The sequence below is a fragment of the Lathamus discolor genome, chromosome 6 (genome assembly GCF_037157495.1).
Source record: "Lathamus discolor isolate bLatDis1 chromosome 6, bLatDis1.hap1, whole genome shotgun sequence".
Lineage (NCBI taxonomy): Eukaryota > Metazoa > Chordata > Aves > Psittaciformes > Psittacidae > Lathamus > Lathamus discolor.
Window position 1 is genome coordinate 54587222 of NC_088889.1, and position 101272 is coordinate 54688493.

General features: G+C 41.2%; 1 protein-coding gene across 1 annotated transcript; it reads right to left on the bottom strand.

Moving 5' to 3' along the window:
- Positions 1 to 376: 376 nt before the first annotated feature.
- PTPRJ (protein tyrosine phosphatase receptor type J) lies at positions 377 to 72090 on the bottom strand. Its single transcript, XM_065682817.1, has 23 exons — positions 71722 to 72090; positions 23463 to 23481; positions 22208 to 22375; positions 21537 to 21800; positions 20714 to 20980; positions 19823 to 20089; positions 18418 to 18684; positions 18002 to 18268; positions 16840 to 17106; positions 14045 to 14332; positions 13660 to 13794; positions 10807 to 11014; positions 10569 to 10687; positions 9886 to 9973; positions 8756 to 8797; positions 7733 to 7820; positions 6455 to 6545; positions 5701 to 5774; positions 5418 to 5552; positions 4877 to 4996; positions 3969 to 4129; positions 3340 to 3475; positions 377 to 2533 (listed from the first exon to the last, which is right to left on the bottom strand). Exons 1-23 carry the CDS (start codon positions 71785 to 71787, stop codon positions 2375 to 2377), a joined length of 3696 nt encoding a protein of 1231 aa, XP_065538889.1. The 5' UTR covers positions 71788 to 72090; the 3' UTR covers positions 377 to 2374.
- Between the last annotated feature and the right edge of the window lie 29182 nt (positions 72091 to 101272).

The following is a 101272-nucleotide window of genomic DNA, read 5'->3' on the forward strand; positions in this document are numbered from 1 at the left end:
ATAATCTAGCATAGGAGATTCATCTCCCTCTCTTTCATGCTATACACAAAGGCCTTCTGAAGCAAGAGAGTATTTGCCACCCTAAGGCAGCAACTTCTTGGCCAAACTGGATTAATGAATACTGGCTCTGTGCTCTGCACAGATGTGCAGTAACTGAAAGATTGAGAGGAAAAAAAAAATAAGGGGCAGACTTTCCTCCCTCCCAGTTCCTTTGGAATGCTTCTGTTTGGTCCAAGTGGTTTATCTTTGTTATCTGAGAGCAGCTTAAGAAGAATGCCAGGTGAGAGATCCACTATGTGGACTGCCAGCTTGGATGGAGTTGGGCAGGATCATTAACCTTGTGGTTTTGTTGGGGTTTTGGTTGGTTGGTTGTTCGTTTTTGTTTTTTTTTTTTTAATTTATTTTTTAAAGGATTTCAAAGAAACAGAGAAAAAAACCTCCAAAATTAATTAAGAACCCACAAGTGGCTACTACAAAAAAACCCCAAAACAACCCCAAACAAAACACAACACCCCCCTCCCCCCAAACCTAACCCAAAACCAAAGCTGAAGTACACTGTGGTTTATCGTCCAGTTTTGCTCACACACACAACACCACAATTTCACACCAGATTGTAAAAAATTCCTCTGGTTATCTGTAAAGTTACAGTTTGTGCATCAGGAATCCTACATTTTCCTTCAGCTGGCAGTGGATTCTGTGAGGTCACCAGGTGCCACTGTAATGCCACATATACTCCCAGTATCTGTAGCTCTTTCTGACAACTCTCCTGAAACAAAAGAACAAAACAAAACGAAACAAAAAAGCAGCAGAATTCCAGGGACTCTGGTTATTAAACCTTCATAAGATTTTCACCGCTTTAGAGCTATTCTATAGCATTATTCATAAACTTCATATTCTTCTGCAATGCAGCCAGTGCAACGATCTGAAGACCAAAAAACACCCCCCACCCCCAAGCTACTCAAGAAGTCCTTCATTGGCAATGCCTTTTTAAGTTTGACAGTTAGGTACCAGCAAAATACATCCCGTCTGATCCTTGACTTGTAAAATCAGAAACTAGGGGCTTTCTGCTTGCTTGATCTGTTTTCAAAAGGACCAGTTAAACCAACAGCAGCAGTACATTGCAAATAATTATAAAACAATTACATTAGATAAATGAGATGCAGGCAGGTAAGATGTGTCTCAGTTTTGAATGGCTAGAACAACCAAGAAATTGGTCTTTACAGCAGAATCTTGTGCCATTTGTTTTGGTAGAAACAGTAAAGCCAGTCAATCTGTTTGGGAGTGCTTGGACACTTGGAACCTTGGTTTCGACATTTTCACAGATTTATATATTTGAGGAAAAACAACAACAATGATAAAAAGACACCAACCTGAGTAAAACTCTATTAGAATAGAGTGATCATTATTCAGTAAATCATATATTGCACCTTAAAATAAATCATTATAAATTGTATAAAAACAGAAATTCATCTGCCAGGAACAGGGAGGAGCTATTCTGTCCTTCATACACACCCACATGCATCCCTGCACACACATTCACATATTCACTTGCTCAGTTTTTTTTCCTATAGTTAAAGCTGGGAGTGACACGCCACACTCCTTTTCCTCTAGCAGAGGCACTGAAACATTAAGGCAGGGGATATTTGTGGTGAAATGCAACAACAAAGCTCACCTCCAAACTTTTGGAGAGTCCTGCCAACAGTGCAACTACAGTTAAGTTTGACACAAGCCTTATTTAAAAATCTGTGTTCTCATTAAGAGTTTCAGTACAAAAATAGAATCTCTGCTGGTTTTTTTTTTCTAGAGTATCAACTAGAAAGGCACAATTTCCAAGTATAAATGTCCATTTGAAGGAGCTGTTTGTACTCCTTTTTTAAATAAAAAGGAACACAGAAAAAAAAAAAAATCACAGAGGCACATACCTATCAGCTAAGTAACCAGATACAGTAGATAAAATATTTTCCTGAAACTTATAATTCAATATATTAAAACAGCCCACAAGCCTGGTGTCTGTAAATGAAATCATATAAAATTGTAATAAAAAGCTTGTGTTATTATTTTAATATTTAAATTCTAGTTCACTGTTCATTCTGCAAATTCTATTTCGCCTATCAGTACTGTTAAATTCCCAAGAAAAAGCAAGATTCGTCTGTTAACTTCAAATAGTTTTGCTTGGGTTTTTGTCTTTTTCAATACCAATCTGTGGCTCCTGCCAGCATTGTGTTTTTCCTCCTGCAGATCACAACTTCAAATGTGGACAGAACTGGAGAAGCCAGACACAAGACAGCGCGCACAATCCCAGAGAACATGAGCAGAACATCTCCCTTTCCTCTGCGCAGGTTACGTCTCCTGGAGACACCACGTTCCTCCCAGGCTATGTGTGGTAGCCATTGGCCTTCCCGAAGCCTGGCCCAGGTGTGACGTTTTCATAGATTGCCATTGCTGTCATGTTCTGGTAAATAAGATCGGTTTTCCTGTCTTTCAGAGATCTAATAATATCCATAACACACTGGTTTAGGAAGACATACTGGTCCTAATGGGAGGAAAAGAGAGGGTAAAATGTTTCTAGAAAATACCTGATTTTGGAAGTAATTCTGCTCTTGAATATAGGGTTTGGGTTTTGGATGCACTGCACTGAATGTTATCACAGAGTACTTTTTAGATGTTATATTTATACACATACACAGAAGTTCTTAAATAGGGCTGGAAAGGACTTCACATGATGTCACCTGATCAACCCCCTGTAAAAAGCCAGAATCAAGTTCATCATCGTGGCTAGCACCCTCTTAGAAGGTTGGAACTAGATGATCTTAAAGGTCCTTTCCAACCCTTACTACTCTAGGATACTATGAAGGAGCTTTTACAGCCTTTTTCACATGCACTGAGTTAGTCCAGACACCTTTTTGGATCAAAATGATAATTTCAGCAGGAACACATGTGTTCGTGCAGAACACAAAAGAAAAGATGCACACCAAGACCACTTGACTCAAGATAGTTCTGGCTCACAGCTATAAGGCTAAAACTCACATGAGTAGAACAAGCTGCAGGAAAAAAAAAAAAAAGGCACCACATTTTTTCAGGATTTGAGTCTTTCCAGTTGCAAATGCCAGTCCTACAAAGCACTCTGTAAAGAGACTGCTTGGACTTACTATGACCCCTGGCTACAACTAATTTTATGAAAGAGCTGAGGCAGGAAAGAGGGAAGTTAAATGAAGAAAAATTTCCGATTGCTCCTTAATATCTCACCTTCCTGCAATCCTAAGCTACATTTTGAGTCCACCCTTCCTGGACTATTAGGCCCATTTGAAAAACATGCTGCTGGATGGAAGACAGCCTTACCTCAGTTTGCACCATTAAAGGCCGGTGCATGCGAAGATCATACACCACTCCATACACATCCACCGTATTTTCCATTTCAATCTGCTGAATCAGGCGGTCAATGGCAATGAATGTCCCTGTCCTCCCAACACCAGCACTGCAATGACATGGGGAAGCCATTTACTGTTTTCTCACAACCACCTGCTCAACAGTGGCCCATTGAAAAGCCAGTAAGGCAGTAAGATGGTTTCTGTTATTTCAGTGGCACAGGTATTAAAAGTCTCTGCAGCCTGGAGGGGTAGTTCTTACCATCACCAAGAGGGAGGGAGGACATGCTTCCAGGCTTCCCAAGCTTGTACTTGCACAAGGTTGCATACAAAAACACTTGAAAAGGCAACTATTTCAGTTAAGTTTTCCAGGCTAGGAGAGATTGTCTTTTCTAACAAAGTTTTGTATCAGGTGCTTTTCTACCTATGTAGTAGCACTATGTTTCCGAAACACAGGGCAAAGGTTTTAATTTGGCAGGGTGAATTGCCCATGTCCTCAAGCAGAGACATTTTTCTTTCTTTTTTTTTTTTTTAAATCACATTAAAAAAGAATTGTTCTTAAAAAAGCCACAAGTGTGTCTATCACAAACACGTTCTTCTTACCTGCAGTGCACCAGAGTAGGAGATTCGATTGGATTTTGACTGCTGTACTCATGAACAAGGTGTCTAAAGTTGATGAGAAGCTCTGTAGTCTCTGGCACTCCGTGATCTGGCCAGGAGGTAAAGTGGAACTGGCGCACTGTGTGGCCCTCTGCTGTGTTGGACTAGAGGAACACACATTAAAAAACAAGAAAACTGGCTTCAGAGGAGCAACAGTAGAGCTTTCTGACACAGGTACTGGGCAAAGTTCATCTTCGTTAACGAAGCCTGTTACAGACTGTACAGTAACTCAATGATATTTCAGTTTCCCTCTTCCTTCTGCGCTGGCAGAGAATATTTTGAAATAGTTTTCTTTCACTTTTCATTTTATTCCAAGATCATCTCTGCTGCATTACAATTGCTGAGAGGTAGCTAAGTGTTTTCAGTCCAGCAGATACTACAAGTATCTGCATAAGCACAGGTTTTGGTACAAGTCTGAGGGGAACACAAGCTGCAGGATCACTGAAGGATCACCAATCAGGAATTCCCATGAGCAAGATGGATTTGCTGGCAGATCACTTTCTGCCAGTGAGAGGGTCTTACTGGCAATCCACCCCACCTCCAGATTTGTTACTAAAACACTATTGTGAGAAGCCAGGGCTTATGAACAAATGCAGGCACATCACAGGAAACTTCTTGTCAGTAAATGGGGTGAAAGATTTCAAAAATCAGACTGCTGGCAAAAAGCAGGCAAATATATTCAAAGTGTCAAATTAAAATAAACCACTCTTGCTCTTTTCCCTCAGACAACTTTGAATTTGTTTAAGTCTTAGTGAAATTACTGTGTTCTTTCACTCCAGTGTTGCTGGACACGTGGTACGATAAACCATACCTAGAGATACTTCACTAACAGCAACTGAGGCGGTACTCACCTTTTCTACAGTGAAGTCCCTTATCGTCCATTCTGGAAGGACGATCTCTGAGACCATTGTCACAATGATGTCACCATAGCTCTTGGGCTGTTTGTCTGGCCAGTACTGCTCACATTTTGTCTAAGAAGAGAATTACAAGGTTAGGCATATTACACACAGCAATGTTAGTTGTGAATGACACCACCTGAAGCAAGGCTAGAAAGCACATCAGCCTTCCCAGTAGCCTGGCTCAGGGTAGGAAAAGCTCTCCCAAAATTATTCTTTAGGGAGAATAAGCCACCCTTACAGATGGTGATTCTACAGCCCTCCTGAGACAATCTATTCTGGTAGTCAGCACATATAAAAATGGGAAAAAGCTAAAAAACCAAACCAATAAAATAATAAAAATAAAAATTTGGCTTATTTAATTTAGAAAACAGCCACTCAGTAAGTGGATGGTTGTTAAAAGAAAGTGTTCAGTCTCCAACCTAGCAGGGTAACAAAAAAACTAGAAGAGATACAACTGTCTTCAAGGGACAGTTCAGTTTTAATAAAAACATACCCGGGCTTGTTCAACACATTTTGTCAACATAACAATAGAGTAGATGTTCTTTTCCCAAATCATGCACCAGAAGTCTTCTATAGTATTGGGTAAAGGACCCTGTGCAGCAATGAACGCCTTCTTTGAGTTATAGCCCTAAGAAAGAAAAAAAAACCAAAGAAGTAAAATACACACATACACATGCAGAGACATAAAAAGTGGACTTGAAACATCATTATGAGCTGTTGAGGCTACATTGTAAAAATACACATTATATTTCATTTCAACTCATGAAGTGACTTACAGGCATATAGTTCGCGTTAATATAATCATCAGATGCAGAGCTCCGATCTGAAAGTTTAACACGGGAAATATCATCTGCAGAAAGAAAAAAAATAATTGAATTTTGGAACGAGACCCTTTCAGCAAAATACTGCTTATCTAATGCACGGTTTCTAAATAAAAGGCATTTTAACAATAAAGTTTTAGGAATCATAAGTGGCAGTAGTTTAGAATTTTTATCATGAAAGTCTTCAGAAAAATGAGTGGCCAGGATAAAGACTGAGAATACTCAACACAGATTTTCTTATTTTTTAAACATGGTTTAGTCTTGCATATTTATATATTTTCAGTCCAACATGGAAATTACTATAGTTTTAATTACTGGAGAAAAATGGGTAATTTTTCTCCTGCTGCCATTGAAGCTGATGTTTTTCCTTCAAAGCATTCCTACGTACCCACCACTGTTTGCTTCCAATTCCTCCTTACACTCAGCTAGGCTCGGATGCCCGCAGACAGCCTGGCTGGGTTTACATTCTCAGTTCACCTGCAGAGCTGGCCAGCAGGGTCTTAATATTTCACATAGCTCTGCACATCTGCCCATAGTCAACAGTTAACCTCTTTTTCAATCTGGACCGCAGTTTCTCACAAACGGAAAATTAAATTATTACAGGAAAGTTCTTTAAGTGAAAGCTCTTTGGGTTTGCTTATACTAACCCATGGTTTTCCATCTAAAATCTCAACCAGTAGCAGGCGTAAAACCAAAGAGAGTAACTCACATGGTAAGACATTGTTGTATCTATTTTTGCCCCTGTTCTCAGGAAGTTCGGCAGCAAATTTGGGCTGATGAACACCAGCAGACTTGAGTTCCTACAATGAAAGGAGGATTTATGAGCCCCTGCATCCTGGTTTAGGAATTAAGCACAAACACTTGACTGAAAGACAAATACTCCAAACATTCTCAGCCTTTGCTGTAAAAGCAGGCATGGTAAATGGGATAAATGATGATAAAAAAATCTTTTTACAGAGTGGAAGAGTGACAGTGGCAAACGGATAGACAAGGAATTCATACAGAATGTAGGAATAGTAGCATGTTTAAAACCCAGAGATGCACTTTAAAGGCCCAGAAACAATTTTACAGAAATACAGGACACTAACATCAAGGGCACTCTCATTCTGATCCCAAGGCAGGGAACTACTTAGCATAAACCTTGCAAACATTACAGGGAGAAAGGGACCAAGTACACCAGGAAAGGACTGAAGGAAGCAAAATCTGAAAGGCAAGGTGGAGCACCAGCCTGCAAAGCAAAATCAAAGGGACAGAATTTGATCTGGAAAGAAGAAGTCAATTAACAGCTTCAAGGATTGGTGAAAAAAACAAAACAAAACAAAACAAAAAACCCAAACAACAACAACAAAAAAAAAACCCAAACAGCAAAAAAAAAAAAACCACACACACACAAAAAAAGAGATTCTTTAACAGCAGACATGACAACACAGAATCCTTACTGCCAATCAGTTCCTGTCTTTTATGCCTGAGCTTTAGCACATTTCACAGAAGAACATCAATGGTCACTAAACAAATCGGAATTGCTGTTTCTCTAACTGCTCCTTCAAGCTATTCCACAGGTGTGGTTTGTAAATCACACCTACACTCTAAAGAAGTCAATGACATTAGCAAGAGACCTGTCTTGCTGTGTAAAAAACAAAAAAAAGATTGAAAAATAACAAAGTGCAGAGAAGCGAAATAGCTTTCCCTAGGCTGTATCGTGTGACTAGGGAAAGGGCTCAGGAGATCCTGTCTCTGACAAGAGCGCAAACCAGCAGGCCATGCTGTAAGCTCACAGGTAGAGACAACAGTTCAGGATGTGAAGTATTTGTCATGCACTTCAACTAAATCTGGAGCTGAATCAGGGAAGGCTGTACATGCATCTAAATAATCTCTGTAATAAAGGTCCCTTCTCTTCCCTTCAGTAAGCCTCACGTATGCTTCATAAGAAAGCTGAGTTGCCTTTCCAAAAATGTGTTGTGAAGTGCTCTCTACTGATGGCACATACCTCATACTCTTCAGCAAATCCACAGTTGGAGTCAGCTTGCTGCTTCTTAAAGTAGGATTCAAAGTTCTCCACTTTAATCATCTTTGATCTAAAATGAGAAAATCCATGTAATTGGTAACTAGTACTAAGTAAATAAGCCATAAATTCAGTTAATGTGTTAGAAAGTGCGCTTTACTTACTTCTTGACTCTTCAGGGAAGGGTGGGGGGAAGAAAAAAAGGTTGATTAGACACATGCAGCTGTGGTTTTCACTACGTGAATCTAAGAATGAAAGCATGACTGTTAGTAGCAGCCACAAAACTGCGTTTAAAGGGAACAGGATATCAAGCATGGCATTTAACTGATCTGTTAAACCACAGAAAGAAAAGCACATCCTTCAGGAGGATATTACAGTAGGTTTCAGTCAGCCGCTTCTGTACTGCCATCAAATTAGTCCTATTCCCTGGTGTATTTTATGTCAACTAGCAAAGTCTACACAGGTGGGACTTTATGGGATGCTCCAGCTATGCCTTTCAATCAGTACAAAAATTGAAGCAAGAAACCAATAATGTGATTTGACTGCACTGCCTGTGACTTCCAATATATTGTAGTTACCCTCCCACAGTCAGCTTTCACAATCTCAACATTATCTGAACTAATGGCTCCGCACAAAGTAGTCATAAACCAAAGGAAAACTCAGGCCACGGTGCAGAATGTTGCCCTTTATCAACAATTTGAATTGTTCCTTCAGCGTGTACAAAGCCTGTATTTCATTCAAACATCATGTTTTTCAAAACTACATGGTGCATTTCTGCATCTAATGGTGATTCATGAAGCAAGCACCCCGAGCTCTGTGGCAGCTCTAGAAGTCTCGATCAATATGATTATTTTTAGTCTGCAGGCTGGAGTCTTTAAATTCTATGAGGAATAAATACTCAAAAATTCCATATAAAACTACATAGAAAATGAGTATCAGGACTCAGAGCAAGTTTTGCAAGTATCACCTGAGCTCAGAAAACAAGTGTGTGAAAGGACATGGACTTACTTAATTGGAGAAAAGGACACCTCAGTATTTCTTTTATCCTTCCTATAAGGCAAAAGAAAATAACACAATAGGTTGATAGCAGAATTTAATGGAATGCGGATGAGATTCCTGATGACAGCTATTTCCTGTGCCTGTTTAGAACAATTTCTTTTAAAGCATCTCACTTGGTGGAAAAGAAGACCCTTCCGAGGCAAACCTTACACCTGGAAGAGGACTAAAATACTTCATCCTTCCTCCAGTGATGTTATGCGATGGGACTGTTTCTTTCAGTTGGGACCAGAGTACAATACAGAGTACAGAACACAAAGCATAGTTTGGTGGAAGAAGTACATCTGAGGGATCTGCATTGCTAGCTGACGTCCCAGGAGAATTGCTACTAATCCCAGAATGTCTACATTAAGAGTTCAATGGTGATGTGCCAGTGGTACTGAAGGTGCTAGTTGAATGAAAGTAAGTGTTCCCAGCTTTAAAGGGAGGAAGCTCTTGTCATTATTGTCCACAGTTATTAGACACACTTGTAAAAATAACAGCAGCTAACCAAAGAAACTAAGAAAACTGGACTAAGGGCCCTAGAGCTATTCTTTAGAGAGAATGCACCACATGACCAGAAGCAGCAAAAACCCTTTGTGGACTCTTAGGTCCTAGATTATTTGGAAGAGACTGGAGATTGAGACACCAGCTCAAACCCTAGGCAACTCATCAGCTTTGGGGTACTCCAGAATGGAAGTTTTATGTGACAGGCCATCAAGCAATTAACAAGTGTGATTAATGGATAATTTAAAATAAAACCAGCTAAGATATAATTATATATGTCTTTTAGCACAATAATTTGTGATGGTTGCTCACTTCTGACTGAATTACTTCATCACCATAAATGAATTCAGAAGAGAAAAACAAAACAATCTTAACTCATTAGTTTGTAACTATGGGGTTGAACAAAATCACTTAATTATTCTGATACATCAGCTCTAATCTGTAACATACAAACAAGATTTTTAACAAATGTATTTTAAAGCACGTCTTCAAAAATACATTCTGTATTTTCAACAGAGGCCTTTTCAGAAGACAGATACAGAAGTGCAATACTGGCGCTCCTCATCACAACAAATATGGTATTGAACACATATTACCTTCGCCTTCTCCAGAATATGAAACCCCCTATAGTGACTACAGCCAATATAGCTAAAAGGCATCCAATAATGGCTCCAGCAATAACACCTGATAGGAAAGAACAAGTATTACTCATTACTGATTTACCTTTTTGGAACTGATCTAACTCAATCAACATAATACAAGAGAACCTCACAAGTGACAGAGTCTACTCCACTCCACTAAATGTCTTTTCTTTACTGTGTCCTTTGGCAGTTCCAGTATTGAAAGCTCATGAAGAATAACAAACCAAGGGTGATAAATTAATAAAGAACTGGGATCAAAGGACCGGTATTTCCATTTCAATGCATCTCCTTTTAATTTACCACAACTCTTAGAACATCAGCTGCTTTTTGCTACTTGTTTCTGTACCAAAGCCTCACTGTGGCATCCAATCCCTTTTAGCATGCCCTGAGTAGCACAGCTTTTGGTTACTTCCACAGTGGAAGTCACACATGGAAAAAAGAAGTCATTCACAGAACTAGCAAGGTGTGAATTTACAGAGCAAAGTCACTGTAAATTGTCACTGCCAAGCTGGACAGAAACAGTACATCACAGAGAAACCAGGAGGTGTTTTGTTGTTATGAAACTTGCCATAACTTAAGGATCTCCACACAGTGGGCATGTGCCAAGCTGCCAGTCCTATACTTGACATTAACTATACCTGGATCCTGCGGTAGCAAAACTGCCTCAGAACAGGGTGAAAATGATACATAACTATCTTCTGCCACAATTATGCCATCCATGTTAAAGGTTATGTTAGTGAAACCTGCAATGCTTGCCCTGTTGATAAGGGAGAAGAAATAAAAAAGTAGTACATTACATGGTTTTAACAACCTTAAGCAAGATCTGTCAATTTTTCTTAAGATACTCTTTTAGATTTCAACTGCAAAAAAATTTACCTGTATGAACAAAGTGGAGTCAATGGTCCATTTTTGTAGCCACAGGGTTTGTCTCCATTGCCTACATTAACAATGTTTGTACCATTCTGAGAAGGAAAAGGTGATTTTGCCTGCTCTGTAGCTACAACATATGTTACATAGGTGACCGTCATCTTCTTCTTGAAATCTTCATATGTATTGTTCAATTTGGACTTCAAAGACCCACAGCCTTCAGGAAAAAACAAGGATATATGTTGTATACACCATCCACTGATTTTTTTACCTATTGTCGCAGTGGTGAGATGGTCACATTCACCACAGTTATTACTCCATAAATGCTGCCTGAAATGAAAGGCTGAGTGCAACCATCTTGAATCTCATCTACTGCAGTGCAACCTAATGAACTACCTCCCTACTCCCCAGTGTTATTTGTTTTAATCTCCTTTTGATTTTATTTCTACCATGTGTAGTGGAGCTTCTCCGTAAAGCTCCACTAGTGGTCGATTCTGATGTCCCCCTGGACAGTCTTCACTAGGCAAGTCAGTCATATTCACAGGCACTCTATCAACTATCATATGTAGTGAGTATGATGCAAACTGGTATTTGGTAATGTTGTGCGACCCAAGCAGCATCAAAACTTATTCAGGGTGACACTAAACTCATGCTGACCTACGCTTCCTTGCTGTGTCTTATAGGAAGTCGCACACTTAAATTGTAGGAGACCAAGAAGTTAAATTCTGCCTTTTCTTGACATAGACAAGCATTGGACAAAACCATGACCAGAAGTTTCACTTCCAGAAGATTAGGAAGAATGGGCTATCGCAGCCAGTGATCAACAGGACACCACCTGCAGAAGAGCATTGCTTTACAGTGTCTGTTTTTAGGAGATGAACACTAGAAACTTCATAGAATCGAAGAATGGTTTGGTTTGGAAGGGACCTTAAAGATCTAGTTCCAATCCCCTGCCACAAGCAGAGACAACTTCCACTAGACCAGGTTCATCAAAGCCCCACACAACCATCCTGAGGTGAATTATACAGTTGAGGCATATATAACCTAAGAGGTAATAAAGAAGCTCAAATTACCAGTTGTCTAAGAATTCAAGAGCAAGCAAACTGATGTTAAGTATTCAAAGTATTGCAGGAGGAAGAAGCATCTTTCTCATTCGATTGAAGTTTGCATAAATTGTTCCCTGCTGACTGCCTTTAAGCTAAAAGCTCTTTCTAAAAGCAGATATAGTACTGAATTCACCTTCAAAAAGAAGCCTTGCAGGAGATCTGAAAGATGGAAAAGCCCTAACAAGTTTTCTACAGTTGTGGAGACAAGGTTTGATCTGCCACCAATGAGCTGGTGGCTCACTGTCACTAGTAGCAAAGCTCTCACTAACTTGCAACTGTGCAGGAACAGGGTGCAAGACAGCTCTTCTAAAGCACTAGATCGGTTATGTCAAAAGCAGCTGAGGTTGCAATTAATTTAATTGCATAGAAATGGGTGTTCAGTACTATCTGAGATACATTATATGTCTGTCTGATCGCTATCTTCCATTTCAAATGGATGTACAACCCAGGTTATATCTGCAGGTCCTTGAGGGTATCTTAGATATCACCCTTGGGCATCTCAAACAGCCTTAGACACCACTGCTTACACAACTGAAGAAAGTCCCCTCTGTCAACCCTAAAGGAAATGATGTCTGTTTTAAGAGAGAAACACATCTCAAACATATTAATGCTATTTCAACACTATGAAGCTGAAGTGATGCTTGGGTGTAAGGATAGTTTTCTGCTCCTATCAAAGTACTCAGACCCTATATTATAAATACAGGCAATCTTCCTTCCTTCCTTCTTTCTGTCAATCACATCTTGAAAACTTTGCAATCAAAACTATACAGAAGAATGCCCTGAATCTCATCATGACTAAAAAGGACTGGCTGAACGTACAAGCAGAGCTGTTACTGCATGCAAAAGACTGACAGTCAAATCAGTAACTCCAGGGCAGCTGTGAAAACACATGCACTGGTATACTACATACATATGGGCATTTCTTGGATGTATACTATATGGAAAACCACAGAAGAAAGATCCATAGTACTGCTGCAAGATGAATTTCCAGTGTTAAGACAAAGGATAAGCATGAATGTCAAATCCTGCTTGGGGGAAACTATCTCCATAAGCTGCTCTATACCTCCAGTGCACTGGCAGAAATTAAATGAAGTTCAAATGGAACCTACACTGCAAAGGTAAGTTCCCTAACTTCATGATTTACATCTTTAATTGGTGAATGTCCAGTGGTATCTCTGTTCTGATGCTTTAAAGACATGTGTTTAATAAACCACCCTGTAGCTTTCATAGTGTTCAACCTCCCATGGCACGTAATGGGAGGCTTCCATCAAGCTTTCCATCTGTACCATATTTCTCTCAGTTAATAAAGCATTTTAAGTAAAATGAGAAGGAAAGCTCTCTTTTTTTTTTCCTTTAAAGATTTTATTGCAGATATCTTACAGCTGAAGAAGGGAGGGGGAAAATCATTCCACATTCCAAAGCTGCTTATATTAGTAGCACTGAAAATTATTCTCTGAGGAAAAAGGGATACTACACAATCTTGTGGCAGCAAATCAAAATGGTAACAGCACAGTGTCAATACATATGAGACTTTTATACAAGGATAAGTCACGGTGGAAAAGGTTGAGTGAAAACAGTAGCTTTCTGAAAACAAGGAGTGATCTGACTTCAAGCAAGCCTTATGAGTTTTGAAAGGTGACTGAAAATAGTGAGTCAGATTTTCCTCTATCCATTTAGCACCTGTTTAGAGTTTAAAACATAATGCTGTCTGATAAATTATTTCACAAAACTACAAGGTAACATCATAACATCTTACCTTGTTCTTCTGTTGTGATCATTACTGCATAGGCTTTTAATGGACCATTCACTGCCTCAAAGTCAGAGAATTCAACAGACAACGAGTTGTGACTGACTGCCTTGACTAAAGGAGCTCTGCTTGGAGGAGGTGGGTCTATAAACAGAAATATTTTTTAGTACCTGACTGGTAAAGAAGAGTTTTCTAAACAGTAAAATACTGTAACACTGATACTATTCACAGAATGCATATTTATTGTGCATCACATTAGACTTTGCATGAACATTGTATTTTATGCATAATGTGTAGGATGATAGCGTGCTGCATTCAAGTTTTCTGTTCTGCAATCATGAAGTCAACATTTTAGTCCTATGAATATTTTTAGTTGTCAAATCGCAATGCTTACCAGTAATGCTTGTATTACACGTTTTCTGCACGGGATCACTTTCAGAACTATTTGAAAGAGTTGCAATACTAACAGTATAGGTGCTGAAATAATCTAAAGATGGTGTTGTGAAGGTTTCTGCTGAGCCTTCTCCAATGCAGGATGGAGCCTGTTCTTCTTTTTCCCATGTATCATTAAATATTTTAATTTTGAAGCCAGAATTGTTACCAGGAGGACATTCCCACTTCAGCATTAGAGAAGACTCCTTGAGCACTGGTTCACACTGAAATGAATTCACTAAGGCAGGAGCTGTTAAAATACAAAAACAAACCCAAAAAACTCAAGAGGAGTAAGAAATCAAGTATTGTAGTAAACAGAAAAAGCTGTCTTAGTTCTGTGTGTAAATGTTTATAAAACTTCAATATTCCTTTCCACTTTTTAAAAGATAAAGCTTCTGCCTACAAGGAATTGTTACGCTATGAGGAAGGGAAGTATGTAGCACACTAAGTATATTGACCTCTTCTGTGCTCTCTAACTCCTCTGCAGACAGGTTGCTGATCTTGACAGATACTCAACATAAATTTTCTTAGTAAAAGTTTTCAAAATACTGTTCAGTCACTGAACATAGCACTCAAAGAACATTTATAGAGTAGTATGTAAACTGACACTAGCTTACTGTTGTCCTGGGTTTACCAGGAGCCGTTTTGCTCCTTCTTAGTAACTGGTGCAAGCTCTGTGTTTTGACTTCCAGCCTGGGCAGAGAGCTGATAACACCAATTGTTTTTAACTGTTGCTAAGTAATGTTTATTCTGGCCAAGGACTTTGTGAGTCTCATGCTCTGCTGGGGACGAGGGGAGGCCGGGAGGAAGCAGAGACAGGACACCTGACCCAAACCAACCAAAGGGGTATTCCATACCACAGCATATCATCCCAAGGGAGGTAACTGGGAGTTATCTGGAAGGGCACGGTCTCTCTCTCTTTGGGGGGGTCGAACTCGTTCGGCGGTGGTATCGTATTCTCTTGTTATTTTCTCTTATCAATATTATAATTGGTGGTAGCAGTAGTGATTTGTGTTATACCTTAGTTACTGGGCTGTTCTTATCTCAACCCGTGGGAGTTACATTCTCCTGATTCTCCTCCCCATCCCTCTGGGAGTGGGGAGGGTCGCCGGGGGAGTGAGTGGACGAGCTGTGTGGATCAGTTTAAACCACGACAGTTCTTTTTGGCACCCAACCAACAAAGGGTTGAGATAACGACAGATCTGACCGGATTAATAGTCACTCGTCACAATGCTGATTTATTGGCCCTCAAAGCTGTTCCTCTTGATCTCACAGGTTCAGAACTCTGTACATTACATGCAGCTGGGATTTGCTGTGGTAGTGTTTTACAAGGTTGGGGCTGGTGTAATTACTTAAAACTCTTAGGTGCCAACAAATACAATGAATATAAGCTCTGTGCATTAAGAGCAAAGGAGTAGCCATCCTTAAGAGCAGCAACTACAATATGTCAGCCTGAGAGTCTTATAGTACACTGTTAAAACTGCATCCTTATGACCAGATAGAAAAAGGTATTACAAAAAAGTTAATGCAGCAGTAACACTGAGAAGAAAGGTCCCTCTAAACTAAACATCTTCTAAAACTTGGCCTTCAAGACCAAAACTCTTCTAACTTCCACAATTGTAACACACAGCAAACTTATTTCCTCTCTTGATGAAGCAGCATTTGGCACTTCCAAATACAGGGGTAAAAACCTCACGGATTTAATTATTTTGTTATTTACAAAGGGTATTATTTTAAAAAACTAAGAAGAAGCATAACTGTGGAAACTGATTCAGTTAAAAGACAAATGTGAGTGACTGGAACTGATTTCTACTGCATTTCATAAATATTTCTTTTCCTTCAGTAACACTGTCAGCTACTTCTACAAATAAGGTGAAATTATAGAAGGTTCCAGGCTTTATGATTATAAATAGCTCTGGTGATACTGGATATCTGGTTGCTAGAAGAGGAACTACAACTTTGGATGTCTGTCCTGTAGGTGTAGTGAGAAGAAAAATCATTTTATCAATGGGAAAAATCAGAGACCAGCACACTCCACCTGGATATGAAAAATGGAGCTGGGCTCTGTGAAAGTCAAGATGAGACTTCATCAGCACTCACAAATACTTGCTGACAGAGACAGAAGCAGCAGAGGCACAGCCACACTTCCATGTTTTGGCCTGATTAAGCATTATGAGTAGCCAAACAGAACTTCACAGTACAAAGACACTCTTAAGAGCTTCATCCTGGGACCCATCTGGAAACTGTCCTGAGGAGCTCTGGGACAGACTCATCAGGGAATCTGTCCCATATTCACTTCAGACAAAATGGTACAAAACAGAGGAAATTACACAGCGGCTCATATTCACAAAGAGGGGCAACAAGGGTCATAGTGCCCAGGATGAGGAACACAGGAGTACCTCAGCCTTCTCCTCTCTGCTGTCAAGCTGAGCAGTACAGTATGGTCAAGAGCTACATAGCACAGTGCTGCCCAAAGACAAACTGCAGGCCTCTCCAAAGGGGGACGTTACCAAGGCACAATGCTCTCTCTCTGGGAATGCTTCAAAATAATACACATGGAGTGAAGGCAACATCCCCCCCCACCCTCCCCAGAGCCCTTTTCTACACATTAACATTGATGACTGTAGGCAGGCTGTGTGCAGCACTTCTGCCTGAAAAGATATTTTTATTTCAGCCCTCAGGCAGGTAGGCAGAGCCCTGTACTGCACAGGAAAATACAGGCCAACAGGAACAGGGCTGCAAGAAACTGTGACTTACTCGTATACAGGCTTATGGATACTCCTTCTCCTTCTGTCTGACCATCAGCTGCAACTGCAAACACTGTGAAACTGTACATTGTTCCAGGCATCAACTCGATAATTTTGGCTTCAGTGACATTGGATGTCAGGTTCATAATGGAGGTATCAATTACAATCTCTATCCTGTATGTGTAGGAGTTGGAAGCAGTGTCGTTCACTGCCCATGATAAGTTGACAGAAGTCACACCAACATATTCCGCCTTGAGATCAAGAACTGGGCTGGGCTCTGTGAAACACAAGACAACAATTTGTCAACCTGCAAGAACATCTGCTCACATGCATGGACAGAAGAAACACAGGCACTGCTACTTCACTCTCTTCTTTCATTGTTTCAAGTGCAGGAGCACCCCAACATCATCACTAGATGCTCCTGGAGGCTTCTGCACCAATGAGCAGCTAAGAGAAAACTGAAGAAAAGTCATTCTGCGTTAGATTCATCTCCCTTTGACACTTCAAAGTGGAAGCACAGGTTGTGATGCCAACAAGTCCAGTATTTTGCTTCAGTCCTGTGGTCAGGAAAGACACAAGGTTGCAGGGGAAGATGTGGAAAGCAATTGGTGGTATATGCATGCACAGAAAAGGACTAAGGAACACGTCAGGTATAAGCGGAAAAGGAGCGGAGGTGATGATCAAAGCACCTTGCTCCTTCACCACCATTCATGTCCTGAGCTTGTGCTGCCCAAAGTTCACTTTCCTGCTGCAGCCCAATAGCAGCCACAGCCTTCAAATCACTCAAGCTCCCCTGGCAGAATAACCTTTCTCTTTGTGGCAGCCCTTCAAACTAAGGGTCTGAGGCTCCCATCCTCCAAAAAGCAAAGGCAGCAAAATTGCCCACAAATCCCAGGCCAGGCACGGAGGTTCTCAGGAAGTGTTCCTTCTTTGTGTCACAGACCTTGGTGACCACCTTCAACAATCACTGTTTTTTGAGTGGAGGCTGTTTATTTTTTATTTTTTAAAAGACTATGTCTCTTTCATACAAACAACTCTGCCTGTGGGCAGGCAAAGCACACCACCTCTGCCTACAACAGTATTAAATTTCAACCCTTGGGCAGGTGGCATATCTCCATGCTGCACAGCAAAATACAGTCCGTTAGAAACAGGCTTGCAAGAAACTGACTTACTTGTATACAGGCTTATGGATACTCCTCCTCCTTCTGTCTGACCATCAGCTGCAACTGCAAACACTGTGAAATTGTACACTGTCCCAGGGATTAACTTGGCAATTGCAGCTTCGGTGACATTGGATGTCAGGCTCTTAAGAGAGGTACCACTTACAACCTCTATCCTGTATGTGTAGGAGTTGGAAGCAGTGTCATTCACCGCCCATGATAAGTTGACAGAAGTCACACCAACATATTCCGCCTTGAGATCATGAACTGGGCTGGGCTCTGTGAAACACAAGAGAACAATTTGTCAGCCTGCAAGAACATCTGCTCACATGCATGGACAGAAGAAAAACAGGCACTGCTACTTCACCCTCTTCACATCAGTAAAAGACAGTCCACCAGAAATAGGGCTGCAAGAAACTGTGACTTACTCGTATACAGGCTTATGGATACTCCTTCTCCTTCTGTGTGACCATCAGCTGCAACTGCAAACACTGTGAAACTGTACATTGTCCCAGGGATTAACTCGATAATTGCAGCTTCGGTGACATTGGATGTCAGGCTCATAAGAGAGGTACCACTTACAACCTCTATCCTGTACATGTAGGAGTTGGAAGCAGTGTCATTCACTGTCCACGATAAGTTGACAGAAGTCACACCAACATATCCCTCCTTGAGATCAAGAACTGGGCTGGGCTCTGTGAAAGGCAATACAAAAATCAGTGAAGACAGAGAAATTAAAAAAAGATCAGCCACAGCCAAATTTCCCTATTGTACATAGAATGAGCATTATTTGTAGCAAAACGGTACTTCTACAGTATCAATGTCCATTTTCAGACATTCATGCTGGGGATCTCTTGAAAGGCCACAAGAGTTCTGGGGTTATATTCTATTTTATTTCATTTCACATGCTAAAATTATTTGTTTCTACAGTGGCTTTCCAGAGAGATAAGCTGATAGAAACCAAGGAAAGAAGCAGAGTGAGGATGATCTTGGTCTGTTAATTCAAAATTTTGCTTGTGAGTCTTAATCTGAGCCCTTCAGGCAGGCTCTCCTCAACATCAGCAGACGAAAATGGGCTCCTTGAGCAGGTCCAACAGCTGACCCACCCTGAGGGGCTGTATCTGCAAGCTTGGTTCAGCATCAGCACTAGACAGACAAGACTCACTTCAAGCAGCTTAGACAAGCTCATGTACTAACCAGTAGCTTCATGACACACTGCTTCTATTTGCTCTGTAGAGATGTTGCCTGCTCCCCTTCCACTTCTGAGCTAGATACAAAAGAAAGGTCTTCTCCTCTTATCTGTTCCCCTCTGATCTGGGAAAAAGGTGCCACTGCACAAAGCCAACAAAAACGGCACCACATTTGATGATGTGTCCCGACACACTATCATAGGCCACAGAAGCCCCAGGAGAGGGACTTTGCAATGAACTCAAACGTATTTTCAAGAAGCCCCTGTGATCCTAGCCAGAACCCTGCATGCCATGTCATTTGGTATGAACTGAGATAACTTGCTCCCAGAAATATTGCAGGGTGCCTATTCAGCCCTCAAGTCTAGAAAAAGTCATGTTGTGGCAGCAGCTGGATATTACATAGTCTAGAGCAGTGAAGCTGATGAAATAAGTGCTTTAAAGGCAACACATGCACACACAGTGACACATACAATCTCAGTCCTTTTCCCTTTTACCAAAGGCCACTTGCATTCATGCCCATAGGAGCATAGTACAAAGAAACATCACAATGACAAACAGCACAGGGTTGGAAGCCCAAAGTGAAAAAGCAGCACAATTTGGTACAAACTGCACATTCATCCCGTTGAGAAGATGATTTCCTTACTTGTGTACTGGATTATGGATGTTCCTTCTCCTGTGGCCTGACCATCAGCTGCAACTGCAAACACTGTGAAACTGTACATTGTCCCAGGGATTAACTCGGTAATTGCAGCTTCAGTGACATTGGATGTCAGGTTCATAATAGAGGTATCATTTACAACCTCTATCCTGTACGTGTAGGAGTTGGAAGCAGTGTCGTTCACTGCCCATGATAAGTTGACAGAAGTCACACCAACATATTCCGCCTTGAGATCAAGAACTGGGCTGGGCTCTGTGAAACACAAGACAACAATTTGTCAACCTGCAAGAACATCTGCTCACATGCATGGACAGAAGAAACACAGGCACTGCTACTTCACTCTCTTTACATCACTTATTGTTCTGAGTGCAGGAGCACCCCGACATCATCAACCAGATGCTCCTTGGAAGCTACTGCACCAGTGGTGAACTACGAGAACACTGAAGAAAAGTCATTCTGAGTGGGATTAATCTTCCTTTGACACTCCAAAGCAATAGCACAGGCCATCACTCTGACAGGACTCCCAGGTTTTCCCTTAGTAATCTAGAGGTGGGAAAGAAAGGGATCAGTATGGTGGGCAAGAAAGGGCATTTCTGGCTGGTTGGGTTTAGTTTTGTTGTTGTTGAGGGGCATTTATTTTTGGGGACCAGGTGGTGGTATTAAATAGGGTTTGGTGTTTTATAAAAACAAACAAACAAAACAACAAACAACAACAAAATGGGGCTATGTTTCCTCAACACATTAACACCTCATCTTAGTAGTCAGCCCAGGTAAGGTTTGTATTGTATTTCAGCTCTTGGGCAGGTAGGCAGAGCCCTGTACTGCACAGGAAAATACAGGCCAACAGGAGCAGGGCTGCAAGAAACTGTGACTTACTCGTATACAGGCTTATGGATACTCCTTCTCCTTCTGTCTGACCATCAGCTGCAACTGCAAACACTGTGAAACTGTACATTGTCCCAGGGATTAACTCGGTAATTGCAGCTTCAGTGACATTGGATGTCAGGTTCATAATAGAGGTATCATTTACAACCTCTATCCTGTATGTGTAGGAGTTGGAAGCAGTGTCGTTCACTGCCCATGATAAGTTGACAGAAGTCACACCAACATATTCCACCTTGAGATCATGAACTGGGCTGGGCTCTGTGAAACACAAGACAACAATTTGTCAACCTGCAAGAACATCTGCTCACATGCATGGACAGAAGAAACACAGGCACCGCTACTTCAGTCTCTTTACATCACTTATTGTTCTGAGTGCAGGAGCACCCCAACATCATCACCAGATACTCCTGGAGGCTTCTGCACCAATGAGCAGCTAAGAGAAAACTGAAGAAAAGTCATTCTGAGTTAGATTCATCTCCCTTTGACATTCCAGCGCAGAAGCACAGGCCATTACTCTGACAGGACTCCCTGGGCTTCCCTTGGAAACCTAGAGAGGTGGGCAGGAAAGACAAGGATGGAGGGGAAAGTGTGTAAAGAAGATAATTAAAAAACAAATAAAAACATCAGGGCTATGTTTGTGTTGCACACTAACATCTCATCCTCTTCATGCAGGTCAGATCAGGCTCTAAGACTGAAGTATCAGGTCTATGTGCAGTGGTATTGAGTTAAAATCCTCACACAGGTATGCAGAGCCCTGTACTGCACAGCAAAATACAGACCAACAGGAACAGGGCTGCAAGAAACTGTGACTTACTTGTGTACTGGATTATGGATACTCCTTCTTCTGTCTGATCATCAACTGCTACTGCAAACACTGTGAAACTGTACATTGTCCCAGGGATTAACTCAGTAATTTCAGCTTCGGTGACATTGGATGTCAGGTTCCGGACAGTGGTACCACTTACAACTTCTATCCTGTACATGTAGGAGTTAGAAGTGGCGTTGTTCACTGTCCATGATAAATTGACAGAAGTTGTACCAACATATTCTGCCTTCAGAGTAAGGCCTGGACTGTGCTCTGTGAAAGGCAAGAAGAAAAACATTTTAAAAGATTTACACAGCTCTCCTCTAAGCTACATAAAGTACTTCAGCTGTATTCTTTTATATTCCAAATCTATATGTCACAATATCTTTGAACTGCTGCAGCTGCAACCTAAAAAGCCGTAATAGCAGGGAAAGGAGCCCAACTTGAAGAGTGAAAAGTACTTCAAGGCCACACGCCAATCATGGTGTTAAATTGCACTTCCAGTCATCTGTGTAGATACATTTATTTGGCCATTCTCTACTTCAGCAAGGCAGTTGAATCCATACACCTGCAATGCTCTTTGCACTCTGGGCTGTAGTCCAGGTTGAAAATGCTAATTCATCCTAAAAACACAAAACAGCCTGGAGATTCACATCCTAGTCTCACTCCAAAACACTTACGTGTTACATTGTTTGAATCATTTATTGCCCTGTTCTGCAGTGACACATCCATGGTCCATCTTCCATCCCCATTGGTTTTGTTTCCACTTGTAGAGTTTATTGATAAATTATCATTACTACTGGTTCCTGTTCCTGCAGTTTCATTTGTTGAGCTGCAGTTCCGAGTGCCTGAATGAGAGAATAGAAAGCAGTAAGTATCTTTACAAAATTTCTGGGTTTCCCATTTGCAAAAGTATAACCATTTATAGATTTCGTGGAGAGACCACAGTCACTTCTGTTCTCCCAGTTTGTTCTCCGGCAGGGATTTTACTGCACGTTGCCTGGTTTCACCACGTTTAACTTCTTTGAGACAATATCAATTAGATTAAGAGATTGCCACATTATTTCAGCTATTCACTAACTCCACTCAAGGTGTAGATGAAAGCTACCATGATCTGCTTTTTTTTTCCCCCGTGCAGTTTTGTTTGAAAGGAACTGAACAGACTTGCAGGCATATTGTGCATGTATTTTCCTCAAGAAGCTATCAGAAGCTAGCTGGTTCACTCAACCTGGCATGGCAATTTTGTCTCTTCCCCTCTGTGTACCAGCAAAAAAGTTCTAGTCCCACAGTGTGTTCCCACAACTAAGGGATAGATGGTATACCTACTGAAAACAAGTTTACCTTGATGGAATACAGCCCAAACTGTGGACAGAATGGATTCAGGCCCTAAAATTTCAAGGCTAACTCATGCAAGTCTGATGTTCAGTATTAAAGAAGAACTCAGCTGCAAGTACAGTTGAGAATTTCTGCCACGTTAAGAATGTGTCATCTAGCAAGTACAGCAGTTGCTATACTCGCTTCAGAAAATACTTAAAGCATCGCTTTGGGGTCTGTCTTTGTTTGGTATTGCCTTTAAGTATACTTTCTAGTCTTTCTAAGCACATTATATCTGTACTCGACTTTGCCAGAACTCTTTATAAGATGAAAAGCAAAGGGATTAAAGCACACATTTGTATCATTAAATACCCTGAAATGCATTGCATGAATTACAGCCACTAAAATAAGTTTACATTTTTTGAATGAAATTTCAACAACATTTTTTCAGGCAGGTTTGGTTTGGTGGGGTTTGGGGGGGGGGGGGGGGGGGGTTGGGGGGGGTGTTTTTTTTCAATCCTTAGATGATATTGATCAATTTTTCTTAAAAGAAATTACGATCACAAGAGTTCTAAAAAAAATAAAAATAAAAATAGAATTGAACAACAGTATGATACTTACAGACAATTGTACATCTGACCTGGAAAACAAAAGTAAATTATAGAAATTAAAACTTTAAAACTACTGGAAGTAATTAATACATGGGGGATGTGAGGGGAGAAATCAGTTAAAAAATAAATAAATCAATCTAGACTTTTCCACCTGCAAAAGACACCTAATAATCTATTGAGAAAAATATACCGCATATCAAACTATTAGAGAAAAACAAACAAACAACCTACGCTGGAAAAAATGTTAGTTTCCACTATTTTACAAACCAGCTTATTTTTCCTCAAAACCCAGCCTGCACACATATATACACATATACCTACAAAATCTTAATCAAGACACTTTAGTAAGCACCTTCAACATCATTCCACAAAACACGGCAGATGTGAATTAGCTCTTTTTTTTTATTGATAAGCTTTCCTTTCATTCTATTGCTATGTAAACGTTCTTATTACTTCTCAGAAAACAATACTTTTTCAGCTTCACACTTTTACTTGCAAATAAACAGTTTCCCTTCCTGCCAGTGTGCAAACTGGCCTGTGAATTGTTCTGTTCATGTCCCTCCAGGTGGCAGCACAAAATGCTCCTGCAGGAGTGAAATAAAAGCCCCAGCCTGAAGTCTGCAGGCCATTGAGAGAAAAACCGTGATTTCCTGGGACTCTAGTAGCCAGCTGACACCAACCGAATGCAGCAGCCACTCTTGTCACGAAACAAACAGACTACTTCACCAATTGTACCAAGAATGAAGTACAACTATTCACTTTGGAAAGCAACACAGAAGGCAAAAACAAGTATGCAGAGATACATGTCCCAAGGACTGGAAGGTCCCTAGCCTGGTGTTGGAGATGTGCAGGTCACATGCCTTGCATCAGCTAGGCTTGCAAGCATGGAAGTTTTCTGCCATGCCCCTTTGGATCTGTTTTTGGCATCATGGTGCAGGCAGAGGCAGCCTCCACCCCAGTGGCTCTAACATGACCTGCAGAAGGTCCAGTCTTTTGGTTGGACCTTATACTGTGTTCCTCTTAAAAAGCTCTGCTTAGCTTTATGCTGAATGGTGCATTAGCCACACAACGTACTGAGCCTAATGAATGCAGAGGTTGTCACTTTTATCTAAAGCACTTGCAATTGTCTTATTTTCTCTTTCCACCATTTTCTTAGACAGTTTCTGTAATTCCACAAGCTCAATCAAAATAAGCAGTTATATCACAAGAATGGAATGCAAAGCTTGAACCCCAAATCATTCATACCCCCAGCTCTTGGGTTGCTGGTGCCTCAAGTAGCTCCACCACCAGTAGTTCCCTGTATTAGGCACGGGCCCATGCAGACACACCCTCAAAAAGTAGACAGAAGACACCATTAAATCTTGTTCTCCATATGAGAGACTACAAAACGCATTCTCTGCAAAGAACTCCTCCAGCTTTACAATAAAAAGAAATGCAGCAGAAGCAAGCTACAAGCCTTCTACTCTGTTCTCATGAGACCTCACCTGGAGTACTTATGTTCAGGTGTGGGGTCCCCAACATAAGAAGTGTGTGGGCCTGTTGGAGCAAGTCCAGAGGAGGGCCACAAAGATGATCAGAGGGCTGGAGCACCTCTCCTGTGAAGAGAGGCTGAGAGAGCCGGGCTTGTTTAGCCTGGATAAGAGAAAGCTCTGGGGAGACCTTCTAACAGTCTTCCAATACCTAAAGGGGGCCTACAAGAAAGCTAATGAGGGACTTTTTACAAGAACATGCAGTGACAGGACGACAAGATTTAGATTAGATGTTAGGAAGATTAGATATTATGAAGAAATTCTTTGCTGTGAGGGTGATAAGACACTGGAACAGGTTGCAGTTGGATGCCCCATCCCTGGAAGTGTTCAAGGCCAGGCTGGACAGGAGTTTCAGCAACCTGGTATAGTGGAAGGTGCCCCTACCCATAACAGGGTGGTTGAAATTAGGTAATCTTTAAGGCCCCTTCCGTCCCAAACCATTTTGTGAATCTATGATTCAAGTGGAGAGACCCTCTTCAGGCTTGTGGTGGTCTCAGAGCCATAGCAAGCAGAATTTGGGCACACTTCCTAGGCAAAAGAGTACTTGTAATCATCAAAGAACTAACACCTGGTCTTCTCTAGCACAGCCCTCCTGACAACTCAGCACACAAAGGACATTACTCAGGATGCAGGTGTCCTATGTACAAGCAGGAGGCTCCTCTTCAAGCTTTCTGAGTATTTGAGCCCAGCCAAACTGCAAGGCCATTAGGAAGTGAAGAAACATTAGTCTCAGGTCTAAAGCTCTTCCATATGCTTTCACAAAAAGGTGGCTTAGGAAGAAGAGACTATAAAGGAAAAAGCCACTCTTAAGTCATGAAAACACTACTGTGCAGCATTCAGGGATCTGCTAAGCTATGTGGAAACAACTGCTGAATGATAAGCAAGAGCTGACATTCCCTGAAAAGCAGGGCTACCTAAAAGCAAAGACAAAAAGACTACATTTAATAAGAAAGGGAAATTTCAAAAAGAACAAAACCAACAAGAAACACTACCAAACTGAGTAAGTAATTTCTGCAGCCCTACACACAAAATAGCAAAGGCCTGACACCATTCACAACCTGTCCTTCAGTTACTTTATCTTCTGTAAAACTGCATGAAGATGATAAAGTTTCTTGTCATCTCCTCCCCAGGTTTTGAGTTCAGGGGCTCAGCACCCTTTCCTAGCAACAGGAACAACAGACATCATGTAACTGAGATTCAAGTAAGTATGCCACTACTTAGTCCTCTGCTATCCTGCTTTTCACCTCTCCATCTCTTCCCTACCAGCTCAAACAAGAAGCACGTTGATTCCTTGTTTACCCCAGCTACAGCCATCTAATCTAAGAGCAAATTATTACCAAGCTGGAGAAACTTGTTTGTACTGCCACTCGTGGATTTTGTTAATAATGCTCAAACAACAAAAGGAAAGATATGGTAAAACCTCTTTCACATGATGAATGAACAGCTTCCCATCCTTTTACTTGCTTTTGTTTACCACTCACTTTGGTAATTTCCCCTCACAGTACCACTCTGACTTTCCAGAACCCTATGTGCAAACCATATTCAAGAAAAGCACATCCTGTCGGCAGTAGGCAGGCCTCCCTCTGAAACCCAAAACCGCACAAAACAAATGATCCCATTCCCAAGCGTCAGCCTGCCTGACTCAGTCATTCCGTGCTGCATTTTTCAACATAAGCCATGAACTGAACTGTTCTCCAGCCTTATGTTATTACTTAATGAGATGCTATTTATACAAAACATTTGTTTATTATTTCAGAGGGTATTTGTACTGAACACCTGATTCTCCTTGTGTTTGTATCTAATATATCAGGAGCCCTGTCATCTCTCCTTCTCTTTTCAATGATACAAACCCGTATTATTCATTCATAGAGCTGGGTATTTTTTTAACCAAAAAACCTGGAACTTGGGGTAGGGGTGGAACATCCCTCCCCAAGAAAATTAAAGACAGCAAAATGCTGAACACAGAACATTTCAACAGAACAACAAAAGAGATGCATATACACAAACTCATCATGTTTGACAGCAAATGAATTTTTTAATGTGTCATACAGTACATTCCAGAGACACCAAATTATTCACCTGCACTCCCCCAAGGTTTGTCCTGCACTCCCTATGCATGCAATTTATTACTGACCAGGAGCTGGTGCGGTAATAGATGCAGGATTCAGATTCATCCTCCTTAGGTATACATTGAGAAGCAGGATTTAAAACATGCCTGCTGTACACAATCATCAGGGGAGCCACAGGAGCAGGTCAGAAGTGGGGAAGACAGCAGCGCCTCCCCTTCTGCTGGCCAAAAGGCTTTAGATCAGCTTGGCTCTGCTGCCAAACTGTACCCTCTAATGATGTTAGGGTTCCTGCACTGGGGGGGAAACCCTTGTTGACAGCAACCCATCTGCCTGGGGTGCTGCAGTTTCCAAAACAGACAACGTGGTTTGGTTCATGTAAATATAAGGTTAAGAAGCTGGCTAAACAGTCAAAGTGAGCAAACCAAAAAATCCTAACAAAGGAAAAACAACCCTTGGCCACAAATTCTGAGAACACTACCTGAGGCTGCTGCTTACTATATCTTGTGTGCTCACCAGTGCATGCTTTGTGACTCAGATGCAAAAAGGCAGGAAATTAATCACACCCCTCTCAAAGTTAACAATGTCTCATATCTTCTCCATCTACTCATCCTTTCAGGTTTGAGGAGCTCCACAAAAACATCACCAAGCTATGACAGTAGTCCCGAAATTAATAAAATTATAGAATAGTCAGGGTTTGAGAGGACCTTAAGATTATCTAATTCCAATCCCCCTGCCCAATTCTTTCTCAACACCCTTTCACAAAAGCAATAGCATAATTAAGAACATCGGTCTCACTTCCTTTTTTCTTCTTACTATGCCCAGTTACCATTAGTTGACCCACCCCCATAGCTATGGGCTTTAGAGCAAGCCACCACACTAAAACCATCATAATGGTTTTAAAAGTTCAGGCTTTGCGTTGCTGGCATTTATTGGTCATTGCCACTCAGCCGACAACCAACCAGCAAAGACGCAGTAACTTGGCCACTTGCAGATCCCTCTCTCACCTCTGATATTTCATACATGGCATAGGTTTATCCCACAGAAAGGTCTTATTCAAAGTTAAGCAAAGTAAGTGAAAATTAAACCCTGGAATGCCACTGCGAAGCCCTACAGTAATGGAATTGGGATTGCCCAGGTATCGCATTCACAAACTGGTACAGCCAGGATTTCCTAGGATTTGTAAGGCACTGACTGCTACCCCAGCTGGTGACATCTTCCCACTTCATTGGCAGTGTGAAGTTAAATGAGCAGGGAGTGACATCTTCCTGCAGGTCACAACATTCTCAGGAACAGGATGGGTCTGGAAAGATGCAATATATCTGCCTCTTGCACCCATCTCAGGGCTGTTTCACCTCATTCCTTTCCACATTATGTCCAAATTAACAAAGTTTACAGGCTTACAGCACTGGACAAGAAAAATGAGATCACCTGAGCTAGGGCATAAAAACATGTGCCTAAACCTCTATGAACCTAGTTCAAGTAACATGACTTACTTTGGCAATTTCTGCATTTTGGGCTGGAAAAAAGAAATGAGCTAAAATGTACTTGTGTAATATTTAGCTCTATCTTCCAACTTCTTCCTCAAATGTCATAACCCTTCAATTGCAAAGCATTTCTCTGCATTTAATCAGATTTCTAAGCACAAATTGTTACACTACTGTAAAATGCATAGAAACTCATATGCAATTAAAGATAGGCTAAGCCAAGAAAAGAAAGTGTTTTCCCTGTACTTATTGCATGAAAAGAAAAAAGATAACATAGATTATGCCTGTGTGCTTTAGACTTGCTCCAAGGTACACGAACAATTCAGTTATCAATTTCAGCCGTATTTGCAAATATTACGCTCTCCTGTATCAGGTCCTTACTACTTGAAGGAGGAAATAAGTCAACAGGAGACTAAGTCAGAAGCTAACATTTAATTATGTTATATAGATTCATTTAAGATTGATTACTTTCTGGATTTGGTGCTAAAGTTTGGGGGGTTATGCAGGTTGCTTTTTTTGGTGGTGGTGGTTGGTTGCGGTTTTTGTGGAGTTTTGTTTGCTTTTCTTTCTCCTTTTCTAGTATATATTTACTGTGCTAAATGCTAAATTTTAACTGTAACCCACAACAGGTTTTTTAATTCAAATCAACTCTTGATGATCTCAATAAGACAATACATTCATTTCCCATGAAAAACTGAAAATATGCTGTGGCAAGTGTCAGCTCCACATTTTCCCTCTGGTATCTTAGGCAGGAACTCACAGACCATCCACAAAAAAACATTTCACAGAACGTTTTAAATTAATTTATCCTGAGGGGAAAGAAAATAAAATCTAATTTTAGAAGTGGCACTAAGTTTTTGCAAGATCTTTGGAGTCTTCTTTTAACCCTAAATGAGCAGCTCCGCTAATGAGACTGCATGGGACCAGATGGAAATCCAGAGCCCAGAAGAAAGAAACATGATCTGATGGTTTTTATTAATTGGGTAGGGCTGGATCCTCTTAAGACACCACATTGTATTAGGAAGCTATGCAAAAGCCTAAAGCAGCCAACAGCCATACACAATACTGCACAAGCTGTTTTGAGCTATCATGCAGTTATGTGAAAGAGGAAAGACTATTTCCACTTTGCATGTATTTATGTCTTACCCCTGTAATTTCTAAATGCTGTCTTTCCCAAAGCCTTTTTTTTTTTTTTTTTCAAAGAGGGACCATATATTATTTTTTTCCCACTGTTTTTTATGAAAACAGATGAGGAGATTCTGGTTTGTGCAGCACCTCCAGAGAACTAAAAATGCTGTGGGAGACAAAGCCTTGTAGGAAAGCCAAGATGAGACACCATTTGAAAATTTCTGCTGGAAGATACTGGACAAAATTCTTTCTTCCTCTCTCTGTTTTTCTCCAAATTTTATGTGTATTTGCTTCTCAGATTGCTAGCCTAGGAGACAGGAGTCTTTTGGGCAACATATCCAAAATAAAGAAAAAAATATAGAGTGAATCTCATCTGAATTGTACCTGTTTGATCTGTTTTCCCTTCCTCAGTCCTACCTTCAAGAAAAGATTTCTCAAGTATGTTTTCCTGTGGCTTGGTACAAGGAAGTGATTTACCTACCTGTTCACATAACAAAAAGCAACAGAAATACCTAGGACCAAGCAGCACAGATTTTGGCAGGAAACAGGCTGACACCAAACACAACTACATTGCAACTCCCTCACCACTGACTCTAGGAAGCACCATTAAGACTTCTTTTCAATGGCTTCTAGAGCAAACATCAGTTTAAAACTTTTCCACAAACCCAGTATTTCTTCTGTCTCCCCCAAACCTGCAGGTCCTGATGAACTACAGGCAGAAGGTGCTGCAAACTACCTCGCAGTTCAGTAGTACCCCTCCAGGCATCCTGAAGGATGAAAAGTTTAAATTATTGTAATGTCTCTTCAGAGATGATTCTGCTGAAGGAGTTTACGTAAAGAACTGTGTGCTTATTTGACAATAGCAATGAGTAATATTAAAACAACTACTTACTAAAACACATACTGTTATTCTACTTGAGCTGCACATCATACCGACATTGGTCATGTAATAAGCAATGCTTGTATCAAAAAAACTCCTCTTTTAATAAAAATTTTTGTTAACACCACCAGTCACCTTCTTTCAGAAGTAAAAAAAGTATCATTTTATGTGAACAAGGCCCATTCCTGCATGTAGCCTAAGAGCACTATTTTTTCAACGTGAGTCATTACTCAGGCACACCCTGGAAGGATGAGGATACAATAAAAAAGGGAGCCGGAGACAGACTCCTGTGGCAATGACACAATGCTAACTGTACCCAGATCAGAAGGGTTGGCCACCCAGGCAACATGGAAAAAGTACTACAGCCGGCCTTTGCAGTACAGTCATGAAAATGAGGGACATTTCCTGACAGGGCCCTATTTCAGATCTGCTTAACTGAGAGCAATTGAGTCTCTGTTATCACAAGTAGATCTCATTCTCCTGAGCTGGACACTTCAGAGACTTACAGACTTTTCTCAGGAAAGTGTTAAAAAGATACTTTACAAGGAGAAAAAAACTAAGCTGGATTTGGGTTGAGAGTTTTCCAAGAAAATCTAGGTGTAAAGGGATTTAAAAACTTGCACAAAAGCTGTAATACAACATCAAGAAAGATGATTTATAGTGAAAATAAAGATGAAATTTTTGATCTACAACACCCTGCCCGAAGGCAGGAGAACCATGACCTGTGACACTTTCCAGCTTGCTCACAGAAAGCTCAAAACTGTCTTGCTAGACAGAAAATCCTTTTCTTATGGGAGTCTTGATGCTGGTACATGAAGGGCTTGTTGTTTCATGCTTACTTCTATACTTAGAACAGTTTATAATCTTTTTTCCCTTACCAGGATCCCAAAAATTTCCTAATTTAAAACTCAATGAGGTGTGCAGCTGGGAGAAACCAGCCTGTGGCCACTGCCCAGCACAGAGACCTCTCAGGTTAACCTTCATCTCCTCCTTCACGCTCTGTTACTGTTTATTGCCATTTATTTATGCTCCTTCAGCACGTTCGGCTCCACCTCCACATAAAATGCCCCCCTAGAATGCAAATACATCATCTGTATGGCACTGCCCTTGCCCCATACGTGGATAAATGTACTCAAACGGAGAAAGAAAAGCTATCCTTCCCCACCACCACTCCAAAACAGCAGCTCTGGTTTGGTAATGCAGTCTCAAGACCACTAGAGGCCCCAGTAAAACCATCAAACTTCAGCCTGAGTGACTAACAGCAGTGAAATATGCCTAAATTCCCACGAATTTTGACATATTCTGGAGAGTAAAAGGCTGACCACACCAGATTGTGAAGTGTGGATGTAGACGTAAACACCAGCTCAGATGCAGATTATGGGAGCTAATGACACCATGCCAAGTTAGCTAAGGCAGACTCTGTGCAACTTCAAGCGTCACAAACCTGTCACAGGCAAGTAATTTTATACAATAAATTACTGCCTGGACCCCCGATTTTTTTTTCAATTTGCTTATTTACTACATCTCACATCTTCAGCTGCACTGTTTTACAGTGAATCTATTTTTTTTTTCATGACCCCTAAAAGCAAAGCACATTTCATCAACTTCCTCAAAACAAATGCAAATTGCCTCACAGCAAAAACTGTGCTGCTAAACCTTTTCCAACTCTAAAATAAGTCAGAGATCTGGCTGATCTACAAGGATCAGATTATCACAAACACAAACAATTTGATTAAACAAACAATGTTTTCCCATATGCTGCTTTTACACACAGCAACATAGGGCTGGGGGAACACCCTTGAGGTTTGCCTGCAAATGTCAGCCCATTTAATCCTTTAAGGAATTTAAACTGTAGCAGAAGACAAATGGACTGCAAGCGTTCTAAACACATAGTACTCCTCCCGGGAGCGAACAAAAAATTTCATTGTATGGCTCCAGTAAGTTCATCTAGGGCTCTGGTAGAGTCTCTCTTTTCCTCCTTTTTGAACAGAAGCTGAATAGAAACAGGAATAAGAATTGGCTCTGCCATCACCCATCACCAGACTCCCCTCTATGAATGCATTGAGGCTGCATGAGAAGTTATTCACTGACAACAACATAGGCTCTCTCTCACTTACCAGTCAATAGACATGTCTATCAAAGGTCAACTTCATGGCCATCTGGGAGGACCAGCTATGGTGGAAAAAGGCTGCGTGATGTAGGGTCAGAACTGGAGATCAAACCGACACTGCTGCCTGACCAGCTGCAAACTTTTTATTGTAGAAAAATAATAAGCATGGCTTCTTTGTCCTCCCAAGATACATGAATGAGTTCCTGCTGGTCTGTATGTTTGGCTTAGCTCTCATACAGATTAAATAGGTAGTAGCTAATTTCAAGCTCTTATGTTTAAGAGGAAGACGTGTACATTATTTGAGTCTTGAAATATGTAGTTCCAAATGAATTTTGCAGTGTTTGCTTAGCCTTGTTCATCACTTGAGGAAAGACAGAGGAAGCTTTTAAAACTAAGAGTCAGTTTTTACAACATCATTTTTACAACTTCATTTGCTCAGCACAGTGATACCACTGATATGGCTTCTCATAGCCTTTGCTATTTTCATATAATTACAGATTTTCTGCTACCTATATATATATACAAAAGCATACCTCTTGCAATTGCATTGTCTTAGCAGAAAAATACGAAGTTTTCATAAATGATTACTGAAAGCAATCTTAAAAAAAAACAAACCACAATTAGGTGGAAAAGATTCCCAAGTTTATCAGATTTTATCCCAACTGGTTGTGTTACCACTAAATGCAAATTCACTATCAGCAAGTTTAAAGATGAAGCACAATTATTTCAATCAGAAATTCACGTTCCACTTGATGATGGTCCTTGCAAATTTTAAAGCACATTTTAAACAGAAAGTGTCTATAGCACACTCCTGAAAGGAGCATACATATATATTTTATACAGGCAGCCTTCTGTTTAACAGATTGCTTTGGAAAAACATTTTAAAAGCACTATGAAGTGCTCTATTAGAAATAGTGGGGCACTAGTAAGAATAACTTCATCACAGAAGTCTCTAAAATATTCGACAGTGTTACCCCCAGAGGAAAAACCAGAAAGGGTCAGCAACAAGTGCAGTACCATCCCCCAAGCACTTTGGCAGAGTCTGTAGTAGTAACTATTGCCTCAAATGTGGAAAAAAGAAAAAAAAAAAAAGTGATATATTATCAAGGACTAATGCCAGTCAGGCACCAACAGTGCAGAAGAAAGTGGGGTTAGGGGAGGGCTTCATCAGTATTCTCTGGGTTTCTTCTCTCTTATTAACCCCGTTTAGTCAAATTATTAAAAAAACCCCATATTTAGGCCAGTTAAAAATTCAAGTCTAGAGATGTCCCCCTGATCTCCTCAAGGTATTTTAGACAAGCCTCTCAATACTTACATAGAAAATGGCAGGATGAAAGAAGATTAGCAGGTAAGAAAATCAACTGTAATTCCTCATCCTCCTGTTTCATCTCCAACAACAACTCAACAGTTCTTTCAATTAATTATTCTTTGACTCAAACTGAAACAACAAGAGTAGATTTTATTTTATTTTATTCCACCTATATTATATGTTCAATGCCTTTGAAACATTAGATGCATTCTCTTCTGCTCTATGTCCTAAAAAAACCCACAAACAAGAAACTGAAAAATATCACCAGTTCTTACCTAGAACCTTTATAACCTTGAGTTAAAAATGTAGAAAGTTTCCCTGCACCACCACAAAATGCCTTGGAAACCAAGAAAGACACAAACTTCATGATTTATATATATATGGGTTTATATGGGTTTCAATGTTAAAGATGAAACAATGCCTACAATAAAAAACAAAGCATTTCCAACCAAGAGAATAACAAATGGTAGTAAAACATTTCCATATGAGACATTTCTTTCTGGCCTGACATTTAGTGCTTGATTTTTTATACTTTGCAATAGCAAAGTACAACATCTCTATCATTTTCAGGGAAGAACAAAGACACACCCCAAAACAGCTAGAGCACAATCACTGTAATTAAATTTTGAGGGGTGGGGGAGTGGGGGAAGAAGAGTAATGCATTAAATCATATCTAGTCCACCAATGGGATTTTGACTGACCCAATAAAACGTGTCTCTAAACTTTTTAATGTGCATGTTTAAGGCTGACAAGTACCAAAGCTTTGAATAAAAAAGCTATGTAAATATGTCCATTTGCTTGGGGAGCTATGGAGAGGGGTAGAGGAGAAACACTTCAGTTCACTGTGATGCATTTCATTACACATACATCAGACAAAGCTTCATCTTTCCACTATAATACTAAAGCAACAGTAAACTACCATTAAGACAAAGATGAAACTAAATCCTCCATGCCTACATCATATTTTACGTGCACACCACAGAACACTAAGTCGTTTACAGTGTTTGCTCATGTAATAGCCAGATTTCCCTCAGATTAGGGGGATAACATACATATTTATAAGTCTCTACAAACTGCAGCTTCACAACAGTAAAGCCTGTAAAGCAGCAATTTTTTAAAACAGGAGTTAACCCAACCTTAAGTGTTCTGCATCACACTGCAGGCAGGATCTTCTTAGGTCTTTAAAGTGTAGCACATTACCAAAACACATGAGAAGTCTGGGTGCTGACTCAGACGTCAAAACCTTGAATCAGATGACATAAATAATTAACCTTTGTTACCTGCCATGTGGCTGTTCACCTGCACGAAATGTGCAGGTAGGGGAGATAGATAAGAATGAAGATGGAGTTAATTGCATTCCAGCTGCTAAAAACTTATTACCTTGTACCTTTTAATTGATGTAGTTGTGCAGACTTCCACACTGCCTTCCCTGAACTGCTCTCTTAGTGGCTTCATGCTTTCTTCCCCACCTTCCTTCCAACAAAGGTTAAACCAAGAGTGATTCACAAACTGGATTCCTTTGCACCTCTCCTGTCGCTGACAGAGATAGTCAAAATGTCACGGAGTTATGTAATGCTGACAGAAATGTGACTAACTGAAAAACAGGTTTGAATAAAGAATGTAAAACTTTTACAAGTATGATCACATACCAGAACAAAGTAGTGCATCCTTCTCAGGCTACGGCAGCCTTTCATTATCTCTAGAAAGTACTGCTTTATCACTGCTTATAGCAACTACATTACAGAATTCCAGCTGCAGAAAACAAACTAACAACAAAAAGCACTTTGGATCAATTTGCCCTATCAGCAAGAGGTGCCAGCACAGTCTGATCCCTTGCCTACATGGCAGAACCCCTACCCTGTGTTTCAGCATCAGTGAGAAGGCATCTCACAGACACTAACTGGGAAGAGTTTTATCAAGATTAAAGACTCAGCTAAGAAGACACATACAAATGAGACCAAACGCATACCAAGCCAAGTCAAACTAAAGACTACTTACTGTTCACCGTGCCCAGACTGCCCAAAGCCAAAAGACTTTTCAAATGACTGAGAAACCCATTAGGTTGAATACAACAGTGCAGACAAGGCCCTAGTTTAGAAAGATGCCTGATCCATCACCTAACTCAAGCTATGAAAATGGAAATGTACCCACAGACTTCTTTTTTTCTGTCAAGGGAATACCATGTACTGGGACACATAATTCTCCAGATGCCAAAAGGCACAAAGGCAGGTGTCTAGACGACTCCTGAGGGCTGAACATCTTTATAAAGACATTTTCTCCTTTTCTTTTCCAGTGATATATCCTGCCTACATGACTCATAATCTTCTACAATCCACTGTTATAACACTTTCTCCCCTGCACCATACAGGGAGTTTTATGTCTTATGCCACTTCTAACAGCAACTGCATGTTGTGAAGGCTGTGTTCAGAGCCAGCTTTAAATCCAGACTTCATGATTTAGCCCCTGCTCTGTCTCTCAAAGACACTTACAAAGCACATTCCTTACAAGTAAACCAAACAAACAGAAGAGTGTTTGGATATTTAAGGGGTTTTCTTGTTTTAAAATGGATGGGAGACCAGCAAGCGTGTGCCCCTGCACTGTTACCCAGGGGGTTCAAAAGCAGGCTGCCAAAAAAGATGAACTCTGATCCTATGTGATATTGTGGTACATAAGAGCAAAGACATCACTCATTTCTCAAGATCATGGTTTAAAAAAACACCAACAAAACAATCAAAAAAACTCCAACAAAAAATCTCCAACAAACCAATCAACCAACTTGAATGTCTTATCTGGAGATAGCTCTAAAATCAAGGATACATTTATAGAAAACATTTCAAGATGAAAAAGTATCCTATCAGAAGCAAGTAGGTAGAGTTTTGTTGGTGTTCCCCCCCCTCCCTTCCCCCCCCCACCCAAAAAAGGTACATTGCACTGCATGTACTTCAACCAACCACATTTTAGCATGTGAGAACATGGAGTTACCTACCTTCATTCATTCAAACACTACTACTCTGGAAACAGGAATCCAACACCAGCAATAAAAAACAATCACAGAAGAAACTAAACACCAAAGAACTCTCCCTTTACTAACAGAAGTAGATGGCATGGTCAGCCATTAAGCCCAGGTATAGTCCTGCACTCAAAGTCGGTTGCCCAGGGAGGTTGTGAGCGCTCCATCCCTGGCAGTGTTCAAGGCCAGGTTGGACGAAGCCTTGGGTGGGATGGTTTAGTGTGAGGTGTCCCTGCCCATGGCAGGGGGGTTGGAACTAGATGATCTTGAGGTCCTTTCCAACCCTAACCATTCTATGATTCTATAAGTACTACAAAAGGCAGTAATTAAATGGGAGCATTTATCACTGAGTGTTTCCTAGCTAATTTCTCAAAACCTGAAGTTAGATGACAGGACTTATCAGAGTTTAACCTTCATATTTAAATGGAAAAATAAAAATAAAAATCAATGAATTGCACTTGTGGTGTTGTTAGCTCTCACTCAAAGCATTTATACTGCAGGTTTACCGAAACTGTCACCTTGAATAACGTCCTTTGTACCCTACATTCAAACTACCCACACTGGAAACTGTAGAGTGAAAAAGCTGAAGGGGATGGTATTTTATTCTTTCTACTCTTTATCCTGATTTAGCCAGAATTTCATCCCAAAAGATACTGCCAATTTTCCTAGTATCTCTCTCATGTCGTTTCAACATATGCTGTATGAAGATCCCAGTATGCCCAACTATTAGGACCATAATGTTTTAAGCTCTTACATCGTTCTTTCACATACTTCTACCAAGTCACATGAACACTTCATGTATCTACCAAGTCTTAGCTCCTATAATACGCAGCCCATGAGGTTTCTTTCATTAATTTTCTTAGCATAAATTTTATTGAAACTCTGTCAACACAAAACAGTGTATTTATAGCGACTATCAGAAAAGCTCAGTTTAAATGGTGGCTCAGTGACCCCAGAAAAGCAGTGCCTGCAAAGCTACGCAACCCAAAATAGACTAGAACATCATCTTCCAACTGAGCTGATGTTCTGCAGAAACAAGCTTTCCAAGAAAGCACCAGAGCTTCCTCCTTTATTCCAAACACTGAACAGACACCCGAAAGCCAGAACAGCTTTGAATGAGTTTAAAATGACTAATCGTTTCCTCTATTATTACAGAGAGTTTATGTTGCCTCTTAGATATCTTGTTTGTGTTACCATGTGAGCTAGTTCCTTCTACTGCAGTATGACAGCTTTTGGTGCAAAGCTATAGGTTTTAAAGCTATAGGCTTATTAAAAAAAGACATAAAACCAAACAAACAAAACAACAAAAAAACACCAAAACAAAAACCACTACCAAACCAGAAAACAAAAAAAACACTGCACCACCAAAACTCACAACTAAACAAAAGCCCTCACTTGTCTGACAGAATCAAGTTTGCTTACTGGCTAAACTAGATCCACACTGCTCATGACCAGCCCAAAGACTCTAACAATAAAGAAACAGATCTAGCAGATTTTAATACTGCTGTTTCTGGATGGAACTTTTTTTCTCCCTTGCTGAATAATTTATTCATTAAAGAACACAGTTTCAGGGAAGGCTAAACTATTCATGAATTCAGGCTGAACTTACAGAAGAGTTCGTTTGAGGACAACCCCCTCTGACTTGCATGGAAATGAACACGGGAGTTCAAAATGAACTATTTTGATCATGACAGAAACATTCAGATGCTGGATGCAGGGAATAAAAGCCAAGGCAACAAAGGGCTACATTCAGCCATAATACGGTGAAAGTAGTTCCCAATGGTTACAGCACTCTGCTGGCATGCAGTAGATTCAGGTTGAAATCTCCTCACTGCCTGGCCAACAGACTAATCCTTCTTTATGCAGGTTTATGTTTTGGATGGGCACGCTGAGCTGGCTGCAGGGCCACTCGCTTGCTGGTCCACAGAGCCAATGAGGAAGTGCAGAGCGGGGCCACAGTTTCCTCTTCAAGAGCCATCAGCATTTAAGCCAGGCTTAGACCCGTCTTTCACCAGATGCCCAGTTGCCCTTAATTACTGCTGAGCTTGAAACACGTTCCTGCCCCAAGGGAGACCTGAGGTCAAGCCTCAAAGAGGAAAAAAAGGGATTCAACAAAAGACACATAGGGACATGCCGCTCGGGACGAACACAGGCTGCCCTCCTCTCACACTGACTTCCCAACTCTTTCCCCTGCGGCTCTCGAGTTTAAAAAACACAAACCACACAGGCAAGAAGCCCAAGCTAAACCACTCAAATACGAGGTCACACCAGTCAAATTAGCTTGAAACTAGCCAAATTGGGGGTTTCTGTGTTTCTGTAAGATTTTTCTCATTTCCCCCACAATACTTTGTTAAACTGCCACATTTTTTCTCCTTGAAAGAAAAAAGGAGTATTCCCACATGTGTGCCACCAAATGCACAAATGTAGAGTTTTTGTTTCTCTTTTCATGTTATTAAAAAAGTAAAAATAAAAATCCAGTCACTGCAGAACCTTGGGAGAGGGCATGTCTGGGCCACGTTCACATTTTATTAGCACCTAGAGGCCAACAGCCCTGGGAGCAGAAATACTGTAAAAACAATAAATAAATGTTAAAAAGAAGCACCAGGGAAAGGCATCTGTTTGCACACTGGGGTGGGGAGGCAGCAGAGTGCAAACAACAGGCAGAAATTGTTCTTTTTCCTTTCTGTTTAGCTTTCTGCATAATCCCATTAAACAGCAGTAATTCGGAAAACAGCGTTAAATTCCTCTAGCACAGGCCACTTGGTACATTCCCCTCATTTAAAAGCAGTTGGAGCACAATGGTAGGAATGTTATTCATTATTTCCTATTACTTAGGGTGGGACTAAATGCTACTCAACAAGCCTGTGTATCAGATAGAGACATTTACAATATGTATACTGAAATTAATATCCTGGGGAGGAAGAGGTTTGAATCATTTAATGCCAGTGTTGTTTATAGGGTAAAATAGTAAGAAGTTAGATCCAAAAGTCATCTAATTAAAGTTATGGGCAGGAGAATGCTACCAAGTGACAGCAGTGAGATCATGATGCAATGCTCTGATTAACAAAGTAAAGGCGAGTCTATGTATGCACAGCAAAGCAAAATTCCCAGCCCAGGGTATTTTGGGAATCCATGTTCTAATACATGCTCTAATTGCAGCATTTCAAGCCCTCAGAAATAGGCTCAAACAGCTCCTGTTACTGTGTTATCTTTATTGGAGAGAAAATACTGTGTCGCAGGTGTAATTTCTTACCTAGAAAGTAGCCATTCATGCACAACTACTCTTCTAGTACGCACACAGCTTTCATGAGGCATTATACCCAATTATGTACCAGCAGGGATGCTGTTAGGGATTACTCAAAAGACTAGATGTTTCCAGCTCTATGGCTTCAGACACAAATTTGCAGTCAGCCGAAAATGCTGCCCCATTTACCCAAGCTTGTTCATCTCTTGCACCTTTTTGATCAATCTGTAAATTTAGACCCCCTGATGGCAATGAAAAATAAACACCAAAAAGGAGCCAGCCGCTAAGGTTGAGCTGAGTTCTGCATTTCTCCCCTATGATGGTTTCTGTGAATTGCCTTTCCCACCCACCGCTGACACTGCCCAAGCTGGCAGGACCCCCAGACCCATCTCCCAGTCCCAAGTGGGTGCGTCAGCAGTCACTTTACACAAGAGAGCAGGCAGAAGCAAAGGAAAGCCTCCACCCTGCAGCACAGCTTTTTCAATCACCAGTCAGCAAAAAGACTTCTAAAAACAAGATTGAGACAATGAAAGATCTCAGTGATATGGTAGGAGCCAAAACTGTCTTTTTTTCTGCGTGTGTGTGTGTGTGTGCACACAAATGAATCTAAAGTTCCTGTCTGATAATGTCTTCCAGCACACAACTCCCAGCCAGTGGCACATGCCAGGCTGGGGTGGAGAGCTGCAGGCATTCATAGTTCTAGCTGGAAGGACACTCAGTGCTTGTCAGGATCAGTCTTACTTCCCAATTTCCACTCTAGTAACAGCTGCTGCAGAAAGAGGTGGGGGAAAATAAGTTTATATATACATGTTTACTCTTATTACACATGAGAAAATTTGCACGGTTTAGTAAAAATCAGTATTTGAGGTACCTTTTCTGCTGTTGATTCTTGATTAGTGTTCTGCCCAAGCAGCAAACCTGTTTTTTGCAGGCACTGGGATCTCTCATTCCCCTGTACAAACACACACCCCCCCCCCCCCCCCGACAAAAAAAAAAACCAAGCAAAACCAACACAAAAGAGAGCTGCTTTAAAGTAATAGGGGAAGAAAAAAAAATGACAACTTTCAGCATTTTTTCCCACAGTTCCCCCCCTTCCCCCAGCAAGAGCATGGCTCTAAATACATAAATAGCCTGGCAAGTGTGTAGTATAAACCACACCCCATCTCAGGGCCAGTGTCTTAAAGGAAACTATTAATACTGAAAAACCCAGGGATGTGGAGAACGCGATAAGGCTTGCACTTGACATATTTCTGTATCTACTTTTGAAGGGCACCAAGTACCTCTCATGAAAATGTACCAGTTGCTTCCCCCCATTTTATTTTTCATGGGCAAAGACTTTTCAACAGCTTTCCCACCCTCACTGTTATTTTGCTCCGCCTGAAGCCATGACAGCTTTTAATAAGGAACATTGGCTAACAGGACATACACCCTGGCGTTTGGGGGAGGGAGGGTTCCCCCCAGAAAGCCCCATACACAGAGCATTCCAGAATATTAAAGCAGGGAGACGCACAGAGCACATCCAGTGCATGACCCAGGTCCCACTCACTGCAGAGGGATTCACTCCAACCCAAGAGGTACTTGGCTACCCCAACCCCCAGCTTGCTCCAGGTTTCCAGAGCAATGGTACCAGCAGGAGCTGCAGTTTCCCCTTGTGCAAGTGGACATTTGACATCCAGAGGGTACTAGAGGATACCACATTTCCAGATACAAAAGAAAGCAAATTGCCAGGCAGTGCACACTATTTCTACAGAGCTCACTATTATAGCTATAGGAAGTTGCCAAGAAGCAAGGTCTCAGGAAGCTGAGAAGAGGAACCAGAGATGTGTGGGACTAATAAGAATCAGAAGAGTTACAAGGCTAAAAAAGAAAGAACAACAACAACAACAAAAAATAATAATCCCTTAAGGGCAGGATTAAACCTTGCACTTCAGCTATAAAGACAATCCCTATGTTCAGAGATGGGGAACTAATACAGAATTTCTCTCCATAGCTGAATTTTAAGTTTTGTTCTGACAGAGCTGGATACATCTGCCTTTCACCGGCACTTTTTCCTCTTGCTGCACAGTTTAAGGGATGGGTGAATGCCAGCCACAGCACCCCTATAAAAGCAGTTAGCATTTTGCTGTGCATTGAGTGAGCAACAGGAAAACAGAACAGGACTCCCCAAGAAGCCATGACTTTGCTAGGTCTGCTGAAGCTGAAAACTACGAACTCAGCCTGTGCTGTTCTGTGTCTGCTGAAAGCCTTTGAAGTAAATTCTTTGAAGTTGGCCAGAAGCAGCTCTGAACTGGAGAGAGCGATGAGGAGGGTGGCTGGGGGGCCAGCTGGGGGACTCCAGCTCTCACACAGTTGAGTCCAAGCTTGGATTTAGCAGATAAAATGTGCATTTTTTATTTTTATTTTTTAAAGTAATGGTTCCTTTTACAGCTCAAATGAGACTTAAATCCTAACTTATGTTCACAAGATGACCAGTGGGTCAGATTGCAAGTTTCGACAAGTGTAATGAGACATGGAAGTATACACTTAGTTCAGTCTCTCCCACTACTGCAAATATTACAGAATCACAGAATCCCAAGGGTTGGAAGGGACCTAAAAAGATCATCTAGTCCAACCCCCCTGCAAGAGCAGGGTAACCTACAGTACATCACACAGGAACTTGTCCAGGCGGGCCTTGAATATCTCCAGTGTAGGAGACTCCACAACCCCCCTGGGCAACCTGTTCCAGTGCTCTGTCACTCTTACAGTAAAGAAGTTCTTCCTGATGTTAACGTGGAACTTCCTATGCTCCAGTTTACACCCATTGCCCCTTGTCCGATGAAAAACCACATCTATGACAGGACTGGACTAGGCACCAAAATTGTGCACTGTACATATTTCTGCAGAAATGACTGAAACTCTCTCTCCCCCCAACCCCACCCCCCCCCCAAAAAAACCAAACCCCCCCCCCAAAACACCCCACCCTCCCTGCAGCATTTCTGCAGCAAGAACAAAAGGAACACTTCATGCAGGTTTAATTTTCTTAGGGACTAGTAAGAGTGGAAGCCATTTAAAACTGGCCTTTTCTGGAATCTGCAAAGGACATCTCTGATCCTCACTGTCAGTATGTAACCTAGTCACACAGTCTGTAGTCTTAGGGGTTACAACTTTGGAGAGCAGAAATAAGAACTCTAGCTTAAAGTCACAGCCTCCCTGAAAACAACCCCGATGCACTGAGGGCAAAGTATACATTATGCCTCAGAGCAAGAGGCAAAGGAATATGATGATAATAATACAAACATCTGTAAGTATTACACATTAGAAAAACTTCATTCTCCTTATGATGGCTGAGAACTAAGGGGGATGCAGGAACTGCAGTGCTGAACACATGCAAGCAGACAGGTTTTTAAGCGAATTGCTGGGAATTAGTGAAGTTTCTCTTGCACTGAGTAAGGAATGAGGCACAGCAGGCAGCCAGGCTTTGGGCAACAGAATTATGAAGGCATCAGACATGTTTTGATTCTTTTTTAAAATAAATTACAAAAAATAGTTAATATGAAACCAGTTGCATGTAGAAGACGGCACCAGGAACAAAGTGCCTGAGATTTCAGGACACTGGGTTTAGTAATACTCAAGTATTGCTTCTGTTTTTCCTTCCCAAAAGCTGTATATTCTTTAATGCAACTCATTTCCCTCTTTATTTAGAGCTTTTTGCAGAAGTGTTTTCCATTTAGTCCCCAACCAGCTGCACTTAAGAACCAAGAGGAGAGAGAAGATTTTTTTCCCCAGTGTTAAGGTTCTCTTGCTGCATTTAATAACCGCTACTTTCAGGCCTTTTTGTCCAAGCCAGTATTTTTAATAATTATGATAAGGAAAAGGAACCTGTCAACACTACTTCATCTTTATTTGCTCGGCTAATTTTGTGGCTTTCCACAACAGTCAAAATCAAATCATTTTCAATTTTGCAATCTAAAAAATGTTCTTTTTTTTTTTCCTTTAAAGTCAGCCATGGAACAGATTAAGCTTTAGAGTACACTACTATTTGAAACATCAGAGCACACAAATCAGCGAAGTTTTGTACTGAAAGGGAAACGTTTCCCTGTGATAAAAAAAACTCCGCTGGAGTTGTACAGCCCCAAATGTAAAGTTCTTGTAAGGCTGCTACAAACAGCGCAACAGGTTTCTGTGTTACGCTGGCTTGGCGATTTGTATATACACTTTACAGAGTTTGCAAGTTGCCAGTATTACTCTATTTAACCTCACTGCTTTATTTTTTCATTACTTCAGATCTGCAATTTGAAATGACTTAAAAGTTCCACTGAGCTGCTTTTAGGAACACTTCTCAGTCACCTGCCTACAGAAGCATGACTTGTGAAAAATTACATGAGGAAACATTACAGTTATATTGCAGGAAGAAGAGATTACTCAAAATGAGCACAGCAGCATGTAAGTAAAAATATGTTTAACTGGCCTGCTGACCATGGCCCGATACTAAAGCCACAGAGATCCTTATGCAAAATAACTTTAGTTAACGTCGCAATAAACCCACCTAGTACTATTTTAACAGCTTTCAGTTTCAACAATGTTTAAAACATGGATCTTAGCACTAAGGTCTCCAAGACAGCCTCCAAACATATGAATTTATTTTCCTTAAGGACGCTATTACAAAACGAATAAAAAGACTTTGAACTAGACCCTAAGCTAAACCCTCCCAAGTCACTTCCTCTTCACTTGTGTATTTAGCATGTCATCAACACAATGAGCCAATAAATTGCTGCCCCTTCCTTCCATGCTTTGTTTTTGAAAGCTTCATTGTATTTTATTTCAGTTTATTTAAGCAAGATTTCTATCACTGCTGGTAAAGAAACAGGCAAATCTTGTTATCTTTGCAAATATTAAAAAAGCCTCTGAAAATACATCTATGTGTATTAACTGCTCCGACCTTAAAATTTACCAACTTATAGCTTGTTTGTTAACTCTAATCAGCAACCACCAATCAATAAGACTTTAAACCTTGACAGGTTATGGAAATTAATGACATGATCAGGAGCAGCACTTCACGTTTGCACTTTTTTCCTGACAGTCTTGGAGATCAGCGATAAAGCCAGGCAAAACATCAATAGCAACACTATTACTGAGCGTGCAACGCTTTCCTGAACATGCAGCCTTTGGGAAAAACCTTCACACAAGAAGAAAAAACTTCATGTTAATGAAAAAACTTGAGTTCAACCCTGCAGACACTGCATTTGAAGAACAGATCTGACAGTAGCTCCCAAACATTTTCTGGATCAGCTGCCGGGGTTCCGATGGATACACCAGGGTCAGCAAGAATTGTTTTGACGACTTTTTTCTATTGCATATGCTTCCTGAATTACTCCAGATATTACCCAAAATAAAGACAAGTGACATTTTCTCAACCAACTGCTTACATGCATTATTGCTTTCACAGGTCATTAGATATATGTTCCTGCCCTTTTTTCGTTGTTTCTGCTGCAGAGTGGGGAAGGTAGTTCAGCACTTCCAAATTACTTTTGAATTTAAGAGCAACGACAGAGAAGAAAAAGAAAAAAGGGGGGAGGGGGACGGGGGAGCAAGGAGGAGGGCAGGAGGCAGCAGAATACCAGTAGTTTTAGCACAGGTATCCCAAAAATACAGAGGAAATCCAAGCCACCTGTCTTCCCAAAGCGCCACAAGGCAACAGCAAACACGAGGAGTTTAGTTTGGTAAGGAAAGAGCTGCAGCAGAGCTGGGAACTGTTTGCTGTTTGCTTCCCTGGTTGTGGGTAAACATCCAAACATTTGTATGACTAACTGAGCCTCATCATTAGAGTTGTGTGTAAATGTCCCTATATCAAAATATTTCATCTGCATTTATTTAGAAGAGAGGCTTTTGCTGGTTTTTTTACTTTTCCTTCATAAGCATAAAAGAAAAGGAGCACAGGTTACTTTTATCCTCCGGTTACTTTTTCAGGCATAAATTGGTAATTACGATACGGTCACCAATCCCTCAAATAAAGGAAAATAGGTTAAATACTCCTAACCTACATCCAACTACAAACAAAAAGGCTTGCTTATATTATGAACAATTGTATACCATCCTTTCTGCAGCAGCTCAGTAATATTACTTTGGCACTTAGAGGGGGAAGAGATGGCAAGGGGCAATATAAGAACAGAACCTCTCTTTAACTTTGTTCTTCCCACTCAAATTTGTGATTATTATTTTGGGCCTTTTTAAAGGACCAAGTCTGCATTTTGTGATCTGCTCTATGTGAACGGAAGAAGCACTTCTCTCTGTAGGAGATTATGGACAAGGGGCAAGCTTTCCTGATTACACATAGCACTTCAACGCCTGTCATCACAGCCAGTCTGGTGCCCCCTCAGCCAGGTCCAAATTCCTGCCTTCCCAGATGGTACACCTTGCAAACTTCTCCTCTGCTCCCTTGCCACTCTGCTTTCAGGTGCTGGATGTCAGCAAACTGAGAAGCAGTGAGTTTCACTGCGGAAATGTACATGTTACTGAACCCAGCTACCAATCCAGTCCCTGCCAGGCAAGGCGGGTAATAAATTACCACAATAGATTTTGTGAAAGGACATTTCATATCCTTAGGAGAATCTGTTCTGCATCCCCCTCTGATCAATGTAAACCAAACACAAGTCCCAGCTCAGAAGCCACCTGCAACAGCAGCCTGGGAGAGGAAACTATACCACAGAAAGAGCCCCAGGTTCACCTCATCTAATAGCCCTCCTTAACTATCTCCCAGCAAACCAGGAATCAAAAAGCCAGAATGGGGTTTTCCTACTACTTTAGTTCAAAAAGTTGCTAGTATCACATTGCAAACGGATGCTGTTCCCACAGAGAAAAATTCAAGGATACAAAAAAAAAAAAAAAAAAAAAACAAACCCCACACTGAACAAAATTTACGCTATCTCCATTAACTTCCACATAGCCCGTTTTCATAGGGACAGATAAACACAAAAGAAAGGTGGAGTGGACCCATATGGACATAACATTTACAAGTGAAAACACCTGGGAACAGTAGCTTAAGACTGTCAGAGCTGGAGAGAGGACTTGAGCCTGCTTCATAGTTGTTACTAACTGGTAAAGACTAACAGGCTTTAAACTCTGCCCCCTAACTAGAAATCCTTGCCGCCAGGACTACAAGAAAAGCCTAAAAATCACTTTTTTTTTTTTTGTTAAAATGTGTAACAAATGTCTCAGGCAACACGAGTATTAAACACTCAACAAAAGAAACAAAATGTGTTTGGGGAAACAGATAAGAGCCTTGGGGTAAAATAAACAACCAAGAAACAAAAATTAATTCCCCAATGTAAACTGGAGGAGGATGAAGAAAGATTTTTGCCAGTAGATTCCCATGTTCTGACCTCTGTGTGAACCTTAAGTAACCAGTCTGCAATTTCTTAACAGCAACAAGAATGGAAAGTGCATAGGAAGATACTGAAGGAACCCAGCCCTTCCAAGGTTTATTGAGCAGTCAAGGCACAAGTCAACTGAAGAAAAACATACCCTGCACAGTTGCAGTCCTCTGTTGCAAATCACAGAAACACTTCACTGCAAGCATTACAGGTGGAGAAACACAAGTCACAGACCTTTATATGACTTAGTGTCCAGGGCCTGATTCCTTCTGCAAAGGTTTCTGCCGAAAACCAAAGCTGTGGCATTTAGCTAAATTATCAGTTCAAGGAAAAAACAGTTCGATTTAGAAGTGCCATGAACTGGAGACTCTACTGCACCCCCATGTTAATGACTCCACAGCTTAATCAGTTTTAGCATAATCACCTGTATCTACCCCAAAAGAAAATGTGTTGACAGTCAAATATTCAAACTATTTCAGTATACTTGAATGCATGGATTTTTTTCCAGCTCATGATGAAATAAAGAACAAAGCCCATCTTGGGGACAGGCTGGTGTTAAATGAAAATGGGATAAATATTGGAATAGGGTAAAAGTTAAGACTACAATGTCTAGATTATACTACATTCTTATTAAGGGAGTTATTTCTAAACAACTAAGAAATTAACCATTGTCACTAATCTCAGGTTTAGCAAGGCACAAATACATACTAATACTTGCTTTCTCAATACCACATGGCTAGGAGAAGACAACTGCAGAAAAAGCTGGTAAATTCACTTTATTTTGGCTGATAGGAAATACTTGCTTCTACAGAAGTATGCAACTCTGCCACCACATTATTTCTGTTTTCCTCAAAAAAAACAGGTGTAGAAATTATTTCTAGTAAAACTGATTTTTATGCTTGAATGAGCTTCTAGTCTTGCAGCTGTAAGGAAAAATTCAGAGTCTGAAATAAACTGATTGATCATCAGCATATTGTCATTACCATCATGCTGAGCTTTGACTTGCTCAATTAAAACGGGCCAGGAATTTAGCTCCAAAATTGGCATTTGATTCTAGATTTATGGTGATAGTTTCTTATGTGGTGCCATATCACCTAAAACATTATGAAGATAAAACTTTACCACTTCTATTACAGAATGTAGCTGACTACCCAATTTTGGTTACTGCCAAAAGGTGCAAGCCTACCTCCTGTCCTCAGACTGCCCTTACTAAGGCACGGTCACTCACCTGACTGCACAGCAAATTTGTTTAAGGAGATAATTTGGCAGAGAACTTCCCTGTCAGAATAATGGGAATAGCTTTCTGCTAGTTTAGCTATCTCACCCAGCCCAACCTGAGGACAGACGCGAGTCAACACAATGAAAGGGAGCAGCTCACGTGACTGGGTGACAGCAAGGAAGTAGATGGCTATTAGATTGGCTCAGCTGTTTCATAAAGCAAAACCCTTTTACAAAAATAAAGGAAAAGATCTAGCGCTTATCCATCTCAACAGCAACTGAGGTGGGAAAATGCTTACTTTCTACCAGCAACATACATTTCACAGAGGTGACAAATGTTTCATTGAGGTAAAGAAAGTATATAGAACAATTTGCCTCTTTTTCTGTCTGGTGAAAGCTCTACCCACTGCCTACAAAATAAAAGCATATTCTTTACTGACCAAGAATCTCAAAAGCATCACTTCTACAATCCACTCATTCCCTACCTGTCTGCCTTACTTTTCTTTCTTTTGCCTATGTGGCACAGTTGAAGGCCTCGAGAGGTACAAAGGACTTCTTTAAAAAGTCACACAGATTGAGGTCCTTTTGCTGTAAGAGCATACATTTCTCAACACGAGCACATGATTTTAGAAAGTCTGTTATCAAAAGCACTCACTATTCCAGGCACACTAGTTTATTATCATTACTAAGATGAACAAGGTATCTGTGGAGGGGTAAGTCTCTCAGAAGAGGAACAAGTCATCTTTCAGCCAGCACCAAGAGTGAAGTGAATGAACCAGTTGGGAACCACATGATGCAAAATATTTCATTAGATAACCTGCACTACTCCTTAGTAGAGCTTCGTAGTTTTTATTTGCAACAGAAAAGGTACCAGGTGTTCTTCAAGTAACTGCTATAAATACTGCACATATTAACTGCTGTGAAATACTCGTTTTTAAATAAACTGTCCTCCTTCCTCTGTACAATAATACTAGCAGAGAAAATGAATAAAGCAGCTTAAAATAGCGGAACTTGAAGAAAGCAGGAGGAAATTCAACACCATTTATTTTAACTCCGAATGCAAATTGCATATATCTGCACTTGAGTAACACCTAGAAACAGCAACCAAGGCACTGTTCTGCTGAGAACCATACTCACATTTAGCAAAACCAGCTCCTGCCAATTGTCCTTTCAACCTAACTACAGTAATATAGCAGGGTCTTTCAGGTTGTTGGCATTTGCAAAGGATTTTTCCTTTTCCTCAGAGGAAAACATTAATTCTATTTCCCACAACACAGTTTTGAAAGATGATTCTACAGCATTCACCATACAAATACTTCATGGTCCACCAAAGGCTCAGCAAGGAATTAACCTTTTGTGGACCATATGGAGGGTCCGAAAATGCTTCTTTGGTAAGAAGATTCAAAAAAGTTGCTAAGATTCAATGGACCAAGCTAAAGAATTAAAGAAAACCCAGCTTTGCAAAACAAAATTCATATGCAGAGATGCAAAGCTAGCAGACCAGGTTAGCTAGCAGGTGATGATGCTGAAAATATAATATGAATTCTAAGAGGAAGAACACAGTAAAGAACTAAAGCCCTTTTGAGACACACGAGGGAGTAAGAAGAAGAGGCAAGGAGAAATGATTACTATGGAGCTCTTTACAGCTTTCTGTGCCATTTTATGAAATGGTAATTGAACTGTACACAGTCAGTCAAAAATGCATAACATGCTTTCAGTGAGATATGGAGAATATTTTCCCTATCATTTTACTAAAGTGAATGAAAAAAAATACAAAGAAGCTACACAAGAAAAAGAAAAGCTGCAGGAAAGTCACGATGTTCAAAACAAATGCAATGGCAGAACCAGTATTAAGTGTGCTTCTTGATTATAATAGAACCTTATTATGTATAATCACAGAATATATTCAAGCAATGCAAAATGCCACACATGCCTTTAGACAGAAAGCTCAGTGCAAAACAATACCCTGTACACTGAGCCTTTCTGATGATCAGTAGAAGAAAAGCAGAATTTCTGTTCCTGTACATGCCAAACAAATTGTACTACTGTAATCTTTTTTTCCACCATATGCTTAGGTTCTCTCTATTGATAGAGGAAAAAAAACAAGTTAGCCTTCATTCACTGAACTTGGCATAAACAGAATTTTAGCTTAAAATTTGCACTACTAATTAATTTATTTTTTTTCTCATTTTAATCAGTTAAGACTACTTTCAGGCACTGTATTAATTCCAGATAATCTACAAAGACTTCTTGGTTTAGAGATGTATCTTACTGTTTCTTACAGGCCTTTTTCCTTCCTTGTTTTGTGCCTGACACATGCAACATGACTGAATACACAAAGCAAAAGTGACACTGACTTGGCCAAGGTGCTGCCAAAAGCTCCAGAAGAATCTACGTGTTTTGAGGTTGCTTTTGTTTTTAAAGAACTTCCAGTAATCATCATGCTAGGGGTCACAGCAGTAGAAAATCATCATAAAAAAATAAAACCAAAAGAGCTGCTGCTTTATGACTTCGCAGTATCTGCTGGATTAGCTGCTAGAGCAATTTAGGCGGTTAACTGATTAAACCTGCCCCAGAAGAACTCCCCACAGACTACATCAAGTGGCAATTTTTAACCCCCAGAAGCTGCAATTGTTCTGAGATGGATCTAAAGCTTCTATGAGAACATGAAGACAAGTTACAGTCACCAACACCTTGATTCCTTTTCCCATATACACATTTGTACTAAACTAACCTCTTAGGAACAGGGTGGAAGACTGAACCGAAAAAGTGAAATACAGAAGAAACTCTGAGTGCATATTCATATATCCAAAAGGAAGGTAAGGTTACTAAACTCTGAATGCTAGAGTATATATCCCAAACTGAATGACACACTAAGACTGGAGTATGCCTTACTCTGCAGTTTAGGCTTTATTTCATAAAGATTTGTAAGAAAAACATCTGTCCGAATATTTAAGCTTTCCTTACTATTTAAGAAAAATGAAGGAGCAGATTATGCCAGATCTACAATTGCAGAGCTCAGTGAACACGTGCAGCTCTGGTGAAATATAGGAGAAGGAGAGGTAAGAGCCATTAGCCCCGCCGTTAGCACTGGTGAAGGGACAGGAAAGGACAAGGAAGTGATTTCATCCAAGAAGCTTCTCGCTGTTTTTACACATTAGCACAATTACACCAGCATTGTCTGCCATGAGGACTGTCCTTGGAAGTAAGTGTTAGGTGACACATGGAGAGGTTGCAGAATTAGTACAACACAGCACAGAAAACCTCCAAATTCAGAATAATCTTATTTTTATATGTTTGGTATGTTGAGAGCTTCTCTCTGGCTCATGCAGTGTGCACTCATTGCAGCCCCTGGTTATGAGAGAGTACTGCATGACAGGTGCTACTTTGAAGGACTAAGGGATGAGAAATGCTGGGAGTTTGAGAACTTCAGTTTAATGAGTAGTAGTCCTTCCCTAATTCCTTCCACAACTGAAAAGTCAAGGAAGAAAAGCAAATGCTTAGTAAGGTTGCTGTTTTCCAATTCACCTGTGCTTCTTCTAGTTACTCATTAACTTTCACACATACTAACCAAACAGTAAAAGAGAGACAGGAACTGGGATGTTTCCCGCTTCCCACCAAGAAGCAAACGAAGCAAATAGTAGGTTCAGAAGAAGCAAAATTGCTCAGGGGAGATGCATCCTTCTAAGGACAACAGCAGTCTAGCCCAACCCCTGCTGAAAACTCCATGATGGAACCTTACTATCACCATGGGGCCATGGAGACAGCAAGCACACAGTCCCTGAGCCAAAGTTTACTTGAAAATTCACATTCTGTAAGGTAGCCAGATACAGCACATCAAGTAATGCCAAGAAAAAATTGAAACTTCAGAATTGGGTATTGCTGGCCATCCATTCTAACAACTTCATAGCCAAAGCTCCTGCCACATATGCTTCAGAAGCCAGATTACAAAAAAAACCTCAACCCAAACAAAACAAACTTACCACACACCACAAAGCATCAGTTAGCTGTCATTTCAAGCACCTGACCTACAAAAGTATTCTTGCCTGTTTGTAATGCAATCCACTACATCCAAAGCAAGAAGTCACAAACAGTTTTAAGGGAGGCCAATCCCTAAAATTTTATATTAGATTTTTGACTTCGGCAGCTCTCAAGATTTAGATTTTGCTCTAGGCAGTATGTGAGGCTCCAATGACAGTTTAGGGGAGACTCTGTGAGCAGTGCCTCAGGTAAGAAGCCAGCTAATGGAGAAAAGCAGTACTACAATGACTTCTCCAGGGTCACCACCCACCCACCTGAGAGAGATGCCAGCACTGCCACTGTCCAACAGCGCTGGCATCTTTACAACTGCCATCAAGCAAATTCACAGCAGGTGCTAGAGGATTTCTCCCTATGAAAGGGCTTTCTTTCTATTAGCAAAGAAAGATTAACAAAACCAAGACCATGAAGCACAAACCCCCCTGTTGAGACCCCTAAAATGATGCACAGTCTACAAAAGACAAACTAAAATGGACAGAGCAATGGACCTTTCACTCCCCTTAACTCAATTCTCTCCTTTAAGTCAGTGCACTGTTATTACCCTAGCAATGAGACTGTAACACTGGAGTTTTTCAGCTTGATGGTAAAATCACGTAGTGTCCATCCATCTCCAATAATAGCAATATTGAGACAATGAACTCTATTGAGGCATCTAATAAGGCAGATAGTCATTTGCATAGTACATTTTCTGTGACTCTCTGTAATACATCTCAAAGACTCAATTCAGACTATTCTCCTTTCCCACAGACATTTTTAAAAAAGGATTCTTTTACTAGAAAAAGAAACAATGACCCCTCCCATAATAGGAGAAAGCAAAAGATAGGATTTTCCTGCCCACGATGGGTGCACACTTTGGGCTGTGTATTTTTATCTGGTTGGGTTTGTCCCTTTTTATTTTTCCTTTTTTTTTTTTTATACTCTATGTGCCTTTCAAGTCTATTGTGAATTGAATGCTCAGAAGTGTACTTCTGATTTTGTTCTAACAGGCTTCTGAGCAGGACGCGCTCTGGGATCCCCACCCACCAGCACAGGCAAATTTCATCTTTAATTCCTGTGCCACAGTCTTTGCCTTCATCCTCCTATGTGACTAACTGAGTTATTATTTGCTAGACATACCCAGGCATACCCTGGCCCTGTAGATACACTGGCCTGCTTATGAACCCCAAGTTTTAGGATGAGCTCTGCAATGTGGTACTTGGGTAAACTTGGCAAATCACTTCCTCTCCAGACTGTAATGGCCTTGAAGACAATGTACACGCACACAGTGTATGCTGTGCCTCAAAGTTCAGCCCAAATAACATCTCTGTACTGACATACGCAGTTATGATTGTGCCCTTCCTCTTCACAACCCTTCTGCTAGCTCCTCTTCCAGTAAGTAAACTTGGACTTTGTCAGTGCTCTATTTAGCACAAGGACACACATATATTACTCCTGGAGGCATCTAAGCTACCCTCTACAGGAAGGGGACACACTCAAAATACCACTTCACTGTGTTCAACCAGTTCCTGTCTGCTCTGCCCTCTCTCCCTCAGTGTAGACACAGGCAAGCTCCAGGAAATTTTGCTAAACACTCCATCCCATATCCTCTGCTAGAGCCCACAAAATGAACAACAGGAGGGAACACATATCCATAATTCATCACCCCAGCTCACAGGCTGTGATACGAACACTGATCCACCTTTGGCTGTGAACCCAAGCTCTTTGCAGCTACCCCTGGCCAGGGTGCAGAGGAGACAGCCACCAAACTTCCCAGGAGGCTTGGCAACTCCCCTGCCACATCCCACAAAGTCAGCAGTGACGTACTCTTCAGACAGGTCAGGCATGAGAGCCTCCATGCAAAAGACCAAGCCATAGCACTACCCTTAGGTTAACCTTGGGCAACTCCGTGTTGGGCCCCTGTGAAAATGAAACTAGATAGCATTTTTGGCAAGTCAGAGCAGGTCAGCAGAAAGGGAGAAAAGCTGCCATACAACCGTGCCAGTGAGCAACAGTATTGCACTCTTTGTCTAAGCTTCTGATTCTATCAGATTATGCCACAGTGTTAACACTGTTTATGGCCCTATTTTGTGCCTGTGAATCACCCACTCCCAAAGACTCTTCCCTCCACCCCAGTTTATAAATAGCATCACATACAGAACAGAGTTTGTAGACCAAAGAAGACTGCTGAAACAAAATAATGTATATCATGCTGACAAAAAGTCTTTCAAAAGCCTCTCTCATTTATTTATAGTACTGGCTAGACAGGCAGATTCCCACATTTTGTAAACCCTGTAGGTCACCATCTCCATTGCTCATTCACAAACAATTCTGCTAATAAAAAAAAAAATCCCTCCGGTTACAACTGAACTTTTTCCTCCCCAGGACACTGCTTCTTGGCACATGCCTTTTGAAAAGAAAGATTTTAAATAAGCAATATTATGTACTTTTCATATTTGAAGGCAACATGAGCCTAGACCATGATAAGATAATATGACATTATTTATGTACCTGGAGATGTTCGGACTTTGCAACCAACCTCTTTGGAGCTCTATCAGTACAAGATAAGTCATTTTCTACCATGTCATAGCAGACTGAGGCTTGAATTTTCATAGACTGTATTTTCACAGGAAAATAATACATCCTCAATTACAAACATAAAACTCATCACGCATTTTTTTTAACCCCACTTTTCTCCAAAAACCATTTGCTTGCAGTTGGAAGCTCACAGCAGCAGCATCCAGATAAAGCAGACAGATATGCGATCAAAAGCTTCAGAGAACAGTCTCCTGGAGTCTGAACATAGATGACACCTTGTTAAATCAACACATAATGAGCCGTAGCTCCTGGGACCCAAACTAGCAGAGGCTGGGTATTAGAGAAACCCAAATTCCCCATTCCCAGATGGGCTGGGTAGAAAGTGAGTTACCAAGGCTTCACTTTGGCAATGAAAACTTTCTCTGCTGATACTGAACCCCAGGCAATTCATCCCATTTTTCCATTCCCCCACCCTGGCATATTTGCAACACATCTACTTGACACCAATGAAGGATATGGACTGGAGACATACCAGCCTAGCAAGGGACTCCTGAGCTCACAGACACCCATGTCAAACCCACACTTGCAAATAGACACCACTACATCATCCCCAGCAGCTCCCCAGCCCTGCTTCCCAGGCAGCCGCATCAACAGTGGGGATGCTGGGGCTGAAAGAAGCTCTCGATTTTTCCACCAATTGCAGAGATGCGGGTACACAAAATGCCCGTGAAGAGACATCCTGCCCAAGTCAATTTAACAGAAACAGAAAAGCTGCTGAAATAACACTGGCATGTTCTACTGATAAAATTCATTATAAGTACCTAAGGTGAAAGCATTCAAGTACTTCTCTATTCAACTCACCAATTTTTTTCCCTGCAATTAATCACATGGTTATTTGTCAAGCTAATGGCTCCCTAATAAGTTGTAGAAGTTAAAACCTGCTATAACAAGGCTCCTCTTTAAACACAAATGATGAGTAAAACAGTGCATTCAAACGTGTATTTCAGGAACAGTACTAAGTGTATTATATTGTGGTTCATTTTGTTATTTTGTAGACTCAACAAAAATCAACTGTTCATCATCTTAATAAGAAAGGAAAATACCAGTGCCTGGAAAATATCACAGTAAGTCTGGACATCACTTAAGCCAAGTACATATCTTTTTTTTATTATTATTCCCCTACTGCTTATCTCAACACACAGTTCCTTTTCCTTTTGCCCCTTTCAAACAATACTTGATACTAAACAAACAGAACTAAATACCAAAATAAATTATTTCTCACTAAAGGCTCATTTCTTCTCTCCTGTTTCATATTTACAAATGTATATGTGTGTGTATACACAGCCATTTAGATACACACACACACATATATGCTTGCTAATGTTACTAAAAGTATCCTGTTATTTTATAGTTACACAAAAGCTGACTAGCATTAAACATGACTTTCTGGCAGAAAGAGAATACAAGATCAGGGTCTTCTTGCAATTACATAGCAACACTGAAATTCAGAAAGTCCGAGCTGTGCATCATCAGTTCACTGCGTTACTTCAGACCCTCATGCCTTGCTGTCCACATTTATGAACAGAAGCTTTCTAGGGGGGGTTCAGTGATAATCCACATTATCACTCTGAAATACTGACCAAAGCACTTACAGAATTAATATTTAACCTACCACAATGTCTTTCCATTTAAAGAGCTTGTTTGTAATCACAATCTTTGGTACCATGTCTGATTAACACAGAGGGAACTGTAAAATCATAAAAGAGGACCATGACATGATAACAATGAAGGGGATCTCCCACACTAAGTTCTTACTTATGCATGCAAAGAGGAAACAACTCTACATAAGGGAGGGAAAAGAAATTTAATTAGAGCTGACTGAAAAATAAGGCATATGGTTCACAGGAATTTTTACTTTCAATTAAAACACCCTCCTCCTCCTTGGCAAACTAAATAAATACAAATTAAACCAAACCATTCTGTGACATGCGTATGCGAAAATGAAGACAAGCATGACAAAAAAATTTGGGTGGAAGCTGCACCATTTGCCATGTGGAATTACAATCCAAGTTCTGTGACAAACATTTTGTCACGATATTACGCAGGTATTTTTTCCTTCTCATCACTGCTGCATGTAACCATCCACTTCCCCCACATTACTAAAACCCATTCCACCCACATACCTAAAATTTTACTTGAGATGTGGGCAGAAGAGGAAAGGGGGGAGAGAAAGATGTAAAGAACAGGACTGAATTTTGGAAATAGGCTTTTTAAAAGGGAAATAATACTCTGGAGATTCATATTGATGAAAATGCTAAAATATGAAAATAGCCATATTCCTAAAGTAACATAAAAAAGGGAACCGTGTATAAGATGGGGCCATTTGGGAAGGATCTGCGATCAAAACAACTGACAAATTGCAGTTACAAAGATAGAGAGAAAACTAGGAAACTGGATACGCTTGATTTAGAAACGAGATCACTATGAGAAAGACCATCCACACTTGCATTAGGAAGACTCAAAGATTTTACAGAATGGGCGGAGCTTTCACCTACTCTGAGTTATAACAGGATTATTTGGTCCAGAGAAGGGAGAATTTAGGGAGGGATAGTTACGACAATGGGCTGTGGCACAGCTCTGCTGAGGTAGCCCCTCTCAGGTGTGCTCAGAGATTTCATCAAAGCATCACCGTAGTGATTGCTATATCTGAGGATGCCCAAGCACACTGTGCATCCAAAATCAGAGAGCTCAGCTGGGGACAAATGCCTGCAGCAAGACAAGACGGAAAAGTAGGAACAGCGGTCTTGCATGAAGACACCAAAGCTCTGAAAATCAAGGTCAATTACTTAAACGACAAGTCTGAATGGTAACAGCACAGGGTGTAACGTGACACTGCACAGACTTTCCTAGCAGAAGACCGCTTTCCTTTGCTCAAACTCACCCCAAGTACTTCAATTTGGAGGGAATTTTTAAGACATATTTAGCCAGATGCCGGCACATAATTTGCTTAATTATGACACGTTGCAGCCAAAATGACTGAAAGCATTGAGAAAATGAGAATGAAGGAAAACACACTGCTATACTATTACTAAACACCCCAGTGACCTTTTTCTTTCTTATGGTCTGACACTAAATGGACTTTCCCCGACCCCTTCAGTCTTCCCTTCACTAAGTCAGCCTTGGCTGTTACTGGGAAAAATGTACATGAGAAACACGTGGGATATCAAAATGAAAAGTCCTAATTGATTTGTGCCTAATGGAGCCTTTGTGGAACTGCAGCAGAAGGGAACAAATGCAGCACAAAGCTACTTGCAGAACAACTAAGCTAAATCAAGCACTGAAAGATGCTCTGTAAGCAACCCTAACCATCCTATACATGGAAAGAGAGGAACAGTGGGGAAAAGGAAGGATGGGTTAAAATTAGGTGAAATAAGACACATGTGAGGAAGACACATGGGGAGGAAGGGAAGGCAGAGCAGGGAGACAAGCAGGATAGCAAAGCTGAAGGCAGAAGCTCTACCAGCTATACGTGCATTACCATGGTACCCAAGTAGGGCAGGTCCTGCAGTGAATGGTACCCAGGCTCAGATCATGGTTATGATCACCAGCCATGTCTGTAGAAATGAGATAGGTCCAAGGCCAAGTCAGGAAGTTGATCCTATGGGACAGGATCCCAGTCAGCAGGGCACCCAGTGGGTCACCTCTGGTACCAGGCACCCTCTTGGCTGCAATGCCTCCACATGACAGTTTGGCAGGCTCCCACCTCATCTTCAAAAGCTGAATCAAAATCAAATTGGGGAAACATGCTTCTTGCAAGGCTGCATAGGGGGACCTGCGCAGGGACATCCTGTGTCTTCATCACAAAATGCATTCTGGCGAGCTGAAGCTTCTCCAACAGCTCCTTCTCATGAGGGTGCTGGCACTGAGCAACAGGAGCTAAACATGGTGAGGGGGAGAAGAGCACACACTCTGGACCCTGCCTCCATCCTTTGGGAACAGGCATATTAAAGTCAAATGGGCTGCTTTAATTCCAACACTTCCTAGCTTTTCAGAGATAAATTTTGCAGCTGCAGAAATGTTCCCTAAATACAGACTGTGTTTGTACATGTGCATGCTTAAAATAACACACATTTGGGCATTTCAGAACAGAGACTGTCTTCCTATGTGGTTTTATCACCAACAAGCAAGGTAACCCCACTCTTAGCTAGGGAGCTTCAAGCAATAACCTGAAATATATATACAAGCAGACAGTAATACCTATCACATCCTCCCCTCAATAGCCGTAACCGTAGAGACTGGAGATTTTGCTACTGTGTAGTGCAGCAGATGAATCAGACAGGCTCACTCCTCCTTAAGCTCTCAAACTAGTTTTCACCATCAGCACACACCGATTATCATCACCTCATTCAAAGCAGCGTACAGCTGGTAACCTCATGTAGCAAAAGCCTGCAAGTTCAACACTAGATGTCTAGAAATGCCTTCTACCACTTTTAAGCAGTATCCAAATTACAGGGGATAGTGTTATGTTATCACAGCTGTCAAGTGTGCAAAGGTCTGAGGGTGGGCAGAGTGAATTTTATCTTTCATTTCAGGAAGAGATGTCTCATCCGAACAGGGTCTAATTAAAAAGCAAGAGGCGGGCTGGTCAGTTTTATTTCAGAGATGAATACGGATTAGCTCTGTGCAATGACAGAGCACAGACTTGTGCACTGCTTCAACAGTTGATACACACTGTGAACTTGAGTAGGCTGCAGCAGTCTTGTTCTTCATATGCATTCTGTGTTTACTCATCGTCCTCCCCCAACAATCTACTTCCTTTTCTGAAGGAACTTGTCTTTGCTTTTGGTTTCATAGCGATGGTCATGATGAAAGAGTGCTTACACCCAGAACTCAATTAGCCACTCATACACTTGCTTCCATGTCCTCCTCAGCTGCACCCACACACTGTTCTCATTTAGCTCCCTTCATTGCATTAAAGCAGGAATAGGAACATCTCAAATTAGAGTCCTCCAAACACCACCCAATGCTTACAAACCACAGACTGCCCACAGACCAGTCACTGCACTATGGGACATCCAGAAACAGACTGTGGGTTTTCTTTCTCTCTTTCTCAGCAAAAAAGAAGGATTTGCTGTGTAATCAAAGGAAACAACCAGGTTTATTTGAGTTATGTATAATATACACAGTTTGGAGCTTGAACAGCCTGATGGTAGCCATTTACAAAGCAGACATTTTAGTAACATAGTGCTTTCTGCACCATTTCAATATAAGGGGTGTTATCTTTAGCCTTGATTTGTCAACACGATCTGCACAGCCATATACAATCCTTTCACAGGGTCAGTTTGCTCCCTAGCATCCCAATCCCACGTGCTGCCCCCACTTGCTCTAAGTAGCTGTTTCACAACTTGACTTGCTGCATGACACACTGAGAATCCAGAATAAAATTTGCTGTTCTGCTAAATGCCTGCCAAGGTTTTGTACTGCCTCAGTCAAACTCCTAGCCCCTTTTCCCAAGCACTTAAGTAGTTTATCACAGGCTGCCCTGTGTCTTAAGGTGAATGTCTATCTCACAGCACAAGAAATCCTTCCCCATCTGTGCCCAATGTAAGGAATGCCTTTTCGTGTCTACAAACCCACTAAGAATTAACCGATTCACTTAGAGAAGAAAGGAACAAGACCCCACAACCCAGCTTTTGTCTGATTTATAACCCATTCATGACCAAAAAGGAATACTGTATTCACAAAACACAGGATGTTGTGCAAGGGAAGTTTTTTTTTTCCCCTTCGGCTCTCATTTTTGACACAGTTTGTGTGCAGAAGTGAATCCTGGTGAAGACAGATGTGGTGGGGCACTATGTTGACTGTCTAAATGCACCTGGTGACTGAGAAAGATTTCTTTTTTAAAGTCATTGCCAGGCGTCCTAACCCCATCAAAATTTTTTAGCCATGTACAAATGCACATCACATGGCATTTACAACCTCCAGGTCACAAACACAGCCAGTGCAAGAAAAGGGAGGAAAGGATAAAGAGAAAATGTGAGGGGCGGCAGGTGAGCAGCTCCTATGTCCTCAGACAAATCTCAACAGCCCAACCTACTGCAAGTCCTAAAACTCCTCAGCCATTAACTTAATCTTCCAAACTCTAGCAGGGTTTCAGAAGTCCTACAGACTCCCTGGAAGATGGAGCAGCAAATGCCTGACTTCAGGACAGCAAAAGTAAAAGGCCTTTGCTCAAAAGGGAAACTGAAGTTTGGCAGTAACTTACCTCCTAACTTTTCCATACATTTCTTCAGGAAGAGACTAAAATATTCAGCTGTCCGTTTTTCACTGTAAATCTTAGATTAGCATAGCTGGAATTAATTTTCATGCAATCTGAAGACAGTAGTGACAAATAGTGCATGTAGCAATGACTCTGAATAAACATCTGCACATGAGGCATACATTTCTTTTTCACTTCCCTTTTATTTTTTTTTTTATCCCAGAGGAAAAAACAGTATCATTCAGAAGAGAAGGCAGCCAATTTGCAGGAACACTCACATCACCTGCAGCAACTTTGGCAGAGTTGAGCATTACAACTTACTATTCTTCTTACCCTGAAGAGGAGCTGGTAAATAAATAAAAAGTAGCAACTGTGTCAGCCTTAAAATTTAGGCATAGGGAGAATCACTGCACACACTGCTTACAAGCCAAACCATAAATGCACAGCACAGAATTTTGCACATAAGCATACAGGGCACAGAGAAGGTTATCAGAAATGACCTTTTGGCTGGTAACAACATTGCAAGCAAGCAATGGGTTTGCTAGGATGGAACAAGGGGCTGTTCTGTAAATCACCCAGAACTGCTGCTGGAGAAACAGCAGTCCCTTCCTACAAGTCAAAAAACAAAGTAGTGCAAGTGAATAGAAAGGAGAAATAATTTTGGGTTTAGGTTTAGGGTTTTTTTGTAGGCTGCTCAAACTTTCAGAATTTAGAAAAGAACCATTTTATTTGCACCTCTTAGAAGACATCCTCACCAATTTCACCATAAAGAGAACTAGGCTCAATTATCAGGAGATCACTGTGGTGGAGAAGAGGGAGAAGTACACTCCGCTTAGCAGCTCTGGCCTTCTGTTCACTGAACCAGGAAACAGTTGAACAGATACATTTAGAAGTATGAAGACTGAGTCAGAAGACAATAGTTGAATAAATACCAGTTAAACCACATACCATAGTCCTGTCTTGTAGTACTGGGAAATGAGTACCGCTTACGGCTGTTCCAGATATTGCATCCACCTGCAAATATTTGCTGCTGGCTAGAGCTCAGCACATATACTCTCACCAGCACTGTCAGTACTTTGCAAAACATTACAGACAAGAAAGAAAAAGAAAGTTAGCTTAATAAAGACTACAATTAACTAATTATATGCTTTAATCATCAAAAGCATATAATGCCTGGTTAGGGGATTATTTAGTTTTTATTATTTTTTTAAAAGCAGGTTATATGATTATAAAGTTAGTTGAGAATATATCTGCTTTTTTCAAATATTTTAAGCTTTCAATTTCATGAACACAGAGCATTAATTATTAGCTTTTTTAATGTGGATCTTTCACAAGTGTATAGCAGAGACCAGAAATTAGAATGTTACAGAGGAATGGGGCACGCATTCACAACAAAAGCAATTACACTTTCATTACACAGTCTCAAATCCACATTAAAAAAAATTACATTGTCTTAAGACATCTATATTTTAGATCAACTCCCTTACAGCAATAATGAAAAATCATTACAGCTGGAGAAAGAAACAAGAAGAAAACTGCACTGACTTGGTGCTGGAGAACACTGGCCATTAAGGTTTTGTCTTAGGAAGAAACAGATGAACACTTTATAATAATATATAATCTGTAACCGTAAAAATGGTAAATATACCTGTTTCCAAATGGATTCGACACATAAAAGTATTTTTTCTTATAATTATTTGCTTCTGTTACCTGGCTAGCTTTTTTATTTGTTACTCTCTCCCAGAAATTTTAATATCTCCAAATGCAAGTCCTTGATAAGTTACAGACAAAGGAAAAATTTCTTTCCTTTAATAGGGACAAAGGAGAGCATTGTTGAGATTTGTTATATACATACAATTACCTGCATTGTTATGGAGATAAAAGGACAATGGGCCAACAGATATAATTCCAGATTTTACAGCCTTGTCCTTTCCCATAATTATGTCTTAAAATTGAATTTCAGTTAACATGCTCACAATACCAACATCTACTAATGCTTTGCATGTACTTAGAGATGGTTTCAATTATTTTAACATGGGTGTGGCAACACATTTAATTTATCATTGATCATTCAAGTTCAATTTAATAGTATCACAGTGTACTTTTTCAGTTGGTTGTAAGAAAAGTTTTAAAACCAGTACAAGGTCCATTAGAAGAACAACTGGCTAGTCTATTAGTCACTTAAAAGCTAAACAAACTTTCACAAAACTCTTCCCATTTTTATTTCCAGCTCAAAAATATTTCCAGAAATAGGATTTTGAACTGCAGAGAGACACTGAAAAAACTAAGTATTCTCATTCTGCAGGTGTTAAAGCTGCCCCTTTAACTCATGTGAGAGTATGTCAGCCTCTTTTCTTCAACTGTCAGATACATCTCTTGGAAATTCCCAGTTTAAAATATTACGCTTGTGTCTGTGGCATCCACAGTATGCCAGCTAAAAAGGCCATATCCTGACCTCAAAGCTGAACTGCTTATAACTCCCTGATGCCCAGCTGCACGGAACTAGATCTTAGAGGTGAATACCCCCCAGAGCATTACACAAACCAAATTGAAGTTAATGAACTTCCCCAAAGAAAGAGCTTGCTTTTGGGTTTGGTTTTTTCTTCCAGTTTTCTTGAAGATACACATTTACAAAGACTGTGGGAACAAAACTGTGTCTATGCTTCTTGTATTCCCCCTGTACAAAAAAAAAAGTATAAATCCATAGAAGGTGAAACCATCAAAGACCTCAGTTAATCAGGCACAGCCTACTTTGCGAAAAAATTAAATTGCACTGGAATTGACCAGAACAAGTACATTTTAGTAAGTATTGAAATCCAAGCCTAGTGTTAGAAGTGGTTGATCCCACAAGAAGACTGAAAGAACACTAGAATTAGAAAGCATAATTCGTGTAGCAGGAAAGCCATGAGCTGTCAATTTCTCCAAATCCAAATTTGGTTATCAATAGGTGATTATGATGTGTGTGGCACCAGGATTATATTAGAATTCCCATATCTGCTTTCACTGGAGAAAAATAATAAAAGAAACCAAAATTTGATGACCTAAAAGGACCCTACCAAATTATCACCATTCATTTTATTTCCCCCTCAGTTTGAAGCATTTATAGGTATATAAAGTTCCCATAGCACTGGAGATAATAACTGAGCATGATCATAAAAGGATGAAAATCCTAAATTCCCTTAATAAACATAATACAATTTTGCATATGTAAATTTGATGCCAGCCACAGGCACCCATTTTTTCCCTTCACACTAGCTGTCAGAACAAGTCACATTTTAATGTTTAAAAAGTACACTGAACCCATGCCATGCCTAATACTGTTAATAAAACCACTGGCAACGCTGAGTCAAAACCTTTGGATGGTTCTACAGTGCTACTTTCTGCTACAATGAAACTACTAATGTGCACTTCTTTCCCCTGCATCCCAGAGGGCAAGGGTGGACACCCTTCTCTTTCACAGCCAAAGCTGTACCTTGCTCTCACCCTAGCATCCTCCTTGCCCTCTCCACTTCAAAACACAAATCAGAGGGAATCAGCTGGCTAAGCCGCTTCGGGCATGAGGAAGCCCTGGGGAGGACAGGCAGCAAAAAGAGGCAACCTCCATTATCTGCAGGGACTATTAACATCGCATGCACAACAAGCACTAGAGGGAGGCAGCAGGAAGCTTTCACAGTCTGCGGTGTCGCAGATGGTCCCATGCGTTGCTGCGTATGCAGGTTGGCCGACCCCAGAACGAAGCTGCCCCTTTCTCTGGCCACAACCTGCTGACCATCCTTTGCAACATCCTCCTGTCTCGTGAGGCAGTACAGCACTCTAGAGCCAACACTCCGGCTGGGCACCCACCTGCCCGTTGCATGCCACTCTCCTTATTTCCAGGAACAGAGTTGCTAGAAATTGTAATTGGAAAATGAGGACTCAAAACCAGATATTAGAAATAACAGATCACTGCTGGCAAGTCTATGTGTATATATAACAAAATAAACAAGGAAGCTTATTGAAAATGCTCTAACTAACAGAATCCAAGTGCACAGGCTACAGTCTCTCAATGACCAGGGACAGGCTGGGCTTCTACAAAGCTGATTTGCACAAATAACCCCCTCTTTAGGGAGCAGTGCCATTCAAGCTAGGTTAAACCCAGCTCCTTACAAGCTGGCAGACAAAAAAACTATCAAAATATTACCAAAAGGAAGTAAGGAATTAATCTGAGAATACACCTAATCACAGCCAGCTGTGTTTTACATACAAACTGTAAAATCCTAACAAGGAAAAGCTCCCAGGCACTTAAGTCCCTCATCTCACCTGGGCTGTGTCAGGAGAGAGGGCACCAGCACCTTCTGGCTCAAAGGAGAACCACTCACGGAGCCCGGGCCAGATGTCACCCTCGCCCTTTCTCAGACACCCACAGTCTCCAAAGTGGATATGCTGAGAGACTGCATCTGTTTACAAGGCCACAACAGACAGACTAATTTACAGTACAGCTCCAGACCTGACGTTCAAGTCTTCACTTGATGTTTTTTGCAGTCTCAGAAGCAGAAATTTCTTACCTTCAAGAGGGGAAAGAGGTGAAATTCGCACAACTTATTCCTCAGTCCCTTGCCCATATGGTGTACAGTAAGCAGTACTACAGCACATAACATTCTCCTGAACACCACAAAGACAAACCAATCAACCAAAATACCATGAAATCTTTCCAATAAACAAACACCCAACCCAACATTTAACACCCCCCCCCCACTGTAAAGTTTAAAGTAGAACTCCAGATGCAGTACACAACAAGAATTTTACATTCATTAGGAACTCACCGAAGACATACTATGCATTTCTTTTATTTGTTTGGTTTTGCTAAGACTGTAAAAAACAATGAGAAAAGTCCAGAGCATACCAAACAAGCGGGAGGAACAAGAAGAATAGGAAAAGGAAACTAAGAACAAGCAGATGTGTAGCACTGGAGAAGAAGAGATTTCTAATTGGCTAGGACAGCTTAAAGGTAATCCTTCCAGTGGTCACTTATCCTCCAAATTAGGACTCTTATCAAACATAGGCCTTAGCCCCCTTCTCTACACACACCAACTTGGTCTGAAGTACCACCTAAAGCCAGGATCAGTTACAGACCCCACAGGGCTGGTACCAAAGCAGATGCCAACATCATTCCTTCTCCTGTAGGTACAATTTCCTCTATTCTGCAACACAGTTAAAAAGTTTCATTTTCTCCCATTACATTTCTATAGGTGGAAAAAGAAGCTTTTATGTGTTGGTCCTAGGTGTCTCAGATAAATCACAGAGGGAAAAGATTGATGGTTAGACTGCATGGCTTCTAATACCACAGGATTCTTCCAATTTCCTGGCAATGGTAGGAAAATAATCATACATTCAGTGACATGCCAGATACTGACAACATTTATGGAAAGACATGAACATTACTCTGTTGCCCTGACTTTTCCACTTAGTGCCCATGAATGGCATAGAAGATAACCAAATGAGGCCACAAGTTTATCAGTCCAGCTCTAGTTGGACCACATGTACATGTCCATTTTCTGGATTACAGAAATACCTTCCCACTTAATCTTGGATTTTTCTCCTGGAATTTTGGATTAATAGCCCCAGGAGGCCTGTTTCTGTGCAGATACATTTGGGAACAGCTGGAAAGCACTTCGAGAAAAGCCTTGGTGCAGTCTTTCAGAGAAGTGCATCTGTTTTGTTCTTCCTGCACATGCCTGATCACTCTTTCCCCCCACACGCTGCTTTCTAACGTTTCATATTGCACATGCTCACCTACACTTTGCTGTCTTTTACCCCCCATAATTAAAGTCCTCCCCTGCATAGTCATCTCCTGCTGAACGTTAATTTTACTGATGGTTCCATCTAAGGCATGGTTCTCTTTCACTCTCCCCTTTCTAAACAGCAGTAGGCCCTCTCTGCTACAGAAAATTCAACTAGCTCCTCCTACAGTTCCAGCAACCTTTCATGATGTTCAAGGTACTATTTACATTCACATTTTGGAATCTAACTAAAAGCAGTGGCATCAGGCTAACAACCAGATAGATGTGCAGTCAGTGACTGTTTTAATAGCTTCTCTCTCCTTTGCTCACATCAGAATCTTCTTTCAATCAGTCAAGCAAAAAACCCAAATTAACAGGTTTCATACCTACAAACATCAAATTCCCAGTCCCCAACCACTCTCTAACACTTGCTCTATGATACACTGTAATTCTAGTAGGAAGAAGGAAATACATAAATTAAAATTATATGGATTATGCCCTAAAGCAATAAACAACCAAAGATTTTTTTAGAACAGTAGCAATTTTTCTCTCTCATATTTAAAAACTCCAACCAAAAAAATTTACATGCCACGAAAATCCTCAACAAAGACTTGCATGTAGCTCACATAATTGAGGAAGTACTAATAATAGCATGGCTGTTTGCACAGACAACATTTCCACTGTGGGCCTGAATACTGATCTCAAACATGCAGAAGAAGATATTTTGTTGTGTGTTGCTTGCTGAAGACTAAAATCAAAGTATTGGAAACCATCTGAATGTGCTGGAATGTGCAGTTGGCCTATGCAGCTACGCACATCCATGTCACTCTGAAACAAAGCATCTATTGAGTATGGCAGAAGGTGTTCCTGTTGCACACATGAAAGTAACCTGTGTTACAGCTTTAAACAAAAACAAAAGCCTTTTCATTTCAGCATCAAGTGTCAGTCATCACAGAAAAATAACTTGTCCTAACAGGTGAGAAGTATATTTCCAAGCTCTTCTGACACAAGCAAACAGTCCACAGCCACAGCTTCTCCTTGTGGTCTACGCTACGAAAGTCCAAGCCTGCTCAGGTCTCCAGATCAGTGAAGGTATTTGCCAGATGGTACTTAAACTTTATTTTTTTCTTTCATGTGCTAAAGATTACCCAGAATAATTTCGCAAATGAAAATTTAGAGTACCATACAAGGGAAGAATCAATGAGGATGATTAACAGTGACCAATATATAACAGAAATTAACTGACATGCAAAATATATACACGGGAAGCCCTCATTTCAGATATGATGATGCTTCATTTAAACTCTTCTGCTGGAAATCTGGTTCAGTAATTAAGTCATAATCCTGTAAAATTGACTCTCACAGTATCAGTATGAGTTCTGTGCCAGAATAAGCTGTAAGAACAACCTACTAGGTCCACATAAAAGGCATTTATAAGTGTACGGACTAAAACCCTTGCATAGTAGATGTTATGTTGTCATATCACTAATATGACCATCCTCAACTCATTAGCTCCCACAAAAAACACAGAGCAAGGTTTGTTTCTTAAGAACTCCAACTTTGCCCACTATGCTGTAATTCATTAAAAATAAGGAAGATGCTTATCCTTGAGTAAAGGACACCACAGAAAGATCATATGCCTGTCACACCACCCAGGAGCTGCCATGACACAGCCGTTCCACAGCTTGGGATGCTTCCCAGCCCTTGTGTGTGTTCAAGCCAACAATGCTGCCTGTGTTAGAAACACTGTCCCTTTACCAACTCCACAATCATCAGAAGGGCAAAGTGGAGGCCAGATCCAGCCAAGAGCCACTTCCACCCATTTGATGCTTTTTCTCTCTTGAGCTAGCAGGGAGACCATAGACAAGAGGCAAGAAGTCTTACTGGTAATGCATACTGCATCATGCCACATGCCAGACAGTCTTGTCAGCTGCTAGCATCTTACATCAACTAAATACCTTACCAGATATTCCCAGTCTGCGCCCCATACCCGCACGCATGCCACACCATGAGCTACAGTGGCCAACTCTCACATCTGCCTTAATCTGAGCAAAGAACCCACCACAGAGCAAAACTGTTCCCTATTAGAGACCATCCTCATTTTCAGAGCGCAAGACCACATGAACACTACTTGGAACAGGTGACAAGGCTTTTGCTCTTAGAGCAAACATTCCCTCCAAGCAAGGCGTTATTCTGCACCCTTATTGCTGATCTTAATGAGCTATATAAAAACCCCACAATTTTCCCACATAAATGAACACACCAAAATTTAGTGTTTTCAAACGAATGAACGATTTGCAGAATTACATCACCAGCGATAACTTGGTTTATGTCCTATTCCTCTAAGGAAAAAGCTCCTAGGGGGCCTTCCCCCCCCCCAACATCTCTCTGTAGAGACAAAGTGCTTCTAATGTTCGAAACTCCACAAGGTGCTGATGAGCACCAGTTAAGAGGTCTTGTGAACTAATACCTCCTTGCATTAGCCTTCACATAAAGAGGTACACCTGAAGTCACAACTGAGGCATCAAATACTGCAGTCTTCCAAATTTTCAGTCCATGACACCATGAACTGGGGAGCTCCCATGTAAAATTCTGAGCCACAGCAACATTAGCAGATCTGACTTGTGTGCTGTAGCACGTTGATGTGAGCTCTGATATTACCAGTGGATGACAGGACCTACTACTCTAGGGTCTCACAGGGAGTCAATGGGATGCACAGCTGGGTCCCAAGATGGTGAACACATAAATGTAACAATATGTAATTGAGGAGAGGGTCTAACTTTATTTATTATTATTAATTATACATCACACCAATTATGAGCCAGTCTTAGAGGACAGGTAGATCACTATGTCACAAGATTTCATACCCTGCTTGAGAAGAAAAACTAAAAATAATAGAGGTCATGGCTGGCAAATCCTCACAATCCTCATACAAAGGTTCCTCTGCTTCAACCACATAAGGTTCCTGTTGCCTGGACAAGCCTGCAAGGCTATACCCAAGAACAATGTAGGCCTTCCCTAAGCTTTTCCAAAATGTTGGAGTACTTTGATTCCCAAGTCAGTCTTAGCTCTAACTCAGAAGAGATTTTTAAACCTAGGCTTGGTACAACAACAGAGATGGAATGACAAAACATTGCAAGGTACCCCAAACCAACAAGACACAAAAGGAAGAGGAACCAAAGGCTTAGAGTAGCCATTGGCTGTAATCACAAGCTGATGGCAATGCAAGATAAGGAAAAGAATAGTTAAAAATCTAGAAGAGTGGTATAGTTCTGCTCTGCAGCTCTAAGGGTGGGACGGAAACACAGACCAGGAGAAACTGTTATTCCTGCAGATTACTGAACACCTTGGTCCATACCAAAACACGTCCACACTTCTGTAGTGGAAACCATTGAGGCAGAGAGGCCAAGCAGGTCCATCTGAAAGCTAAAGTTCAGCAAGCCCGAAAACATTAGAGTTCACAGCAGTCATAAAACCCTCCTACGGGAATGTGAAAAAGGTATCAGCAGAGAGAAACTTGGGGTGAAAGTCTACGCCAGCATGCGATGAGTAGGTCACCTGGCAAATGATTCTGATTTACATCACTCAAAGGCATTCTTGGAAGAATATCTGCAACACACTCAGGCAGGCACAGGGAAAGGCTTGAAACAAAGTGTGCTGGCAGAGGCCTCCTGATGACCTGCAGCCCTGCACCCCCAGATCTGCTCTCTGGGCACCACGGTGGGATTTTCCCGTGAAAACTCCACACGGCTCCTGAAGGCTGTCTCCCAATGGCTGATGTGCACCACCAGCACGGGCAATGTACAAATAACGTATTACTAATTAACCAGCAGCGACACGACGAGCGCCGGCTACAATAAGCAGTGAGGAGACAGGAGCCGTCCCGGCTCTACCTAAGGCAGCTTTCAGCGAGGTAAACAACCGGGGCAGCTCCGTGCCCCGAAAGGAGCCACACGGCTGTACCACAGGGCCATACCCGCACCACATCCCCCCCGGTGCCGGCCAGAGGTCGCCCCACACTGCTGCCAGGCGGGGCTCAGACCCCAACGGCAGGCGCAGAGAGCCGGGGGAGGCCGAGGCCGCGGGGATCCCGCCGGCGGCCCGCCCCAGGTGAGCGCCGCCTCCACTGGGCCACGCCGCAGCACCCGCCGCCTCCGCTTCTGTGCCGGGCGGCAGGGGTAACGCCGCTGCGGGACAAAGCCCGAGCACGGCCGCACACCTGCCCCACCGGCTGCACACCTACCCGCAGAGCAGCGGGCACCGCCGCCGGGGCAGGTCCCAGCGAGGGCAGGTGCGGCAGCCAGCGGCCGCGGCACAGCAGAACCCCCGCCTCCCGCGCCCTACGCCGCCACCCGCACCGCGGTCTCACCTCGGCCAGCAGCAGCAGCAGCAGCAGCAGCAGCAGCAGGCAGGGCAGGGGCAGCAGCCGCCTCATGGTGGCGGAGAGCGCTCCCCGCTGCGCGCACGGCCGCTCAGCCCTACGCCGCCTCCTCCGGAGACATGGCCGGGCTGCGCGCCCCGCACCGCCCGGCGTCCCACCCCTTCACCGCCCTCACAGGCGGCGGCGGCTGCGGCGCCTCACTCTCCCGCCGCTCCCTCTAGCGCTCCCCGACGGGAAAGGCGCGTGCCTTAGAGCCGCCGCCGAGGGGAAAGCCCCGCACGGGCCGGAGCGAGGGGCGAGCGGCGCGGCTGCCTGCGGAAGGCCGGGCTGGCCACGTCCCTCCGCCGCCGCTCCCGCCGGCCTTTCGCCCAGGGCATAAATGGCCATCTTGCCCGGGCGGGGGTTGCGGCTGGCGCTTCCCCGCCCTCACCCCTCCCTCTCGGCGTCTGACATCTCCTCCCGCAGGGCCAGGCGAGAAAGCGGCTCTCTCCGAAAGTTTCCCGGCCTCCCTGCACGCCCTGTGGGGAAGCGGCGCCGCGGGACGTGCCCCACCGCCCGCCCCGGTCACTGGGGTGGCGCTCAGGGATGGGCGATAGGCAGCCGGTGGTAAAATGAAGTAAATCTCGGCCTCGGGGTCCTCTATCACCCTCCACGCCGTCGGCGAGAGGGGAGAGCGGCCGCGGCCCCACACGGCCCCTCTGGGGCCCGGGCGAGTGAGGGGCACTGAGCGGCTCTGCTTATTGCGCCATTCATCACCCCTCGGTAGTCGCCCCAAAAAGTTCTGTCCCTCTCCGGGCGCTGGTTCAGACATATTTTGTCCATGTCATCAAAAAGGACATGACGGCATGAAACGCAGTCGCTTTTATAACCTCAACTTACTTCCCAGGATAATGCACTGTTTCACATTTCATTCATCTTGGATAAGGGAAGAGGAGAAACAGGGTCAGCTTACATAGCATATCTTTAATTATGGAAACACTGGCAGTCTTATTTTTCTCAAGAGTTTTGAGCTCACATGTTTGTAATTTCCTTGTCTTTCCTGAGCCCTCAAAACATATGCATAGCATTAAGGAAGCAACTATTTCCACAGGAGTTCATGGGAAGACACAAGAATAAGGGCATTGGCATTGTTCAGCCTCAACAGGGCTCCAGGCCTTTCAGTACTTGAAGGGAGCTTTTAAGAAAGACAGGGACAGACTTTTTAGCAGGGGCTGTTACGATAGGGCAAGGGGTAATGGTTTTAACCTGAAACAGGGTAGATTCAGACTAGATGTAAAGAAGAAATTTTTTACAATGAAGTTGGTAAAACACTGACACAGGTTTCCCAGAGAGATGGTAGGTGCCCAATGCCCGGAAACATTCAAGGTGAGGCTGGATGGTGCTCTGAGCAACCTGCTCTAGTTGAAGATGTCCCTGTTCATTGTAGGGAGATTGGACTAGATGACCTTTAAAGGTCCCTTCCAACCGAAACTATTCCACGATTCTGTAAAGTCATGCACACACCTTGCTGCTTGGGAAGCCAAGACTTACGTTTGGAGTTCGATAAACAGTGTGGGAGCATCCCTTCGTATCAATAGGATTTGTATGAAATAATTATTTCAGAAAAGTACTTTTATAATGTTAGGGAGCATTCAAATGAGGAAATAAACACTATAAAAAAAAACCCACTAATAAACTCACCTTATCTACACTTTCCATTTAGCACAAAGCACCTGAGAATTACATTCCAGTGAAGGCTCCTCCTGGTAAGCCACACACATGCCAGAAGTCTCACTGACTGCAGTGAAGTTGTTATGCTGAGACACCTTCCGCAGAACAAACCCTACCATTCGGAAATTACAGCTCTGACTCTTCAAAAAAAAATTCCTTGTTGCAGCTCCTTGTGCCTGGGCAGAGCCCAGTGGCTCTAAGTTGCCAAACTGCGGCTTCTGGCCAGGCAGGGTTTCACTTGCATCTAAAATACAACCAACCACCTTTGTGGTGGAAGATCAGGGTTGCACTGCACAGCTGCACTTGAGCAATCATACTTGGTCATCCTTGGCTCCAACTCAGAACAACATGGCTTCTTTAATTGCATGCCTTTCCAGTACAACAACCTAGTAACTACTTCAGTTACCTCTGAAATTCAGTGTGACTCTCTCCAGTGATTAAAGCACTGATGGCAGCCAGCCCTGAGAGAGAAAATTAAAAAAAAAATAAAAAAGATAAATGCACTGAGACAGCCAGAAGTGGGATTCTGACCTTTCCAACCTGGTGAAATTTTTAAGTACCTTCAAGCTGATATTGCCATCCCCAAACTCTATGTCCCTGGACTCTGAAGTTCACTCATTCTTCTTTCCTTAATATGGCACATGACCCAGCTTAGAAGCAAGGGCACTGTGTTTCTCAGGCTATGTTAATTCCTTGCTCCAAAGGGGAACTGGGCAGGTACACCAATATTACAAGAAGCTAAAGTTCTTTCACCACACCATGTCTGTCTGGATCCAGTATAGCTGGTGGGGCTTTTCACATACAAGCTACATGGAATCTGCGATTTACTACTTTTTCAGACAACACTTTGTGTCTGAGTCCTCACAGCTACTCGTATGTCAAGTACTTGAACCAGGAGGCCTACAAAGTTCTGGGAGACAGTGTCATTTCTGGAGTATCCAAAATAGTAGAGGACTGCATTACATTTGCTTGCAGAAATATCTATAGAGAGTATTTCTAGGACTGTAGTATAAAATGACCTTAATGCATATCTTTAATTATAACCGTAACTACTGCCAGTCACCAGTAGGATTTACACATAGTAGGTTAAACTGGCAGAAAGAGAACACAGGTTTGTTACTGGTTTAGGGTGCATCTCTGACTATTACCAGACCTCAAGGAAAGGACTAACTCCTTTCCAGAGATGTTTCTTGGGTGCAGGAAGGATGCTTATATCAGGGACATAGCTGTGTCTGCACTGAATGCATGAGGTACCAAGATTCATGGATATATGAATAAGCTCAGATGTGCTGAAGAGGACGGTCACAAAAAGAGAAAAAAGTGCCAAGAAACACAGGGCACTAAAAAGTGTAGTTATTTTGTAACGTAACACAGAAGTGTGATTTCCATTTGATTCATTGAAGAAAAAAAAAAATAAACCAACAACCTAGTAGCAATCAAATTTTTTTTTGTACGTTCATGTTCTGATGGAATGTTTGTCTTCCCCAGAATGTTTGAAATTCTTGGAGGAATGTTCCAAAAAGCTTTTTTGATTAGATTTTGAGAGCTCTGTGGAGAAAGAATCACATGTGTACCTGATTGCTTCCTTGGATCAATGCCCCTGCCCTTTATAGCATGCTCTGGTTGACTGCTAGCCATGCAGACCTCAGGGAAGAGCTGGATGGCAAAGAACGGTGATTCATACCAGAATCAGAGACTTCACATGCTGGAAATAGAAAAGAGAAATTAAAAGCCAAATTTTTTAAAGTCTTCCAGGTGTTAATTGTTCAGCAGCAATAATCATCACAACACAAATAATTTCCTAGGAATTAGAGGCTCAAGGTTGCAATTCAGGCCACAGGCTCTTCACAGCTTGTTACTAATCTGCTGAAAATTCCCTGAATTACAACTGCTTTTGCCTAATTGTTTCTATAGGTAAGTTTTGTTTATGCTTCAGCCTTTATTAAAGCTCTACGTGTGACAGGATTATAAAACCAGGTAGGTGTTGCTCCTGGGCTAAAGCTTCTCCTATACTTTCATCTGGAAGTTAATTTGTGCATCTGAGTCATAAAACCTCTTCAAAAGGAAGCATCAGAGAGAAGTGTTTCTTCATTCTTATAATCAAGTTTTTGAACAAGAGACCTAAGTTTAAAAATCACCTTGGTCTCTTGCACACAAACACCGGAAGAATGTGCAGGCACATTACTTTATGGGTGCTCTCATTTTATACAGTAAGGTATATACTGCTAATGATCTAGGCAGAGAGAAAGGGAAGGCTTCAAACGTATAGTGACCCAAAGCCGTTCAATTTGGAGCAGTTGCCCCAGCTAAGAATATTTTTCTTTCACTGAGACTGGTAATTAAATGCAGTTTCTAAAAAAAAAAAGAACCCATGAAATCATTATGGCTATATTTAACTGTATACCACAGCCAGCCTTGATCACAATAGTATATTCTCATTAGTTATTCGCAGTTTCATTCAGCAGCTCAATGAGCAGTGTCAGCCAAAAGAGGCATCAAATTGTTGAACATCATCAGGAAGGGTGCTGAGAACAGTGCAGACAGCATCATTTTGCCAATGCCTAGAACCCAGGTGCACCCACATCCTAATGTATGCCACTCTGCTCTTAGCATTGCAAGGACACAATGGACTGAGGGAAGGTACCGAGAAGTCAAAATGATGTGGATGGTGGTGCAGCTGTCTTACCAGGGGACACTTAAAAAGCTGAGACATTTCAATTGAGCTACCTGGAATGAATTGAATTAAAAACTTGTTCACTAAATCCCACCTAAAACTAGGGATCACTAACACTAACAAGAGATTTGTTTAACTGATACAAGAAAGTGCTTACTTATATAGGTAATGAACTTGTGAAATATGTAGTCACAGCAGATTTTAAAAGCAGACAGTATGAGCGATAGACAGAGGGCAGACAAATTCACAGACAGCATGTCCAGGAAGAGAGAAAAGGCAGAGATGAATCTGTAACATCCCTAAACAGGGATGACTGTGGATGATGTGAATGGATCTCAGACAGCGGTCAGGTTTGTTTGCTCTTCCTAAACAGACTCTCATAATGTCACTGCTGGGAGCAGGATACTGGGTTGCGTGGATTCATCACTGGTCCGACCAAGTAGGGCATTTCTTAGCTGCTTACAGTAAGAAGGTCCAGAACAGAGCCTCACTGTGCAAAGTACTGTATCAGCATATAGCAATAAACAAATTTGCATCAGCTTGCTGTTTCGGTAAGAGAGGTAAAGTGTAAAGGAAAGTATATGTTACTACTATCACTCATAAGAGAGTAAGCACTTTGTATTATCATTTCAGACTGAGGTTCAAAAAGCACTGTGTGGGTTTGCTTGCCATTGTAAGTCCTCAGATTCAGACAAAACGGGATCTATGTGACCCACTCAAAATGACAAATGGACTTCTGTCCTGTCCATCATTTCTCCGCGCCCTGAAGTTATGTAAGCCCAAAGTGCTCGTTTTGGTTGACATTGCTATGGCTCTTACATCAGTTCTTCCAGTCCCAAAAGGGTCCTTCAGGTTTCCATGTACTGCTGAACTCAGGTTAGCCTCTTGGGAACAACTTAAAAAGCAGAACTACAAGTCTTTTTTACATTGCAACAGAGGAACATGGAGAGAATAAACTAAATTGTATATGAACACAATGTACAGTGTTGTTCCAGGAACGAACACAGTTCTACTACTTTTAATTAACCTTGAAATTAAAAAGATTGACTGAAAGGCTTGATAGTAGAAGAGATTTATTTTTTTTTTTTAACATATACACTAAAGTAGTAACAAAAGAACACAAATTGGTACAAATAGATTTTGTTTCTTATGTTCTTAGTTCAGGTTCACCTGAGCTCATCAAGGACATGAAAAATACTGGACATTAAATTAGAAATCCTCCTTGAGAGCAGAGAAGTCCGTGGTAAAGATGTTACACTCTTGGAAAGGTTATAGGGATGAATGTCTTAATGAGTGCTGAGCACCTTTCTGGTGGTGTCAATCTGCAGGCAGAAATTGAACAACTTAGAACACTAGATCAGCCTCCGTAGCAGTTTGGTGAAAAAGCAGAAAGTGGCTAAATACTGCATCTGTGGAGAGTCCTACCACTAGAAGTGATGCAGAAAGGTTTCACATGTTGGATGTGGCTCTGCTGGTATAAGCTCCTCACAGCCTGTAGCTGCAGGAGACGCTGTCTGGGAACTGCTGTGTAGTATTTTAACTCCTAAACAGTAGTGTTTTGGTTTGGTTTGGTTTTTCCCCCCTCTCTAGTGTTCCTCAGAAGGAATTAAAGATGTATTGAGCTGCTGGCAGAGTTATCTTTCAGATGGAGGTTAAAACATGAGCAGACAGGATATTCAAAGAAAACATGCAGTTCTTGTTGTGGTGGGGGCTAGCAACAAGCTAGAAAACAAGCTTTTGAGGGTTTTTTACTCAACTTACTGTACTTTGAAGTCTTGTTGAAACTGAAAATTACTTCTGGAGGTGGGTAACACTTTCAATCTATTACATTCATTCAGTGGCCGGTTTCCTCTGTGTGGGAAGCCAGGTGGGTGGAAGGGTATCTTTTACATAATAATTGAAGGGAAAATATGCACTAAAACCCCACAGACTAGCACACTTCAAAGCATTTGCAGCACCTGAGCTATTTCCAATGCAACAGAATATTTCTGTGACTCAAGTTCAGACAGACACCAGCCTTTTAAACAGGTCATCTACACCGCAACAAATGGCCTCTGTTTCAGTGAGAGCAAGGAAGAGGTCATGGTCCTATAGCTTGTCTCACAAATGCAAAGTGTATGTAATCACTAGGCTTCTGCAAGGAGTTATTTCCTGGGTTGCAAAGGGCTCTAGCACAATAAATATACATCAGAGTTTTACTCAGACCTGTAGAAAGGACAGGAGGAAGACAGTGTTCATGACAGGCAGTCTCTGTAGAGATTACCAAAGGGCACAGCCATACGTCAGCTGCCCCACTCAGGAGAAAGGTCTGCAGTGGCACATAGAGCAAGAGGAAGCAGTGACTGGCAGGATTCTGGGAAATACCAGAAACTGGCAGCCTGTGTAGCTTGCAGAAACATTTCCCTCCATCTGCCAACTTTTTTGTTCCTGTCTCCATGCTCACTAAAGAAATGCATAGATGGTATTCAGCATATATAACTTCAGTGGAATCACTTTCAATTACTATTTAAGTCTCCAAAATTAAACCATATCATCAAAATGGAATAACACCAAGCTAATTTCTAACTTGTGCTACAAAACATTACAATAGCTGAGTCTGCTCCAACGAATGAATGGAATCACCTGCCTAATGTAAACTAGCAGGTGTGTTTATGACTGGCTACCTCTGTCAAGGGCAGCAGAAAAGGGAGTGGCTGGACAACTTACATTGTCCAGAAGTCCCATCTACCATGATCTCCTACAACACATTGTGCCACCTGTAAGAACTGACACCTGAAGAAACTTACCAGCAAAAGAAAGGTTCCGTGACAGCACTTGCAAAACTGCTGATACCTTACGAGCAACAAGATTTCCACATCAGAGGATTGTCTTCTCTATAGTCACAGAAGACCACTCAAATCCCAAAGTGGCAGATACCCATTAAAGAAGGAGCACATTGAAAGGTTAAAAATTTAATGTGTTGAAAATTTTCTCAAAATGACTAGGCCTCCTTTTGCCTTTCTTCTGACATTGCAAATTGGGGAGGGGTACAGCTTGAACTTGAATGCTGGCCTTTTATACTGTCTTTTGCTTATCCTCCCCAAGGAATATAAATAATAATATGGAGAAACAATGCAAAATTGCAGGTGTCTTCCAAGCATGATGCATATCAACTATATGAGAAAAGGACCATTTATGGACATCCTAGGAAAGTAATGAGAGTCTTCAGGGCCATTTAACTCTTGCTCCATTGCAGAGATTGCCCCTAAAGATGATGTAGAGACATCTTCTTGTATTAATTTCACACATGGCACTGATGCATGGACTGTCTTCATAGTAATCTACATTTGGCAGTACTGTAATAAAGTGGGAGAAGCAGTTATTTGAACAATAATAACTGCCCTATTTTACATATAACCAGTATTCTCCTGCACAAATACCTGCTTTAAGCTAAATGTCTCTTGCTTTTTACAAAGGTATACAAATAATGTCAGGAAGCAAGAAGTAAGAGGTGAGATTAAATCCCTGGAGTGCTCATATCCACCACTTAGAGACCAAGATCAGCAAGGTATCCTGGTTCTCCTCTGAGGTCTTATTTACTGTCCTCTAACTGCTGTGGTTAAATTGGGATGGTTTCAAGCACCTTGGCAGTAACACCTAGCAATTGAGCTTGAAAAGCAAGATGGCAAGAAGGCTAGGAAGACATCTGCCTGGGAAGAAAACAAAAGCTGACATCAAAGAATTATCAGTTCGCATTCAAGCTAGCATGGCTGAACTCCCTGGCTCTGAATTTACATCCCTGCACTTGCAATTCCAATGCCTGGTGATATGCTCTGATCTTTGTTCATTTACTTGTCCTGTCTGACTGGAAATGATGTTTTCACAACAACCTACTATTTACTGTGGCACCACAGCCCTAAACATCCTTTAAGACATGCTGAGGCTTAGCTGGCCAAATTCTTATGCTGGCCTTTTAACTCTCAGTGACAGCCGATTGCCTGGCTTCCATACATCCTCTTCAAAACTACCAGGTTCTGGTTTTCAATAGCATCTTTATAGATACCTACTAAAAAAAAAAAAAAACCCCAAAAAAAAAAACAAACAAGAAAAAAAAGAAAAAAACCAAAACAAAACCCCAACCAAAAACCAAAACTTCCTGCTGCCTATCTCTTGAACAGTCAGGGCTATACAGCTTCCTGATGGCATGGGGGAAAGCTCTTGTTCTCATTGAAATACAGTAAATGAATTCATAAGCTACAAATCAAATAATGAAGTATTCCTATTGCTCTTCCTCTACGTTCTAATACTATGCACTTGCATAAGAACAAAAATGATACACCAGCAGATTGCTTTTTCGATTAATAGTTTCCATGTGCGACGCTTCCACCTGCAATTCCTCAGTTAAACAACAGGATGTTCCAAACAGACTTCTGTTCCCCATGAAAACAAGAATCCAAATGGCAAGGAAGCCACATCAACAACTAACAATAAACCCTGTGTGTGGTATAGAGCACTTTTAAAACCGATGGTTTAGATCCAACCTGCTTCAATAGGTGCTCACCAGCAATAGTTCAAGTTAATTTTACAGCTGACAGCTTAAAAAGTGAAAATAATCTGTTCTTTTAAAATGGAAAACTTCCATTTTCCTAAATATCCTGAACTTCTCAAAGCACATCTAAACAGATTCACGCTGTTGCAGCAGCTTTGCAGGATATGAAAACAAGCAATCATTTGTTACTTTCTATACTTGTCCTTGCTAATTGCTGCAGAGTAGGGTAACTCCAAAGCAAGTGAGCACAGAAAGAGCTGTGGCTCTATAGACTATATTCTCTGCCAGAGGTGATGTGGGCTTGTTCTCCTTTTTAGCCCCCAATAAGTGATGGGCAAAGGAGCTATACCTGTCACTTCTGTTGCTAGTTGATAGATAAAGCACATAACTCCTTTCAAGTATATACTATATATGGTTCTACAGCAGTACAGCTACTTAAATTAACTGTGTCATTGTAAAACCATGCATTTTTGGCAAGAAGTAACTAAACAGTGGCCAGGGAGAGACGAAACCATTAGAGAATAGGGTGAGGGGGAAGCATATCAAGGGCATGGCAGAAAATTACTGGCTTATTTCTCTACAAAACTCATACTGCCAGGTGATACCAAAACCAGGAAATAAAGATTTGAAAGCAGCTGATCAGTAACAAACCAACCAATTCAGAACCCCACCATGAAAGCAGCAACTCAAAAGCAGGAAACACATAAAACTAAAGGATTTTTTCTCTCTGAGGGGGCATTGCTGCCGCTGCACCATCAGCCTAAGTAGAGGTAGGACTCAATCTGTGGCTGCAAGCACTGCAGAAGTGGCCATAAACACATTGCATGGGTTTTCTGGCAGACTGTACTGTCATATTCCACAAATCAGACAGTGCTGAGGATTTCTGCTAGGACTAATCTCTTCACTTCCAGTCACTGGCTTCCTTGCTCTAATGCACTCTGAAACACTCAGCAACTGATACAGGGGAAAAATCGTTGTCATGAGAATACTTGCCATGCCTATCTATCACAAAAATTTGACCAGTCTCACCTGGGTCACAGGCAGGTGGGTGTCTTGCAGTTTGAAGGTGGTATGTCCTTTTGAGGGGTTTATAATCCCTGCAGCTCAGAAAAACAGGAGATAATGGAAGATGTGCTTGTGCTTCTTAGTGATTATCAGAGGGAATCAGAATGGAGCATTTGCACAATTAATTCATTTCCTATATCCAGCATACTTAATTAATCTAGGGAAAAAAACTGATTATGTTTTGCTTTTAGAACTCGATCTTGCCTTTATTATCAATATATGGTTTTGTGAGCTAAACACAATCCCTTTTTTTAATTATCTGTTCCAGCACCAGTCTTACCTAGTATATTAGTTCTGATTCTACAGGAAGTATCTAACTCCAGGATGCAACAATTCTTTGTCTAAAGGTAGAAGATTCAAAACTAAAGTTAAAAGCACATATGTGTTAATCTCAGTAACCAAGTTATTCTGCTTAATTATCAAAACTTCTGTTTTCTTCTCTCCTTCTGAAGGGGTCCTCAGGCTTTAACTTATCCAAGTCTTGAAAACACAAGGATTAATCTTGATTGCTGTCTACGTGCTTATTGAATGTTTTGATTTCCTAAACTAGCCTTATAGTTAAGACAGATCATTTAGATTTTTCTTTCCTGGATTTAAGATAGGAAGGTAAATATTCTACTTAGTTTGGTGCAGTAGTTTTTCCCTTTCTTGTAGGAACTGTGCTTTATGGTGTGTCTTACTGGAGTTTGGGACACTATACAAGCATGGACTAAGATGAAGCTTAAGGCATGCATAGGCAAAAGAAAAATAGTAGCTATAGGAGAAAAACAGAAGACATGAGAAATATATTTAGATATCTGGACAGCAAAGACTGCTATATATAGCCTATTAATTCCATAACTCATTTATCCACAACTGTGGGCTATATTCCTTCCTGGTATCCCACTAACTACAAAACACACCTTAGTCATGCAAGCTTTACTGCCTCATCTATCCTCTGGCAGAATAAGCTGGAAGACAGCTGTCAGCCAATAGATAACCTTTGTCTCAGGGAATGTCCCCATTCCCTCCCCAGACAATATCAGTAAGACACTGTATTTTCTAAGAGACAACTATTGGCTAGTAAAGTTAGTAAGAAAGTAGAAGCTGCCTAAATGAAATGCAAAGTCTGATCTTGCTTCCATCCAACTATAAATAATTGCAGTAATTCCAGTTTACCTGATTTAATTTTGCTTTAAGTGCAGCACCACCACCTTTAACAGTTTGACTGTCAACCTCACGGCATCATCGGTTTTCTCCTTGCAGGCGGCCCTGCATTTGCATCACAAGCAGGCAAAACTCCCAGCTTTTCTTGAAAATTAAATATGACTGGATTCCTCCTGACTGCAGGAGTAAGCCTGGAAACATGATCCAAGAGCCTCCTAAAGGAGCATAACCCAGAAGGGCTGGGTTTTTTTGTTTTGGTTTTGAGTTGGGTTTTTTTTGTCATTGTCATTGTGAGGGGGAGGGCAAGAACACATGATTGTTAAGTTCGTCTAGTGATCTCTGAACACCTGGCAGAGCCAGAATGAAAGCCTGTCTTTTAAGGTGCTTGTGACATTTTAGAAGTCATGGACTGTCATTCAGTCCTTTATCATCTTTACCTTGGATTGTAAATGGGCATTCAAGATGCATAAGGTAAAGAAGGAGCACCTTGAATTCCTACATTCCTGCCACTGCTAAAGCCATTTAGTGTCTGAATCTTTGACCCTAAAGGCCTGGCCTGGCCAGACAGTGCTGTTTGGACAAGGAAATTATGCCCAGGTGCTTTTAATTATTAGGAAAGTAGTTTTCCAGAAATAGCTTGCTGGCAGTTTGCCAGATCTACATCTTCCAACAGGAAAAGTGAAATGTAAACAACCAGCACTTTGTAACAGACCACAGAAGTCTCCCTCCAACTAGAAATGCTGGAGAGATTGTGCTGTCCTCTCACCTCTTTTACAAAACCCTGGGCTGGCTCATAAGCAGAATTATCTCACATACCTTAGCAAATTGCTATAGGGAGATTCTTAGAGCTACGTCACACTGCAGGAGACATTTAAGTGCTGAAGAAGTCTCCTGAGTCTTAATAGAGAAATGTTCCTTGGGGGCTTGTGAGAGTAGAGCAAATAAGGAACTGGTACTATGCAAACACTTACAAACCCTTGGATACCGCCAAAAGAGACCAGCCCCACCCAGTTGCCTACAAGTGGCAAAAGTGGGCACACCTGAAACTAATTGAGAAGGAAGGTTAGTGGATACATATGTCTGCTGTTTTTTATTCCCTTCTTCAGCATTTACTCTTATTCATATTCAATATGGCTACTGGCAAATTTGCCTGAACTTCAGAAGAACTACTTTTTAGTTGCATGGCAGTGTGCTTATTGATGGCACAGGCATACAAGTATCTCATGTGTTGTAACCTTTCCCAGGCTCCAAAGATAACGCTTGAGGAACTATTTCACCTTTCTCTTCCTTGATCTATACCTGCACATGTCTTACAGGAGGCAGAACCTCAGGTGCAAATCCAGTACAAAAATGTAAGTATTCCCTAATAAGTGTAAGCATGACACACATGGGGAGGCAAGAAATCATGTTTTCTGGGTTCTGCCATCTATGCACAATACTCTGGCAGGAAGAAAATGAGACAGAGAATGTTGCAGTGAATAAATAGAATTTCATTCTTTGCAGTAACTGCCAAGCAGCTCATGGCTCCAATTCTCCCTTTGCAGCCTTGTTCCCTACTGACATGGCATCTGTGCTCAGTCTTTCAGCATTGAAAGTTCCCTATTTCTGGAACCTGTAACCAGACTACATGACAGAAGATACATTCTTATTAGTGCTTTAGTTCCAAGCTTGGCAATTTTTAGAAGATATCCAGAGGACTTGTTTAATGTGGATTGTAGGCTGAAATAAGAAAATGGCATGCTTTGAATGCTGAGATATTACTACTTTACTCTTCATTCCAGTGATGCCTAGGGATTACCAGGAACAAAGTTCCTTTGCTGGTAAGTGCTATACAAATACATCAGATAACATTGGCAATAAAGAGGTGATGGATAAAGTAGGAGACACAGAGAATGGAAGCTTTTTACAGATGGCACAGTAAGTGATTAAGTAGCTTGCCCAATGTTGCAGAACAAAATTGCGTGAGAGCCAGAAACTGAGACTATGTCTGCTGAGTCATAAAACATGAGTTTACTCATCTGCATTTCTTCCCATTGCATAAATGCCAAAAGAGCTTGGTTGTGATATAATACATATAAGTTGCTTAAATGTAACTGAACTCAGAGAGTGATTTCATTAGCTTTAAGAAGACCTTTGTCTTACAGAGGGTGGAAAATAAACTACTTATTTGCAAGAAAGGCAGTGGCCTAGTCTTTTGGGTCACTGCTGGGCAGTGTCACCATTGTGCTTGGTTCCAACAGGGAGATGACTCACTAGGGTGGACACTGTGGCGCTGCTGTTGGTCTCTCTTTGCACATCTAACTTCCTTGCTTTGGGCAATTTTTATAGCTGTGCCCATCCTCCACAGTTCTTCAGCTCATTCAAAGTTTCCATAGCCAAACTCAGGTCTGGAGGGAGCTATATGAAAATAATGCCCATCTGCTACAGGTACAGGTAGATGCCAAGGGAGGCTTGCAGCTAAATGGTGATGTCCTTGCAATTTACAGCAAAGAGAGAAGGGAAGAGGGAAAGGAGGGAATTCCACTGCAGACTGAATCAAGAATTTCTCCTCTGGAAACTGGTTGTGAAAAAATGAAGGATCATCTTGCTTCCTCTTCACAGGAGGTCAGGCAAGGCAGAGAGCTGGCGTTAGCCCCAGCCAGCTGAAATTAGCAAGAATTAGCAAGAATTACAGTGTCCAAAAGTAACCTTTATAAAAATTAAGACCCTTATATGGCACTAAAATAATGCAATAGAGAGCTTCCCAGGAGGATTGTGGAAACATCAGCACTGTCCCATTACACAGCCCTTTGTGTCTGCCTAAAAAGCAAACAAATGGCTAATTCTGTCACTAAAGAGATCTGATGCTTTCTGTGGGGGCTTTGGGAAGTGATCAGGGGGGCATGACACAGGATGGTAAAGAAAGAAATAAAAGGTGGGGCAGAGGGTCCCACTCTGTAGGAAAAAGCCTCCAGTGGCAGGTGTTTGTTTGTCCCGACTGTCAGCCTCTGCGCTGGCAGATAACTCACAGCTATTTAATTTGCAGCATTTAAGCAGTTTGTTGAAGGTAACGTGACCGCATCTGGGCTTGGAGAGTAACACACAAACTGATGCTGTATCACATTGCTGTCATAAACTACTTCCTAAAAATGTAAGAATAAGCCTCTCTGGCATTGCCTAGGCTAGGTTTTTGCTAAACATTTCCCACTAGTCCACATCAGTTCTGATGGAGAGATAGCAGTAACATGGACTCTTGAGCAAAACAGACTTTGCACTGGAATGTTAAAGGTCTGACTCTACAAGGAAGGGTTTTTAAAAGGCCTAAATGCAGTAGGAGCTCGGATAGCACTGAGTTTTCACATTCCAGAAAGAAAACCTGTAACTCAAAATCAATACATAAGTTTCTAGAAAAGCAATTTTACTGTTCTCATCTGAAATGAGATTTACACAAGTCCAGAACTTATGAAAAAGGAGTATATTCCTCTGTGGGAGCCTAACCTAAACATTTATCAATATAACTTTCAACATTCCCATTTGTAAAATGTTTACCTTCCTCTTAAATACTGTTTTACTAACTGATTTTTCTCATTCTCTAGAAGTAATTGTAATGCTTTCTAACTACACTGATAGGTGGGGTGTGAAAATAAAGACTATGTAAAAACAAAACGAGGAAAAAAAATCTTGAAAATTTGGGTCTGTTTGGGTGGTTCCCGCAATTTGTCTTTTCATAAAATGGCCTCTTTTGCCTGGGGAAATATTTAAAAGCTCTTAGTTTTGGAGTGTTGTCCAATGAAAATTTCTGAAGGTTATTTTCTTCCATTTGAGAACAGAAACATGTCCGCTCCATGCTCCCCTGCCCACAGCTGTTAAAAGATATGTAAAAGCACACAAAAAAAGCCCAACCCAAAACATTAGTTATTAAACTTCCCCCTTCCTCTTGTTTTGCAATAACAGTTCAGAAGCATGCACAATTAACTTTTCATCATGAAAACTATTCTCATCTAGGTTGCTAATACACGCATAGAACTGATAAGCTAAGAATATTTCCTGAATCTTTTTTTTTTAATTTCCACTTAGTATAAAATTTCATGCCAAGCAAAAGTGTGTTCTCTACCCACTTTGAATTCATACCCAAAGACACATCGCCTGCAGAAAGGCAGACTTTAGGAGGCTTATTTTCATGTCTATTTTTTCCTATCTAATGCTTTTGCTGGTTAAAGAAAGTTGTTCAAAACCCTGATCACTCAGAGTGCTCTGAAAGAACATTTATTAGTAACAACCAAGGCTAATAGGCCAATGCAGCACAAAACAAGGTTTCTTCTTTTAACATCAGGATTCCTAAACAGAAGGATCTATTGATCTCCTAAACCATAATGCAGAGCACTCAGCCTTCTATATTTTGCCTACAAAAGCTGCTCTAACTTCCCACCAGGAAAATGATGCCAGGCTGACTTAGTAAAGCACCCTGAAAAAGGTTTCAGCTCTTACAAAACCTGGAAATTCTACAGCTATTTTTAATCCTCTTATAAATATTATTAATATTCTCTGATTTTCTGTTGACAATATTCTGTATTATCTTCCTCTATGAGTTTTTAGTGAAGCAGCATTATATAGATCCTTACTACATAAGCACACTTTGGTGGTGGCAGGAAAAGAATTTTGAGCACCTGAGCACAGACACCCACACTACTTGTCACAGGACCCTGAGATGACCTCAGTGAGTGGGAGCTGTGTTTCTGCCCAGGGGGCAACTCTGCTGCTCTTCAGACTCATTGGTAGTGTTGGCCTTCCTTGAGTAAACTGTCCTCATGTTGACTCCCTGCATTTAAGCATCAAGCCAGCCAGCCTTGCTAGCTCAGGCACAATGTTGTGCCACCTCAGTGCTGAATTGCTTGCGATTTAAGAAGTTTGGTAGGACTGGCCACAGTAGAACCCAACCAGGTGAATAGTGATGGCTCCATGGCAGGAGCTTGTGTTATACAGGAAGTGAGACCAGATGATATCAGATCTCCTGTTAGTCCACTATCTTGTAAATGACAGTGGCCAGTAGCAGATGCCCAGGGAACAAAAAAGAGTAACAGCATGCTAAGCATAATAATAATGCTTTCCCAGGGTCTCTCCAGCAGGTTTTCTCCAGCATCCAACAATTTGCAGCTCAAGGATCTAGGATGTAAAGATGATACAAGAATCTGTAGCGCATCTACAGTTCGGCTCTGACATTGATTTTTTTTTTTGGGGAAAGAACACAATTCATCAAGAACCAAATTACAGATATTTTTTTCTTCAAAAGTTAACTCAGACTTATAAACACCACAATGACTTTATGAAAGCCTGGAGAATTTTATGGAAAAGAATTAAAAAGCAATAAAGAGGGTCTCAGATTCACTTGTCTGCACCCCACCCATTTGGTCCTGTTGAGCTAAATTGGTATCAGTGATATGGAAAACTGCAAGCTAAGTGAAACTATGCCAGTGGTACAGTCAGTCATCCTGTCTTAGCTAAACCTTTTTCAGAGAAGCAAGAGGAAGGACTAGGAAGACCTTTGTAATGTGCACAAGTATATCAGTTCTTTTATGGCCCGCTGACTGGAAGCCCTACACATGTTTCAGTTGATAAGGCGATCACAAGGTTTTCATTCTCATCTGAATAAGAATATTTAATCTTTGGAGCATTAAATCCCATGTGCTAAATTAAATTTCCTGCAAGCTCAGCAAACAGTTTTGATACTTTGAACTGCATTGTACATGCTTTCCTTTCATCACAGGATGCATTCTGTCTCAGCATCAACAGCCAAGAGGAGAAACACCCCTCAGGCCAGGGAGCCAAGTCTGCTTCAGCGCAAGTATTGATATGCTGTGTTCAGTGAGCTGTGGTATTCAGAACTGCCATCAAACAGTAGGCCGTTGGGGTGGAATTCAGATGACCAAGCAGAGGTACCTGCAGTGAGGGCAGCTATGTCTGAACTAGTCACTGCAGGCTCTTTTAGCTATTCACCAAGATAAAAGACTAGTTGGTTGGCACAGTGCAGCTCATCTCATGAAAGCAGCTGGGCAGACAGCATCCTAAAAGTGCCTTTTTCTTTGCGCTGATTTTTAAGGCTGTGCAGAGAACTAGCTCAGGTGTAGACAAGCCACACTGCAAATCTCTGTGATCAGGAAGGAAGAATCTGAATTTTAGTTCCCTACCAGTTCTAAGCCAGTAACAGTCTTTGCCATGGGGGTTTGGGAAGGCTTTTCTACGCCCCCTGCTGTAAATCAGTCATCTGTGTGTGCTTCAGAATGCCTCATACTTACAGGCTAAATTTTGCATCTTGATCAAGAGTTGTCTAAAGCAGAGAAAGCTGGTTATATTTTTCTTTTACGGGAACAGAAGGAAGAGGAGGAGAACTGATGGCACTACTGAAAAAACAGAGGACTTTTTCACATCATAAATTCTCAACAAGTTTAAAATATTGCATTTTGGTAAAGCACACCAAATACTTGTGCTGCTTTCGTAAACAAAGTCTAAACTGTTTTAAATCTTTGTTAAATTTTCCTTATTTATACTTTTACTAAATAAGAGTGGGTGACAGTTGTGGTTAAGAAGATTTTAAAGAAACAAAAGTTCTATGTCTGCTACAGCATCCATACAGTACAAAGTACAAGGTAGACTGGGGGAGCAATACACAGTGGAAAAAAAATTGTTAGGTGACAGAAATTTAGATGTGTTTTGCTCAGCTCTATTCAGAGCTCAGTCCTTTCCCAGCTTTTCTTGCATCATCTGGAATTCATAGCATTTTCAAGATTTCCTGGCACAGGTTCAGAAGTATAGGGTGTCCAGCTATTAAAAGCAACTAAAAAATCCACTTTTTTTGTTATAGCAGTGAAATGTTACAGGAAGTTGAGTTTGACCTAGAAACCTCAATTTCTCAAACTCTGGCCTTATTTGATCAGAGTAACTGAACATGTCTGAAGAAGAAAAGCATAATTTGCTATAAAAAGGAATTAAATGTGTGTAAACAGAAACTAGGTTTTGGCAGGATATCTTCTCTTCTAATCCCTCAGTATTTCCCCAATTACTACACAGCCCAATCATTCTACATAAGTTGTTTTTATTAACACTACAAGAGGCCATTTGTCTACAAATACCAGTCAAATAATAGAAACCAACACAAAAATAATCAAATTCGGCTACTGACAGATCTAAAAGATTTGTGTGCAGAATAAATAGTTACTTTTTAGGCACTTCAATAACATTGTGGGAGTTTTCCAAGCATTTATCATTTTAGGGTGGCAGGGAACTGTAACAATTTTTTCTCCACCCATTTCAAGAATTTTTACTTTCAATCACCAAATATGATGTAACATTATGCCTTTCCAATCTGCATCACCCTGTTATGACACCTCTAAAATACTGTGCATGCTGTGAATGTTACAGCTTATAGAAAATACAGCAGCACATTCTGATCCCCAAAATTCTGCCTCCCTTAGAGGTGTCTATTCTGAAAGATCTGAGTTCTTCCTCGAAACTATGGGTGTAGCAATGGGCAGGTCTCCTGGATGGGCCCCCTGAATCAGTTTAGGTGGATTTGTTTTAGTAATCTAAACTAAAATACTTGGCATAGTCAGTTTCTGTTGAGAACTATTTTAGATTTGTTTTTAAACGCACCAGTGTACATAGAAGCTTCCTTTTAAACCTTCAGTTTGAAATCAGCGTTGTTTGTCATATTCAATATTCCTGTTGAAAAGGAGGGAGAAGAGGAAGAAAAATGGGGAGGCTGCATAGAACTAAGCTACTGGCCAGCACTAGCAAATATAGCAACTTATACCGTGCTGTTATTTTCTGCTACCCAAAGTTTCCATGGGAACAGAAGAGATTGAAAAGATTAACTATGAGTTGCAATACATCTCTGAGCAATGAATATAATAAAATTTGTGCAAGTGTGGAAGAGAGTGGTTTCCCTTCCTGTTCAACAGTCTAGGGCATGACAGCAATCCAGTAGTGTGTAGCTATTTTTCAGCTAGTCCTCAGCTTCTACATTTCACCGCTGCTCATCCAGATGCCTGAGAGAGAGGATTTCACACTTACCCTATGAAAGAAATACCCTGGTAGTTACAGTACCTCCCAGGGGAGGCTGTTGCTGCACTGTACGGCTTTGCCACATGCAGGTTAAAGCCTCCAGCCTGTTAGTAAAGCAGTTACTCGTGTCTGGCCCTGATGCTGGGAGGTAAAAGTTCAGAAATGTTGCAGGCACATATGATCACTGTGTTTATACTGATTTACACTGACTTTCCTCAGAGCCTCAGAACTGAATTTGCCTCAGAGGCCATAATGATTCTAATCTGGAATTGTAGATTTTAAATTATGTGTCAAAAAAAAACCAACCAAAAAGCCACCACAAAAAAAAAACCAAAAACAACCCACCAAACAAACCAGCTGATCACAATGAAAACAAATTTAAATATTATGGAGAAAGATCAAGAGAGTTTTACAGAAATGGACTAGCTTGCCTCTTGAATTAGTACCTCTGCTTGAACACACAGATACTTCAAATAAAAGCCTGTCCTTCTTACAAAATCTTGCCTTCAAAATGTATCATGGGATTTATAGTTCTCAAGAGAATGAAATATATAGGAAGAATATCTTTTCATAACCACCTTATGTAGTAGAGTTATGATATACTGAGAACACAGTAGTTAAAAAGGTACACATACAGCAGGTTTGTATAAAAAAATTGACATAAATGTTTGCAATATGGTCCAAAGTATTACCATTACTGCTTAGGGAACTAAAACATTTCACCAGGGATAACTACAGAAGCCAAAAATTCAACTATTATGTAATAGCTGAAAAGAAAGAGGGAGAGAAAAAAAAGCCCCAACCAACACTGCATCTCCTCATGGTCCCTGGGGTATCTATCCAGAGCAGATGTTAGGAGGGAAGGATGTGCTTGTACAGCCTGCTGCACAACAAATGACACAAGGACTACACATTTTGCAACAGGGTAAGTAAAGAGGTGTCAGAAATGCTGAGGAATTCATGCTTATGGAAGGCAATGGGAAGGAAGGAAACTTCAGTGCTCTCACCTGCAGAAAATGAGGGGCCAGTTTCTGGCTGTGATGTTTGGTAAATCAACTCATCTCTTTGTGCCTTGGGTGCCCATATGATGGCTTGAGCCAAATAGCAGTTTTGCACCATTGAGAGGCATATTAAAAAAGGAATCATTAATTTTAAAATCAAATAGTATACTTGTATCTATCTTGCAGATAAAACAGTGCGTTTGGAAGACAGCTCTTCAACAATGAAAACGACACTAATAAGACATATTCCTCTTCCTGCATAAGCTACAATGTTACAAGGCACTTACTGCCCACATAACTGTGGCCCCATTCAGTTCGATTTGTTTCTTTTTCTGCTGGCTCACTGGGGCGAACAGGGTATGACTTCAGAGCACAGAAAGTACCAGCAATAAAGAAACGTTCTTCAGCTGTTAAACCCACAAAGCATTTTGCTGGGCCTGAGAAGAGGATGGACAAGTAGCAGGAGAGTTAATGTCAGGAAATAATAATAACACTAATACTTCACTAATTACTCTTTTCCTCTGCACTCGATCAAAAGTGAGATTAGGACTGCAGCTAACCAAAAAATAAACCCCCAGAATTTATGTTGAGAATAAGAGGATACATCTGTTTCCTGTCTTAGCCAGATCTACTCACCCTTGCCATCAGAATAGCTACACTGAGATGCAAAGTTCTGAAGATTAAAGCTGAAGGTCACTATTTCTACCCAGAAGAGCTCAAGAATATGCGTAAATGTAGCTCATTATGTCATCTCTGCCTGTGACAATACAGAAGTACTGCCAAACAGGGAAACTCCTAATTGCTAAAAGCTCATCTGAGTGAATGCAAGTGAGAGATTAAGGAAATATCTGGCCCAAAAGTGGGGTTTACTCCATTTCTGGAAGTCAAAAAAGACAAGCTTACTATGGATTTAACTAAGCACAGCACAGACATTTGGCTTAGGCAGGACTTCGCCAGTATGTCCAATGTGTCTCAGTTCCTACATTGTATTTTAGAGCTGGGAAAGAGATATTTAGAAAATGAACTCCTTCACTGAGCTTTTCTTTTACATACTTCCAGTTTTGGCCTGTTGGCAGGATTTTTAGAAGATGGAATTTGCTACAAAAACTATCAGAGTGGGAATACCTGGTCAAACTGACAACTGACTACCATCTGTTCACTGCTTACTCATGTGTGTTTGGAGCCTCCTTTGTGCTAAGCACTGCCATGTATGCATAGTAAATGAGAAAGTGCCTGCCCCAAATAGCTCAGAATAGACAGAACAAATATTTGCCCAAGACTGCAAGATGTACACAGCAGAACTGGTTCTCTCATTTCAAATCCAATTCCAATTCATCTTTCTTGCTGAAATGGATTGGAAACTATCCTATCCCTGTAAGGAAAACAGGTCCATATCACTAACATACACAGGAGTTTAGTAGTCTGTGGCTAAACACAGGAGGATGCACAGATACTGTGAATGGAAAGGCTAAATTATTATTTAAGTTGAATGAAGATGAAGATTTTGCTACAGCCTTCACTGTTCAGAGTGATAACAGCAGAAGTAATCACTTTGTTTCACAGACTTCTCTCCCTGTGAAGCCTCCTGTCCTAGAGGAAGTAATGGTCTGGTATTTACCATCCTTTTTCTCTCTTCCCAAATATAAACCCCAACTTACTGTCCTTCTAGAAACCTTCTATCTTCAAAACGCCTGAGCCAGGTTTCTACAGATCTAAAATTTACAAAAGAAAAATATGTTTGGAACCCTTTTTAGTTGTCTTGTTTGTCTTTTTGTGCCCAGTATCTCAAGACCTAGTTGGGAGATCTCGGCAGAGAGGGAGAAAGGGAGAAAAGATGCCTGCTCAGGTAAACAGCCTGCTCCTGCTCTTCACTGATCCCTTGCCCAAAAGATCTGATAACATCACAGAATCTATGTTGTAGAAGATTTTCATGATATCTTAAAATCACACACTCATAGAATAGGGGTGAAAAGGACCTTAAGACCATACATGGGCAGAGATGTCTCACACTAGACCATGTCACCCAAGGCTCTGTCCAACCTGGCCTTGAACACTTTACCACTCCTTTAGGCAACCTGTTCCAGTGCCTCACCACTCTCACAGTAAAGTTCTTCCTTATATCTAACCTGAACTTCCCCTGTTTAGATCAATTACCCGTTGTTCTATTGCTAAAAGCTTGAACCATTAACCTAGAGCACATGGTATTACTGCACGCCTAACCCAGGCATTCAGCTAGATGGACCATATCCACATCCAAGTATATGCCTGGATTACTGGTATATTGGAGCCTCAGAACCAGGGAGGTGCAGAAGGCCAGAGGAGCAATATGTATGAATTGCACATATTCATGCAGCAATTCCTTCTGTAGCCAGAAACAGCAAAAGGTATCATGTGCCTAAGGAGACAGGTCTATGTTTGTCCTACTTATCTGCAATGAGGTCTGTTTCTCAAAGTCCCTCCATACTGGTACATAGAGGAGGTCAAAGCTACTACTGCAAGCCAGGGGCCATGGTGATTACCATGCAGCTGCTCTATGCTATGTCTGCAATAATATATCACCACCAATTCTGACCCCAGGAGATCCTCATATAGAGCTCTTTTACCATAGCTTTACAAGGAATTAGTTTTTGGACCAAAAGACACTTAATTATAATGTAAATTAAGAACTATGGCAGATGACGCCTAGGTTTCTGACAGCATGATTCGCAGTGGCTACTTTTGTCCTTTTAATGAAAGCGACACAATTAAGGAAATCACAGTCAGATAGAGTTTGCCTTGCAGAAGGAGAAAGAACTACAGTCACTGAAACACATAACAGAGCGATGGAAAATCAGCACTCCTCCACAGTTCATGCAATGAACTATTCACAGTGCCAGCTTTGAATTATTCCACAGTGCAGTTTGAATAACACATTACTTATATGCCTGGAATAAAACATAGGAATCTTAACACAACACTGATTCGACTTTGTAAGTGTTCAACTCATAAATATTCTTAATCAAACAAATGCATCCAGACTATTTTTTTTCTAGGATTTTTTTTTAAGTCTCAAATTTCAATTGTAATGGAAGGTATTATATGTGCAGTTTCTAATATTACTGCTCAGCCTGCAATGAGATGATGTTATTGTTAAACTGAAGGAATTCCTGTTGTTTGCTGTTGTTTTTGGCTGATACAGTACTGTGGGTTAACTTCATGTGATGCATTTTCTCTAGAACAAATTTCCTTCAATTCATCAGCAGAGATTCAAGCTGCTGTGCTAAGAGTCTGTGACATTTTTTTGGAAGTAGCTATGAACATGCCAATGAAAAGTTAACAGATTGTCAGGAACACTCCCTTGGGAATGACATTTCTGATTTTTCTTTATCTTTTGTTTATCCTCTTTTGCCTATCAAGACTGTATCTTTCCAGCCCAGCAAAATTATTGTGTGGAGCTCTCTACTTACAACACAATCCTAGAGAGCTGCAGAAGAACCCAAACCAGAAAAGAACAATCTAATTATCTGCTAGAATGGAGGCCTGGAGCAAAAAAGATTCAAGAGCAAACCCGCAGTTAGTGGTTACTGTAGACTCTGTTCCTAGCTTTCTCAGCCTCATTGGATGACTACTGCCGATTGATTACAATCAGGTATTTCAGACTCAGCCACAAACATCAACAGATTATCAGAGGTGTGATCAGTGCAGAACCACCAGCAGGTCACCTGTGGAATTGCCTTTAAACAAAAACATTTTCCTATGCTTCACACAGGACAGAAGCAGGCAACACACACAGTAAAACTGGAATGAACTCTGATAGAGTCATCTGGATCATGACAACAGTATACCATTAAGTATTTAGTCAGTGGGAAGGGGCATGTGATTGTAACATAGCTAAGTCATCAGTCTTGGTAATTACAGGTAAGAAAACAGTATACTCAGCCAAGCAGTAGAGAAAGATGGATTAAAATAATATGATGCCAGTAAAGACAGGTAGGGACAAATTCTTTTGCTTTCAAGCAAAAGAACACTTGCTATTTATTTTCCTCTGAAGTTCTTTATATTTTATAGAAACAGACCATTTGGAAAAATTCTCATCGGCTCAATACATGTGCCTGTCCAAGCCTCCCTATGCCAGATGGGACTATAAGAAGAAAAAAACAACAATTAATGAATGACCCTTGTCATATAGCCCTGTTCAAACATACACATTCCTCAACAAGTGCAGTAAACTGCAGCTTTGAATTGGATACAGAAAGAAATATCCCCCCCAAAAAAAAAGTCAGATTTAGCTCAGCCAAGAAAGCTGCTCTCTTTAATGTGGCAACAACTGGAATACAAGAGCTTCACATTCCCCTTTTATATGTTTAACCTTTGACTAAAAGGTTAAACACTTTCCTCACAACTGACTCACATCAGGAAATGCAAGAACTATACTCTCCAGATGAAGCCTAGCTAGCTGCAAAATGTGATGTCAGTGTCTGAAAAAATAAGTAAATCCTTGTAAAACAAGGATTCCTTGTGCAGTTCCTAGTACTGCTACAGGGGCAGGAAGTAGGTCAGCAAAAGGGTCTTTTCCAGACAGGAGAAAGCTGAAATAGTGATGGGAACAATAAGGAAGTTCAGGACAGGGGGAGAATTGGCTCCAATTTGAAACATCTCACTGACATCTATTTTAAATGTATTGATGTATTAAAATCCCCCTAGGAACATAGCAGGAAAGTTTACAAAACATTAAATGGAATATCTGTGAAAGCTTTCTGTGTTTTCTGTTCCTTGCCTTGCAGATATTTTAGGGCCAGATTCTCATCTGGTGTCAACACACCTAATTCCCTTCACTTGGCTGATGAATGTGTTCTCAGGTTTGACTGAATGTGTTAGTTTATTCATCAGAAGATGATGGCCAAACTCCGGAACTATACCAGCTCCAAGTGAAGTCAATCAAATCCACAAGTACTTAGCACTTCTGAAATTCAGGTCTGGGGACCATACAGTGCCACTGATTCTTACTTAGTACCCTAACTGCCTAGAGATGTACTTCAGGTTAAACACAGGTCCTGTGAGGCAGGGCAGAGGTCTTGTGGAACACTGAGGAATGAAGGCTGCAGGAAACAAGTAAGTGCTGAGCATTGACCTCCACACAGGATAAAGCACAAAGAAACAAGCAGAAGTGAGTCTAAGGGTGACCTTAGAGGGGACCTGTTGGAAGGGACAACCCATACAAGTAAGAGTGAGCCCACAGGGCCCATCATAGGAAGACCCAGGAGTACAGTACCTCTACCCAGAGTATGTTGGGGAATAGGAAGAGAAATCACTATGAACATGGCAATCAACATGTGGAAGTAAGGTCTTTCTACATCCATGGACAGACCATGGCTGATACGACAGCAAAGCAACAGAGATCCTGAGAAGGTCTTGGTGGGCACAGATGGTGCTACTCCCCTTCCCCACGGAATACTCTGGGAAGGATAGGTAAACGTAGGACATGAAGAACCAAGCACTCTTTTCAGGAGCAGATCCTCTCTGAGGTGACCCCTAAGCTCTGAACTTAACATTTGCCTCAACTTAATCCCACCCCTCCAGTCCCCACTGCTCTGATCAGCCTTCTTCCTTCTACGTTTTTATTTGGCTCATTCTTCTCTGGCATGAGAAAGCCCACCAGAAAAAGTCATAGGCTCTAGGACTTCTTGCTCTTCCAGGCTTTCTAGCTGCTGCATCTTCCCCTGTTGCTAGCAAACAAGCTACACCTTTGCTATGCTCATCCCTCTCATGACATCATATGGCCTAATGCTTTTGATGGTAGCAGCAGGAAGAAAGACACGGGAGCATTCTCTTGCCTAAAGCACACATTTTAGGGTAGAAGGGTGAGCTGGCACCTCCACTTGGCCCAGGACATAAAAGCTCTTGTAAACCACAGCACAGTGTAAGAAGCTTAGGAAATGGTTGTGGCCAAGTTCCCTGTTCCCTTCTGCACAATAAGGCAATTTTGAAACTCTCTGTAGCACAGCATGGGATGGTGTCAGGGTGCTGTCCAGAAGCATTCCCTTCAAAACAATGTGCAGAGAGGATGTGTTCCAGGACTATCTTGATTCAGAGGGAACAGAGTTGCTTGTCACGGCAGCAAAACTCCTTCAGATGAGTTTGTGTGGATGCAGGCTTTGCAGCACGTTAGGGCATAAAAATAGAGACTTCTCTGTATTTAGCCTGGAAAGAAGTGATTCTAAACCATGAAATAAAATTATAAAATAAAATCAGATTGGTAGGTGTGATCTGTCTGACATATATAGAGAGTGACAACACTCTACTACCTGCTGTCCTGAAGGTCTGTTTCCTGCTGCCTTCATTGTATGTACAGTATAGTAAAGGGTAAATCCTAGCTGTAGAACCTTGGGGGACTTCTCCTGTGATCAAGAACAGGTTCATTTTAAGGAAAGTGGACACTGGCTCTTACTTAGTGATTCAATTTCCCTCCAACACCAAACCAAAATAAAAAGGAACTCCTCTGCATTTGAAGAGTATTAAAAGAAAAAAAAAAACAACAACAAAACACCTCCAAAAGTTTTCTTGGACACTGGGATAAAGAGAGTGAAGAGGTATTTCCAATGCACTGACCTACAGCACGTGTTGTACTGCATAGTGCTAGCAGGGGATGCAGCCACCACCTCAGTGTCCCCCAGAGGAAACCCACCCCTGCAGTAAACTATGGGGTTATACCAGGTTTACAAATGGCAGTGAGGACTCTGGCAACCAGCACATTTCAAAATCATCAGACACTCATGCTCCAGCATGTTGGTATCAACCGTGGTCATCCTGCCCCTCTCACAAGAAACCTTTCAAGCCGATATTTTACATCAAACCCACAGCATTTGCGACAGAAATTGTCATAGAAACACTGAATTTTCTGCAGCTTGGTATGTGATGCTAACAGGCACCAGATGGCGATGTAATGTCAAGATTAGTAGTGGTACCACAAAATCATGTAGTAGAAGTGTTAAAATTATTTTCTAAACACTTTCATATATCATTATTGATCCAAAATGAAAATTGTATCACTCTCTAGCATGTCAAATCTGACTGATTTGACATACACTGACTTTCTGATCCTCTGTAACAGGATAGATTTGACCTTTAAAAGACTAAAAGGAAGGTTACCTCAATGTGGAATAATTAACAGCTTTCAGTAGGAGATTTTGCAACAGATCCTGAGTGAGTTTGCTCATATTTTTGTATATGCATGTGCATTTCAAAGAGCAGGAATAACTTGTGGATAGGCAGATTGAACTCCTGCCCTGCTCATGGAAATGGCAGACACTGTGCATCACTGTACTTTGCAATGACTCCACTGGGGGAGAAGGGAGGGAAGAAAAGAAGTGGGCAGAACAGGCATGTAAAGGCTGACTCAGTAAACAAATGTTCACCTAGTGGAACAAACAGAAGAAAGTAATAAGACATTAACGAACATCCCAGCTTGCTGACTGGAATAGCTGGCACCAAATGCTCAGACCTGTAGCACTAATGAGCTCCCTAATTCAGGATCAGGAGCGAACAAACCTCAGGCCTGTTTTTCCTCTCATCAGGAGTAGCACATTAAAGTCAGCACAGCTATTCTGACATACATTCCTATATCTGGATGCCAGATGGGATATAAGTAACACATTTTTGAGAGTGAGAGTGACTAACCATTGGAACAGACTAGCAGAGGAAGCAGCAGATTCTCTGTCTTCTGAGCTCAAACTGGATGTCTGCTTTGTGCAGGCTGTGTTTTAATGAGACACACAAAGCTCTCTGAAAGGACAGGAGTCTATGGTCTGTGATTAGAGAACATACTATTCAATCAGGCTCTTAATTTAATTGATCTGTAACAGCCAGACCAAATGCAGGGAGAATTTGGCCCTGTATTATTGTTTCTCCAGCGAGTGCATAAACCAAGCTTCTGGTGGTGTAAATACTTGCAGTGCAGGATTCATAGGTTCTTTTTTTTAGTAACTCAGCTGCCGGCATAATCACATTATTTGAAATTCACATTAGCTCATCTAAATCGGTTATAATACAAGTGAATTAGTTTCCTTTCTGGAATGAGTACCTTTGCTCTGCACTGTGATTTTGGATAACCAAGATCAAGCCTAATTTACAGACAAAATCTGTGACTCCAACACTTTAGATTTACTATTGCATTTTTGCTGGTAAATCCCACTTAAGATTCAAGCTAACTTGCAAGAGATGGACACATATCATTCAGGTAGAATTTGCCTCTCTCTGCAATAAGGTACAACCTTGGAACTTCACAATAAATAATAGTGATATCAAAGATTCATTTGTAAATAATCTCTTCCAGACAGCAAAGCCTATGAGATAGATAGTTTAAAATTTTTTCTCATCAAAAAGACATATATTTCTCTCCAAACAACTAATAGAGTATTTAGTTTGGCTGTGTGTCCTCAAATACATACATTAACCTCTAATGAACTGGGCTACAAGAGTATCCAGTGAAGATGGATCCATGCTACTGTAACTGGCAATTGTCAAAACCAATTTGGAAAACTTCATCAGCTGACTTTTGTAACAAGTTCTAGATGAGCCAGCTTTTGATAACTGGGCTAGATTGTGCCTATACTTTCATTTCTTTTAACAACAATGAACATGCCTCCAGACATAAAGTTCTGTACTTGTTTAATTAATTTTGATAGTCTAGTACATGCAAGAGCTAAGATACCTCTAAATGGGGATGTTTCATACTTGGTGTTTCATTATTCATTCAGTATCCACTGCAATGCATCTCATCTTGATTAATGCAGTGGATATTCCCAGGGATATCCCCTCAATTAAAACTGTGTTTTAATTAATGACTGGTGTAACTAATTGAAATAATGCTTCCTTTTCCATCATGTAATCTACGCATTACAAAAGTATATAACTGGTTTTGTCTGCTCATTAGTCAGTTTCATAAAGAGAATAGACCAGAACTCTGTTTCTTGAGATAAAGGAGATGAAAAGCTTATTTTCTTCTGCTGTTTAAATATGTAGATGACTATGAATAATTTGTGAATTTCCTGTACACATATGTGCCCATTGCCAAACATCACTGCACATAAAAAAGGAACAATCCTGTTCAGAAAGCAGTGACTCAGAATAGTCCCAAGACACTTCGCTGGACTGTATGGAAGATAACACAGCAAACTAGCTTTTTGTGGCTGTCCATCAACAAGCTCCATTTTCAGTCACTGTGCCATTCTGCCCCTAGTGTAAACCCACTGAAACGATTTGGGATCTCTGCTGCCTTCCACCTTCAGAGCTCACCATAAAAGACAACTTTTGCTGCTCCCAGGCAGAAAAGCCTGAATCCCAAAAGGACTGGCTGCAGTGGAACAGGCCAGCCCTGCCTGGCTTATCCCTGCCAGAACA

Coding starts and splice junctions, on each gene's coding strand:
- PTPRJ (XM_065682817.1), bottom strand. CDS start 71,787: ATGAGGCGGCTGCTGCCCCTGCCCTGCCTGCTGCTGCTGCTGCTGCTG. Junction 20,981..21,536: donor ATCCATAATCCAGTACACAA/GTAAGTCACAGT, acceptor TGTGTTTCACAG/AGCCCAGCCCAGTTCATGAT. Junction 10,688..10,806: donor ACTCCACTTTGTTCATACAG/GTAAATTTTTTT, acceptor CCTTATCAACAG/GGCAAGCATTGCAGGTTTCA.